The 141,011-nt window shown below is 58.4% G+C and overlaps 1 protein-coding gene across 3 annotated transcripts; it reads right to left on the reverse strand.

Moving 5' to 3' along the window:
• Nucleotides 1-9,618: 9,618 nt before the first annotated feature.
• EGFR (epidermal growth factor receptor) lies at nucleotides 9,619-117,433 on the reverse strand. Of its 3 annotated transcripts, XM_059655880.1 has the most exons (28): nucleotides 117,106-117,432; nucleotides 52,094-52,245; nucleotides 51,106-51,289; nucleotides 49,431-49,568; nucleotides 47,285-47,353; nucleotides 45,634-45,752; nucleotides 44,134-44,275; nucleotides 42,400-42,516; nucleotides 41,504-41,630; nucleotides 41,177-41,250; nucleotides 40,867-40,957; nucleotides 38,548-38,747; nucleotides 37,476-37,611; nucleotides 34,953-35,043; nucleotides 33,848-34,005; nucleotides 32,361-32,396; nucleotides 29,961-30,102; nucleotides 28,738-28,860; nucleotides 28,020-28,118; nucleotides 22,108-22,293; nucleotides 18,279-18,434; nucleotides 17,492-17,567; nucleotides 15,483-15,629; nucleotides 13,992-14,089; nucleotides 12,800-12,967; nucleotides 12,054-12,101; nucleotides 11,243-11,345; nucleotides 9,619-10,255 (listed from the first exon to the last, which is right to left on the reverse strand). In XM_059655880.1, exons 1-28 carry the CDS (start codon nucleotides 117,191-117,193, stop codon nucleotides 9,909-9,911), a joined length of 3,615 nt encoding a protein of 1,204 aa, XP_059511863.1. In that variant the 5' UTR covers nucleotides 117,194-117,432; the 3' UTR covers nucleotides 9,619-9,908. The 3 variants fall into 3 exon arrangements, 2 of the variants coding, with proteins under 2 accessions (XP_059511863.1, XP_059511864.1); XM_059655881.1 differs by lacking the exon at nucleotides 32,361-32,396; XR_009447430.1 differs by lacking the exons at nucleotides 9,619-10,255; nucleotides 11,243-11,345; nucleotides 12,054-12,101; ... (1 more) ...; nucleotides 17,492-17,567; nucleotides 18,279-18,434 and having other exon boundaries at nucleotides 117,106-117,433.
• Between the last annotated feature and the right edge of the window lie 23,578 nt (nucleotides 117,434-141,011).

Raw genomic sequence — 141,011 nt, forward strand, 5'->3', positions numbered from 1 at the left:
ATCAGAGACTGCGGGCTGGGGGGAGGGGCCAAGAGGTGATCGATGCAGCTCATAGCTACCGGTCGACCGGTCATTCTGGTCGTTCTGCCATTAGGGGTGCTGGCCTTTTGTGATATAGGGTGGCCAAGACTTGGACCAATATCTCCTTTAAAGAACCAAGATCCAGAGAGAAATTCCAGGCACTAGTTGGAGCTCGCTGCAGGGTGGGGTCCCTGACTCTCGCATCTTAACGTAAAGAAGCCTTTCTGAATACGTGTGCCCCTCCACTCGGATATCGAAGCCCACCCCCCACATGATGGTGTTGGAGATGGATGTGGGCTTTGGGAGGGATTAGAGTGGGGCGAGGCCATGAGGGTGGGGCCCTGGCGGTGGGATCAGCGCCCTCAGGAGAAGAGACACCGGAAGGCCCTCGCTGTGCCTCTCCATCGTGTGAGGCGGACGCGCCGGGAGGTGGCTCTCTGCCTCCAGCAGGAGGGCCTCCCAGACCCCGAGGCAGCCGCACCATGACCTTGGAGCTCGCCGCCCCAGGACTGTGGGGAGTCAGTGTCTGTTGTTGTAGCTGTGCAGTAGGCAGTATTTTCTCACGGCACGAGCTGACGACGGTGGTCTCCCTCCAAGGGCTCTGTTATCCTAGGCCCCCGTGTCCATCACCCAAGAACCTGTACACTCAGCCCCGAACATCCTCACCCACCACATCCTCCCGCCACCCAGGGGGCCTGGCCACAACCTCCTGCCACCAGCACTTTCCCTGAAGGAGCAAGAGGAAACGAAACAGGACGTGGCCAAACGCTTTGCTGGGTGGGAGCAGAGGGAAAGCCACACACTGACAGCCATGATATGGATGCCCAGTGTAATCACCAAAGTAATACCTGCTCTTCTATAAACCCAAACGGCATGGAAAGTTAAAAGGACACGAATAAAAGGAAACATTCCCTCCTGGCCACGTTGCCACCTCATGCTTCAGTGCCTCTCTCCACAGGTCTCCAGCATGGTGAGCTAACAGGGCCAGCTCCAGGCCACTGTCCGGTGGTGTCTGTGTGTGTGTACACATGGGTATACACACATGTAGGCTTTTTTTTTTTAAACAACCGTGTTATTCAGCAACTGGCTTGATTTTATTTAAAACAACACGATGGGGACATATCTCTGCAATATCGCTCACGGATTTCTCCCCTCCTCTCTAACAATGGCACCGAGTTCCATATCGTGATGTTTCAAAACTTATTTAATAATTTCCTTTTGGCCCGGCCGGCATGGCTTGGTGGTTGAGCTTTGACCTATGAACCAGGAGGTCACGGTTCGATTCCCAGTCAGGGCACATGCCCAGGTTGCGGGCTTGATTCCCAGTAGGGGGTGTGTGGGAGGCAGCCGATTAATGATTCTCTCTCATTGATGTTTCTAGCTCTCTCTCCCTCTCCCTTCCTCTCTGAAATCAATAAAAAAATATATTTGAAGAAGTAATTTCCCTTTGCATGAACATGAAACATTTCCCTTTTGTTTCTGTATTACAGATAATGGTTCAGTGACCATTCTCACTCCTACGCATTTGTCTAGGTGTCGGAGTATTGGCTTAGTCAGCTCAGGCTGCCCGGACCGGTGGCTTACCCAGCACCACTCATTTCCCACGGATGTGGCGCTGGAGTCCGAGCCCCGGGCCCAGCTCGGCCGGGTCCTGGCGAGAGCTCTCGTCCGGCTGCAGGGGGCTGCCCTCTTCCTGTGTCCTCCCCATGGAGAGAGAGGGACTCTGCTCTCTTCCTCTTCTTATAAGGACTCTAACCCCCCCCTGGGGTCCCAGCTCAGGAGCTCATGGAACCCTAATTCCTCCAAAGCCCCACCTCCTAACACCATCACATGGGGGTTCGGGCTTCGACAAATTTAAGGGGAGACACGTTCGGTCACTGACAATGTCGTATTAGGTGATGTGTCCCAGGGGAACTGCCATGTCAGGGGCACACATGTTTAACTGTTGATTGTCATACAAACAGTCTGTGACTCTCCCTACTCCCCCCGAACGTGTGGCGGAGAGGGGTTCTCGCTCAGGTTCACGGCCTCTTCTCGATAGTGAGTGCGGCCGAACACATAGGTTCCTAAGTGTGATCAGTCATTTGCATTTTCCACGATCTGCCCACTGATATGCTTATAAGGTGTTTAACTTCTTTTATGGATCCAATGGAATTCTTCATATTTAGGGCATTAATAATCCTTGATGTATCTCAAACTTTATCTCCTAATATGAATCTGGACTTAAAAACAACAACACACCCGTTTAGTTATTTTTCTTATAATCCCCCCCCCCCCCCCAAATAACATTGGTGGCCACATTGCCAGTCGTCACCTCTGAGCCTCTGGAGTTTCGTCATCATCAGCATAGCCTTCCCATCCTCCGATCCAAAAAAGCTCACATCCATTTTCGTCCAAGACGCGGATGGTTTTGGTTTTTACGCCGAGATCTTTAGCGCACCTGGGATTGGCTTTGGGGTGCGGCGTGAGATAGAGCTCTCACCCACTTGCAAATGCGTAGACGTTTTCTCCAGAATCATGTAACGGAGAGCCTCGCATTCCCCCACTTCCTGGAAACTGTCATTACCACTCGCTGCATTTCCACGCACACACGTGTCTGCTCCCACCTTCCCCGCGTGCCCATGAACGTTTCTCCAGGCCCACAGCGTGCCGCCAGCTCTCACTGCATCACGGTTTTACCCAGCGCTTCGCATCCTCGATGTCATTCAGGCAGAAGGCGGCTGTGGCCCAATGCTCTTTCCTGCTGTCGTGCACTTTCTGCGTTCCAAGTTCTAAGCCTAAAATGATGAGGTGACATTCTCATTGGGATCGCCTGGACTGTATGTCGTGGTGAAGGGAGGAGAGCTGGTGTTTTGACCAGGCCCAGGCTCCGTACCTGAGTATCCCTGACGTCTTCTCCTCCGCCTCTGCCAAGTGTTGGTTGTTCTTTGCATCCTGTTCACGCGCATTTAAGTGGATGCCTCGCTGCTCTGTAGTTTCAGTTGCTGTTTTAAACGGGATTTTTCTTCCTGACACCAACTAGTTAACGATGGGTGGTCCGCAGGAAAGCGACTGACTGCACTGGTATCTGGCCACCCTGCTGAATTCTGTTTTAACACTTTTTTTGACCCGCTGTTTCAGAGTCCGCAAAGTCCTGCGAAGGACCAGAGAGGGAGTATTTTCGGCTTTGCAGGTTCCGGGGTCCCTGCTGCCACCGCTCAGCTCCCCCCTGGATGGTGAGAGCATCACCCGCACACACAGGGGAGGGGAAGGCAGCTCCAGGCACAAACGCCAGCTGCTGGCTGGGCTTGGCGCAGGCACGGGACGGGGGCTGCTGACGATGCTCTAAGCTACAGACACGGACAGATGGCACGTTTCCTTGTCTCCGAAGGAGTGGGCTTTGGAGGGCCGGTGGAAGTGGTACCAGGGACACGGCGAGAGACCGGCGGGTGGGTGGGGCCGCGCCTCCCCTGGGCTCTGCTGCGTCCGTCCGCACCGTGCGGTGGGTGCCGCCCGGGAAGCCCGTGCTCGGGCGCAGGAGGCGTAGCTTCCAGGAATGGGGTACAGGGCATGCTGCTCTTTCCTTTGCACCCGGTTTCCAGGATTTCTGGCTCAGTCCTGGGCGGGGAGAGGTTCGAGGCAGAACCTGTAGGATGCCAGCGTGTGGACATGGCTGTACGCCCCCCCTCCCGCCCCCCCACATGGGAGCAGAGGGTGAGCCCTACGGCACCCCTTTCCAAGCGATAAATGCACGCCCACAGGCTACTGGCATTTCTTGTTGACCGATTCTGAGACCAGGGCGCCATTCGGATGGGACTGTTTGCTTTTCTACCCAAGTGTTTAACGTAGAGGGAGGACCCCATGGCCTGGGGGAGGAGCCGGGACCCCACGAAGCCTGGAGAACTGCCTGAGGCCGGCACCGGGGGAACCCAGGCCCAGGCAGGAGGAGCCCCGTCTCCGTCCCAGACCCCCCCACCCCTCCATTCTCAGGAATCTCTCTCCTCACAGTGAGAGTTACTTGGACAAGATTTGGCCCCAAAGCAACATTTCTTCCAGCCTGGGCCCCTCCGCACGGAGCTGCAGCCGGAGCGATGGGGGCAGAGGGAGGGGAGCGGGGCTGGTGCGTTCGCCTTGAGGTTGGGATCTTAGTCTCTCTTTTTAAATATATTTGTGTTGATTTCAGAGAGGAAAGGAGAGGGAGGGAGGGAGAGAGAGAGAGAGAGAGAGAGAGAGAGGGAGACATCCATGATGAGAGAGAATCCTGGTTTGGCTGTCTCCTGCATACCCCTATTGGGGATCGAGCCCGCAACCTGGGCATGTGCCGTCGACCGGAATCGAACCCGGGACCCTTCAGCACTTTGGTGGGTCAGTAGTGAAGTGTCTGAAATGAGACACTACGGAAGAGTTTCTACCCACAGGAGTCACTGGTGGGGGGGAGGGAACCGTCCAGAAGTGAGGGGGGAGGCGGTGACAGGGCCGCAGCGAGTCCGCCGCACCTGCACCCAGGGCTGTGGGCATTAGTCACCCCCGAGCTGAATCCGGCGGGATCTCACCAACACTCCGCTCGCTTGGGGTCTCAGGAAGCAGACCTGTGGCCACAGAATCCCCTGGGCCCTGCGGAGCCGGAGAAACTCGAAGGAAATCTGAGGAGAGCTTTCGGGAGGTGTGCACAGGCGTGAAATGACAATAGAATCAAGTGCTTGCATCAGAGTGCACCGCCCACAGCACGGCACCCGGAGGGACCCCCACTGAGGGACCCCCACTGAGGGACCCCGTCCTGATCCCACTCCCACACGGAACCTCCGGGCATTCAGCTGCGACCAGGCCGCTGGGGTGTGGGCGGCGATAGGGAGGGAGGGTCGGGGTGGGAGGGGAGGGTGGGTTGGGGACTTCCTACGTTCTGCCCCGTTTTGCAGTGTTTCAACCCGACAATGCTCTAAAAATAAAGTTTATTAATGAACTTTAAAAAGTCATCAGGAAAGAACATCTACAGGAGGTCAGATAGGGTCAATAACGAATATCAACATTGTTAGCCAGGAATACAGTATTATGCGTATAGGTACTTATGCATAGAGACAATGAATGGTGTACACCTAATTGCTAAATACTCGACACACAGTCCGTGAGTCCTGATCCCACGTGTACACCATAGCCCGGGAGGCTTGCGTTCCACGTGGACAAATACTGCTTTCCTCTCTCCACACTCACAAGGTTAGAAACGTACCGTGTCCGCGCTGTACGGCGACTGCTTGATTCGGAAGGAAGTGACTGCTCTGTCCAGCTACCCAGTTACACGGTCACCTCCACCCCACAGGGTCTCCGTGTTTGTCAGAGATTCTATTATTACACAGCAAGATTATTTGGCAGCCAAATTAGGTGGAAGGTCTTCTATATAAAAAACAAAATTAAATGCATGTAAATGTACCGCCAGGTGATAGGGTGGGGACTAGTAGGCCTTCAGAGAGGACAGCCTTGTGCACCGTGCCTGCCACGGGAAGAGAGAAGCCACACACGCACATCGCTTGTTTTGACCCCAGATACAGTTTGTGAAAAGGACATACGACATGTTTCTGAAAGCACGGACCCTCCTGTTTCGATAAAAGCCATCCGATGGCTCAGGCAGTCCTCCTGACGCCTGCCCTCCGAAGGTGACTGGTGAGCCGAGGTTTTCTCTCGCCCTGGAAGCGAAGGTGGCGCGGCGGCCAGAGGGCGGGCCGCGCAGGGAGCAGGAGTGCCCGCTGTCTTTCGCTACCCCACAAGAGAGATGGCGACTTGCTGGTCCACTTGTTTTTGCATTCACGGTGGATTCTCATACGTGTCCTGACCCGGGATCAAGCCCGCAACCCTGGTGTGTCAGGATGGCACTCTAACCCACTGAGCCACCCGGCCAGGGCTGTGAGGTCTTAGTCGGGGTTACGTGGTGAGAACGCGCTGTTGACTAAAAGGCTTGGGAGCCCGGCCGGCGTTCCATTCCCCGTCAGGGCACGTGCCCAGGCTGCGGGCTCCATCCCCCGTGAGGGGCATGCAGGAGGCAGTCGATCAATGATTCTCCCTCATCACGGATGTCTCTCTCTCTCCCTCTCCCTTCCTCTCTGAAGTCAATAAAAACATATTTTAAAAAACATACCTTACAAAGTTCAGTGCTACATAAGAGGCTAAAATTCCTCAAAAAAGTTACAAAAATAGACGTACATGGAAAGTCCTGCCTGCATGTGTCTGAGAGCACAGAGGTGTATGCCCCCCGCCCCGCGGCAGGCGTGTGGGGGAGGCAGGCTTCCTGATGGGTTGGGTTTACAGCCCCGGGTGAGGGAAGGACCAGACCGTGGCCGTGGCCGCGTGCTCCTCCAAAGGCAGGCAGGCGAGGTGGGCACTGAGGGCACGTCCAGCAGCCCTCCCGCGCAGTGCGGCCGCCCCCCACGGGCGGAGGGGCCCGTTTCTCGCTCATGCCTGAGCAAACGCACTTGGCTGGGCACCTGTCCCTCTCGGGTCAGTTAGCTGCTGGCGACAAGGACTCGAGGCGTTCGGAGCGGCCGGCAGTGGCCACGTCCCGCGTGTCAGGGACCACACGCTGCCCTGTGGGCTGCCTCCGGGGATCCCGACTGAACGCAGGCAGTTTTATCTGGTCCTGACCTGGGTGCGGCCCAGACGACGGGCTTGTAGGACCCGGGGTGACCGCAGAGAGGGGGGTTCACCTCTGGCTGCCACTCTAGCCACACGGGAGCCCTGCGATTTCGGTTAAAGGGGCCCGAGGCCCCCGCCCTCTTCCTTTTAAGCTCACGGGGGACTCCAGTGGGCAGTGAGGGTGAGCACCGCGAGTGAGCACAGTCCGACAGCCTTGTAGACGCTACGCACCCTGAGGCCCGTGGCCAGGAGCTCAGAGCGGGGAGATGGTCAGCTGGGGGCCCCGTCTCTGCCCCCCAGAACTTTTCTTCACCCCAGGGGTCCCCCAAGCGGCGGGGCTCACTAGAATCCCCGGGGAGCTGGGAAAAGTCCTGGGCCCGGCTGCACCGGAGACAAAGCCCATCAGGACCTTCCCGCTGGGGACCTGGAGGTTCCCGGGCAGCCACACGAACCGGCGCCGGTCCCATCCCAGTCCCGTGTCTGCGGGAGAGGGGGCGGGCACAGCTGGGGGGAGAACTTCCAACAAACACCGAGGCCTGGGGGGTTCATGTGTCTCACTGAGGAGGTGACAGCGTTTCCATAGAGTGCGTTACAGGGCCGCCTTAGGGACGGTCTGGGACGGACGTGAGGACCGTGGCCCAGTGCGCATGTCAGCTTCCAACTCTTTGGAGGCCAGGCGGCCAGGCGGCGGGCAAGGCCAGGGCCAAGGGGGGGGGGCAGGAGCGGCAGGCCCACCCCCTGCAGGGGGGGAGGGCGGGCAAGGCCAGGGCCGGGGGGAGGGGGGGCAGGAGCGGCAGGCCCACCCCCTGCAGGGGCGGAGGGCACAGCAGGAGCTTTGACATCTGGCCGACAGGGGCCTCAGATGGAAACCTGCCCCCCCTCCCCCGGGGCGCCCCGCTCTCCAGGCTCGGCCGTGTCCACCAGCCCCTGCGCCGCCCGAACAGACGGGAGAATCACTTCGGGAAAAACACAACCTGAAGCGACCTGGGCAACTAGGTTTCGTGCAGGAAAGCGGAAGCCCCAAGGAGTGCGCGCTGGAACCGTTTCTGCGGGTTTATTATGTTTCACAGAAACCATTTCAGTTACAAAAACACGGGGACCTAATGGCCACGGGTGACCGGCTGCCGCGCCCTCCCCACCAGTCGTTGAGACCCTGGATGTGACCGTGGCTTCCAGTGCGAATACACGTCCCACGGAATTACTTACGCTCGAGGTGGGTAAACAATAAAGGTGGTCTGGTGGCAATGGCTTAACATGGCAGACGCTCAGCAATGTTGTGTGGCCGCCTCCCTGATCACTCTCCGATTTCTGGGGGGACGCAACCTCCCCAGAGGGGAGCCCGGGGCGAGGCCGGGGACTCCCAGGCTTAAAGGGGCGGCGGGTGGGCCTGGCTCAGCGGGTCCGCTGGCAGGTGAGGCGGGTTCCCTCTGCCCGGAGCACACTTTCCACCTGGTGCCTTGGGCCTTCAGCCTCCTGCCTCCTTGCCCAGCCTTCCCCTCCTTGCCCAGCCTTCCGGGCCTCCTGGAGACACCCCCACCCCTCGCCCCCGGCCCCCAGTGCCACCACAGGGCGTGGCTGCCGCCTCTCGCCTAGCCTTGGCCCTCTTGCTCTAAGTTTAGCGTCTGGGGGTCCATTCCCTTTGCTCTGTTGTGAATTCTTGGAACCAGGGATTCTGCCTTATGGATTTTTGCACCGTTAGCACCTCTGCTGGGCTGGCCGAGGCCTCAGGAGTATTTGCGAGGGTGATGGCACTAACGTGAATGGAGCTTGTGTTTCCATGGAAACAAATTTTTTTGGTAACAAAAGGGTGGGGCCCTGATCCATCTGAGTCACTAAATCTTTCAAAAATGAAAGGACAATTTTGCACGTGCGTGTGGGTGAGCACAGCCCGGGCCAGAGAGGTGGGGGGAATGCGTCTTGCTGGGCTTGGTGGGCAGGTGGGTGCGGCTACGAGTGTGTAACGCACTGGGGAGGCCCACCTCGCACAGGTTGGGGTGTCGGTGCCCTACCTTGCTGGGCTCTCCGAGGAGAGAGACTTTTGTTAAAGAAGGAAAAACATTTTCTCTTCTCATGCACCTGCAGATGCTGCGAAGGTATTAGCGTCAACGTCAAACTCACGCCTTCATATTTGCCACCTGAATCCCACCCTCTCCACCCCATCGTCACTCCCCGCGGGGAAGCGAGCGGCAGTGCGAGGCTGTGAGTGGGTGCCTGGGTCTATTCACACGGAGGGGGGTTCCCCAAAGGGAAGAGAAGAGTACCTTTCGAGTAAAAAACGTTTAAAGTGAAAGAAGGAAGGGTTTTTCTACGAGTAGCCTAAGCGAATCTTTTTTGGGGGGCGACTCAGCCAGTCTCCAGCACAGCTTCCTCTCCGCAGCCTCCGGATCTGCGCTCCCCAACCCCCCAAGGCCGGATGGGCTCCCTCTGAGAACGTTCGCATCTTGATTAAAGGCTTCTGGTCTGAATGCTGCTGACTCGACTGGGAGCCGGCCTGGCCTGTTGGCTGTACCGTTTCCTCTTGCTGACGGGGAAACCGTGTCGGGTTCCAAAAGGAATGGAATGGAGAACAAACAAGGAGTCTTAAGGCTTGTCACGGGAAGATGCCGGTCAAGCGATGGAGGGCGAGGACCACGGGGACACGGACAGAAAAGCGAGTCCTCGGGGGAATCTGTCCTCGGGTCCTCCCTGCCCAGGAAGGGGGCAAAGTGGCTCATCCTCTCGTACCTGCCACGACGGGATGCCGTGCCGCGTACCGTCAGCCGCTGGGGTCAGGGAGGGTGCCTGTGACCGGACCGGGGAGAGCAGAGGCAGAGCCGACGGTCCGCGTCCCCTCAGGCTGGCCTTGCTCTTGGTCCCAGGTGGCCCCGGTCCTCAGGGCAGCGCCAGCTCCGGACGGTCAGGCCTCTTCCTCATCAGAGAAGCCCATTCGGAACCGGGCCAGTACCGGCCCTGAAAACCCCGGGCCCCCGAGCAGTACCTCCTCAGTGTAGGCAGCTCTCTTTCCGAAGGTCCCTCATTGCCGGGTGCGCGTCTGCCCCGGGCGGCACTCTTCCCGGTGCCTTCTGAGGAGCCTCAGAGTGCAACGTGCCAGCGCACATCCGAGCAGGGGCGCCGCCTGGTCGAAAGGGGGCCGGTCAGACGATCTAAGAAGATCCTTGGATCCGGCCAGACCAGTCCGGGGCGGGGGCAGGAGTGGTGGGGCACGGCGGGTGGCTGGCAGGCCCGGGAGCTGCGTGGCCGGTCCCGGGGGCTGCAGGCTGGCCTGGCGGCCGTGGCCGCCTCCTCGGTCACGCGCCGATGGACTCGCTGCTCGGCAGGCCCACCCGCAGGTAGTCTGCGTTCTCGGCCGTGGGCCCCGGGAAGAGGCCGTTGACCTGGGCCTCCTTGGGCAGGAAGTCCTGCTGGTAGTCGGGGTTGTCCAGGCTGATTTGGTGGCTGCCGTTCGGCGCCCAGCGGGCCCCGTGGACGCCGGAGGGGTGGGTGGTGTTGAGATACTCGGGGTTGCCCACGGCGCTGCTGGGGGGGTTCTGGTAGTGCGGGTCCCGGCCGGGAGCTGGGGTCAGGGGCTGGTTGTGGTAGACGGGGTTCTGGACCGAGCCTGCCGGCCTCTTGGGGACCGACTGGTTTATGTACTCTGCACGGGAAGAAAGCAGAGGCCGTCAGCAGCCGTGCGGGCGGGCGCCTCCCTGGCTTCCTCTGACCGGGGAGCCTTTCCCAGGGGGTAGGTGACAGGGGTGGGGTGGGGTGGGAGCCGGAGACAGCGGGCTTCCTGCCGCTCAAACAGGCTGTGCCCGTTCTGTGCCCCCAGAGCAACGGGCACCCTACCTCCCACCACCTAGAGCTCTCGGACAGCCTGCCCTGGGGGGTACAGGCAGGTGGGGGGCATCTGGGGGTAAAGCTTAGATCAGAAAAGTACATGTTCACAGGCCGCGCATGGAGCCAGGAGAGAAAAAGGGGATTGAACCTGTCACACACACACACATACACACACACACACACACATACACACAAACACATGCACACACAATGCTCACACACTCACACACATCCCCTCACAAACTCTCTCTCTCTCTCTCTCTCTCTCACACACACACACACACACACACACACACACACACACTCTCACATACTCACACTCACACACTCACATACATACACACACACACACAGACTCTCTCTCATACTCACACTCATGCACTCACATACATACACACACACACACACACTCTCACATACTCACACTCATGCACTCACATACATACACACACACACACACACACACTCTCTCTCACATACTCACACTCACGCACTCACATACATACACACACACCCGCACTCTCTCACACACGTGTGTGTGAGCTATTTGCTCCAACGCCTGGAACACCTGCAGATTCATTCTAAACACTGAGCTCCGACACCCCTGCCCACGCCCTGGGCCCGGGGGAGACGGCGGGCCACGCTGGGCCTGGCTGTGTGCATCTGCCTCTCCCTCCCTCCCCGGTGCCTGCCAATTTGCCCCGTGTCCACCCTGGGTCCTCCCGAAGGAAGGTCCGGCCCGGGCTGGGGCTGGGGCTGAGGCTGCCGTGGCTGTTGAGCCTGAGTGTCCAGGACGGCCACTCACCTGGCGCGGGCAGGAAGGCGTCGCTGAGGCTGTCCTCGGTCAGGGCGCCGGTGGGGTCCGAGCTGTACCGCTGCAGGAAGCTGTCTTCCTTGTGGGGGCAGCTCTGCGGGGGGAGGGGAAGGAGGCGGGGTCACGGGAGCCACACCCCCCAGGCCCTGAGCTCTGCCCCAGGCCCTGAGCTCTGCCCCAGGCAGGCTCTCACTCTCTGGTCTGGGCAGCGGGAGAGTCTGCGTTCTTAACCGCTCCAGGGTTCCCACGCTGCTGGCCCAGGCCCGGCACCACCGTCCAGCGGGCCGTCCACCCAGCGGGCCGCCTGCAAGGGCAGCCACGGCCTCTGCCCTGCGCTCCTCCATGCGCAGCCTCTAGCCACGTGTGTGAGCAACTGAGTCCTAAACTGTATTTGGCCTTAATTCATGCACATTTATATGTCAGCAGTCCCATGTGGCCAGGGGCTTCCCCCTTGGTAAGTGGGGTCCAGACCAAGGCTGCCTGGCACCGGGCCTCAGTGCCCCCCGAGGGCTGGGTGCGCCCCTAGGGATCCGCTTCCTCAGTCCGGGCAGAGGCCCCCCGCTTTGCATCTGTCACCAGCTGCCCGGTGACGCTGAGGCTGGTGGTCTGGGAGCCACGACAGAATAGCTCTGCCGTGAGTGACAGCTCCACTGGCCTCAGGGCAGGGGGCAGGGAGCCGGGCAGGGGAGGAGCCACGGGGCAGGAAGACCAGGGGCCTCTGGGTGAATCTGGGCATTGCCCGGTTTCCTAGCGCAGCGCCCAGGGTGCCACTGAGCTCCGGTTTACTGGGCTCCGTACGTACCCCGTTTCTATCAATGCAAGTCACGGCGGAGTTGTTGCTGGTGGCACTCTGCAAGAGAATCGGAGGAGTTTATGGGACACGTATACGCTCTCCCCCGCCTCACCGAATGCACCCGGAGGGGCTTAAAGGCCACGCTGGGCCCGGCTGTGCGCATCTGCCTCTCCCTCCCTCCACCGTGTCTGCCAATTTGCCCCCAAGTCCACCCCTGCGTCCACCCGACACGGAGGTACTGAAAGGCGCATCCTCTCCTCTTGACCCATGAGCTGTAGGAAAACTAGGCCTGTATCTGACTGACTCCTGGTCCTCAGCGAACCTGAGAAAACTACCATCCCGTGGTCCCAATGCCATAAAAAAACGTCAACACGCTGAACCGATTCTTTCCGCCTTTGGCTTGTCACTCGGTGAAACGCACTTCTTCGTCTCTAAGTGCGTTTCACCAGATGGGCATCCTTTTCTCTAAACTCAAGTCACTCAGCCCGGCCGGCGTGGCCCAGTGGCTGAGTCTCAGCCTATGAACCTGGAGGTCACGGTTCGATTCCCGGTCAGGGCACATGCCCGAGTTGTGGGCTCAATCCCCACTGTGGGGCGTGCAGGAGGCAGCCGATCCAGGATTCTCTCTCATCATGGATGTTTCTCTCTCTCTCTCTCTCCCTTCCTCTCTGAAATCAATAAAAATATATTAAAAAACAAACAAACAAAAACTCAAGTCCCTCCAACCGGGGGAGCGTGAGCAGTGGCGGGCTCACCAGGGAGGTGAGCAGGGGCGTGCGGGAGGTGGCGGGGCTGTGGAAAAAGCCCTGCTGGGGGATCAGGTACTCGTCTGCGTCCACCACGTCCTCCATGTCCTCTTCGTCCATCAGCGCGCGGTAGAAGTTGGAGTCCGTGGGGCTGGGCAAGTTCATCCTCTCGTCGCCCTGCGGGGAGGGGGGGATTGGAGGCCGTGAGCAAGGCCCAGGGGGAGGCATCCCTCCTGCTCGGTCTAGGAGTCCATTGCTGGCAGACACCGTGTGTTTACGGGTTAGTCCAGCCGTGGGCAAACTACGGCCCGCGGGCCGGATCCGGCCCATTTGAAATGAATAAAACTATTGAAAAAAAAGACCGTACCCTTTTATGTAATGATTTTTTACTTTGAATTTATATTAGTTCACACAAACACTCCATCCATGCTTTTGTTCCGGCCTCCGGTCCAGTTTAAGAACCCATTGTGGCCCTCGAGTCAAAAAGTTTGCCCACCCCTGGGTTAGTCACAGTAAAATCACCCCGGTTCTCTTCCGTGTAGCGGCTTCCTCCCTCCCCAGGCCGGGAATTAAAACATCAAAAATTGCCCGCTGGCGTGGCTCTGTGGTTGGGCATTGACCTGTGAACCAGGAGGTCGCAGTTCGATTCCCAGTCAGGGCACATGCCTGGGTTTCGGGCTTGATCCCCAGTGTGGGGCGTGCAGGAAGTAGCTGATCCATGATTCTCTCTCATCATTGATGTTCCTATCTCTCCCTCCCGCTTCCTCTCTGAAACCACTAAAAATGTATTAGAAAAACATTAAAAATTCCTTGATGCTTAAAAGCCTCCTGAGTGAAATGCCAACACCCAGGGGGAAGAAGAAAGGCATGAGCAGCAGCGTTTACGGAGAGTGTATCTGCTGCTGGTGGCTGAGGTACTGTTTATAATACTAGAGGCCCGGTGCACGAAATTCGTGTGCGGATATGGTCCTTAGGCCTGGCCTGTGATCAGGGTCATCCTCCCTGGCTGCCAGCAGCCAGCCCCGCCCCCTGCGGCCACCCACCCCCAGTTCCCCATTCACCATCGGAGCCTGCCAGCTGGAGGGGGGCGGGAGGGACGGAGAGATCAGCTGTTTTGCCCGCTTGCCAGCCTGGGGGACGGGGCTGGCACAGGGCGGAACCTTGGACACGGATGCGCGTTATAGGGACAGAGGTCCAGTACCTGGATGACGAGGTAGCGCTGGGGGTCTCGGGCCATTTTGGAGAATTCACTGATCAACTCGCGGAACTTGGGGCGACTGTCCGCATCTATCATCCAGCCTGGAGGAGGGAGGAGGGAACGGGGTCCAGTGAGAGCCCCAACAATCACCCCCAGAATGGCATCGCTCAGGGGGAGGCTTAGGGGGACCCTCCAGACAAGTAAGTGCTGCGGAAACCTCCTCCCTTGATGGACCTTCCCGTCTCGGCAAACCGGTGCTGACGTGGTCCAAGTCAGACATGTGTGTGTGTTGTGTCCTCAGACACCTATGTATCGTGTGTCCCTGATAACAGACATGTATGAATCGGAGAGACGTGTCATCTCTGATGGGCCCGCCTGCTCCTCCGAGGCCAGCACTGTGGCGTGACCCTGGGGGGACCCCTGGGAGCTGCTCTGACTGGGGGCGCCCCGTGGCCAAGCTCCCAGGTCCTCACTCCACGTGACACTCGTCTATGGCCACTCAGCAGTCTTGCCAACTGGAAACCAGAGCCCGTGGAGGGGAACTTGGGGACTTTCTCTAAGAGCCCGGGGGTCTGGGAAGTCTCCGCTCTGGTGTCCTCAGGTGCCCGTGGGCCGGGGGGGGGGGGCGGGCGGCGGGGAGCAGAGGACACCCCTGTTCCCAGGCTGGTGGCCTTGCTTACAATGACCCCGGCCGATGGACGAGCTGCAGGAGCAGCCGGGAGCTGGCCGCCCTCCTGCCTCCGGGCCTCACATCTACTTCCTACCAGCGGGAGTCAGGCTATTTTTAGGCCAGACTGCCGGTGACCTGGTCCCAGCTTCCTCGGCCCCCAACAGGGACGTTAAAAATAGATGACCCCGGGCTTGGAGTTCAGAGAGGCATCAATGTTTACATCCACGCTGCTCCCCGCCCCCCGCTCCCTTCTGGGTAAATGCTCAGCACACGGCCGTGTTGCCCTCGGGGCCGCTGAGCCTGGGATTCTGCTGCCGTAACAGCGTTACCGGGTCACACACACCCTGGCCCGGGCTCAGATGTTTACCGGCTACCCTGCCATCAGGCCGCACCTAAATCCACGGCTGGAAAGATGGAAATCCAGGCAGGCATGCCGATTCTACCAGCCTCGTGCGGTTACTCATTCCCAGTCTCTCTGGTCACACACTCCCGCCTGGGCGGCCCTTCCCTGGAGCCACTCAGGACAGGGGGCCTGGGGGTCGTGGCTCACGGGGGACTTGGATTTTGTTTATTTGCTCACAACCACGGCAGACACCGGGCCCCGGGGATCCGCGAGTCAGGCTCGGCGTCCGGAGGAACGTCCGAGGGGCTGACTGACGGGTGTCCCTGGGCTGGACCGCCTGCTGCAGAGACGGGCGGCATTTCTCTGGGGAGCCGGGGGCTCTGCTGTTTGGCTACGGCAGCAACGCATCCCCAGGCGCAGCTGCGCGGGGGGGGGGGGGGGGGGCGGGGGGGGCGGGGGCGGGGCCCCGGCGGTCACTCACACTTGACCATGATCATGTAGACGTCGATGGTGCAGATGGGCGGCTGCGGGAGGCGCTCCCCTTTCTCCAGGACAGTGGAGATCTCACTGGCCGGGATCCCGTCGTAGGGCTTGGACCCGAACGTCATCAGCTCCCACACGGTGACGCCTGCGAGGGCGAAGGTGCCGCTTTATGAGTCAGGGACCCCAACGCCTTGTCCTTGGTCGTCACTATCGATACGGTTTCTTATGCCTAGAAGCCTGTGGTCCCGGGCAATGGGCTCGTGTGCTGGGAGCCTCAGTGTACCTCTCTGTAAAGTGGGGTGATGACAGTGTCTGTCGAGGATGTTAGGAGGGGGCAGTAACATAACTGAGATGTTCAGACAACGCCAGGCAAAGAGCGAGCGGCCAATCAATGGTAAACTTTAGTGACAAACAGCCGAGACACCACGACCACGTGAATGAGTCAAGTCAGTCTGCTCTCGGGCGGGAGGGGCCGCGCAGGCGGCCGCCCCCAGCAGCTTGGAGGAGGACACATGGGCTTGCAGCAACAGTTTTAATAAAAGAAAAATTAGAGGGTGAGAGAGCAACCAAAGGCCTGGTAGGCACGCATACTGGCATAACCAATGGACAGGGACACTGGGGCAGTGGGGGCTTGACCTGGGGGGCGGGAGTGGCGGGGGAGGGGTCAATGGGGAAAAAGGAGACAGATGTAATACTCTAAACAATAAAAAAAAATATATATGAAAAATTAGAAACAAAGTCCCCCGTGTTCCTTTGATAAACATAAAAACCCTATACTTGTTGTTTCAAAATCAATCATGATTTAAAAAAAAAATCAAAGTGGTAATTTTCAAATGGGTGTTTTTTTCAGACCATGCCCCAGTTCTGATGGTCTTTCTTTTTTTTTTTAAAGCATCTGACTTTTTTAAAAAATTGATTTTTAGAGAGAGAGGGAGAGGGAGCGAGGGATAGAAACATCAAGGATGAGAGAGAATCATGGATCAGCTGCCTCCTGCACGCCCCACACTGGGGATCGAGCCCGCAACCTGGGCAGGTGCCCTGACCGGGCATCGAACCAGCAACCCCTTGGTGCCTGGGATGATGTTCAACCCCTGAGCCACACCGGCCAGGCCCTGACGGTCTTCCCACCTCTGTGCCTGCAACTCTCTGCTCTGGAAACACACGCACACCCAGGGGAGCTAGTCCTCGCCTGCACAGCGAGCGGCCGCTGCTCCCACAGCTGGGGACAGGTGACACGTCACGAGTCACCCCCACAGAGCAGCGAGCAGCAAGCAGCCCTTCAGCAGCTGGCTGGGTGGCAGGGGTGGGGTGAGGGGGTGGGGGTTCCCAGTGGTGAACGCACCAGCACAGCCCTCTGGGAAAATGCCTGAGTGACACTCTGCTCAGACAGCCCTTTGTGCAAAGGCAAGGCGGCCAGAAGGTGGAAGGCGAGAGGGGACTGCCGGGGGCAAGCAAGCCGGGGTCCTGATGACGCCTGAGAGCAAAAGCGAACCCCCTATTCCTACCGTCTTCTCCCAAAGGCACCTCCTCAAGGTGCATTTCTGCGGCCAGCTCCCCCGAGACCACGCTCGCCACCATTCACTCCCAGCTCCAGCCCCTGGGTTAGTCCCTCACCAAACCTCCTTTCTCTACCAGAAACTCTGCCCCCCACCCCCCGCCCCTGGGAAACCTCACTTGCTACCTCCCTTTGGTTCACTTCAAACTCACGCAGGAGGTCGAGTTCAGTCTGCTTTTGCAGATGCAGGCATTTCCCAAGGTCAAGTTGTCTTTCCCCGTCGCCGCCCCCCCCCGCCCCCGTTCCCCCCTGGACCAGTTCCCCGGCAGCGGTGGTGCTTAGTGTGGGTGTGTCACGCTTTCTTAGTGTCACGGATGCGGCGGTACTGCCGTCAGCCACTGTCCTGGGAGGAAACGCTGGGTGGTGAGCACACGGTGCGGCTCAGTGAGTGCTCGGAGCGGCTCAGCCCCGGACAACGCCGCCAATGGCCTTGGGATCCCAGCTCGACTCACCGTAGCTCCAGACGTCGCTCTGGTGGGTGTAGATTCGGTGTAAGATCGATTCCAGGGCCATCCACTTGATGGGCACCTGGGGACACAAGGGACAAGGCGATAAGACAACTGCTGGCCTCCCTCTGCTGAGACCATGCTGCACGCTGCCGGGATAAGTGACGGGGGACGAGCGTGGGGAGGCCAGCCCCCAGACCACCCCACCCCAGGCCCAGGGCTCTCCCAGAGGAGGGGCAGGTTTCACATCGGCTGAGAACAGGGCTGCTCTGGGAGGCCCCGAGCTGGCAGCCCAGGCCTGTGCTGTGCCCCATCCACCCGTGCTTATGGGGGTTGCTGGGGCCACGCAGGCCGGAGAGGAACGTAAGAGGGTCCCACTGACCCAGAGCATTCTGAAGGCCTCCCCGCTGGGAGAGCCCCCGGGAGCCCCCGACCGGTCTGAGGAGGGTGCCCAGCGTGCGTCACTGAGACCTCGGGGCTCTGACATGTCCTCGCAGCCGTGTGCCACCCACCAGCGGTGACCCGCCCAGCTGCCTCTGAAGGTGCTTTCCCCTGCAGGGGCCGGACCTAACCTTGGGGACCCGGAGATGGAGCGGAACTCACGGGACTGCTTCCTGTCCTCCATCAGAAACATCCCTGCTCGCTCTCCAAGCAAATCCTGCCCCCCCAGCCAGACCCCGGTGTGGCGGCGGCAGCCGCTGTGACGTCACCCAGGACGGCCCGAGAGCGTCCCCCACGCCCGTCAGTCAGTGGCCAGCGGGCCAGCGCCGCGGGTCCCCAGCCAGCGCCTCACCTTGCCGCCCTCCGCGTGGTACTCCTTCTCCTCGGCGCCCAGCAGCTTGGCCAGCCCGAAGTCCGTGATCTTGACGTGCTGCGGCGTCTTCACCAGCACGTTCCTGGCGGCCAGGTCCCGGTGCACCAGGCGCCGCTCCTCCAGGTAGTTCATGCCCTGAGACAGGCCCCTCGGTGAGTGTGAGGCGGTGGCTCAGTGACTCCTCCCCACCCCTGGCTGGCGTCTCATTCCCACGTGGACCACGCGGAGGCGCCACCAGGCAGGAGCCGCGCCATCGGGCCCAGACCTGGCTGCTGGGCGGTGGGCCGGCCAGCAGGACGCCCTCCCAGTGCCGGGCACCTCCCAGACTCACCGCCAATGCAGATCTGTCCGTTTGCCACCCTCTCTGTCACTTTATGTTTTTAAAGAATAGCTTGCTTATTTATTTATTTATTTATTTGTTGAGCAAGAGGAAGGGAGGAGAGAGAAACATGGATGTGAGAGCACAACATGGATGGGCCGTGTCCTGCACGCCCCCTCCTGGGGACCAGGCCCACAATACAGGCATGTGCCCTGACCGGGAATCGAACCCCAAACCTCCTGGTGCACCGGGCGACGCCCAACCAACCGAGCCACACCAGCCACGTGTTTCACATGAAAACCATGTGGCTATTGAATTTGCTTCTACAAGCTCTCCCCGCCCCCCCCCTCCCACCCCCTCGCCCCCCGGCTGCCTCCGGAACCCTGTGCTGGTCGGAGTCCCTGTTGTAAGAGAGTAGGAAACAGCTGAGAAGTCCCTGGTCCCCGTCACTTGTGCAAACCCAGTAAATGAACTGAGCTCGGCCGCCCCGCTCCACGCCGCCCCACCCCGCGGCCTTTAAAGGGCCCCAGCAGCTGGGCTGAGCTGCGATGTGCTCTCTGGAGCCGGCTGGGGGAGGGGAGGGCAGGGCAGCTCCCTGTTCTGCAGCCCGCGGCTCATCGGCGGCCGGTGGCGTTTGAATCCGAGGTAATTCTGGGACGAGGAGATGAGACCCGTCTGAGCTTAGATCCCACGCTATCCCTCGGCCTGGGTCCCACACGCTGAGGCACCGGGGAGGCCACCCCGTGCCCAGCAGGGCTATGTTTTAACCAGCCACCGACGACAAGCGCCGCGGTCTTGCTGGCGAGCTCCCAGAACTCCGTGGAGACGCCGGGGAGCGGGATCGCAGGGCCGCGGGGCCCCTGGGGAGCTCGCTTCCGGCCTCGAGAGCCTGGCTTCCATGTCATCAGCATGTTTATTTCTGTGAATGGCTGCGGGCCGGCTGGGCTGCGTTCTGAAACACGGAGGTCCCAGGGACTCTGCCGGCCGGCCTAGACCGCACCCAGGAGGGGCCCAGGGCCAGGGGCCCGCGAGGGGCAGGTTTTCCTGGCGGGGTGGCTGCAGGGGACATTGACAGGCTGTTTTCCCACGGCTGCCGCCTCCCACAGGCCTGGGGAGGAGCCCAGGGTGAGATACCCCACGTGGAAAATCCGGGTGCGCACAGACGCGTGGACACGGATGAGGCGGGAAGCAGGACGTGGGGCCCACGGTGCGGGCTCCCCACCGCTGACCCTGCCCTCGGAGGCGGCGGACGGCGTAGGGTGTCTGACTCCAGAGCAGGAGCGTGTGGCACTGACATCCACTGGGGACGGGGACGCTCGCTCACTGGCCTGCGGGCTCTGCCCTGAGCCGGGGGTCCCTGCGGGTGACGAGCGTGGATCTGGGGGCAAGGCCGCCTGGCGTCCAATCCCCAGTTTGCTACTTGCTAGCCTGAGGCCTTGGCACGTTCAACACCCCATGCCTCAGTTTCCCCACAGTGAAGTGCACGTGGAGAACGAATCCTTTGAGCTAAATTACTGTTTGGAAGCGGGTCCTTACTCAGTTTTATCTCCCAGACGGAGCTAAGCAGGCTGCTGCGTGCGAAGCTGTGGCCAGAGAACGGCGGCCGGACCCAAGCCTCTTCCTGAGGCCCGCGCCCTCTCCGCTCTCCTCACGTCTCAGGCTGCTCCTGGCGACCTACGCTTCTCATTTGTCTGAGAACTCAACTCTGTGAGCTCTTTTTTAGAGATTGATTTTTCGAGAGAGAGACAAAAATTTGCTGTTCCCTTATCGATGCACGCATTGGTTGACTCTGGTCTGGGCCCTGACCAGGGATCAAACCCGCAACCTCAGTGCATTGGGATGACGCGCTAACCGACTGAGCCACAGGCCAGGGCTGTGAGGCCTCAGTCTGGGTTAGGTGATGAGAACGCGCTGTTGTCTAGAAGGCTTGGGAGCCCAGCCCACGTGGCTCAGTGATTGAGTGTCTACCTATGAACCAGGAGGTCACGGTTCGATTCCCGGTCAGGGCACAGGCCCGGGTTGGGGACTTGAACCCCAGTGCGGGGTGTGCAGGAGGCAGCCGATCCATGATTCTCTCTTATCATTGATGTTTCTCTCTCTCTCTCCCTTCCTCTCTGAAATCAATAAAAATATACTTAAAAACAGGAACGGCTTGGGAAAATGCTAGCTTCATCACCGCCCAGATGGCTTCCTCTCCTGCGGACTGTGCAGTAGGAGATGGGCCCCCCCGGGCAGATGGCCCAGCACGATGGCTGCAGGGATGGGACTCTTGGATGAGAAGGCTGTACGTGGTGACCGTGCCACGCAGTACATTTCGGGGTTCACCACCTGCCTCACAGAGCCAGGAAGAGTGGGCACGCTCTCCGGCCTGTCCGTGACAGCCCCCGTGGCCCCATGGGCCAGGTGTTCAGGAAACCCTGGCCTCCCTGACGGGCAGGCAGGTGAGGTCTGCGAGTCCCGAGCCCGAGACTTTGGTCTGGAGAATAGAAGCCATTTCCACGCCTGCAGCAAGGGGGGGGGGGGCTTCCTTCTGCGCCCCCCCCGCCCCTCCCTCCCTCGCCACTCCTATGATTGTGAAATGATTATTTTTCCTTTCGCCTGGGCCATACAATTTTATCTGCCGTCTTGGCGGTTTAGCTGGGACAATAAACGGGCTTCCCGACAATATTTAGGCAGTTTCCCAAGACAGCCCAGCCTGGTGCCAGCGCGGGGCGCCTGCAGCTCAGCCAATCCCGCTGCGCCAAGGCCGCGAGTGTAGGTTCTGGTCAGCCACCAAGTGTTTCTGGGTAGTTTCGCTTCAGACTTGTACAAAGAAAATGGTTTAGTCCTTAGATAAATAGTCCCTAACCCCAAGCAAATCTCTCTCTTCCTGGCTGAGGAAACCATTTCCTCCCCCTCCCCCGCGTCCCCCCGCGCCGCCCCCCCCCTCCCCCGGCCCCCAGACGCGGGTCCCGCCGGCTCCTGGAACACAGCGTCCCTTGGGAATTGGAAAGCGAATGTGTCACAGGCGGACAGCTCACAGCCGCTTGTGGAAGGACTTCAACACCAAGTACAGCCAAACAGAGCACAGGAGGCAGGACGGCGGATTTAAATGCAGGTTGATGCCCTGGCTGTGTCGCTCCGTGGATAGAGCATCAGCCGTGGACTGAAGGGTCCTGGGTTCCATCTCTGGTCAAGGGCACATGCCCGGGTTGTGAGCTCGATCCCCAGTGGGGGGCGTGCAGGAGGCAGCCAATCCATGATTCTCTCTCATCATCGATGTTTCTATCTTTCCCCCCTCCCTTCCTCTCTGGAATCAGTAGAAATAGAATTTAAAAAACGTAGCCGGATGACCTGATGCCCAGCGTGCAGTGGGACGGGCACGACTGGAGGCGGAAGACAATTCAGTTTCATCCCGAAGAGCGTGGGGCTCCCACGAGTGGCCGCACGTCCCAGGAGAGGAGGGACGGGCAGCGGGCTGTGGGCCGCGGGCAGTGCCCTCCGACTGACCTTGGCGATCTGCACACACCAGTTGAGCAGGTACTGGGAGCCGATGTTGTCCTTGTGCTCGCGCACGTAGTCCAGGAGGCAGCCGAAGGGCATGAGCTGCGTGATGAGCTGGACCGTGGAGGTCAGGCAGATGCCCAGCAGGCGGCACACGTGGGGGTTGTCCACGCTGGCCATCACGTAGGCTTCCTGCGTGGACGAGAGGCGAGGAGGGCGTCAGACATGCTCCAGCGGGGGCTGGGAGGGAGGCAGGCCGACCCCTCCCAGGTCAAAGAGCGACATGATGTGGAGGGGACAGGCTAGCCGGGAGGTGGACGTGTCCGCGGGGCCTTTGATGTATCGCGCTGTGAATGCCTAGGTGCATCGCGAGGCCGGCACCCCCCGGGGGCCCGTAGGGACCTCCCTCCCTTTGCAGGGCGCCCCCAGTGGCAGAGACCTGATGTGCCCAGCCTGGCACTGCCAAGGTCTTCACGGAAGACCTCTGCCTCGAAGCTAAGGGGGCTGCAGTTTAAGATGTCAGCGGTGGAGGGACCTGGGGAGCATTACGCTGAGCGAAACAAGCCGCTCAGAGAAAGACAAGGGTCCATGGTCTCGCTCATCTGTGGAGTCGCAGGAACCAAGTGAACTGATGAACTAAACAGACCCAGAGACACAGACGCATGGACAGACTGTGGACGCTCAGAGGGAAGGCGGGTGGTGGGTGGGAAGCGATGAACCGATGAATTGTGCGCAAATACGCATCACCCGGGCACAGACAGTAGGGGGGAGGGCCTGGGGTGGGGGGAGTGGCTGGGAGAGGTCAATGGGGAAAAGGGGCCAGATGTAATACTTTCAACAATAAAGATAAAAAATTAAAAAATAATAAAACGTCGTCAGGGTTCCCACCCCCGGAGAGGGACTCGCCCAGGGGTGCTGGGCCCTCGCAGGAGCCAGCCAGGTGTGAGGCGGCAGGGCCAGCAGGGCTCCCTGAGCTTGCAGGTGGCGGGGGGAGGGGCTCCCCTCTCAGCAGGGTCCTGAGTCCCCGCTGTGGTCCTGGGGCCACCTCTGCCATGGGGAGCCAGAGACCCGCCAGGGGCCCGTCTGAGGCTGAGCGGCGCGGCGGGCGGTAATCTACCGCGAGGCAGACCCGCGGTCGCCGGGATTCCCTGGAAGCAGGGCGATCTCTGCGTTGCCCTCGCCGGAGTCTGGGACGGAAGCTGCGCTGCTCTGCGCCCGCTCTGCACCCGGCGGCCGTGCCCCTCGCTGCTGGCTGCCAGGCAGGGCCTCTGTGGGGCACAGGCCGGAGCGGAGACGGTGTGAGCCGCTGCTTTCTCGGGCGGAGGGAGCTGTTATTTATGACCCTGCGCACAACGGGGCCCTCTCTTCCGCCTGCGTGAGCGTGCGGGGACCCTGACTTTCACCCATAAATCCTTCCTCTCTTCCGCTAACATACAAAGGGTGGGGGCTCTTCACGGGGGACCACAGGGCCTGGGGAGGCAGCTCAGAGGCGCCTTTGTCCTTCTCCGTGGCTCCCGTTAGACAAGGGGCAGCCGGGCGCTCCCTGCAGCAGTGAAGGCATGGGAGGTGGCAGACAGGAGACGGAGGTGGGGGGCCTCCCCCTCCCGGGCCTCACTGCTCCCAGAAGCCTGGCCTCACCTTCCAGCCCCGTCCCCCACACCCCTCGGTCCCCCTCCCTGTTCTGTCAGCCCTCCCTCAGGAGCCCCCACAGCCCTCCCCCCGGCCAGGCCCTCTCCTCCTGTCCCTCGGCCGACTCCTCTGCAGGGGAGCCGCCCCCGACCCCCAATCCGAGTTCGATTCTCCTGGCATCTCACTTTTCCCCGGGGGGACGGTCTGGGCACAGCCTGGGAACTTTCTGTGAGAGATGCCAACTCCTGGCAGCCAGATGCAGGGAGGCGGGCCCAGCCGTGTGTCTGTCTGTCTGTCTGTCTGTCGGAACAAGAGCTTCAGGCACTCATGGTGATGGCACTTAGGCATTTGTGTGATTCTGAAAAGTCTTCCCCACCAGGCTCTCTGAGGAAAGGCTGCAGGTCAGCGCTGGTACACGCCAGAGCCCCCGGTACACGCCAGAGCCCCCGGTACACGCCAGAGCCCCCAGTACATGCCAGAGCTCCCAGTACACGCCCAGAGCTCCCGGTACACCCAGAGCCCCCGCACTGGACCCACTGCCAAGCGCTGATTATTTATTGCTCCCCTGCCCCCCGCCCCCGCCCCACGTGCTGCTGCTGACTCGGCAGTGTGGTCAGCACTTGGCGGGTGCGCCCGGATCTTTCTTCCTCCTTCATTCCAGCGCAGCCGGCCCTACACCCAGGCACAGAGCCGCCTGGGACATGCCAGGGCTGCACTGCACGGAGATCACACGAAGCCAAAAGGCAACGCAGAGCAGGGCCCCCCCACCCCTCCGGCCACGTCTCTGCACAAGGATCTCGCTGGGGGCCTTCCCGCTGGAGGCGAGGCTCCCCCCTTTAAGGAGCTGCGGTTCTCTTTTCTGCGCCTACTACCCAGCAGGACGCCTGCCCGTGGCAGGCCCGGCACAGTCCCACGGCCCTCATCGGGGCAGGGCCCGACACAGGAAGTCAGACCTGCAGAGACCTGAGCGCCTTTCCTCCGAGGCCGTTTCTGTCTAAAAGGGAATCGAGGCGCCAGGAGGCGAACAGCCCACCCGAGACCACGGTCCCGGGCGGCTCTCCGGCCCGCGGCGGCTGCAGGTCCACCGAGAGCTCGGGACGGGACGCGGCGCACACCCCGCACGTCCGCAGGTCTGTTTTGCATTCCCTTTCCCTGGCCCGCCCTCAACTTAAGCTGGAAAGTCCACGGGAAAATGAACAGGCCCGTGGCTGCCAAAAGCACAAATCACTCTCTCCCCCGAGTCTGGGAATCGGTACAACCACAACACGGAGGCAGGCAGGCAGGCAGGCAGGCCTCCGGCGGCCCCTGCGGCTCAGGCTCCGGGGGTTTGGAAACATGTTGTCCTCATTTCGAGGGAGAAAAATCCGCGCCCAGCACTGGAGCGGCCGTCGGTGGCGGGGCCGGAGGACCTGGCCGGACCCGAGCGAGGACGGGGAGCAGCTCGGCGGGGGTGTCGGGCCACACAGAGCCTGGAGCCCCGCCAGGTTCCGGCCCCATTGCAATCTGATGGAGCAACAGAACCAGGTCGCCCCTTCCGCCCCCTCCCCCCCGCCAGGCACAATGGGGACGCTGTTGGGTCACGTGTCCCGTTCAGTGTGCGCACCAGCGAGTGAGCTGTGTTCTTCGCTGTTTGTTCTGGAGTCTCGGAGGCACAGGGTGAGCCACGGCGAGCACGCCTGGTATTCCACCGCCCTGCCCGGCCGGCAGAGCCCGCACTCGCAGCCCCCAGGACAGGGGTCCCGGTCACGCGCAGGGTGTCTGAGGCCCGGGGACCTTGAAAGTCTGTTACTTTGTCCCAGTTGCCAAAATGAGTTTTTGGATCCTTCCTTCTTGCCTGAGTTCCCATCGGAGACGATTTCATGCTGAGCTCTGGGAAAAGAGCCCCCCGCTCTCAACTGCCCTCGGCAGAGCCTGTCTCCCCTTAAGAGTAAGGAGTAGGTGCCCTCGCCCGACCGGGTGGCTCAGGGGTTGAGCATCAACCTAGGAACCAGGAAGTCACGGTTCCATTCCCGTCAGGGCACAGGCCCGGGTTGTGGGCTCCATCCCCAGTGTGGGGCGTGTATAGGAGGCAGCTGATCAATGATTTTCTCTCATCTTTGATATTTCTCTCTCTCTCTCTCTCTCTCTCTTTCTCTCCCTTCCTCTCTGAAATCAATAAAAAAATATATTTAAAAAAAACCCCAAAGAGTAAGTGTTCAGCATGCGGCCCGCCGGCCGTGAGTTTGACATGCTTGATGTACACGCTCCCACGAGCTTTCCAAAGAAGGCGCTCGCCCCAGGGGGCTCTATCATCTACTTCTCTGTCCCCCGAAAGCACATTTCCTCCAATGCCAGGGCTCTGGGGGCCCTCTCCAGTGAACACGCTTCCTCCCCAAAGCATAGCTACTGGCTCCCACCGCCCTCCCTCTGCCTGGTGACATGGCGGGAATTCGCGCTTCAGCGTCGTTCTGTGAGACCCACGAGGACGTCCGGAAGGAGTCAGTGATGAGTGAAGGGGATGCTGCCGGAGGTTTCCCCTGCAGCAGGGGCGCCGGGTGGGTGGGGGTGGGGGGAGGGGGGCCGTCACGAACGCCGCGTCCCCTCCCTTCCTCCTGGTTCCGCTAACAGGAGCGGACACCGTGCTAAAGGGGCTTCACACCGATCTGTGAGCCGTGACGGCGAGAGGTAATTGCCTTTGATGAGCATGTCCTCGTGTAGGGGCTGTCACGGCGCTTATGGATGTGGCGTCTTAGTTCAGGGGGCGTCTGAACCGGTGGAGGCAGGGGACCCCTGGAGAACTGAAGTGGAGGGGCTGCCCCTGGGGGTCGCTGCGTCCAACCCCGTTTGAAAGGGTCCCCGCTGGCGTGGCTCACTGAGCATCGTCTGTGGGTCGGAGGCCGAGTGGGGATGTCACCGCCGACCGCTGCCCTTCTTGGCTGAAAGGGGAGCCACACCCCACAGACGGAGTCGCTTTCCCTGTCCGTTAACTCTGCGCCCCTAACCCGCTGCTGACCCCTCCTCCTCCGTGGGCACAGCTCGGCCTCAGGCTCACCTGACGAGCTCCAGGAGCCCAGCGTGGCGGGTCCCACAGACTCGGAGGCCAAAGGAACCACACAGGATGCTCTGATCACGAAAACCCCTGACTAAGAGCAGGTCACGGCGGCAGTCACGGCCCAGGCCTGTGGCTCCCCTGGCCAAGGCCCATCTTCCGCCACAGCGGGGCGGTCCATCGTCTCTGCGTCTAGGATCACGGACCCTGGCGATGGAGAGCAATCCTCTCTCCTGGGCCTCTCGGGGCACCCTCTCCCCGGGAACACGAGCTCAGAGGAGCCCTCACGGCTGTCTTGTTCCCCGAATACCATCTCTACGGGCTGTGAATTGTTCACTACCCGAACCCACAGGAGACAAGAAGTATGTGTCCCCTCGTTTCACTCTTGGCTCCAATCCCAGAGACTTCCCGGCTGTGCTTTCTCCCGCCCCTTCAGCCACCACCCGTGGATGTGACGCACCCGCCTCGTGCCTCTCCTTCGACTCCCGTCTATAAAACAAGCTGCAAAACTGCCACTCTCCGCAGCCTCTTCCCAACCCTTTGGGATTTCGCTTCCCGGCAATTGTCGTAGTTTGGCTCGAATTAACTCATAACAGTTCTCGGGGCGGGGTGGGGAGGGAGAGGCCTGAGCATTTCTTACGTCCACCAAAGCGAAAACATCATAACCTGTGGAACATTCCAAAGACTCCTCCATAAAGTAACCATCCAGAGAAGCGAGGACACTGCAATGATTCGGGGAGCAAGCGAAGAAGGCGGGCGACGGTTTCTGGAGTCGCTAGCGCATCCTATTGTAAATTCTAGGCATCTTTCAAACGTCATTTCAAAGGTAAGAAAACTCGATGGAGCAAAGTGACCGTGAATTTCCGAGTCAGAGGGACAGTGGGCTGGGTCCCTCCCCCCCACGCCCCCCCCCCCCCCGCCTGGGAACCTGAGCACGTCTCTTTGGGCCTCCCTTTCTTCATTCTCAGGGTGCTGGGCATCATCCCTACCCCCCAGTTCACCAGGGGCGACCACGTGTAAGCCTCGCGAGAGTAGGGCCCACCCTTGGAGGGAGAGGAGAGAATGGCGGAGCCGAGTCCTCCCCTCTTCTCAGGAGAAGGCCTGAGAGGGACGCGTGCCAACGGGAGGCAGAAGGAAGGAGACACGGAAAGTGACCCTTCGAATGTGGAGATGAAGGAAGTGTCCCCCGCCAGCGTGCTGACCGCCCTGAGAAAGGCGGCCCCTGACCGCCAGGCCCGTGGCAGCGAGAGGGCAGACTCACGTCGAGGATTTCCTTGTTGGCCTTCGGAGACGTGGCTTCCCGCAATTCCTTGATGGCCACGGGGATTTTAACCTTCTCGCCCTCCGGGATCCAGAGCCCCTGCGAGCGAGCGAGAGAGAGAGAGAGAGAGAGAGAGAGAGAGCAGGCATGAGCCGGCAGGCCTTACACACGTCATGTGGGGCTTCAGGAGTGACGCCGTCTGGAAGGGCTAGCCCTGTACAGCATGGCCACCGGCACCGGGAGTCCCCAAGTCTCAGCGGCTCTTTGGCGATCACGGTCCACGGATCAGAGTAACGACCCTACGCTCGTGCCCATGACACAGAGTGCGCCGCTGCTCCCACAGCGCTAAGGCACCCGGTCCAGGCCTAACCGAGAGCAGGCTTCACGCAAAGAGGACTAGAGACAGACGATGGAGAGGAGGCTGCTTGGACCGGGGCCTGACTCGGAAGCTGACCTCTAGGGTCAATGCCAACTTCTATAAAATGCGTCTGTGGACACGTCTCATGGGACCACTTATTCGACTTATTCGGCGCCGTGATTATAAAAGATTTCCCCTCGACAACTTGGGAAAAACGTTGGAATTTCCCAAACCCTCAGTAACACAAAGAAAAAATGACATACACAGACGACAGCCGAGGACTCTGGCTTCGCTCCCCCGGGAGGCGAGGGGCCGCCAGCCCGGGCCCCCGGAGCGTCTGTGCCGTGTCTGGCGTCTCACCTTGTACACGGTGCCGAACGCGCCGGAGCCCAGCACCTTGATCTTTTTGAACTCGGTCTCCTTTAGGATCCTCAGGAGGGCCTGGTTGGGTGCCTCCCCGCTGGGGGTCAGGGGCTCCACGAGCTGTGGGCAATGAGGGTGAGTGATGAGTGACGGGGATGCTGGTCAGCCTCCACGCCCCCGTGGACCGGGCCTGGTCCTGCCTCAGCACAGAACCTGCCGGCTCGCTCAGGCCACACGGCCACCTGCTCTGAGGGACGTCGTGAAGACACCGGTGTCCCTGACCGGAACCGGTCCAGTTCAACAAATGTAACTTCCAGCTCTGTTTCCAGGCCCTTTAGTTGACCGGGGAAGTGTGGGTGTGGAAGCTTTTTATGGGGGGGGTCATTTTGGTCGCCTGCTGAAGCCCCTGACACCCAAGTGCCAGGATGCCACCAGCTGCCCTGGGGACCCCTCCCGGGGACTCCGGCTTCCGACTGCTGGGCACAGATGTCAGGCGCGGACCGTCCTGGGGAATGGCAGTGCCAGGAACACACTGTGGGAAGCAGAGCTCGGAGAGGGGCAGGCGTGGTCAGGGGCACCTTCCAGTTCCGTCTCCCCGCCCACGGGGCCTCCCCAGGACTCAGCAGGCACCGCTCAAAGGCTGGCTCCTGCACATGACACACGTACTGTCCTCTGTTTTTAAAAAATATTTTTTAAAAAATCACCTGAGGGTATTTTCCCATTGATTTTCAGAGAGGGTGGAAGGGAGGAGGAGAGACACGCAGAGAGAAACGTGGATATATTGGTTGCTTCCCACATGTGCCCCGTCGGGGCCGGGGATCAGCCTGCAACTGAGGTGCGTGCCCTTGACCGGGATCGAACTGGGGACCCTTCAGTCCACAGGCTGACGCTCCACCCGCTGAGCTAACCCAGCCACGGCCCCAGGTCCTGTCCTTTAAGCAGCCCCCAGGCAGCTGTCACTGTGCCGTGCACTTACCCCAGAAACACGTGTGCTTCCCTGGGTAGTGCCCCCCATGTAGCTAACGGTCACTGGGCGTTCACACGCCTCCCGGCTTCGCCATCACAGGGAGGAAGCGCAATGACGCAGTGACATCCTTAGACACAGCCTCAGGGGCCCACGCAGACGGGCCCTGCCCTCTCCCCTGTGTGTGTGTGTGTGTGTGTGTGTGTGTGTGTGTGTGGGTGTCCCCAGGGGCTGGGGCGGCGCAGGACGCACTCACCTCCCTCTCCTGCAGCAGCCGGCGCAGCGTGCGCTTGCGGACGATGTGGCGCCGCCGCAGACACAGGCCCACCACCAGCGCCACCATCAGCAGCAGGAAGAGGCCGCCCACGATCCCCATGGCGATGGACGAGATCCTGGGCCTGAAGGAGGTGCAGACAGGGGGAAGGTCAGGTTGTTGCCGACGTCATGGCATCTGCGTTTCACCTATGTCCTGCCTGTGCTGAAATGCTGACGCCACTGAACACGCTCAGAGAGGCGCTGCAGCCGCTGAGGGGGCGGGGGGAGCTGAGGGTCCCTGCAGCGTCCTCACTCGTCCCCACCCCCACCTGGCTGTGTTGCACTTTTCAAATTGAGGTGTTATCTGGATCTCTCCATATAGTGGCTATACTAGTATATAATTATTTTATGTTATTTTTTTAGAGAGAGGGAGAAAGGGGAGAGAGAGAGAGAGAGAGAGAGAGACAGACAGACACCGATCGGCTGCCTCCTGCATGATCCCTACTGGGAATGGAGCCCACAACCTGGGCATGTGTCCTGACTGGGAATGGAACCGGCAACCCAGCAACCTTTGGTGCAAGCACAACGCCCGACCAACTGAGCCACACGGGGCCAGGGCAATGGTTCTATTTCAATCTGTTGATTAAGAAAAGGCATTAATTCCACAAGTAACTCAGGCGTCAGTTCCGGTTTCCATGTGAATTTGCATCCCTCAGAGTCTCTCTGCGTCGGAAGCAGCAGCCTCCCGTCCGTGAGCCCCGTGCTGTCCGCTGGCCTGGCCAGGGAGGGCCTGTCAGTGATGCCGGGCCTCCTCGAAGGGCCCTTGGCTTTCAAGATGGCACCACAGCCGCGGAAGCGCTTCGCGTGAGCTCGGAGGGGGCTGTGCAATGAGGGGACCGCACACGGAGACCACCCCTGTCCCAGACCAGGGGTGTCACCTCGCAGCCTCGAACCCCCGGGCGAGGTTGTGCCTGATTCCAGAGAGCGCGAAACTCAAACTCAAACTCTAAAGCTCCCTGGGGAGAGAGCCGGCTGAAGCAGAAGATTCCGAATTTGAATATAAAGTTGTTATTCTTAAGTATGGATGCCATTTCAGCTGCCGGCAGACTTCATCGTTCCAGGTAGAAACGTAAACAAACAGCGAAGATCAACCAGTTGCGGCATTTGGACGTACAATAATGGGACGCCGTCCTTACGAATTTCTCGTTAGTGGGTCACATGCACTTTGTGAAAGTGACAGTTACAACATGTTCTGCTTAGAATACACGAGCCATCCCCCGCGTCAGACCGTCTGCCCACCACTGCCGCTGGAGCTCATGGGTTTCCACGGTTTTGGAAGGAACGTGAGAGAGACACAGGAACTAATCTGTTCCTACAGAGGATGTGTTCCACGTCGAGTCATAACGAGGGCGAGGGAATGGCAAAACTTAAAAGAGTGAACACAACAAAGGTCGGTGCCGGACGGGTGCCTGTGGGGCGAGAGGGACCTCAGTGGAGGCGCTGACTGTGGAGGAGCAGCAGGAGCTGGCTGTGCCCGGCCCGGGAAGAGGGAGGGCTGAAGAAACCTTTCTCCCCGCAGCGGCCTCCTGTGAGACGTGACGTTCTCCGGAGAGCAGGAAGGAACGGTGACCACGGCTGATTCTGGGGGGAAGCGTCCGTGGCACTGAGAGGGATTCCGTCGACATGACGGGAACCGCAGGGGTTCCCAGTCCGGCTGGGGTGGCTCAGCCTCTTGGGCGTCGACGGGGATGTCACCAGTTTGATCCCCAGTCAGGGCACATGCCTGGGTTGCAGGCTTGCTCCCCAGTGGGGGGCGTGCAAGAGGCAGCTGATGGATGTTTCTCTCTCCTTGACGTTTCAACAGGTGTCTGTATAAATCTGATTCCTCTCTAGACGTTACTCATCGATAACCCCGCTCTTCCCTGCTGAGTCCAAACAGGAAGCCCAGCTCTGCTGGTCCCAGGGCCGCGTTTCAGCAACGATGGCCAAGTGACCAGAACTGAAATGCTGAGGAGGTGGTGCTGAGAAAGATCAGGGAGAAACCTCACGCTGGAGCTTTGTCACTGAGCAGAAAGGTCATTGGGGCACAGGTCTGTGGCAGGGCCAGCTGGGACAGGTCAGGGAGGGAGGCAGAGAAGCTAGGAGAAGGGAAGGGTCCAACCACACAGGTGTGACCAAAGAAGTCAGAGGAAGGACAGAGGAAGGAGTGATGGGCATCGAGCACGCCCTTCCTGCACCCCCCACGGCAGCACCCCACCAGAGCCTGGAGATGGCGGGGTGGGGGGACCAGCAGGTGCTGGCCCAGAGGGAAGAACCTGCCAGGCAGAGGGAGCCAGCAATGCAGCGGGCACTGTCTCTGCCCATATTGCGCTGCGTCATCAGACAACGCGGTCATACTTACTCGGTCGTGCAGCCTTTAAGACCTGGCCCTGTGCAGCTGCAGGGAGCAAAAGAGAAATACGCTTTGATTGTTCTCTTCCTTAGCATGTTCTCTGGAACAGCTGTTGTTAAGTCATGAGCAAGCCTCTTTTTATTCCATCATCAGGCAACTCTCTCTCTTCTCTCTTAGGAAGCCGTGGCCCAGAGGGGTTACCAGTGAGTGAGGTGCCCAGGGTCATGGTAACTTAGGTGGCAGGGACTGAGTGTCTGGGACTCATAACCTCTGCTCCTCCCCCCAGCCCCCCGACTCAGCACAGTTCCAAGTGGAGAAGGATTAAGCTCCTCTCAAAGCGTTAAAACCGCGATGCACCTCAATCTGGGGGCGGTGGATAATCATTTATTCTTACGCATTTATTCACTCGGCAAATACTTTTGAGTGTCTACTCTGCGACAGGGACTGTCCTAGCGTTGAAAAGTAGAGAGTTTCCGGTTTGTATGGAAGTGTTTCCACGTATTGCCTTGGCGCAGGCACAGCTGTCGCACAGCTGTCTCGAGGGTACAAGAGGGCAGAACAGAACCAGGTTCTGGGTCGTGCTGGCCCAAGGGGGAGCGGGGGGGACGCAGGTGAGCGAGGACACAGGCCTCGGGGGCAGGGGACTGGGTGGCGATGAGGACTGCAGGCCCGAAAGCCGGGAGCAGGAGCTGGCTTCCTCCGGGGCCACACGACCGGGCGTCACAGGAAGTAGGGACAGCGCCTGCCTTACGGTGACTCTCGAGCACCGGGCCCCGGGCACCAAAGTAAATAAACATCAGCAGGAAAACAGACTGTGCCAACTAAACGGGAAAGACGGCACTTTACGGCCTGGGGAGAGGGAAGTGCATTCAAGCGTGGGAAGAGGTCTGGGGCGCTTGTGTGACACGCCTGCTGATGACAGACATTTTCTGTCTCCTCTGAGGGCTCTGTTCTCCGGGGACCTGGCAGGACTATGCGCTCATTCCACCCGTCACGTCTCTGTGTGGTTAGGAGCTGCGGCATCTCAGCACAGACTCCGTCAGATGAGCCACTGGAGACTGAGCGGCCTCCGCCCACCACAAGCCCCGCCCACCGTGCCCCGCCCATGTACTCCTCCCACCGTGCCCCGCCCACTGTGCCCCGCCCACCATGCTCCTCCCACTGTGCCCCACCCACCATGATCCTCCAACCAAGTCCCACCCATGCATTCCTCCTACCGTGCCCAGTGCCCCGTCCACCATGCACCACCCACCACGCCCCACCCACCATGCCCCTCTGCCAAAGCCCCTCCCACTGTGCTCCGCCCACCGTGACTTGCCCAACAGCCTGTTCTGGCTGCTGCCTTGCCCTTGGGGACCACCTGAAGCCCTGACTCCACCTCAAACCTCCGGGAGTGCCTCCTGGAAATTCTGGAGATATTTCCAATCTGTGAACTTGCAAGATAGGAAACCTTTTGTTCTGGGCGTTTCCTTTCCCAGGGCCCGAGGGGCACTCACCCGTAGGGGCAGTTGGGGTGGCACAGGTGGCAGACGTGACTGGCGTCCGCGAACTTCCAGACCAGCGTGTTGTTCTCGCCCATGACCCCGGCCGGGCAGGTCTTGACGCAGTGAGGGCCATCGATGTAGTGGGCGCACTGCACGCAGCTGTCGGGGCCCTGCAGCGCGGGAGAGAGGCCGTCACCACGGGACGAGGGCTGTCCCCTTTGCCAAATGGAAGTAGCCTTTTACTTAAATATGTGTCTTGGAAAAAAGCCAAACAGTGTAGAAACTGTCCGAGTGGAAGGCGAGTTCGTCTGTGGTTGTGCTTGAGCCCTGAGCCCTGTTCACAGCGAGCGTAAAGCCTGTCTGACCTCGCACACGTGTGCTACATACAAAACACGAGACGGTGCTAGTTAGTTTATTACACGTCACTCACACTCCGAGGGCATCTCTCCTTGTCAGCACAACCCGGATGGGCCCGCATGTGCATTTACCCCCGGGCGGGTCGGGCGGACTTGCTCACACGTGGGATTTGTGGTTCAGGGCGGCTCGCGGCAGCCAGACCTGCCCAGCAAACTGCCGGAAACCCACCTCCAGTCAGTCCTGAGCAGGAGGCGGCGGGCTGAGGGCAGTGCCGCTGCCCAGTTAACTGAGCAACGGGGTGCCTTCCGCTCTGGGATGCTGAGTTCTCACTGATACTCTTCACCACATCACTACGTCGCTAGGAAACTGGATTTTAAAAAGTTTTCTAGGGCTTTCTTTAAGAATTCTCCAAAAATGACACACTCCTATTGCGTAAGAACTTGATGATGTTTGAGTAAAACTAAAGCAATGATGACCGACGTCGGAAGTGGGGGACACGGGCTGACCCCGTACCGGGTTCTGCAGGCTTCCCGCTTTGTGGGGACATGGTTAGGTGTGAGGGTGTGGGCCGGAGCGGGGGTGTGAGGACTTCAGCTCCGTCGGAGCCCCGCCCCAGCCCAAAGTCGCCCGGCCTCTCTCTGGGGTGTGGGCTGGGGCGCTGTCCTCAGCACCCATGGGGACAGTGGGCCGTGGTGGGGGCGACCGCTGGGAGGCCCTTCCCCGTGGCGTGCGGGGGAACAGCATGAAGCGAGCTCCTTACGCGTCCTGTGCAGGTCACGTTCATGGTCTGGGGCAGGCACTCCGGGTGGCACTGGATGCACTCGCCGTTCTCCACGAACTCCCTGGGCTCGCTGCGGGGGGTGGGGGGGAAGGACAGTGGTCAGCGCCTCCCTGGGGACCCGCAGCAGGACGCTGGCGGCTGCAGCTGTGAGCCGGTCTGTCTGCAAAGCCCGGGGACACGAACCACCTCTCTCAGCAATGCACAGCGGTTCCAGGTAAAAGCCACACGGCCAGGGTCCAGGGCGACCCTGTCATATAATAACCAGACTCTGACCGAACCCTCTGCCGTCTTCCACCAAAGCCAGCCATAACCCTCACCCAGCACCCGCACCTCTCCCGGGTTCTCCTAGCGACGCCGTGTGCACGTGTCAGCGAGCGAGCCAGCGTGTGAGAGAGAAAGAGCCCCTGCGGACTCCCCGTGTGAGGGGAGCAGGAGGGGATCGCTGCAGAGACCACAGGGGACGGAGGGAGAGCCCTTCCCCCACCATGGTCCGACCCAAACAGTAAGAACGGACCCCGGGGGGGCGGGGGGAGGGAGTGAGGACTTTGCTGGTAATATCGTCACCACTCCTCCAAGATGCGCCATCAACACGGAGCAAGAGGCCGTGTCCCGATCGAGAACCCAGGGGGGTGGCAGAGAAGACTGACATCTGCCTGGTGATGCCCGACCGGCCCTCACTGGGCGGTGAGGAGGAGCGGTTACACCCGAAAACGTGTCCCGTGAGTCCCCCTTTCAGGCACTTGGCATCAGTTAAACCAGATGCCACCTTCACTGGTCTCTGTGCTTGTGCCCGGGGCTGCCACGCCCGTGGAGGGGGCCCGTCTTGCCAAGGGACCCGTGCGGCTGGGCCCCAGGCGCTGTGGAGGAAAGACCTGGCACCTCGACGTGCTTGCTTTCATTACTTTACCTTAAAAAACTTATTTTAGCCCTGGCTGGCATGGCTCAATGGTTAGAACGTCAGCCTGTACACCAGACGGTCACAGGTTCGATTCCTAGTCAAGGGCCTGTGCCTGGGTTGCGGGTCCGATCCCCTCTGATCCCCGGCCCAGTTGGGTACATGTGGGAGGCAACCAATCCAGGTGCCTGTCACGTGGATTTTTTTTCTCTCTCTCTTTCCCCCCCCTCTCTCCCTCCACTCTAAAAATCAATGGAAAAAATACCCTCACTCCTCAAGTGAGGATTAAAAATTTTTATTTTATATTTTTATTGATTTTTAGAGGGAGAGGAAGGGAGAAGGAGAGAGAAAGAGAGAAACATGGATGTGAGAGCAAAACATGAATCGGCTGCCTCCTGCACACCCTGGACTGGGGATCGAGTCCACAGCCCAGACAGGTGCCCTGACCGGGAACTGAACCAGTGACCTTTCTGTGTGAGGGACGGTGCCCGACCCACTGAGCCACACCAGCCAGGGCAATGACCTTGTCTTTTTAAAGAGAAGTGAAAACTGAAACAGGAGCAGAGGGAATACCTGTGGCATTAAGGAGAGCGCCAATAGTTCCTGCTCTTTGGCGTGCAGATCACTCCGCTAGGGGAGGGCCTGCCAGCTCATGGCGCCTACAGAAATGAACCTGACCTTGTCAACCTGCCCCGGAATATTTCTGGATCCACGCTGTAGCCCCGACAGTGAAATAAGAAGGAAGACTTCCTACAGCCATCCAATTCCAGCAGCTCTTCCCTCTCACAAAATTTCCCTTTTCCTTTAAATTTTTAAAAAACTGTCCCTGCCGCCCGACCAGCATGGCTCAGGAGTGAGTGTTGACCTATGAACTAGGAGGTCATGGTTTGATTCCCGGTCAGGGCACAGGCCCGGGTTGTGGGCTCGATCCCCAGTAGGGGGTGTGCAGGAGGCAGCCGATCCATGATTCTCTCTCCTCATTGATGTTTCTCTCTCTCTCTCTCTCTCTCTCCCTTTCCCTTCCTCTCTGAAATCAATAAAATATATATTTAGAAAACTGCCCCTGCTGAGCTTTATTCTTCAATTTTACTTTCTCATTCAAAGATTGGCATCAATGTCAAGATTCCCACAGCATCGACAGGCTGTAACTGGTATTGATGGTAAGTAAACTCAGCAACCGTTAAATGGCTGTCTACTCCTTTGTCCATGGTCCTATTTAAAGCTATTTGCACTGCTCACTGTTTCTTGAAGAGAACACAGAAATTAACCAGGGGATGGCATTTGCGTTAACATAGTCTGACACGCCGGGAACGGTGCACCGAGGGACAGGCCGCATGGCTGCGGTCGTGGCCAGATGAACCGCTGATGAGCGATCTATCTTGGGAACTTTGTGCAGCTTAGAAAAATAGAAGGCATGTCCAGGAAAAGAGACTGTATAAGTTATTAGGTTGGATTAAGTCAGGAAAATAGTTTGTCCGTTTCCGTGTGTGATGAACAGTCGCTAACAAACAAACAACAAAACAAAGGAAAAGAAACCACAGAGAGACAGGTTCACGGGGAACGGCGCTGGCCCCGTCCAGCTGCCCTCCCGCGGCCGCAGCGCTCACCCCTCCAGCAGGTTGCACCGCTCCATGCACTCCTGCTCGCGGCTGACGTTCTGGCAGGCCACGCAGTCCCCCGGCGCGGGGCCCCAGCAGCCCTCGGGTGTCGCGCACAGCCGGTTGCAGACTTGGCCTTGGGCCTCTGGGGAGACAGTGGGCACCGCAGTCAGGGGAAGAGCGACTGAGGGACGACTGGGACAGCGCCCCCAGTGAGGAGCCGGGGTCTTCCGCTGACGGACACGCCGGGGCCCTGAAATAAGCCAGGACCCAGAACAGCTCCCCAGAGGCCGACTGCGAGGTGCCTTTTCCCTTCGGGGTGCCCAGGACGCCACACTGGGCCTGGTGGGGTTTGCGGATTAACGTCGCAGCGAGGGTGACGGTGGGAAGGTGTGCTGTGCTCGCTTCCTTGGGCTAGGGAGGCACCGCGCCCAGGATCTGTCTACACTCGGAATTGCACTTTGTTCTCTCCGGAGCGGGACGCTGTGGCAATCGCTACTGCCCCCATGGCGTGGATGAGGACGCCAGAGCCCAGAGATGGGGAGGAAGTGGACGAAGGCCTCGGTGCCTGGAAGGACCGGGGCCAGGATGTGGAGGCAGGTCTGCTTCCAGGGGCCGGCTCTCGGCCACAGGGGCCGCCACCTGCCTGGCTTCACAGGCTGGCGATGGCTCTGACGCAGGTAGGAGACGCCACGGTGAAAGGTTCCTTCCACGGCGTGCACACGGGCGCACACGTTTGTGTGCATGTGTGTGCATACGTGTGTGTTAGCTAGAGCCATCGGAGACTGAAATGAGCAGGGGGACCGATAGCTAAAATGTAATCTAATCGACAACAAGCTTATTCCTGTGCACTGCAAACAACTGACAGCCCGAATCTCCAGGCCAACATCTACGAAAGGAGGATGCGCCAGAAGCGATCCTGCCGGGCGCCAGGTGGCAGCGCCGCCATCAGGAGCACACGGAGCCCCTCTCTGACTGCGTCAGGGGGAGGAGAGGCGTTCGCGTGCTTGGGGGTGGCCCTGGGACGTTCTACGTGATCACGGGGAGCAGCGGGCCCGCCCTCCGGCCGCGCGCCACTCACTGCAGTCTCTGCTGTCCTTGTTGCCTTGGATCTTGGCTTTCTGACTCGTGGTCCCGAAGAGCTTTCTCCAGTTGATGGTGTCTGCGTAGCACAGGTTGCGGTTCGCCGAGATGATCACGTCCCCGTCACTGATCTCCTTGAGGGAGCGCAGCCCCAGGGACGTGATGTCCAGCCCGACGACGGCGAGAGAGAAGCGGCCGCTGCGGCGGAGAGAAGGAAACCAACCCCGTGAGACGCACAAAAACACGGCGTCGCTGAGCGACGTATTTGGGTTTCCTGGGCCCTTTTAGATTCACTGCCCCCTGCCCACTCCCCCCCACCCCGCCACGCCCCTCCTCCACGACCATCGGTCCCGCTGCGCAAGGTACGTATTGCAACTTGAAATCTGCAAGTGGCCCGGCTGGCGTGGCTCAGTGGCTAAGCGTCAGCCTGTGAGCCAGGAGGTCAGGGTTCGATTCCTGGCCAAGGGCACATGCCGGGGTTGTGGGCTCCATCCCCAGGAGGGGGCGTGCAGGAGGCAGCCGATCCGTGATTCTCTCTCACCATGGGTGTTCCTCTCTCTCTCTCTCCCTCTCCCTCCGCCCTGACATCAATGAAAAACATATTAATAAAAAAAATCCCCAAGTGTTTCCTTGTGAGTCCCTCCAGGGAAAAGCCAGTTTCCTGGCCGCTGAGTCTCTTCAATCCCAGGGGCGAGCCAGGGGCTGAAGGAAGGTCTCAGTGCCATTATTTCCTTGCTGTGTGTTTACTCTGCCTGGGCATTGAGGTGTTCGAGCCTCTCAAACATCCAAATAGACTTCAAAAGCCACAGGTTCATTTCCCATCCATCCACCCAGCCATGCAGCCACCGGACAAACAGGTGAGCTAACCTGTGACTCATTCTATGTAGGCCATGTGTACATTTCCTACTCTCAGGACAGCCCCCCTTTTTTCTAGTGGGGATACAATCATAGGAGCAGATCGTGTTCCCCAGCACCATGAGTCTGGTGGTAGTGGGGGCAAGGGCAGGGGCACTGAGCGCGCCTGGGGAAGGCTGTGCAGAAGGGGGCCTCCCGGAAGAGGTGATGCCCGATGGGGCGGACCCGGGAGCAGGCGCACCCAGCACTGTGCTGGGCCATCAGGGCGATGCAGAGCCCTCAGGGGGCCGTGAAGGGACTCAGGTGGGAGGGCGGGAAGCCCAGGCCAGCTGGAGAAGCAGGAAGGCAAGAAGGCTCGTGGCAGGTGCGGAGAGCCACAGGCCGCTACAGGGGCAGAAAGGTGGAGGCAGGGAGCCGGAGAGGGGCCCGGGGAGGGGGCGGGGCTAGAGCACAGAAGACCTGACCCAACAGAGGAGCTCGGGGTGTTGCCTGCGATGACGGGGAACCACAGGAAGGAGGTCTGCACTCCCTGTCCCCACGGCCGGCGAGCGTCCTGAACTTGCAAGCCTTCCTCTGGTCTCCCATCAGCGGTGAACAAGCCGGGTTCCTCCCGGGGGGCGGGGGAGGTGGTGGTGTCCTAGGCTCTCCACTGTTATTGCTTCCACTGACCGTTGACATTCAGTGTTGCTTTGTGTTGGTTTCAGGTGTCTAGCTCGTGATTAGGTAATCGCATACTCGCAGCACCCGCCTAGCACCACCCACCGTTCCCACGCCACCGACTATATTCCCTGTGCTGCACGTTACGTCCCGCGATCTCTCCCATCACGAGGACACGTCAGCCCTTCTACACAAAGCCTGCGCGGTCGTCCTCCAGCGCGCCCAGGCCGTGACCGGTAAGGAAAGACGGGGACTGAGATAGACACACGTGCAGGAACTAAGGAGACATAGCAACCAAATGCAAGGTGGGTCCTGGCTGGCGTGCCCAGTGGTTAGAGCACGGGCCCATGCACCGAAGGGTCGTGGGCTCGATTCCCAGCCAAGGGCACGTGCCGAGGTTGTAGGTGCCATCCCTGGCCCGGGTGGGGACGCATGTGAGAGGTAACCAATCAATGTGTCTCTCTCACATTAATGTCTCTCTCTGTCTCCCTCCCTTCTGCTCTCTTAAAAAAAAATCAATGGAAAAGTATGACTGGGTGAGGATTAACAACAAAAAAAGGCAGGATGAAGACCGGATCAGACGCGGAAACAGGAGGTGTTCACGGAGCAGCCGGCGGGCCCCGAATAAGGTGTCGCTTTGTTAACGGCACAGGGACCATGCTGGCTTCACTGACACCAGCACTGCCCGCGAGACGCCAGCCCAGGAGAGACGGGGCGGAGGGCAGCAAGTCCCTACAGCATCGCGGCCATACTTCTGCGCGTCTTATTTCAAAACACGCCCGGCGGCTGCCGGGCTCGCACTTACTGCTGCTTGGTCCTGCCCCGGATGATCTCCAGGTTCCGGAAGGCGTGCAGGTCCGTCCTGTTCTCCGGCCAGGCCTGGATCAGCAGGAACCCTGCGGGCAGGCGGGCGGGAGGCAGGGCGCTCAGAAACCGCCGTCCCGTCCGAGGCGTGAGGACAGGGTTCCTGGAGCCCGCGGGGCGCTGGATCCGCTTCCCCTCCCGTCCGCCCGGAGCTACACACAGGGGTGCGGGTGCCGGCCTAGGCCGCCTGCCTCCCCCCAGCCCCCCCCCCCCGCCCGCCCACCCACGCTGCCCCGAGGGCGCGGCCCCACCTGTGATCTCCTTCACGGTTTTCAGGTTGTCCAGCTCCCTCGGGTCCAGGGGCGGCGTGTGGGTGAAGGTGTCCCTGAAATGAAGGGGACAAAGGTCACTCCTCACTGCTCCCTGCCTGTGGCGGGAGCAGGGCTGCGGCCAGCGGCCCCCACCCCTCCCAGACTCACCCCTCAGAGGCAGCCCCTGCCGCCGACTCACCCCTTGAAGTTGACTCCTTGCCCCCGACTCACCCCTAGAAGGTGGCCCCCCGCCCCCGACTCACCCCTTGAAGTTGACCCCTTGCCCCCGACTCACCCCTAGAAGGTGGCCCCCCGCCCCCGACTCACCCCTTGAAGGCCACGGGCAGGATGTGCAGGTCCCCGCTGATGGTGGTGCAGTTGCGGAAGTGCCTGATGTTGGTGGCGTTGATGGACAGGGTGTCTCTAAACTCCCCGATCCCTATCCCGTTACACACTGTGGAGAGGGACACGCAACCCCGTTCATCCCTGGAGACCTGAGCAGGCGGGGGGCCCAGGGGGAGGGGCGGGGCGGGAGCGAAGCCGTGAGGCTGTCACTGCCCAACCCGCGCCGACCTGTGTGGGGCTCCCATTGGTACCCTAACCACACCTCCGCCTTCCTACCACCCTGAGCCGGCTGTGGCTTTATCTTCCATCTGAGAGAAAACACACACATGGTTTTTTAAATCAAAAAGCAAGATGCAGTCCAGCCAGTGTGGCTCAGTGGTTGAGCATTGACCTATGAAACCAGGAGGTCACGGTTCAATTTCTGGTCAGGGCACATGCCCAGGGTTGTGGGCTCCATCCCCAGTGTGGGGCGTGCAGGAGGCAGCCAATTAATGATTCTCTGTCCTCATTGATGTTTCTATCTCTCTCTCTCCCCCTCTCTATTCCTCTCTGAAATCAATTAAAAAAAAAAGAAAAAAAGAAAAGATGAGTGAGTTTGTGCGCAGGGCCTATGGATGCCTCCTGTACAACGATCGCACTTTCGGGGGGTGTGTGTGAAAATTTACAGAATAAAAGATACAGTCGGGGGTCAGCGGGGATAGGTTGGCCTGGAGGGTCCTCCAGGGACAGGGCACGGAATAAAGGAAGGAAGGGATTGCTGAGCCGGAGAGAGTCACTGGAACCTCTCCCAGTGCCGCTGAGGAGCCTGGCGGGGCGGGGGCACCCAGCCCAGGGCCGGGGAAGCCAGGTCCACACGCCGCGTCCACGCGGGCTCCTACCTTTGCGACAGGGCCCTTCGCACTTCTTGCACTTGCGGACGCCGTCTTCCTCCACCTCGTGGCTGTCGGAGCTGCAGGCCCTCACGCAGGAGCCGTGGTCGGTCACCACGTAGTTCCCTGGGGGGGGTGGGGGGGGGGGAGGCAGGTGTGAACGCGGCGCCAGGTGTCTCTGGGGTCGTGTCCTCCTGAATCGCAGCGATGACAGGGCCCATCATCATCTCATTTTGTTTATTTTAAGGACAAAGAAGGGAAGGCTGCAGACTGAAAAGGAATCGCGCTCAAGAGCTTTCATCGTGTCCCAGGCCCTGATGGCAAACAGATCCTCATCCCAGGCGGAGCGGATATGCGGGAGCAGCAACCCCCAGGCTAGAGCTCTCTTCCCCACTTTTTTTTCTTTTCTTTAGATTTTACCTCCAGGATTTACAATCGAAGCTTTAATCTTTATTAAAAATATGTGAGCCCAGCTGGTGTGGCTCAGAGGTTGAGTGTGGACCTATGAATCAGGAGGTCAGGGTTCGATTCCCGGTCAGGGCACAGGCCCGGGTTGTGGGCTCGCTCCCCAGTGTGGGGCGTGCAGGAGGCAGCCGATCCATGATTCTCTCATCATGGATGTTTCTCTCTCTCTATCCCTCTCCCTTCCTCGCTGAAATCAATAAAACTATATTAAAAAAAAATACACAAGCCTGAACGACGACTCCGCTCCCCTCAACACGGCCCCGAGGCTGGGTCTACTCCCGGGGCTGTGGCCTGCCTCGCGGCCTGTGCCTGGCGGGGCCTCGGGGAGCTGGTCCGGCACCTCCGCCCTCTCCTGGCCCCTCGCCTCACGGTGCACATGGGGCTCGTGTCCACACAGACGTCATTCTCTCCAGGGGCCTCTGCCTGCTTGGGCCCCAGGCCGACCTCACTCCCCTCCCCGTGCTGCTCCTCCTCCTGGGACGCGCCTGCTGCGTCCGGGGCTCTGTGCTTCCTCGGGGTCGTCACCCCCTCGCCAGCCCTCTCCCAGGACCATGTCTGCCACATCGGACGAGGACGTCCTCATCCCATCACTCCCGGCTGTGGCCATCCCTCCATCCCCCCGTCATTTTCTTCTGCCCAGAAGGTGCACATTCTCATCCCCGCAGCCCGCAGGGCTCTCCCTCTGCCGCTGCTTGTGGACACTTCTCCTCACTCCCTCCCCTGAGAAGTCAAGGCCAGTCCTAAGCGCATTAACTAGACAACCCCGAGCTTCCGCGATGCGGCCGGGGCTGCTGTCACCACTTCCGAGAGCCGCGGACCAGTCGCTGCATATGCAGATGAGCAAAACCCAGCGAGGCAACAAAACAGCAGGCGACAGTCCCCCCAAGGGCCCAGGCCCCCTCTATCCACTGAGCAGAGGCAGCTCTGACACCCCCTGCTGGGGGCTATCACACACCCCCCTCCTGGGTGCAGGAGACAAATGGCAAAGCGGACCAGTGGCCGCGGGTTAGGCCCACCAGACAGCTCACTGCCCTGGACCTCAGTTCCAGGGGCTTCCCGTCACCTGCAGCATGACCTGCCCGTCACCTGCGGCATGACCTGCCCGTCACCTGTGGCATAACCTGCCTGTCACCTGCATTCGGATGGGCCCTGGCCACATGCCTGACAATGAGGCACACGCCGACCAGACACTGCCTGAGCCGGGGACTCGGGGTTCTCGTAGGAGCGCAGGGGAGACGGATGCTGGAGCCTGAAAGGGCGTGGCGGGCGAGGACTCACGGGGACACTTCTTCACACAGGTGGCGCCGAAGCTGTATTTGCCGTCGGGGTTGACGTCCATCTGGTAGGTGGTGGGGTTGTACAGCATGAGCGGCGGGCAGGTGTCCTTGCAGGTGGCGCCGTCCCGGAACCGGCGGCAGACCTGCGGGAGGCATGGACACGGGACATCAGAGCAGCCGCCTCGCTGCCCCGGACCTCGGACCGGGTCAGGTTAAATGGGCGACCACCTTTGGGCCTAAAGGACCTTGTTTCCCAGAGCGCTGTGAGCGGGGAGCGAGGGAGCAGAGGCGGAGAGCGAGGACAGTGCTAGCGTTCCTGTCACTATGGCAGCTTTTCTGCCAATAGCAAGCCTCCTGCTCTGGATGCATAAAACCCACGGCTTGGTCTCCTGGGACACTGGGCTTCTGCCTGAATCAGCACTTCCCAAATCTCGTTCTCTCTCCCTCTCTCTTTCTCTGCCTCTCACTTTGAAGCCTTTCATTTTTGCCGACCGGCGCATGTGAGCGGAGCAGGCCGTTGGGTTCTGTCCGGAGGCCTCGGTTACGCTCCGGTGCTCGCTTAGAGCGGACGGCCCAGCGCCGTGCGCGGCACAGGCGGAGAGGCCTTCCTCTCAGGAACGTGGCTTTTCTGAAACACGTGTCCCGGCTGCGAGCCTTTATGATTGTGGGGAGAGGAGAATGCATGTCTCCATTCGTGGGCAGAACGACACAGAGCTCGCACGCTGGGCGGGAACCACGACGGTGTTCTGCTCACACGCCATTCACGCCGCTGCCTTTACAGAGGGCACTGGCGGGGGCGGTTCAGGGTACTGCCCGCCACAGGGGTCCTCGCCTGGCAGCGTGCCGCCTGCAAGGACCAGGCCAAACGGGGCGCTGCCTCGCAGCCCCGCCCGCCGTCGCTGACTGCGGGGCTCACACCAGCCTGGGGCTCAGGACTTCCAAGGTGCTCACCCTCGGGGGCAGCTGCATGGGCCCCATCACCCTCCGGGCAACACGGATTTCGTTAGGGTTTCCTGCAGTCCCGGGACTGACGGGAGCACCCCAAGACCCCCTGCGTGGGGTGCCGGCAACCTCTGAGCCGTGGTGGGAAGAGCAGAGCCCTCGGGGCCCTGGGCCCCCTCTAAGTCTCTGTGGCTCACTCTCCTTAACGATAAACCACACGTATTTAGTCCTAGGTGCTCGTTCTATGCCTGGGGCCTCGTACGAATGCCACATGTTCTATGTCCCGTGGGCCATGTAACAGAGAGGCACTCTACCCACCACCGTCAGCCGAGGAGACCGGAGCACAGAGGTCACAGCCGCGGCCCAAGGTCACAGAGGGAGGGGGGAGGCAGGATGATGACAGAAGCTCTGGTCCCAGGAGGGGCGGCGTCCTCGCCCGCTACCACAGACGGTAATCCACACACCGCAGCCACGGAAGCCGCCCACGGGGGCTGGGTGGGGGGCAGTGCCCGGCACCCACGGGCGGGACCCCGGGAGGCTGGGGGGCAGCGGGCCTTACCAGGCAGTCGCTCTCGCGGGGCCCCGTGCAGCCGGCGGCACACTGGTTGTGGCAGCAGTCACTCGGGGACTTGCCCCGGCAGCGGCCGGAGCACTGCTGGGCGCAGATGGTCTTGGTCACTGAAAAGGAGCACAGGTCACGGTGAGCCGGGAGCGGGAGGGGGGAGGCCGCCCCCAGGGACACCCTGGAGCAATCGCACATGGGGGGCCGGGGGGAGCAGGGGAAGTGATCGGGGAGGGACCTCGTTCAAGCTCCCGGACACCCCGGTTCTGCCAGACTAAACCCAGTCATGACCGTCTGACGGTGCCTCAGTCTCCCTTATTTTTTGTTGTTGTTACTCTTCACCCAAGGATAGTTTTCCATGGATTTTTAGAGAGAGTGGGAGAGACAGAGAGAAACACATCGATCGGTTGCCTCCTGCACGCCCCTGACCACGGCTGGGGAGTGAGCCTGCAACTGAGGTACGACGTGCCCTTGACTGGAATCGAACCCAGGACCCTTCAGTGCATGGACTGACACTCTATCTACTGAGCCACACCAGCCAGGGCTTCCTGCTTGCTTTTAATCACTGGGGAGAACTGACCAGGTGAAGTCTAGACCTCTAGAGCCGCTAAGCCAGTGGTTATCAACCTTCTGGCCCTTTAAATACAGTTGCTCATGTTGTGACCCAACCATAACATTATTTTCGTGGCTACTTCATCACTGTCATGTTGCTACTGTTATGAATCGTCATGTAAATATCTGATATGCAGGATGGTCTTAGGCGGCCCTGTGAAAGGGTCGTTCGACCGCCAAAGGGGTCGCGACCCACAGGTTGAGAACCGCTGCGCTAAGCCATTAGCTACTCGTTGGAACCGAGCTTCCGGTGGCACCAATGCATATGCAAGTGACCGAAAAGACAGCCAGGGAGCCGTGTGGAAGGCTGTAAGAGTCACGTCACGATCAGATGTCTGTGAAGGACGGACGGCCAGGAGGTAGGTGACAGGTCCCCAGCCCCCTGGCCATCGGTGCTCCTGCACTTGGAGCCCACAGAAAACCCTCCTGAAAAAGTTGCTGGGACTTCTCGGTAGGTGGGTCCCAGAGCCGGGAGGTGGGGGGGTGGGGGGGGAGGGCAGGCCGACCAGCCTCCTGTTCCCAGGAAGCTCCGCCGGGCACTGCTCCAGGGGATGACTGGTGCGGGCGGCTGGCTTTCGCTCATTTATGGCCGCCTGGCCCACGTGCCCACAACAGCCGGCACCGGGTTCCCCGTGGGAGGCTGGCAGGATTGGTGTTCACTGGGCTGCTCACGTCTGGCCTTACAACCAAGAGTGACTTTTAGGTCTGGCCGGTGTGGCTCAGTGGTTGAATATCAACCTGTGAACCGGGAGGTCACAGTTCAATTCCTGGTCAGGGCACATGCCTGGGCTGTGGGCTCGATCCCCAGTGTGGGGTGTGGAAGAGGCAGTTGATCAATGATTCTCTTTCATCACTGATATTTCTCTCTCTCCCTTCCTCTCTGAAATCAGTAAAAACATTTAAAAAATGGCAGAGGCATTACTGAAAAATAAAAACAAAAATACTGGCTTTGGGGCCTTCACACAAGTCTGGGGGGCAGAGGCAGCCGCACATTCGCCCCCCCCCCCCCCCCCCCCCGGCTCGCTCGGGGACTCACGTTGTTGGCAGTTCTCCTTGCCCGCAGCCCAGCAGCTTCCGCTGGGGCAGCTCGGGTCGCACTTCTGGCCTAGGACAGAAACGGGAGAGTTAAACGCCATCTCAGCGAAGGGGCGATGAGAAGAGAGGGATGGCGCCTTCCCGGGCCCGGAGCAAAGCAGCGGCCTAGACCAGTGGTTGGCAAACTGCGGCTCGCGAGCCACATGCGGCTCTTTGGCCCCTTGAGTGTGGCTCTTCCACAAAATACCGACTTCTGCGCATGGGCCACGAGGTTTCAATCACACTCTACGTGCACGCCTGCACATGGTATTTTGTGGAAGAGCCACACTCTAGGGGCCAAAGAGCCGCATGTGGCTCGCGAGCCGCAGTTTTGCCAAACACGTGCCTAGACTCGAGGAGTAGCCACCATGTTTCTGATGCTCAGCCAGCTGGTCTGGCTGGTCTGTGAGCAGGTGACTTATAAGGGAAGTAAGACGGCTGCACCTCGCACGCCTCCATGTACACCCAGCCTTGACACGGAGGCAGCGAGGGCGCACGCAGGCCCCGGACACTGGGTTCAGTGAGCTCCGGCCCTGTTTCACGCGGGCTCAGGCAGGAGCAGCCCCAGCATCCCTGCTCTGTTAGGGTCATCTACCCCAGGGGGGGGGCAGGGGGTGGGAGGTGCTGGCTGCAGTCTGCCCCTGCCCCTCCTGAGTGACGGATGGTCAGCCCCGGGGAGGCGGGTTTGTAAGTAAAAGCTCCCGGACTCTTAGCCAGAGAGGGGGGCACAGGGTCCTCTCCACAGGGAGATGTCCACCGCGTGTATCGCTTTGTTCATCATCTACAGCCTCAGCTGTTCCCTCGCCAGCTACAGTCTGGAAACTTTCCAGCTGATCAGTCAGTGCTCGCAGCTGTCACAGGCGACGGCCAAGCACCCCCAGCTGAGAGGGACCTGCTCTCGTCAGCGGTGCCGTGTTTGGGTCAGCACCTAGGGATCCAAGGACCCCGTGTTCCTGCTGCAGTGAGAGGACCCCGCTGGGGTTTCCGCTGCGGCGAGAGCAGGCTGCCCACCGGCTCTGGTCATAGGACGTCAGCCCTGCCGCCATCTGTCCCTGCAAATCACCCCCCGAGGACGCAGGTGCCCTGTCCCCCCAGCCAGCAGCACCTTTGTCTCTGGAAGAACTCAGATCTCAGAAGAGCTGGTCACCATGTGACCGTGACCCTGGACACCCGCTCCTGTGACTGACAGTTTTCACAGCCGCCCCCAGGGGCAGAGGGCATGAGTGCAATGCGCGTGCTGCTTAGAGTCAGGGAGGACGGCCAGGCAGCACCCTGAACGCACAGGGCTGCACCCTGTGAGGGGAGAGAGAGGGACCCAGACAGACAGACAGAGGCAGGAGATCCAGACAGACAGACGGAGGCAGAGAGACCGAGAGAGAAGGAACCAGAGAGAAGAAAGAGCCCAAGTAATACACAAATGTCAAGGGTGATCGTCGGTATAGAATTCTCATGTTCTTTTTACTTTTATCTCTACTTTACCTTATTTTTCAAATTTCTATTATAAGCACGCAGCAGGTTTATAAAAGAAAAATACTTAAGTTGAAAATGCTTAAAGGCTTCGTTCTTTCTCTCTCCCCTCCCTCCCTCCCTCCCTCCCTCCCTCCCTCCCTCCCTCCCTCCCTCCCTCCCTCTCTTCCTTCCCTTTTGTTAACCCTCACCCGAGGATATTTTCCCATTGATTTTTAGGGAGAGTGGAAGAGAGCGAGAAAGATAGAAAGAAACATTGATGTGAGAGAGATACATCGATTGGTTGCCTCCTGTATGTGCCCTGGCCAGGACCTGGGCCGGGGAGGAGCCTGCAACCGAGGTACATGCCCTTGGCCGGTATCAAACCTGGGACCCTTTGGTCCGCAGGCTGGTGCTCTATCCACTGAACCACACCGGCCAGGGCTGAAGGCATCTTCCTGGGACAGAGGAGACAGTGCCGACCCGGGAGCTCACCGCCTGCCTCAGTGCTAGTCTGCCCCGGGCAGCCTCCCGGACGTGGTCCTTTGTGTCCTGCGCTTTAAGGCGAAGGGACCTGCGCCTTAGCCGGCCTCCCCTGCCACCATCCCGGCCCCGCGGCCCTGCCCGGCCCAGAGCGGAGGCCGACGCGCCCGCACACTCACAGCTGCCGGGCGGGTGGCTCTGAAAGTCCAGCGACATGTTGCTCACGAAGCTGCCGTCCACGATGTCGTGCCACTGGATGGTGTCCACGCTGCAGAGGGTGGGGTTGTTGTTGAAGCGCACGGCGCCCTGCAGGATTTCTGCGGGAGAGAGGACGGTGAGCCCCACGCCGCCCGTCTGCGCCCTCACGCAGTGCGCACGCATTCCTTTCTTTCTATTTTGTTAACCCTCAGCCGAGGGAGAGTGGAAGAGAGAGGGAAAGACAGAGAGAAACATCAATGTGAGAGAAACATATCGATTGGTTGCCTCCTGCACATGCCCCGATCAGGGCCCGGGCCGGGGAGGAGCCTGCAACCAAGGTACATCCCTTGACCGAATCGAACCCGGGACCGCTTGGTCTGCAGGCCGATGCTCTTCCACGCTGCATCCTGCTGGACGGATGCCAGCAAGCCAAGGAGACTCCCCGTGGAATTCCATGGCAGCAGGTGGAGAATGAGTTGAGGCCCTGTCCGTGTGGCTCAGTGGTTAGATCTGTCTTTCAGTAACTGCTACGTTTCATGTCCCTGCCACAGAGTGAGGGCACGACCACTGTTACCTTCAGTTTTTAAAAAACCAGCTTCCCAACTCTCCTATCACTTTCCAGCTTCCTGTCAGAGGACCCTCATGCGTGGCCCAGCCACAGAAATTCAGTCCTCCCCCGTCACACCTTCGTTCCTCGGCCTGACTTAGACAACGTGACCTAGGAAACTGTCTCAAATATGCGTTGATTTTGTTGTTGTTAATCCTCTTCCGAGGACATTTTTTTTCATTGATTTTTAGAGAGAGTGGAAGGGAGGGAGGGAGGGGAGAGAGAAAGAGAGAGACAAACATTGATGTGAGAGAGACACAGTGATTGGTTGCCTCCTGCACAGATCCCGACTGGGGTCAGTAACCTCCACCAGCTGTATCTCGCACATGAGTGGCACGGGATACAAGAGAAAAGCAGTTAGTTGCCTACAAGGGAGCGCCCATTCGACTGTTAGCTGATTTCTCAACAGAAACTATGCAGGCCAGAAGGGAGTGGCAAGAAATACTCAAAGTGATGAATAGCAAGAACCTACAACCAAGAATGCTCTACCCAGCAAAGCTATCATTTAGAATCGAAGGCCAGATAAAGAGCTTCCCAGACAAGAAAAAGCTAAAGGAGCTCATCACCACCAAACCACTACTCCATGAGATGTTGAAGCGTATTCTTTCATAAGAGGAAGAAGAAGAAAAAGGATAAATATCTGAACAACAAAATGGCAATAAATACGTATCTATCAACAATTGAATCTAAAAATCAAAATAAAGGAACAAGAAATCTAATAAAGTAAACTGATGAATAAGGTAGAATCAGAGGCATGGAAGCATGGGACAGACTGATGAATCTCAGAGGGAAAGGGGAGGCGTGTGTGAAGAGATTAACCAAAGAAATTATATGCATATATGCGTTAGCTATGGACACAGACAACAGGGTGGCAAAAGTCTGGAGTGGGGCGGGAACCAGTGGAGAGAGGCATCTGTAATACTCTCAATAATAAAGATTAAAAAACCCACATTTGTTGTGATGAATAAAGTCTTCCCTGAGTGAAATGAGGAAAGGCCAGGTGGGCTGTGTCCCATCTCTGCGCTAGGGCCTCCGGGCCGGCCGCTCACCCTGTAGGTTCCGCATGGGCAGCTCCCGCAGGCCGGTCTTGTTGGCGCCGTAGTTGGACAGGACGGACAAGGCGTGGGTGTTCTCGAAGAGCATGTTCCCCCGGATGATCTGCAGGTTCTCCAGGGGGATCTTCTCCACCACGTTGAGGGCAATGAGGACGTAGCCGGCCACCTCCTGGATGGTCTGAGGAGACAAAGCGTGAAGCTGGCCTATCTCCTTCGAGGAGCTCAAGAGCGTGAGGTCTAACACGGGCCCAGGGAACCAGGACGCCCCTCTGAACGACGCACACGTGTGGTGACAGCCGTAGAGCATGTGGGTGACTGCACGGAGGGCGTGGCAGGTGATGGGGGCACAGTCATTCCCACTTCGTGCCCCCTGAGCCCGCTGGTGGCAGGAAAGGGCAACATGATTACTCAGCAAAACCGTGACTCCCTTCCCTTGGCCTTCAACACACTCAGGTGAAGATGGGAATGGCTTTATTAATTTATCTTGCATCTATTCTGCCTGCTTGCTCATGAAAAAAAGAAAACGGCACCCCCGAAGGAGGCCAATCACACCCAGAGTTCAACTGCTGGCTCCTGCTGGCTCCTGCTGGCTCTCTGGAGCCGACTGAGAAACATGGGGACACTTGTGAAATGCGGTTAAACTCTTGGCGGCTGGAAAGCAACCGTGGCGGGAGTGTTTACACCAAGGCAATGGGCAGATGCTACAAAGCAAGGCTTTTCAAAAAGTAAGAGCCAGTTCCCAGGGTGCCACGGCGGAAGCCAGGGCGACAAGATACCTCTCGGTGTCTATGATGACCGTGGAGCGCCGGCCGGGCCAGTTCCTCTGGGGCGTCCTTTGGTGACCTGGCACTAGCTGGGAGAGTGGCCTCCTCATACAACGTGGCCGAAGCCAACACGCGCCCAGGAGAATGCCGCCCAGGCTGTGCCTGCCTCTCTCCACTCCTGTCATGTCTGGGCGAGGCACCGAACTCACGGAACCAACCTTTAGGAAGGACAGGTCGTAGTCCCTCTGCATGTAGGTAATCTCCAAGTTCCCAAGGACCACCTCGCAGTTGTTGAGCATCCGCTGGAGGTTCCGGAAGTGGTCGTCGAACGTGCCCAGCTGGGTGAGCTTGTTGTTGGTGCCCTGGCAAACTGGGGGGGGAAAAGGCATCTCATGAAATGCCCAGGAAGGCACACGACTAAAATGAAACCACATTCACAAACGCCAACGGACTCTGCGCTCCGGCGGCTCAGGACGTTACTTCTGGTGGAGGCAGACGTGACAGCACAGGGCTAAGCTTTACAAGGGGCAGGTCAGCGGGAGGAAGGGCTCACTCCTCCCCGCAGGGACTCGTTCAAACGTGTTCAGAAGTCACGGGGACACAGGCGAGATTCTATAAAAACCTCTCGGATGAGACAGTCGGTAAGAGCTTCAGCAGGCCAAACAATACGCATCAGAAAGCGTATGAATAATGTAATTACAACGTCGACTGAATAACTGCATCGCGAACTTTTCACTTTGCCAAAAGAGAGCACGCCGCCTTCTGTGTGTCAAAGAGTATTTGCAAACATAATATACACCAGGCGACGTGTGCGGACCACACGGTGTACAGCCGGGAGTGGACGACGAGCGCGTCAAGGAAAGCCAGAGGCGGGAGATTTAGGATAGTCTTCTAAGCGAATGCCTCGGAGACTGAACCCCAGGTCTCAGTAGATACGGTTTAGTGAATAACGAAGTGGAAACATACATTCAAAAAACGCCAGTGAGAAACCGACAGCGCTTCGTCAGTCCGCCCTCCTGGGAGCCCCGCCCGCACAGGTGCGCTCCCCGGCCGGCCGGCACCGCCTCGGCGCACTCCGCTCCTTCGTGTGCGAAGCTACCGGACTTCATACCAGAAAACATCTCCCATGAGGGGTAGACCCGCTCGGTAGTCTGCATTTCAAAGCTAAGGAGAGGATGATATGAAGTCACATTTACAAGCCCAGCTCTTTAAAGGACACGTTCAGGCAAGCGTAACAGAACAAAGGGGTTCGGGCCTTTGAAGCTGGGAGCTTTGAACCACAATCCCTCTGGGAGTGAAGACACAGGGCCCCTGGCCTCGGAGGGGAGACCAGGACCGGCCGGGGTCGCCCGGGTGTGCAGAGGCGGCACCACCATTGCAGCCAGGGGCTGAGCCCCGAGACGAGGCCAGTCCCCAGGCGGGACCTCCTCGAGGTCACCTCCAAAGCCCGCGCTGCTCTTCCTGGGCCTCTGTGCGCCACCATGGGAACTGCCCGCCCAGCATCACCTGGCGTCTGCCCTTGCTCCGGTGTCAGGGCAGAGAGCACAAGTTCAGACGCCAGCGCTGGGCACAAAGCACCCCTACTCCTCGTTCATCCTGTGGGGTTCCCCCCCCGCCCCGCCCCCCCGTGTCTCACCCACACTCTGCGGCAGAGGGAGTCACATGGGAACTCTGATGGCGCCCCAGCCACTGGCTTCCAACCACAGCCTTGGGCGGACCCAACGCGACCGGCCGCTGCCTTTGCCCAGGAGTCCGGGCCGCTCGCTTTCAGCCTCGACGTGGAACCCTTGAGCACCGTTGGCTGCGAGGCACGGGGACAGGGCCAGACCTACTTCCCAGGGCCAGGTCCTGCGTGAAGGCACCCCCACGATGTAGGCGCAGGGTTGTGGCGGCGACGCGGGCTCCCCACCGGCACACCTGGAGGCCACCACCGCTCCCCTGGCGACAGGCCGGCCTTCCACCTTTCGGCCTACCTGACTGGCTGCGGGCTAGGTGGCCACAGGTGTTGGCGTGCCCTCGTGCCAGCCAGGTGAACGGTGACGGCGGGGACTTGGGTGGGGGCACCCCTCAGGCGTTCTCAGCCACAGGGGGAGGCACATAGCTGCTTCCACCGTAAGCGAGGAAGGACATTCGCTTGTAAGCTTCTCTACTCGGAGCCAAAGGGTGTTTACTGTCACATCGATGGGGCCCCTGGTACACGCACCACTGAAGCTCAGCCGGTTTTATTCCAGAAACGGACCATGTCAAGAAGACGGCGCTTGTGCTTTCATTCCGCCCTCCTCTCGCTCACCCAGAAAGCGCCCGGTGGGCACCTGGAGAGTTTATGCGGTGAGTCTCCGTCACGTGGCCTCGTGGTTCAGGGTGAGTCACTTTGATCGTCAGAAACAAAGATCCTCTCTTTGGAAGATGACAGCAGCGCTGCTCACTGTTGATGTGAACGTGAATTCATGAAACGTGTTGGGAACCCGCTGGGCAGCGTGTGCGACTGAACCAGTGTGCTTACGTTCCATGTCATGAGGATCCCACTTCGGAAAATGTATCGGAGGACAGAGACCCAAATATAGAAGAAAAAAGAAGCTTCGTGCAAAATGTTGATCGTTATTGATTTGTTTTTTAATAATGCCCCCGCCCCCCGCCCCCATCGCAAAGAACCCTAGAAGCCAACTGTCCAACATGTCTGTTCTGGGGGGAGAAGAAGGCTGCTGACGTGTACTTGGTTCGGTCTGAGGCAGGCCCACCTGGAACCCGTTCCCCAGGTGAGGACTGAAGTCCCCACCCGAGGCAATCATGGCCCGGCCCTGGCCTCGCCCACGTGCCCACAGGACACAGCGGCAGCCGCGGTTCATAGGTCGACGCTCACCCACTGCCCACGCCGGCCGGGGCTGTCTTACTTTTGATGCATTTAAAAGGGGCAGATGTCAGTACGCGTCACCCCGCAGGCCACCGCTTCTGGCTCAATGGCCGTTTCCTCTGCCGTTGACGGACATGCAGAGGAAAGTGTGACCTAAACCCTCTGCAGCGGAGCACCTGGCGAGTTTCCACAAATGCACACGTGCGCACACGCGTGTCACCCACACTCCTCTCACACGGGAGGACACCATCACCCTAGTGAGCCCTGCAGGCCCCTCCCGCGGATCCCTGCCCCCCAGCCTTGCGGGCTTCAGGGCTCGGCGCTAGCGGGATGGCGCCACGCTGTCCCTGTGGGCGAGGCGCCCTTCGGAGGGCAGCCAGGCTTCTGGGGGTCCCCACGGTGAGGCCTGGCATCTGCTCAGCTCTGAGCGACAGGCTCAGGCAAGGGCTTGTGGGAAACTGGCTGCTGTTATCCTTGGACCCCGAGGGCTGGCCCACAGCCTGGCCATGTTTTTGCTCGAGCCCTACACCTTATCTTAACCGAGAATAAAACAAGCTGCCTCCCGAAGTCTCAAAATGCCCCTCCCGTGTGTGTGTGTGTGTGTGTGTGTGTGTGTGGGGGGGGGGGCGGAGCCTGCCCCTCCCCCGTGGCATTAGGGGGTCGGCACCCCTCTTTGGCCACAAGCCCGGGCAAGACATTCAAACTAGTTTCTTCAAGTTTCCCCCAACCTACTTAGACGCTTGGAAGTGCCTGAGTAACCGTGTAATTGTTTTAATTTGCTGTTTTCTCGACGCCACAGTAATGGCTGCCCGGGCGGCTGAGCCCTCGTAAACCTCTCTCTCGGCCTCCTGAGCTGTCTCGGCCCGTTTTCCACGGAGCGCCTCGTTCTGACGCAGAAACCACGTTTCTCTTTTTTCTCCCACATTTTCTTCATTTCTCAAATTTTCTACAGTGACCAGATATGACTTTATAATAACAAGTAACTGAGAATACAATGTACAAAAATCTGCGGGGTACGAGAGAAGAAGGTGGGTATGTTAATAAAATACACTTTTTTAAAGAAAAAAATGGAGAAGCCACCACGCACACGCACAACTACTGAGATCCTCCAAGTTTTCCGTGATTCGCGACAGGAGGCTTTGTGAAACTGCTTTAACAGTGAGAAACAATCGGTGAGCAACGCAGAGCCGCCTGCAGACCGTGTGAGAAGGCCGGCGACGACGCTGTGATGCGTTCCTCGCATTATTTCTCAGAGCAGGGGCATATGGTGGCATCGTACGGCGACGGTTCCAGATCTATAAATACATTTTTAAACTTCGGGGACCACAGAGAAATGTTATAAAGCACGATTACAGTACCAGACTCGCCTGTGAAGATTTGTAATAATGGGAACGTAGGAAAATTACGGTGACTCACATGCAATGGCAATTAGGAAAACAATGGAAGCAAGCATAGAGCAGCACCAACATGTTCGTTGTGCGCTGAATCAAAGGCTTTGGCATGTGGGGGAAGTCTCACTAGAGTGGCGACGATTTTTCTTTATTTTCCAAAACTTTCTCTTTTGTCCACAGTTCCTTGCTGGTCATATTCGAGTCCATAACGAATGATTAACTCGCGGCCTGTAGGCATGCAAAGAGCGTTGACTTTGAATCTGCACGGCAACCGGGAGGTGCTCAGGGGACACTCAGAAGTCCTCTCCAACACCCGGTCACTCGCCCTGTGCACCTGCCCCCGGCGGCACCTGCCACGCTGTGGCACGGCCAACACGCTGCACACTGAGGGACCCTAATGAGTTAACGAGCAGAATTAGAACAGCGGTTCTCAACCTGTGGGTCGCGACCCCTTTGGCGGTCGAACGACCCTTTCCCAGGGGTCGCCTAAGACCATCCTGCATATCAGATATTTACATGACGATTCATTGCAGTAGCAACATGACAGTGATGAAGTAGCAACGAAAATAATTGTATGGTTGGGTCACAACATGAGGAACTGTATTTAAAGGGCCAGAAGGTTGAGAACCGCTGCTTTAGAATAACATCTTTCCTTTTTGATGTGATGAAGAGAGCACCAACACTGGCAGGTCTCCATCCCCAGGATTCTCTGAATTCAGAGCCAGTGAAACAATCCCCAGGCGCCTGACTGGCGTGGCTCAGCGGCTGAGCTTCAATCTATGAACCAGGAGGTCACGGTTCGATTCCCAGTCAGGGCACAGGCCTGGGTTGGGGGCTCCATCCCCAGTGTGGGGCGTGCAGTAGGCAGCCGATCCATGGTTCTCTCTCATCAATAAAAAGAAGCATAAAAAGAATCCCAAGCCAAGTTCATGATTTCAAGATATATACATACCAAGTAGAGTAAGGGCACCTTTGCATCTGTGTCCACTCTCTTGGGTGTTAACTGATGTTTGTGAGCCAAGAAAGGCCAGTCCCATGAGGGATTGTGTGTGTGTGTGTGTGTTTAAATATTTTTATTGATTTCAGAGAGGAGAGGGAGAGAGAGAGAGAGAGAGAGACAGAAACATCAATGATGAGAGAGAATCACTGATCGGCTGCCTCCTGCACACCCCACAATGGGAATTGAACCCACAACCTGGGCATGTGCCCTGACCGGGAATCCAACCGTGAGCTCCTGGTTCATAGGTCGATGCTCAACCCCTGAGCCCCCCGGCCGGGCTGAACAACAGTGAGGTTAGCGTGCCGGCTTTTCCCTCCTCTCTGGCCGGCTCCGTCTCCTGGATCTCCGCGCCGGGACTGCTGCTCACGCCTCTCAGGGCCTCTGCTCACTAGCGCATATGTCTGCGAGGATTAGCGCCCCTTCCCTTCCCCGGCTGCCTCTGCTCCCTGCGAGGCCGGCTTCCGCTCTGTGGCCTCCGAGCCACTTTCTCGATGAGCACCCGGCCCACCACCCTCCCCCACACAGGGCGGTGTGGCGTCAGGGATCGCACCTGCCTCTCCCCTTGCAAAGTTCTCCCTTCAGGAGGCCACAGCTGAAACCTGCCTGCCCCCTGATGTGCAAGAGGTGGCCCAGCAACCCCACGGAGAGAGGGTGGGTGGCCCAGCAACCCCACGGAGAGAGGGTGGGTGGCCCAGCAGCCCCACGGAGAGAGGGTGGGTGGCCCAGCAGCCCCACGGAGAGAGGGTGGGTGGCCCCAGCAGACCCACGGAGAGAGGGTGGGTGGCCCAGCAGCCCCACGGAGAGAGGGTGGGTGGCCCAGCAGCCCCACGGAGAGAGGGTGGGTGGCCCAGCAGCCCCACGGAGAGAGGGTGGGTGGCCCAGCAGCCCCACGGAGAGAGGGTGGGTGGCCCAGCAGCCCCACGGAGAGAGGGTGGGTGGCCCAGCAGCCCCACGGAGAGAGGGTGGGTGGCCCAGCAGACCCACGGAGAGAGGGTGGGTTTGCCCATCTTGTCAGCGGGCTGGCACCAGGGAACGCCAGGAGCCCTGAAAGAACAGGCAGCACGGGTGGGGAGGGGCTGGCGAAGACGCGGGAACAGAGAAGTGAAAAGGGGGGTTGGTGGCAAAGACCCTGCTGGCCACCAGGTGCCAATCCCGGTGCAAGGGGGGCTCAGCCTGCCCTGCGGACCCCTCACCTCGGACTCCACTGGCCCGAGCAGAGGGAGCCGTGGGCAGAGTGGCAGGGGTGGGCGGGTGGAGGGTGAGCCCGCAGTGCCCGTCCATCCCCTTTGCCCTCGGCTCGCTGGCCGGCCGCTGGCTGCTTCTCCCGGCTTCTCAGGGGCAGTGGGTCGCGGTGTCGGGGGGGGGGGGGCAGCTGCCTCCTGCTGGGTGTGCCCTCCCACTCGGTGTCGTTCCCAGCAGGCGGCGTGGACGTGAGGTGAGGCAGAGCCATGGAGACGCCCTCCCGGCACGGCCCGCTCACATCCTCGGTCTCCTGCTCCCTGAGGACGCGGCTGAGTGAGATGCCAGTGGTGGCTGCAGCTGGCGGTGTCCCCCTCCAGCTCGCCGCTGCCTCGTGTGCGCGCCGGAGGCACCACGGCCGTGGCCGTGGCGGTCGGCGTCGGGGTGGCTGTGGCCTCGAGGCGGGGCCCCGGGGGCCGTCTGCGCTGCTCACTCCTCACCGTGAGACACAGTCAGACAACGGAGCGGCCGTGGCCAGGACGGCACGGGAAGCGGCTGCCGACGGAAGCGCCCGGGCCCTTTGGGAGAGGCCTTTGTCCACGAAGTAGCCGCAGGCGCCCCTCAGCCACGCAAGAGACGCGTCCAGGAACATGGGCCGGGGACTCGCTGCTGGTTACCGGGCAACGGACAGGCGGCCGCTCCCCCCGAGGGCGGACCCCGCTGCCTGGAAGGCCGGGCCGCTGGGAGATGTTAGCCGGCCTCCTGCAGCCCCCCTCCCGCCCCCAGGAAACAGCTGCCCTCCGTGTCCTCGCTCCCCTCTCTGGGCCACCGCTGTGCCCCCATGTGGGTACCGGGGCCCCTCCGCCTGGTGGCCGGTACCCACCGGAGTCCCTCCCCTGCCGGGCGTCCCTCTGAGCACCCTCCAGAGAGGGTGAGTCATGTGCCAGGAAGCGAGGCTTTCCAGCAGCCGGGGGCGAGCCTGGCTGCCGGGTTTCCCTGCGGCAGATGCGGCCCGGGTTCCGCCCCCTCCTGAGATAGCTGACGTGTTCTTTACAAGTTTTCTTCTGTGATTGCCCATCTTTTAAAAAACCTCTCTCTCTCACGCACACTTGTGCTTGCTTCTTATTTTTTTGGTATTCCTCACCCAAGGAGATTTTCCCCACTGAGTTTTAGAGAGAGTGGAAGGGAGGGGGAGAGACTGAGCTAGAAGCATCGACGGGAGAGAGACAGCATGCACCCCGACCGGGGCTGGGGCTGGAGCCTGCACCGAGGTACGTGTCCTTGACCGGAATCGAACCCGCAGCCCTTCAGTCTGAGGGCCGATGCTCTAACCACTGAGCAACACTGCCGGGCACCCCTCAGCTTTGTTGACTCTGGAACAATCAGCAAACTGAGTGGCCCCTGCCGGCGACCAGTGGCCGTGGGCTCAGGGGCTGGAGGAGAACGCGGCTCCACCACCATCAGGCACCTTCTCCACCACGGGGGTCTCTTCCCGCTCTGTCCATGATGCAGGGGCTCCTGGGAGGACCCGGGGGTGGGCGGTGGAGACTCTGGCTAGGGCCAATGGCACGTGGCCGACCCCCAATCAATGCCACGTGACTCCAGTCCGCGCGGGGCCTGGCCGGGTTCCCGGCGGGATGAGCCGCTTCCTTCCCCCGGCGCCCGAGGCTGCCCTCTGCCCTCCGCCCTCTGCCCTCCGCTCCCTCCACTGTGTGCGGCCTGGCGGGCGGCCTGCGCCCGGGCCCTGCGGGAGGGGCAGCTGGAGCCGGCCACGGCCACCTGGCCCGCCTGGTCTCAGGGGCGGCCAGGCTCCGAGGATGGTGTGGGGGCCGTGTCCTCCGGCCGCCCCTGGGCACGGGGGGAGGAGGCCACAGCCCCGGGGCCTTTCAGAGCAGCCCCTGCTCCAGCCCCCGAGCAGCCCCTCCACCCGGCCCCGCGGTGGCTTCCTAAGTGGGGCTGGGGCAGGGGGCTGTGTCTGCACGTGTTTTTGTTTGATGCTCATTTTGAAATGGACATTCTGTTTCCACTTACTCCTCCTTAAGTATCTCCTCAAGCGGCTTTTCCAAGGGGAAAGCAAGCGGCAGCTCCCGGTCCTCCCGGGCCTGGGCGAGGCCGGACCCGACCCTCTCCCGGGCCAGCTCTGCAAGCACCGCCCGCCTCCCGGGCTCGCTGAGCAGGAACACGGACTCAAGCCGCCAGCAGCCGCCAGGGGAGCGGGCCCAAGCCAAGCCCTGCCGCCGGGACTCTCCATTAGGCTCAGACACGACGGTCTCTAGAACACGTGAGCCCTCACGGGGAGCGCCAGCCACTAAAAGCAACCGTCCTCCCAGCCCGTGGCGCAGTGGCTGAGCGTCGACCTATGAACCAGGAGGTCACAGTTCCATTCCCGGTACATGCAAGGGTTGCAGGCTGGATGCCCAGAGTGGGCTGTGCAGGAGGCAGCCGATCAATGTTGCTCATTCTCTCTCCCCCTGTTCCTTCCTCTTAAATCAATAATGATAATAATAATAATAATAATAATAATAAAAGAGTAATATGCTAATTAGACCGGGCGTCTTTCCGGATGTCCTTCTGGACAACCTTCCAGACGAAGCCGGGGCTGCGAGGGAAGCCCGGGTCCCGGGTGCCAGAGGGAAGCCGGTGCCGGCAGCCGGGGGAAGGAAGGCCTACGCTTGCATGAATTTCATGCACCGAGCCTCTAGTCTGTATGTAAAAGCAACAGCTCTCATAGGCAGCCACTTGCTACCAGGCGGGCCCCCTGCCTGGAGAAAAAAGAGACGGTGCTGCCAGCCAGCACGGCCTCTCATCGCCACAGGTCTCCGTCCCGGAAACCGAGCCCGCAGTGTGGTTTCCGACGACCCAGAGCAGGCCCGGCAGACTTCTGAAAAGAGCAGGGACCAGCCCTGGCCGGTGCGGCTCCATGGGTGGAGCACCGCCCCATGGTTCCATTCCTGGTCCGGAATGGCTTTGCGTCCGGGGTGCTGCCGCTCTGCTTGGCACCTTTACTGTTAGGACCGCACACACAACCCCACGTGTCCCACTACTCCTGGCTTTCCGCGCCCGGGAGATGGTTGTCAGGCCGGCTTGTCCGTCCCGAGGGGCTGAGCGTCCTGATCGTGCTCAGAGGGTCTGGCACGGCCCACGCTGTGTCGACAGCTCTGTCATGGAACCCTTCCTCGCCTTGATCTGAAGCTGGCCCACGGCTTGTGTCCTCTGGCTTAGCACGGAGGCATGCCACTTCTCCTCCTCCTCACAGCCCTGCAGGCCCCCGCCCCCCTCCCCCCCTCCCCCCCCCCCCCCGGGCTGTGCTCCAGCCCTCCTCCCCGTCCGCGCTCCTGGGAAGGCCATGCAGTGGCCTCCTGCACAGCCGCGCCCCCCAGAAAGACCCTGTGCGGCTCCTCCGCCCGGCTTCCTCTCGGGGTTCGCCTTCGCTCCCGCTGGGGTGATAGAAGCGTCCTGTTGCCTCACAGCACTTTCTGTCTCTTTCACGGACACTATGTCATCCCGAGAACAACAGCAAACATTTTGTTTTCCTTTGCGGTCCCTTTCGTTTATGACCCAGTCGGCAAGCAATAAAAGATGAATAAATATCGCTGAAGTGCTTGCATAAACATCGTGTATAAGTTTTCAGCGGCCTTGGCGCACTACTTTCTTTTTTTAAGGTTTAATAACGCACACACCAGTTGAGCAATGGAAATGGAATCCCCACGGTGTCTATTAATAGTTGGGCTGCCGGTAAATTCCTCCCCAGCTGGATGAGAAAGTATTTTTCCTTGCTTGGTGTTCAGTTTCTATAGCACCCTACTGACCCCGCGGAATCCGAGCTGCCACGGGCTGCAGACACAGAGCTGGTGCTGGCGGTCCCTTTTCCGATCGAACGTGTTTGGGATTCAAACATAGCGATGCCTTCCCCAAACCACGAACCCCTTAGAACAACAGACACGAAGACATGTCGCGACCATCCTGGCTTTGCTATTACTTGTTATCCAAGAGGACAGACACATAAAGATAAGTCACGCGGGTGACTCGCAAAACAGATTTCCTACTTTCCTCTAAAAATTGCAACCTTCCGCTTTTCTCCTTGTGTGTTTATCTTGCTTCCAGAAAAGACTTGGCCTCTCTTCTTTGTTAACCTTTCTGTTGCAGCTTTCATGTTGGAGTGTGACAATGACAGGGAACGGCTCCATCATTACGGTCATTTGAGGCCAAAGACTCCGGGAGTGGATTCCCTCATCTCTTAGCAAGAAACTCCTTGCGCCCCCTCTGCGCCTCCCCCCCCCGCCCCCGCAGACACTTAAAGATAATGCCCAGAAACCTCCTCGCTGCTTTGGGCGATCAGAAGTGTCTTTCAAACACAGGTGCTCCATGGCGTGGATGCTCCATTGTGTAGATGCTCCGTGGTTTTTTTAATCCACTCATCTGCTGATGGGCACTTAGGCTGTTTCCAGACCTTAGCTGTTGTAAACCGTGCTGCTATGAACATAGGGGTGCATGTATTCTTTCTGATCGATGTTTCCGTTTCCTTTCCTAGAAGTGGGATGACTGGGTCAAACCACGGTACATTTACACCATGGAATACTACGCGACAATAAAAAAGAAAGGACTCTTACCATTTGCAACAGCGTGAGGGACCTGGAGAGCATGATGCTGAGTGAAATAAACCAGTCAGAGAGAGACAAGGATCCCATGATCTCACTCATCCGTGGAGTCTCAGGAACCAAATGAGCTGATGATCAAAATTAGACCCAGAGACCGAGAAGCATGGACAGACTGTTGAATCTCAGAGGGAAGGCGGTGGAGGGTGGAAGGGCGGGGGAAGAGATCAACCGATGAACTTGTCTGCATATATGCATAACCCGGGGATACAGACAGTGGGGTAGCGAGGGCCTGGGGGTGGGGGGATGGGAGCGGGCTGGAAGAAGTCAATGGGGGGGGGGGAAGGAGGACCTACACAATACTTTCAAAAATAAAGATTAAAACACACACACAGGCACTGTTACGTGAACCTCCATTGCCTTCCCCAAGATGCTCTACGGCAGTGGTTCTCAACCTTCCTAACGCCGCGACCCTTTCATACAGTCCCTCATGCTGTGGTGACCCCCAACCATAACATTATTTCCGTTGCTACTTCATAACTGTAATGTTGCTACTGTTATGAATCGTCATGTAAATATCTGATATGCAGGATGTATTTTCATTGTTACAAATTGAACATAATGAAAGCATAGTGATTAATCACAAAAACAATATGTAATTATATAGGTGTTTTCCGATGGTCTTAGGCGACCCCTGTGAAAGGGTCGTTCGACCCCCAAAGGGGTCGCGACCCACAGGTTGAGAACCACTGCTCTACGGTGAGGCCAACCTCGGATGCCTAGAGATTCCCCCTGTTAAGGCGAGGGGTGAAGTGATGGGGCTGGAGCCGCATCTCAGGGTCTAGAAAACCGCTCCTTCGAGAGCCCCTTACCCCACCCCACGCCTGAGGACCACGCCCAGGTTCCGCTGTGCTGCGGAGGTGGAACGGTTTGCCTTTGCCCCTGAGCCTGCCCTGGCTCCGCCGCTGCCCCTCCGTCTGACCGAACACGTCGAGGGAGATAAAGTCATTCCTGGCAGCCGGGCCCTGCGTGCCCCTGCAGGCCAGGGCTGCGCGGGGTGCTGTCCAAAGGCCTTCCGATGGCTGGGGGGCCGGGGCCCTGGGCCATGGACATATTTCAATGGGCCGGTAATCTGTCATCTCAAGCACTTCTCTTGTTTGTTTGTCTTCTGGCTTTTTAAGCTGACGAGCTGGTTATGGAGGCCAGGAAGGAGAGGAGTGAAGGAGCGGCAATGTGCGCCTCCTGCCTTAACTGAACTCATCCTGAAGCTGTTTACTCGGGCCCGCGGCCAGATCTCGGAAGGGGGGGGGGGGCGGGTGGGAGCAGAGGGGTGCCTCCCAGTGAGCGGATTCCTACTCTGCTGAACGACCCCTCAAACCAGATCTCCCCCGCCCGGAAGCTGAGAAAGTTTTCTACACAAGCACGTCTTTGTAAGCTCAATTGACTTTTACAATAACTAGTGCTTTGAGTTTAAGAAATACAGATGTTGTGTGGGCGGCGGCGAGGGCGAGGGGGTGGGGAGGGAAGGGGAGGATCGAGTGGAGTAAGATTTAGATGTCTCCTCCTTCGGAAAATGTGGTAACACTTTCTTTCATGGAAAAAGCACATCGATGTGAAGGATTACTAAAACATGGCAATCGTTTGTAGGAGAGAGAGAGCGCGCGCGCCATGGCTGCTGGGCGCAGGGAGGCCCGACTGTGCCATCTCCTTCCCAGGTCCTTGTGACAGAGTCTCTGGAATTGGAATTTCATGCTCGAAAGTCCGAAAGCCGGGGAGCACAACCAGGCCATTCGCCCAACTGCTAGTGCAATTTTCCAAACCAACACAAAACCCCAAAGATTAAGGAACGATGAGGAGTAAGTATTGTCAGTACCAGCCAGGGAATAAGGGAGCTCCTATGAACTCGCCAAGCCATTCGTTTCCATGGGGAAGTGGCTGTTGCCATTAGAAATACACTTGCCTCCCTCCCCGGGTCTCCTCACTCAGCGTTCAGTACTGATTTGAGGTTACACGGGGGTGTTCGGGCTTGGCTGAAGGTTTGTGGCTGTTTCATAGGACAATTTCAAAAGTAAATTTTAAGCCCCAAATCCCACAATAGTTTTCACATAATGAATGGCTGGAGCAAAGGATTCCTTCCCCCTGAGCCTCCCTATCCTCATCTGTAAGATGAGGCTAAAAAGTGCCCCACAACGGGTCATCGGAAGGATTAACATGGTTAATATCTGTAAACAGTGTCAGGCTCATATAAGCTATTGCTAGCATCATTACCACCACCATCACCACCATGACCATCCTCATCTCCATCATCATCATCATCTTCCCATCATCACCACCATCATGATCATCACCATCTCCATCATCATCATCACTATCATCCTCACCACCATCATCACCTTCACCACCATCATCGTCTCCATCATCATGATCATCATTACCATCACCACCATCAAGATCATCACCATCTCCATCACCATCATCACCACCATCACCACCATCATGACCATCACCACCATCATGATCATCATCACCATCTCCATCATCACTATCATCATCACCATGATCATCACCATCATCATTACTGGTGTCATTTTGGTGCCCAGGGTCCAGGGACATGGCACGGATGGGACTAACACTCTTCCTGCCTCATGAAGCTTACAGTCCATGTCTCCATGTGGGCATGAGTCAACCGAGTGCACTGCTCACGAGGGGCCCATCCTTGGAGCTGGTTATCTCCGGCCCAAACCAGTGCATAATGATGATGGAGATTTCATAAACATCCCAAGATCCACGGCATCCACACAGGGTCCCCTCCAGTTTCCAACCATAGGTTGGACCCAAAGATCCTAAACAACACCGTGACTGTAGAGCTCGAATGTGCGATTTTGAAAAATCCGAAAACTTAACAAGAGCCAAGTGACCTTCCAGAGCCTTCTTGGTCCACACCTGTGCCCTGCACAGCCTCCGCTTGAAGATTCCGTCCGCGTCAAGCCTCACGGGCATCCGAAACACTGGCACCAATAAAACGTGTCGAAACGAAGCTCTGGGTGCGACGGACGTGGTACGGATGGCACAGGAACACTGCCAGTGGCGCAGGGGGAAACGGCAACAAGCCCGGACACTTCAAAGCCGTGACTGATCGACAAAACAAAAGCTCTTCCTGTAACGTAAACGACAGCTTTCTGGTTCCCAGCTCTATTTGTTCACGGCTCTCGCCGCCTAATGAGACTTTTTACAACTGCACGCGCGCACACACGTGCACACGCCACCTGAGCTGGGAAAGGCCAGCGGCGCCTGCCCCTCAGGACGCCTCCTCTCACTCTGCTCCTCTCTGTGCCGCCCCTGCAGGCCTCCTTCCCGGGGCTGCACGTCGGGCCTGAGCTGACACGCGTGCTGGCGGGGCGGGCAGCGCTCCCCTGACCAGGCCTCATGGAACGCAGCCCGGGCGGAGGGAGAGGCAGCCTGAGGGCGCCGCGGGGCGAGTGCACCGCACGAGGAGGTCCCGCCGCGTGAGCAGGGCCTTTCCCACGGGCTCACTCCCGCAGGGGAAGGAAAGGCCAGCACGCTTGTACGGAAAACACATCCTCTCTGGGGCGCGTCGTCCTGTGCAGAGACATGCAGTGTTCCCAGTGTCCCTTGTGCCTGTTGTACGTAAAGGAATGGTTATGCTAATGACTATCAGTGAACTTACACATCATTGTTGTAGTTGCTTCAGCAGATACCCACGTGCCAAAGAATGCCTCTCATTCCCTGGCGTTCACCAGCACGTCACCATCATCCCACGAAACTTTCTAGGTCCCAGCAGTCAGCGTCGACAGCCACACCTCACAGCTATTTTTTCCAGACAACACGTTTCAGACACAGCCTGGTGGCACGGAGAGACCAGGGCCACTCAGCATCTCCTGCAGGACGCCGGGAACGGGGTTTGGGACCGAGTCTGGGAGCGTCGCCGAGCACAGAGCAGCCCGGCCACGCTGGTGTGCTGCCGCGAGCTCCTGGCCACCGTGCACCATCCGCCCCCCATCCTGACGCGACCGGGGCCCGTGCACAGGCCGAGCCAGAGGGAACCCGGGCGACGGCAGCGGCGGAGGGCAGGCTGTGACGCAGCGACAGCAGAGGCTCACACGCTCATTCCCAGAGAGACAGAGGCACCGAACACACCCCAAACGCCCCCTGAAGGATCTGATGCTTGCGCTGGTCTGTGCAGAGGAAGTTTGAGAAACGAAAGGGGTAGAGAGAGACAGACTGTGGGACGACACCAGTGCAGGCAGTAGGAGGACACAGGTACATTTGCTGAGCGAGTCGGGACCGATGCCAGATGCCTGTCGGAACGGCCGGTCACCGGGCACCGATTTGAGGGGAAGGTGGCACGGAGGGCTGGAGCTGCCGCCAGCTGGGGCAGGAGGCTCTGCAGGGCAGGGGCTGTGAGGGTGGGTGGGAGGGCCGCCAGTGCCGGAGGCGGTGGCATGCGGGCTGGGGCGGCGAGACAGGTGAGAGTTCAGGTTATCCAAGGGCAGGGATGGCTGAGGTCGGGGCCTCCACGAGGGAGGCTGAGAGCGGGAGGAAAGGGCGGGGGCGGGGGGTGGGGAGAAATGCGGTGTTTGAGGGTTTAGCCAGAAGCTATCTGGTTCGTGGGCAGTTCCGAGGGAGGAGCCTCCTTGGCAAGTTACAGGCTGTTCCACAGAACACCTAACCAGTGGTCGGCAAACCGCGGCTCGCGAGCCACATGCGGCTCTTTGGCCCCTTCAGTGTGGCTCTTCCACATAATACCGACTTCTGCGCATGGGCCACGAAGTTTCAATCGTACTGTACGTGCGCGCCCGCAGGTGGTGTTTTGTGGAAGAGCCACACTGACGGGGCCAAAGAGCCGCATGTGGCTCGCGAGCCGCGGTTTGCCGACCACGGGCCTAACCTGATACCATTCCTCCGGAACGCGGGCTCAGGCCCACCCTCGAAATCTCTCTGGGCGGTAAGGAAGCCCTCGTGTGAGGTAAAGGGACTCTCATGGCCTGAGCTGAGATGAAAACTCCCAGCAGACAGGGTGTCTACTGCATCTTAGACACTCTCCCTGTGCTTGGACACTTGCATGAGGCCTGCTCTCCCAGCCATCTCAGCGCAGCATCCAGCGTGACTCCAGGCCGTCGGATGGCAAAGAGCCACAGGCACGGGCAGACCTTGGCCGGGTGCGCCCCCCAAGGTCGCCCGTCCCACCAGGACGCGCCTGTACCTGCCAGAGAACTCAGTCAGTGACAGCGGACGGCCGACTGCGTCGCCTACATGCCGTTCTGCCCCCCCCGCCCCCCGGGAACTGCCTCCCCTGTGACGCCCTGTGAACGGGTGGACATTGTCCAGGAGAGCGCGGCCATTTCAAACGAGACACAACGGCCATCGAGCGCGGAGCGCCGTGTCTCTGACCTGTTCCTAGTGGGGATTCTCGGAGCCGAGAGAAAGGCAGCGATGGGGCTGGCGGTGGGGCGGGGAGTGAGGAGGGCGTCGGAGAAGGCACGGCTCCCGCCGGCTGGTTACGGGACAAATGAGATCTCTAGAACCGGGGGGCTGTTTGCTTCTTCCCGTCAAGCAAAACGCGAAGATGCCCGAGACCTTTTCCAAACGGCCACGCCATGAGCGGAGGGAGGAGGCCATGTGCGCGGCCGTCGAGGGCGCTCCTCTGACCTGCGTGTTCTGGGAAGGGCAGCTGCCTGCGGGCACCCCCTCCGCTGGACGCCTCTCAGGGGCAGGAGCCCGGGGAGGAGGCGGCCCTTCCCTGCCGACCCTGCCGGGCAAGATCCCCCTTTGCTTTGCTCTCACACGTCTATCCCCAAATCCCCTCCCCGCTGCTCTGTCCAAGCGCTCAGAGGCGGGGGTTGGAGGGGTTTGCCAGGAGGACCGTGAGGAGAATGTCTGCCTCCACGCTCGCCCCGCCCGCGCGGACACCGCCCGCCCCGTGTTGTAACACTTGGATCTCGCTCATGGAATCTTCCCCGCTTTCAACACACATGACCTCTCCCCAGAGACTCGGTTATCACTCCATCCACCCCGCCCCCCCAGCCCTGTAACCCGTCCAGCAAAGCCACAACTTGCAACAAACAGGCAATTCACGGCCCCAGCAAACAGTTATCTCCCAGAAACGACACCTGGCAGGCTCCCCCGAAAGGCACTGGACTCACCTCCAGCCACACTGCTCCCTGCTAGCAGGGTAAACATTAACACCATAAATGTGCCTTTTAGGTCTGAAGGCGCCGGGACCATGGAAAATAAAATCATAAAACCAGTCCCAGGGTGTGTCTGAGGGTGTGCAGGCAACCCAAGGACAGCGAGGAGTTCCCGCTTCGTCCATTCGTTACTGGGCCCTGTGCTGAGTGCTGGAGGCCGAAGGCAGGTCTGGGCCTCATGGAGCTGGTCGTCCAGGAAGGAGGGAGGGAGGGCGGGAGGGAGGGAGGAGGGTCCGGGCCTCATGGAGCTGGCTGCTCAGGAAGGAGGGAGGCAGACCCTGCATCCGGTGTCTGTGCCCACACCTGCAGGACAGGCCGGCGCGAAGGGAAGTGAGCAGCCGCCTCCTCCGGGCTGATTTCCCCAACCACATCCTCGTGCCGTCAGACATTCCTTCTCACACAGTGAACAACCTTCAGGGGGGAGAACGGGCCGAGCATCTGTCCGACCCAGGACGGCGTCCACGGCGTTGCTCTGCGGCCGCCCTCGCAGGCAGGGGAGTGATGCCCGCGGCCCCAGGAGCAGAGCCCGGGGGTCACTCAGGGCCCCCCTGACCTCCTCGGTGGAGCAGGTGGGCGAACAGCAGGGTGGGCCCAGCACGGCGGGCGGGCTGGGTGGTGTCAGTCCCTGCCCGGTCCTGCTTCTCGTCTTCCCTCTCTTTCTAGGGCCCAGGCTACCCGGCCTCCCCTCTGCTCACGGGTGTCGCAGGGAGGCCCTCCTGGCGTCGCCTCCTGGGTTTCCTGTCGGCGGGAGCCCACCTGGTGAAACTCCTGAGCCTCCAGCACGTCACTGTGGCTTTCTCCAGCCTCCACCACGCAGTCACCTTCGCAGGGACAAGTGTGGAAACCGTGGGAGACAAGCCTTCCCGCTGTGGCGAGGGCATCGGCGGAATGCCCGGGCTGCGTCCGCCACCAGGCGGTGCGGGCTGTTCTCCCGGATGCCTGTCATCACTATTAGATGACACAGGCATCTCAGGAGCACAGGCATCAGAGCGGCTGAGATGAAACAGACAGGTGACTGAGGCCTTCACACGTATTTCGGGATCTAGAACAAACTCTCCCAACATTTATACGGAACCAAAGAAGACCCCGAAGAGCCGCAGCAATGTCGAGAAAGGAGAAAGAAGTCGGAGGGATCACAAGACCAGAGATGACGTTATCCTACAAAGCCTGGGCCCGAGTGCTTGTCCGCGCTCCCCTGCCCCCCTCGCCCCGTCCCCCGGGGCCCTGTCCTGCTCGAGGTCGGCGGGCACCTGGACAGGACTTGAGCTCCTATAAAAAATTCCAGAGTCCAACAGCCCTGCTTCCCATCCCACCGCCTGGGCCAGGGGCACAGCCATGGCTCAGGGGCCGTCGTGCCGGATGGGACGCCGCCTGCGAACTCCCCGAGCTGGGTCCCCCCGCGGTGCTTTCGGGTGGACGGGGGACATAGTGGCGTTTTCGGTGGATTTCCCCTCGCTGGCTCCTCAGGGGAGGAGGCCACTGGAATTCGATGGGGAATGTGGGAGGGGTTTCCTTGTCTCCAGGGCAGACACGCACCCAGGACTTTTCTCACACACCCTGACCACACCCACAGCCACACCCAGGCCCCCCACCTCCCTCCACGGACACGGGAGAGCAGGCTCAGGGGCCCAGGCTGCACTGGGGGAGGAGAGGCCGTGTGGGGGGGGGCAGGGGGCTGTGTGAAGTGAACGGGGTTACCGAGCGCCCGCTGGACGCAGGCACGCACGGGCCCCGCTTGTCACTGCCGCGGTCAGTGCTATCCGGCGTCCCTGCTGGTCAGAGGCTCCGGGAGTGGCTGTTCTGGTCACTGAGTTGCTGTTTAACTGAAGGCGGAGCAACCAAGTCTCTGAAGTGGGGCCTCCCTCCTGCCTGTCCCCTCTTTTCACTCTCAAACGTGTCCTGGTCTCAGCCCTGCAGCGTGGCTCAGTGGTGGAGCGTTGACCTATGAACCTGGAGGCCATGGTTCGATTCCCAGTCAAGGGCACATGCCCAGGTTTCGGGCTCCATCCCCAGTGGGGAGCGTGCAGGAGGCCGCCCATCCATGGTTCTCTCTCATCACTGATGTTTCTCCACCCCCCTCCCTCCCTTCCTCTCTGAAATAAAATAAGAAAAAGTGTCCTAGTTTGGAGGGAAATGATAGGGCACCCTGAGTCTAAGGGCAGCCCTGGTCTTCCTTCGGTAATATCTCAGGGTCCTCAGGATAAAGTGGCCGCCCGGGCGGGCGCGGGCCCGGGTGGCAGCCCAGTGTGCCCGGGGCCGTGTGGTGCCCCGAACAGTGTCCGGGGCTGCGGGGAGGAGGCAGAGTCCGGGCGGGGACAGCGCCTCGGCGCCTGGGGCTCTCAGCGGGTCAAGGCCCTGTGGCCAGCACTCAGCCTGAGCGAGGCTCGTCACGGCATCACACTGCACACCGTGCTCCCCCCTTGTCTCTGCTCTTCCAACCCCAACAGGCTCCCTCTCCTGCGAGGCTGACCGTGCCCAGACGCGGGGCCTGCCCCTCCCGGCCTGGAAGGAAGGCAGCCCCCCCACGCTGCCGTCTGCCCCGGGGCCTGCCAGGGAGCCCGCCGGCCGCTCTGAGGCCACGTCTAGACGACACTGAAGGCCTTGATTGGAAGTGACAGCCCCCAGCTAATCATCTGTTTGTTCAGACCCCAAATTACGGGGCTGAGCCGGGAGCCCTCCCACCAGCTGCCCCTCGCCGGGGGGGTGAGGGGGGAGTTGGCTGTGCCCGCAGGTTGGCCCGGATCCTGTCACCTGCCAGATGCTTTGCTGGCTGCGCCCGGACACAGACACGGACACAGACACACCGGGACCAGGGAAGGGCCCTGGGCTGCAGCCATCGGACGTGAGAGCAGAGCTCCCGAGAGCAGCGCCGGGGCGGACAGGCCTGGCCTCCCCGCGGGACGGAGCTCACCTGTGGGGGCTCACAGGGGGCTGCTGCGGGGTGCAGGTGCCCGCTCCTGGTCATGGCGCTGGCTTTTCCCATCCGAGGCGGCGCCTGGAAAAGGCGGCTTTTCTGCCCCGGCAGAAGGGGCTTTGCCGCCTGGCTGCCCGCGAATCTGTGCCCCGGGCGAGGGCCTTTAGCACAACGCCGGGCGCAGGGCTGTGCCCTCCCCGTGAAATGTCCCCTTCGCCTGGCACCACCCAGGCCCCTGCGCGGGTGTCTGCGTGTCCGCACCCATGGGCTGGCAGCGGCGAGGCCGCCTGTAAGGAGAGCCCTCCACACGGCGCCGCCCCTTCTCTCAGGTCCCCTCTGCCACGGACTCGTCCACCCTGAGCAAACCAGCTCCTCGCGCTTCAGACCCACTCGGGCCTGTAAACCCGCACCCCCTCCCCCTGCCTCTTACTAAAGAGGGCGGGTCACAGCCCTGCTGCCTTCCACTCCAGAGGGGTCGGTCCTGCCCAGAGCCTGCTGACAACAGGCTCAGGAGCTGAAACCCAAGGCTAATGAAGAAAAAGGAAGAAAAGGTGTGAGGGTGAAAGAAAATCCCAGCCAGCCAGACGCAGCCTGCCCGGCGGCAGCTGCTCCCAAACCGGTTCCTGCGGGTTGCAAATCCCGCCCGCCCTGGCGGGGCGCAGACGCAGCCTCTGAGGACGGGAACACGGGGGACACGCTGTCCTCCCAGCGGCTGGGCCGGTGGAGCGGAGGGCGGGCCGCCCGGAGCGGCCACCACGTGGTCCCGGCTGGCAGGGCCGCCGGGGAAGAGAGCAGCCAGCTGCCGCCCGCATTCAGCGAGTCCAAATCCGATTTCTATGCTCCCTGACTCAGTTCCTGGGCCATCAATGGAAGGGGAAGCAACAATGATGCCTTGGAGAATAAGAGCGCGGGGCGCCTGGAAGCCCCCCAGCACCCCTCCCGGAGGAAGCTCTCCTGGGGGCGTGCGCCCCTCGATTCTGCAGCCGCCCCGGGAGGGTGAACGCACCCCCTTCTTGGCCTGGAAACGCTCTCCAGCTACTCACACCTGGGCCGCGGGCCGCCAGGGCCAGCTGGGCACAGAGCAGGCCGGTGGCCAGGGGCCAGCGAGAGGCAGGAGAGAGGAGAGCGGGCGGAAACTCGTCCCCCATGAAGTCTGAAAAGCAGGATTTGGACTTCCACTTCCCACGGCGGCGTGGAAACCCAGGGATCGCCAGGCAGAGCGCGGCCTGGCCCCTGAGGGCCGTGAAGAAGTTGCCGCTCCTGAATTTCTTCTCATGGATAGATTTTGAGTTGAGGTGCAACTCAGTTAATCATCTTGAAACAGTTACGATTCAGAACAAAGGCCCGTCCCGTCGATCAGTGAGGTTGGCGCCACCTGGGCTGTGCCCGGCCTCTGCCTGCCTGGCCTGGTGGGGGTGGGGTGGGGCAGGCCACGGGCTCGGCGGCTGAGAGCAGGTGCACCTGGCTGTCTTCTCATCTGCTGGGGCGGTTGGGGAGCAGGTCACAGAGACCCTCTCCGCCCCCTTTGGCTACATCCCTATGAAGGTTTCAAACCTCTCTCTTTGGAAATTCTCCTAAGAGTCACATGCACCTTCTCCCCCGCCTCCTTCTCCAACAGAATCCTGTACTGACAGCGTCACGCCTCTCAGCATCCATGCGTGTGTCACGCACCTCAGAACTTTCTCTCCTTCCGGGCCCAGCCCGCCTCCCGTCTGGCTGGCTCGAGAACTGAGTTTGAAAGCTGTGTGTTGCTAAAGCACAGCCAGGACCCGGGCTGGACCCCTGAGGAGCTGCACGGAGGAACTACTTTGGTGCCACTCAAAAAGAGGATGGCTGGCCTGGCCGGTGTGGCTCAGTGGATAGAGCGCCGGCCTGCGGACTGAAGGGTCCCAGGTTCGATTCCTGGTCAGGGCGTATGCCTGGGTTGCGGGCTCCATCCCCAGTAGGGGGCGTGCAGGAGGTAGCCGATCGATGATTCTCATCATTGATGTTTCTCTCTCTCTCCCTCTCCCTCTCTACAATCAATAATAAATACCTTAAAAAAAAAACAAGAGGATGGCTTTAAGGTTGTTTTTGCTTTTGTTTTTGAAATGCCAAACAGACTCTTTAAACTTTTTTTTTTTAAATTCACTTCAGAGAGGCAGGGAGAGGGAGAGGGAGACAGAAACATCAATGATGAGAGAGAATCACGGATCGGCTGCCTCCTGCACACCCCCTACTGGGGACTGAGCCCACAACCCGGGCCTGTGCCCTGACCGGAATCGAACCGTGACCTCCAGGTTCATAGGTCAATGCTCAACCACTGAGCCACACCGGCCGGGCCCAAACAGGCTGTTTGTCAGGCAAATAAGCCCATGCCCACAGTCCTGGGCCCCAAGGATCCTTCGGTTCTGTCCTTGGAGGCCAAGGTTGCACCTGAAGGAGGAGGCGGCCCTTCCAGGTCTCGGGTGGGACACAGCCGTTGCCAGAGGCGATGCCCCGACTCACAGTGACTCATGGGAAAGAGGAGGCCCTGGCCGCTGCCTCCCGACCGGCCTCGTCTTGCTTCCCGCTTGGCCTCCTGTGAGAGGACTCCCACCGTCCAGCAAGCGCGATGCTCCGAGCCCTGATGTCTGTTTCTTTGGAAGACGGCCCCGGGGCTGCACCTCCCGCCGCACGCAGCCGGAGTCCGTCCCTGGGAACACCTCCCAGCCCCGCCCCTGCACTCCGGGGCTCCTTACTGAGCTCCTGCCGGGAACAGCCCCAGGTCGCCGGCAGGAGGATGTGATCCTGGGAAAGAATGAGCCGCCCTGGCCGGCGCGCGCTCGGACCGCATCCATATTTTATGTGGAAGGGACTTTAAGTAACTTCGCAGACGCCGTCATTTAATCCCCTGCACACGCCGGCTTCCAGGCTGCGGCTCCGCTGCCTAATAAGGCCGCCTGTTCTCCGTTCGGGTTTCTGCATTCACCCTGCCCCACGCCGCCCCCTCCCTCCTTCCTTCCAGGCTCCCTCTATCACATTGCCCTGTTCTTTCTCCATGAGCACCGAGCATCGTTGAAATCTCCTTGTTTTATAAAACCATATTCCTATTGATTTCAGACAGGAAGGGAGAGGGAGAGAGAAACATCAATGATGAGAGAGAGTCATCAACAGGCTGCCTCCTGCACGCCCCACACTGGGGATCGAGCCTGCAACCCGGGCTGGTGCGCTGACCGGGAATCAAACGGCGACCTCCTGGTTCATAGGTCGGGCTGCCGGCTCAGGAGGCGCCGGCTCCCCTGCCAGGCAGCCCAGCTGGCTTGTCACTTCGTCAAAGTGACGGCAACGGCCAGCTGGCCGCAGGGAGGGGCTGCTCGGCCTGGGAGAAGGGAATCGCTGTCTTTACACCGAGCTGAACACGTTCGCATGCGGCTCAGAGGGCCCAGCTGAAGGTGAGGCGGGGACACCGATCTGGTATTAATAACAACAAGTTAGAAAACGCTGTGAGAGCTATCAAAAAAAAAAAAAAAAAAAAAGGGACGCAGATTGTCCCGTGGTGGGAAGTTCCATGTCACGGGACGTGCACGTGGCCCCGGGTGCCAAGGTGGCCGCCGGCTTCAGCCGTGTGTCCGGTGAGGGGGACGAGGAGGTGCCCACGCGCAAGGGTGAAAGCCTCACGCCGCCCCGGCCGTGAGCGGTCGCTGGGCAGGAGACAGGGAAACAGCCAGCGAGGGGGGATTCCCGCACACGGTCCCCTCTGGAGGGCCCACCGCCCGCCTCCGGCCTCGCCCGCACCCGGGGGACCTGGCCAGGGCGCCGTTTGCGAGATGCGGCTCACACAGCTGTTTACACGGAACATCTGGCCGCAGAGGGGGCTGTGTGAGGCCACAGCTGGACGTGGTGCCCCAGGGAGCGCTGTCCTGAGGAGCTCTCGGCATCCTGAAAGCACTCCGAGCCGGCCGGCCGGGCGGAGGGAAGGCTCGGCCATCTTCCAGAAAGCTCCACGGCACGGCCAGGCGTCCCGGGAGCAGAGGCCGCTCTGGGGGCCCCGGAGATGCCACCGGCCATGCGCTGGGCCCCAAGCCCACCATGGACGCCGACCTGTTTCCCACACACCTGGCGACGGCACGGGCTCCCAGCCGGGTCTTAGAAACAACAAGGAAAAGGCAGACATCGCCGATGGGCGCCGCCTGCCGTGACCGCTGAACAAGGCGGCACCGTCCACGCACCCGCTCCGGCTCCGAGAGCAAACAGCACCGTCCACCCTCCCCCAGAAACGCCCCAGCGACCACAGTGAGGGAGAACGGAGGCCTCTGTCTTTTTTATTTGTTGTTTTTTTTTTTATTCCACATCTGTTCACAGAAGTTGGCAGAAGCCTTGAGAGCGGCTGTGAAATCCACACCCACTTTCTCACGGGTCGGACCTGGGGACAGGGCCCAGCACTGGCAGCAGAGGATGCCTGCCCCTCCTCCCGGCCCCCAGCCCGGGGAGGCCGCAGCCGGGCACCCCTCAGGCAGGAGGGGGCCTGCCCCCTACCAGCCCGGGGAGGCCACAACCGGGCACCCCTCAGCAGGGGGCCGGGCAGCAGGGGGTCCTGCGGGGTCTGACCAGCTGCCAGGGCTCCCGGTACAAAGTGCTCCCTAAAGTGGGAGTCTGTGGATTGGTGTGACCGCAAGTCATGGTGTTCACGGTCCAACATGCTAACTCGGCCGAGGCCGTTCTAATGCTTCAAAGACACCAGCTTCCTGTGCAGGGGCCGGGCTGTCCAGAGCCTGCGGCACAGGACACGTGGCGCTCGCTGCGTTCCCGTCTCCTGCCCCGGCTTCCCACACCCTGAGACCGGGCACCGTCAGCGGGTGCGAGCGGGGAGGGGAGCTGCGAGGACACGCGGGATCAACGCCTCCCCCCGAGCTCCTCCGGGTTCTTGGCGGGAAACTGTGAGCAGGTATCGGCCGCCAACCTCAGGATGCTCCCAGCACGGTCCATCGACGGCCCAAAGCTCCACCCTCGCACCCTGTGTGCCTGGGCCTCCGCCGGGCAGGCCAGCCTGTCCTCGGACAATCGCCGGGGCCGTAGGAGGGCGCCCACCTCCGAGGCCCACTGTGCTGGGCGGACCCGCAGCCCGGAGGCCTCACCATGGCCGGGAGCCTCTCCCCTGAGGACAAGGGCGGGAGGCTGGGCCCGGTCATTCTCTCCTCCCGCTCAATGGAAACTCGCCTCTAAGACGAATTTCTTCCAAACGGATCAATGTGATCAGCAGATGCCGGCGTCTGGGGGGCATGCGGTCCCCTGCAGTGGGGAAAACACGCCGTCCAGGGCCCAGGGACAGCTCTGGACAGGAAGTCCCCCTTCCGTGCCCCACACGCCCCACACGGCCGGGCTGGGAGTTGTGGGCGCACGTCCGTCCCGGATGGTTTTGCCATCATCGGCCCTGGAGCCAGCTCAGCTCCTGCTTCCTCGCTCAGAGACCCGCTTCCTCCCGGGACCTGACGGGGCGAAGCCGCCCGCCGCCACTGCCTCGGGCTGGACTCCACCGGAGGCAGACACAGCGCTGCCAGCGGAGAGAGGCCTGGGCCTCGGTGCTCGGAGCAGACACAGGTGCCTCCGGCCGGCCCTGCACCAGGCAACCTCACAGATGCCAAACCCAAACCACACCGAGCAGACAACGCCCTGGCCTGGGCAGCGAGTCCCGCAGAGGCGCCTGCACACAGGCCGGCTGCGCGTGGACGGCTACCAAGCCCCCACAGGCCCCATGCCCACGGCAGCGGCAGGCCCTGTGCCCGGCACAGCCACACCCACAGGCTGCTCTGCACTCACGGCCCCGGAAAGCTCGCAGGTGAAATGAAGGTTAAAGATAAAGCGGCAGGACACGGGGCCTGACACGCACGCCTTTGTATAAAAACAGAAGCGAAACCTCACGACCTATTTCTACTTGTACCTGCATTTGCACGTCAAACGCAGGAGCAGTTCTGGAAGCTTCTCTCCCACCCCTGCCCGTCTCGGTGGGACGCGACGCGTGGGGGCTGGAGGCGTGGCCCTTGCTTCCCCTCACTCTCAGCGTCCGTCCCTTCGATGTCTCACAGTGGCACCATTTGTATCGTGTCAGCAAAGCCCAGCCCAACAAACAAACAAACAAATCAATAAACAAATACAGGGAGACAGAGAGGAATGGTGGACGGGCAAGTGACGAGGGAAAGGCAGGAGGGAGGGAGGCAGGAGCAGCGCCGCAGGAGCCAGAGCCGGGCATTTTTCTCTCTTTTTAAAAAAATATAAAATATTTTTATTGATTTCAGAGAGAAAGGGAGCAGGGGAGAGAGAGAGAGAAACATCAATGATGAGAGAGAATCATAGATCGGCTGCCTCCTGCACGCCCCCTACTGGGGATTGAGCCCACAACCCAGGCATGTGCCCTTGACAGGAATCGAACCCGGGACCCGTCAGTCTGCAGGCAGACGTGCTATCCACTGAGCAACACCAGCCAGGGCCACAGCACAACCTTTTCAAATGCCACCGAGAACCTTCCTGGAAGGAGCACGAGGTGCGGGCACGGAGGCCTGCGGGCAGCAGGGTAGCTCTGTGGACAGAGCTGGCGGGGAGTGGCCGGGCTCCGGGCCAGTCTCCGCTTCAAGTGGGCAGTGGGCGCGGGGAGCTAAGTAAACGCTGGCCGCAGATAACGGGCCATTACGGCCTGGACGACTTCCTGAATGGCCCACAGCTCGCTGCTCGTTTCCTGCCGGGGTGGGGGGAGACATGGGAGGAGAGCGTCGGGGCAAAGAATGCAGCGCGTGGACGTGGGCAGAGCAGGATGGGACGGACATCAATTCACGGCTCAGGAGGCGGAACAAGAGGAAGAGGAAAATGTCTGGTCTCTTGTGGGTCATCCAACCCACGCCCCACGCGTCTGTCTCCCGCCGGGGCTGCCGGCTGCTCGATCCCCGCCGTCCCCAGCGGAGCAGCAGCCGGTGGCCTGGGAGCTGGACCGGTGACCGAGCAGCAGAGCCGGGCAGTGAGGGCAGAGCGAACGCAGCACAAGGAAGGGCGGAGAGAGGAGCCTGAGAGAGAGAAGGGCTCCCACAGCTCCTCTCCAGGGGAGCTCGGCGGTGGTCGGCCAGGTCCTGGATGCGGCCAGGAAACCAGGGCTCGGGGCCTGCAGCTCCCTCTCCCGCCCTCTCCCCCCCCCCCGCCCTCCCCCTCCAGTGTCTTCCCAGCCTCTGTCCTCAGAGACCGCGGGACAGTGTCGCTCTGCCGAGCAACCACAGGCTGCGTCTGTGTGTGTGAATCTGACAACCTGTCATCATTGGTTTTAAAACAAACACAATAAATACAGACTTCTCAGATACAGACAACAGACGGACAGCTGTCAGAGGGGAGGGGCTGGGAGATGGGGGAAGGTGGAGGGACTGAGAAAGAAGAGTCATGGCACAGACAGGAGCAGGTGTGACCAGAGGGGGGGTGGGAGGGGGAAGAGGATCACGGGGGTGAATGGTGGCGGAAGGAGACGTGAGTGGGGAACACACAGCACAATATGCAGATGAGGCACCACAGGCCTGTGCACCTGAAACCTCCCTCCTTTTATTAGCTCGTGTCCCGCCAACAAATTCCATTTAAAAAGACAAGGTGTGTAGGGATGGGGTCTGTGAGAGTTAGGAGTGACCTCCTCAGCTGCTCGCCTTCCGACAAGCCGGAGAACTGTGCGCACAGCCGCTCCTGCTCCAGGCCAGGGGCGACCGGGTCCCCGCCTGCTTGCCCAGGGAGCTCCCCTTCACCCCGGGGACCCCAGGCGCCCAGCGGCCAGAGGCTGCCCCCTCTGCAGGACAGTAGGTGGCCGAGGGCAGGCGCGCTCAGGACAGCGCCTCAGTTTCTCCCAGACCACAGCTCCCTGAGGACCTGGCCTTTGTCGGGTCTGCAAGCCACGCCCGGGAGAAGGCGGGCCGCGGTGGACACAGGGCCGCTCCGAGCGGCAGCAGGCATGACTGGGACCAGGTGTGCGTCCCCCTCAGCACGGCGTCCCCACGGCCTCTGCGCGACGAGGAAGGAGACCGTCCGCAGAGCTGAGCACCCGGGGGCGTGCCCCGCGCCCGCACTGCGTGGGTCAACAGGCTGCTCCCTGGGCGGCGGAGAGTCCGGCCATAACCCTGGTTAATCATTCATCCCCTCTCCCTCTCTGCAGGGGGCCCTGCCAGAAGCAGGTTTCGCAGTGCTTCCTGCTCCGATCAGTTTACTGCAAACCCGCGGGACACACACGACTGAGCTCCCGTCATCCCCGCGCGCCTTCTCCGGGCGCTTATCTGAGCAAGCAGTGGCTGGAAATGGGGCCGGTAGCTTCACGTCCCCCCCACCTCCCGACAGATAAACAGATAAATGATCGAGGTCACTGGGTCGCCCTCAGGCCATAGATCAACAGGGCACCACGTCCAGGCTCAGTGACCGACTTGCTTGGAAAACGGAAGGAAAAGAAATGAGCTCCCGGTTATCGTAGCAACCTAGCTCAGTGATGGCGAACCTTCAGAGCTCGGCGTGCCAGCATTTTGAAAAACCCTAACTTAACTCTGGTGCCGTGTCACATATAGAAATTTTTTGATATGTGCCACCATAGTAAAACAAAGACATATTTTTGATATTTATTTTATCTATTTAAATGCCATTTAACAAAGAAAAATCAACCAAAGAAATGAGTTCGCGTGTCACCTCTGACACGCGTGTCATAGGTTCACCATCACTGACCTAGGCCGTCTTCAAGCCGGCGGACCCCGTCCACCCAGGAGCCGAGCGACCACATCAGAGACAGAACAACAGCCCAAACACCGTCAGCTCCCCCTCGCCCATCAGACACACATTCACTCAGGACGGGCCACAGCCTGGAGTCTGAGACACAGAACCACTGAACTTTCAGGAGAGAACAGGAAAAGCTGCAGGATTCCGACGCCGGTACGAGTTCGTGGACAAGACACGGAAAGAAAAGACAGACGTGATAAACGTCTTAATTGCAGGCTGTGCTCGGCCAAAGGCCATGTCACCGGAAGGGCCACAGAGATAAGCTGCCAGGAGTAAATATTTGCGAGCCCAGGGGTGACGAAGGCCCAGAACGCGGACGGCCCTCTCCAGTGCGGGAGGCTGGCGCTGGCCAGGGCCGCGGGGCGTCGGCTCTGGTGAGACCCCTGGCGGGCGGGGGCTGCTCTCTACCCACCGGTCTGTCCTCGGGTTCAAGGCCCGCCTGGGGCCCCTCCACCGCACTCTTCCCTGCCCTGCCTGGATGCCGGGTCCCCGTCTCCCACCCCGGCACGGTCCCCAGCTCGGTTGACTGGGTTCCTGCAGGCGCCCCGCTCCCCACTTCCAGGCCCGAGAGCCGCTGCACTCGCTGTGCACCCGGGAAGTGCTCCTGCGAGGTTTCCTCTTTATGGGCGCGGCCATCTCTCACACCCGAGGGTGCCCGTGGCCTCCGGGTCCCCATCATTCCCAAGGGACCCCAGGCCCTGCTCCGGCCGGCCTTCGGCGCCACACACGCGCTCGCTGGGGTCGCCGGGTCAGCTCCCGGTGGAGGTCAGCATCCCTGTCATTTAATTGCATCATAATCTCAGGGAGGATGGAGCCTAGAGAGAGAGTGACCGGCCGGTGAAACGGCGCAGGCGTGAACAGGGGCATCTTCACGGTCAGGGAAAACCACACGGAGGACAAGCCCTTACTTTCTGCGCGAATGACCAGACCGAGACAGAAAGTGCAGCGATGAGACAGCAAGTCATGTGGCTCGTTAGTTACCGTGTGAACCCCTGGGAACAGGACCTCAGGTTGCCACGCGCCTCCTGGGCAGTGTGGGTACCAGGTTCGCCCCAACACGCCCCATGTTCCCTGGGATGCCCGTGCCTCGGTGAGGAAACTGTCCCGGCTGCTGCCCCTTCGGCTACAGAAACTCCCAAGTCTTTCCGGGGTTGAAGGGTATTGAACAGTGGTCCCCACGTCCGCTGATCCACCCAGTGATGAGAACTATCCTTCAGTTAGAGTTTCAGCCAGGCAGCCCCCGAGAAACGAATCAGCACACCTTTCGTTTGGGCTTGAATGACTTTGGCGGACGGAACGGTGCCGCGGATCGTCACGGTGAGCAGGGCAGGGTCTGGCAGGAGACGTTTGAACACCGAGTGTCCCCTCGATCACCCACTACCAGTGCCCAAGTGCGAGCCGGACAGTGAACCGGCACACGGGCGCGGCCGTGCCCCGTCGAATGGAAAGGATCAAGCAATGGGCTTGCTTGTCTCCTGTTTAAAGGTCTGCTCAGCGCTTCGACGATGCCCCTGCCCCCGCTGAAGGCCAGCCCATCGAATTTAACGGCCTCTTTAGCTCAGCAGATTCTGATGTGGAGAGGCGATTTGCATGGCGTTCTGCACAATCCTATTGACAAACGCACTGAAAGGGAGAAAGAGCTCCAAGGCTGAGTACATCGTGTGGCCTGGAGCTTGCCAGGGAAGGCAGCTGTGGCCGCTGACAGCCCGCGCACGTCCTCCCCTCCGCTCCGCCCTCAGCCCCGAGGCGGCCACGGCTCAGGACCCGGAGCCTCAGGTAGCCAGCCCCCTGCTATCAAGTTCAAGAAGACCTGTTCCAAGATGCGGAGGGACACAGCTGTGTGTCAGCTGGGACCACACCTGGGGAAAACCTCAGACGGAAGAATGCATTCTGAAATACGGCGGGGTTTTCGTTGTTTGCGTGTGTGTGCATGTGTGTGTGTGTGCATGTGTGTGTGCGTGTGTGCATGTGTGTGCGCCTGGCGTTGCTCAGTGCACGGTTCGGTGAGTGGCTCTGAAATTCCACAAGAACCATTTCTCTCCTAAAAGCCCCAAGACAAACACCTCTGTCTTCGTGTCTGCGACGCAGTGGATAACACGACCCCCACATGAAGAGCGGAGCCCAGGGGACGGGGTTGTGGGTGAGGGAGCGGGGCCTCGCCCCCCCAAGAAAGGAAGAGGCGCCAAGGCCAGGGACCCAGCCTGGCAGAGAGGTGGCCGCGGCCGGAGAAACTGTTCAATGCCCTGTTTCTCTTAGCTCCATCGCTACCGCACCAGCCTGCCCTCCCTCAGAAGAAAGAAGACTCGACCCTCACCACCTGCCCTGATCCAGGTGATGGTCCCAGCTCCCTACCTGCCCCACCTCCTCTGTACTCACACGGGCTCTTTAAGCGCTTTGAGAAATGACACCTTTCCACATCTGAGGGCGCCACCTTCCCCACCATGCGGGCACTGCCACCTGGAGTCCGAGCTCCAGCACGATGAGAAATACATTTTTGTTGTGTATAAGCTAAAATACAGGCTTTAAGAAGGTGAATAAATGATTTTATGATATTGTGAGATGTTTTCTTATTTAAAAAAATTTTTAAATTGATTTTGAGAGAGAGAGAGGAAGGGATAGAGAGAACAGCTGCTCCCTGCTTGCCCCCTACTGGGGATCAAGCCTGCAGCCCAGGCATGTGCCCTGACCAGGAATCGAACCGCGACCTCCCGGTGCCCAACCAGTGGGATCACACGGTGAGGGCGAGATGCTGTCTTTACGTAGTTATCCTGCTGATTTCCCATTCTGGGGCTCTCTGGGCCAGAACCTTCACCAAAGATGCCGAAAATAGATTTCGAAAACACTTCACAGTCTCAAGGTTCAAACTCCGATGAGAACGTGTTGCTGAAACGCCCTTCTAAAGAAAGCTCTGTCATCAGAAGGCGATGAGCCATCGCTCCTCAGCTACCGTAAAACCACCGTGACTGCCACCTTGTCAGCTTACAGATCACGGTGACCGTGTCTCTGGCTTCGGGGACAGGTCAGCTGGGAGCAGCGGTTCACAGCAGGAAAGCGTGTGTTCCCGCACGCCAGATGTTCTTCAGTAACAAAGTCGTCCTCGGGAATATAATTCCTGCCGCGAGGACAGGCGAGAAAAGGTTTAAAACAATTAGGTGGACAAAGCAGGCAGATGTGCTCCTCACAGCAGCTCAGAGACGATGCCATGATGCAAATTCAAACTGAGCTCAGCCTGGCCCGTAGCTCAGTGGCTGAGCGTTGACCGAGGAACCAGGAGGTCACAGAGTTCAACTCCCGGTCAGGGCACAGGCCCGGGTTGCAGGCTCCATCCCCAGTGTGGGGCGTGCAGGGAGCAGCCGATCCATGATTCTCTCTCACCATGGATGTTTCCCTCTCTCTCTCCCCCTTCCCCTTTGAAATCAATAAAAATATCTTTAAAACTAACTAAAAGCATCTGCCAGTGTTTCTCCAAACAGGACTGAGCGATCGATGGATGGGGGTGCGGCAGGCACTCTGGAGGCACCTGGAGAACCGTTCCTGAAACCGATACGTGAGCTGACGCGAACCGGTCCTCAGGCAGCAGGGCCTTCGCAGGGAAGGGTCCTCCCTGAAACGGAGAAACAGCGCCCGATCCCCCGCGGCAGCAGCCCAAGGCCCTGTGCCACCCACAGCTCCCCTCCCTACCCAGCCCTGGGCTCCACTCCCCACCCAGCTCACAGCTCCCCTCCCACCCAGCCCTGGGCTCCACTCCCCACCCAGCTCACAGCTCCCCTCCCCACCCGGCCCTGGGCAGGAATGCTGTCACCAGCTCCGTGATCCCCACAGGAAAGTGCGGGCACAGATGGGCCAGGAAACTACCACCGCCCCTGGGCTGGCCGCGGGAGAGCTGTGATTTGTACCTCGTTCGCCCGACTCCTACCGACGTGCTTTTCCCACGGGGACACAGGCCACGGATGAAGCTGTAAAGCCCACCAGACTCAGTCCCCTGGGCCCAGGCCTGCGATGCCCCTCGAGGAGGAAGTCGGTCCCCGGTTGCTGTGCTAAGAGCAGCTCTGACACGTGCAGGGACGGCTGCAAACAGCTCAGGACGGCTGTGAGCGGACGTGACGTCAGTACGGGGACTTTCTGATCAAGTACACGCTCCAGCCTCCCGCAGGCCACCTGCAGAACGCGAGCTGCCTACGCTGTCCAGGTGGGGGTTGGTAACGCGTGTGCCTCTGGGGGTGACCCTGCTGGGAACCCCACAGGCCAGGCCGACGGCACGAGTCTGTGGGGGTGGCCTCCGCCGTCTTCCCCGGGCCCTCTAATCCCCCGCGAGACGGGAAGGTGCTGAGAGCTGCTCTGCCCTGTGGATCCTGCTAAGTGACTGCATTTCCCGGGCCGGCCCGCAGAGCCGTGTCCGTCGGCTTTAAAGGGATACACCACACCCCGCAGCGCCTTCGTAGATGAGACCTAAATGGACCGCGCGTATTTCTGTCATAAACGTTGTGGGTGTTTTTCTCTCCTTCACGTATAATTGGGAGAGAGAGTCGTGTGGTTCTGCACCGATGTGAAAGGAAGATTCCAAACTTGTTAGTATTTTAGCGGAACTATCTCTACGCAGAGTCCTTGCGAGCTACGCACACGTGCACACGCACACACACACGCATGTTGGTAAACCTGCTTAGAAAGAATGTTCTCGCTCTGAAGCAGCGGTTCTCAACCTGTGGGTCGCGACCCCTTTGGCGGTCGAACGACCCTTCCCCAGGGGTCGCCTAAGACCATCCTGCAGATCAGATATTTACGTGACGATTCATCACAGTAGCAACGTGACAGTGATGAAGTAGCCACGAAAATAACTGTACGGTTGGGTCACAACATGAGGACCTGTATTTAAAGGGCCAGAAGGTTGAGAACCACTGCTCTAGAGAGCCGATGAGATGGAACGAAGCCTGCGGATTCCCATGACGCCGCCAGTGCACACAGGACGGCTGGGCGCCAACAGCCTGGCCCTCGTCTACGGCGTTTTTTATATTTATGGACTTATCTTCCATCATCCTCTATCCCTCGATGGCCTCTCTCGGCCCCGTGTCTTCAAAGACTCAGGCTATCTGTTGTCAACTCTTTGTAAAAAAAATCTGAGAAAACTTTTCATTTATTTTTTAATGATTTTGAATTTTTTTTTTTTTTAAAAAGAAGATAAAACACGATGATGCGTAAGGGAAGGCCCGTGGGAGCCCAGACTCCGAGCGGCTGCTGCTTCCTCCCGGCCCGGGAGCCTTCGCACAAGAACGGACGAGGCCCGTTCCGGAAATAGGCCTGTGATCGTATCTGAGTTCTCCAGCATCGCGTGAATGAATGGAATTCTTCCTGCTTTTGAGCATAACACAGATGCTCCGAATTCCTTCCTGCTTCCTTCCTAGCAGTGCGGGGGGCGGCCTGCAGTGTCAGCCGGCCGCAGGGCTGAGGGGCAGGGAGCTCCTCTCGTCCCGAGCCCCCAAAGCCGAGGCCCAGACCCCCCGAGGGACGGGAGGCGGCCCTGGGCTCGGGGCCGGGCCCCACGCTGCCTCCTGCTGGGGGGCTCCGGCAGCCCTCGCCTGCCCCCCGCGATGGAAGGCGGCGGCATGGGCACGGCCAGGCTGCCGTGGCACAAAGCACGGCTATAAAGCTGGGGTTCAGGAAGACTCTTCGTTCGTGTCTTCCTTTTCTTCCTGCGAACGGGCGAGGGGCACGGGGAGGCCTGGACCAGCCCATCACGAGGCCTATCCAGGGACCGGACAGCGCGAGGAGACACACGGTGGTGTGTGCGCTTCCCTCCTGCACACGCGTGCGCGCGCTTCTGGACCCGGCGCCAGCTGGGAGTCAGGACACCGCTGGGCTAACTGGGTCATCTGCCGCCGCCGTCTGCATGGCCGCCGTCCTCTCCGCCACGGGGACCACTGGGCTGGCGACGGCAGGTCCCGTGCCCACACAGCCCCGCAGCGGGTTTTCTGTCCGTGTATTTCTGCGTGTGTGTGTGTGTGTGTGTGTGTGTGCACGCGCGTGCATTTAAATCCCAGAACTCCACATGGAAATTTGATAAGAAGACGGACACTTTGGTCCTTTTCCTGCTCTGGCTACGGCGGTTACTCAGGAAAGGGCCCCCCTGCGCATGAAGCCGGCGAGCTGGTGATTCTTCTGAACGCCCAGCGGCAGGAGAGCAGGTCGATGGTATCGCTGTCTCCCGGGAATAAGGAAGGGGGGTGCCCCGGAGGCAGGGGAACCGGAGCCTGAACTGACTTCCCCACTGAGGACATGCAGGAGCCGACAGACCAGTCATCAGAGAGATGCACGTGAAAACCACGACGCGGTACCACCTCACACCCGTCAGAACGGCTGCCGTCAACCAGTCAACAAACACGTGCTGGGAGGATGCGGAGAAATGGGAGCCTCGCGCGCTGCTGGTGGGAATGCAGCTGGGGCAGCCGCTGTGGAGAACAGTGCGGAGTTTCCTCCAAAAAACGAAAAATGGAACTGCCATCTGACCCAGTGACCTCACTTCTGGGAATATAGCCAACGAAACCTGAAACGCTGATTCGAAAGAATCGATGCGCCCTGTGTCCACTGCAGCGTTGTTTACAAGAGCTGAGGTCTGGACGCTGCCCAAGTGCCCATCGGAGACGAGTGGACAAAAGGCTGTGGGATGTTCACACCAGGGAACGCTACTCAGGGGGAGAAAGGCAGGAACGCTAACCCTTCGTGACAGCACGGAGGGGCCTGGAGGGATTTACGCTCAGCGCAGTAAGCCGCTCAGAGAAAGACAAGTCCCACGTGATCTCACTTATAGGTGGAATCTAATGAACAAGATAAACTAACAGAATAGAAACAGACTCACAGACACAGCGAGCAGACTGACGGCTGTCAGGGGGGAGGGCGCTGGGAGCTGGTTGAAGAAAGTGAAAGGACTAAGCAAAACAATAACAAAAACTCCTGGGCGCCGACAGCACCACGGTGGCTACCAGAGGGGGCGGGTGGGCAGGTAAAGGGGGATGAACGGTGAGGGGAGGAGACTTGACCTGGGTGGTGGACACACAGTTGGGAGGACGGGAAGAGAGAAACCAAAGAAGGTAAACACTTCCAGGCACAGCCATGGCCACGGGCGACAGGGTGGGGGCTGGGAGGAGGGGGAAAGAGGGAAAATAGGAGATATCTGTAAAAAAAAAAAAAAAAATCGGTGTTTTATTCCTCCTCTTTCCTCCCCCACACCTGGGCTTCTCATCTTAGACACACACACACTCAGCTCCTCCGCAATCCTCCCGCGGCCCTGAGGATTCCGGAATGTTCCGACGGCCACGGCGCATGGGGTTCCGGATAAGTGGAGGACCAGAGTGAAATAAAAGCCGGGGCCTTGATGACTTCACCAGGGAAGAAGAGGTTCAGCAAGACCGAGGAGGAAATGAGGGGGAGAGGCACGCGGCCAGAAGGCAGAAAGGGATGGAGATGCGGGAGGTGGGAGGCCGATTTCCCGGCATCGAGTCCTTCATTCATCTCATTGTTGGAAACTGGACCCCCATCTGCTCTTCCCATCAGATCGGACGGAGGAGGGTGGGGACGTGGTGGGGGCTGTGGAGCAGACGGCGCGGGCAGCACAGGCATGGGCTGGGCCCGGGGAGTTTGGACACATCGCTGAGCCTCTCTGGCCTCCGTCTCCCCACAGTGAGGAGGACTCGGGGTGTCGCTCTCCCAGGCTCATGTGAGCACTGGAAGGAGGGGACGGGGAGGAGCCCGAGGCTGGCACGGAGCAAGCACCCAGGTCGGGGCGAGTCCTCTCGTCTGAGCAGCGCGGGCTCCGCACACGTTGGGTGGAAAGCAGTTTCGAGTCCAGAGCAGAGCACCCCGTTTTAAGTAGTTTTTCCAAGATGCGGCCAGTCAGGTATTCCCAGGTGGTCGGATATTGGCAAGGAAAGAAGGCGACTGGGATGCAGAACCCCCCTACCGCCCACCCCCCCAGCCCCTCCGTGGTGAGACAGGACGTGAGCCACAGGGCCACGGGCCGCTGGCCTGCCCATCAGACGCCTCCAAGCGGCACAGGCATCCTGGGAAGGACCAGCACCAGCTTCCACTTGGAAACCACGTCCACGTTTCCACGCTCATGAGCAGCGACGATGGAGAAAACACACGTCCACACAGGCAGGAGGGACCCAGCCACACGGCCCACAGCTACTTGTAAATCACATCCAGGGCTGGGAGGGCTCTGATCTGAGCTCCAGGGTTAAGAGGAGGGTCCTGGGGGGGGGTGGGGCCTCCACGTTTCTGTCTCCCTCTCCTCCCCTCCCCTCACTCCGACTCTTACTCCTACGCCTCTCACGCAGGGATCACACGCAGGGGCCGTGTCTGTGCAGACTAATCTTAATTCAGAAACAGTCTCCTTTTCCACCGCGTCCAGGGAGCGGCCGAGGCTGGGCCCAGGCCCGGCTCTGGAGCGGCCCTCTCTCCCTTCCCCGGCACAGCGCCCCTCGCTTCTAGGCTCCGGGGTCCCTTGCTCTGAAGTCTGGATTTTTGACTTTCCAAGGGGCCCCCAGTGTGTCTCCTCTCCCGGTTAATGGGGTCACTCAGTTCCTCCTCCAGGTCCCTAAATTCCCCTGGAGCCGAGATTGCATGTGTAACGCTGGCCAGTCAGACCCCGCCCCCCCCCCCCCATGGCAGCCCAGAGGGCCCATGATCTTCTGAGGATCAGCCATCGGGCCATTCATCTCCAACAACCGGACCCACTGAGGGACTTGGGTGTTTGTGACGCTTCATTCTTTGGGGGCCGCAGAAAATACGTCAATCAAGTGATGAGCCGCCTGGTGGGCCAAGGAGATGAGCTCATAGCTGGTCCACCTCTTTCAGCCTCTTGGCGAAGTGCCATTTGTCTCGCGTCCAAAAATCCACATATGGAGAACGAGTTTCCCACGGAGATGCCGAGACTCACGCCGTGATGTATGTGTGACAGACATCCTCCCAGACCATCGACCGCGGGCGGGCAGGGCTTGTCTCGCAGTCGCTCTGGCCCAGGAGGCTCCCCTTCGCCCCGAGCCACGCAGGGAGAGCTGTGCTGTGACAGCACGGCCAGCGGGCCTGCCCCTGTGGCTGACGCTCGCACGGACATGGGAGAGTGATCCTGATCAAGACACAGCCGGGCCGTGGACGCTGGTCTAATTGGAAGCAGCTGAGGACGGTGGGAAGCAGCGCTCTCGCCCCTGGGACGGCTCTCCTTCCTGGGGCGGCCAGTGGGCGGGGCCTGCAGCCTCCTGGGCCTGGACTGAGGGCCGCACCCCCCACCCCCCGCCACAGAAAGGACAGCACCCCACCCGCACGGAGACCGCCATGCCCCCTCGCGTGGCCTGTGCAAGACCACGAACAAGATCCACTGGATTCACTTCACACGACTCACGGAGGGACGGGGCATGCTGTTTTCAACTCGAACATTGCTGGTGGAAACGCCAATCCAGAGCACCCGCAGGGGCGCCTGGGCTGGAGACGGCACCCCGATTAACAGCACAGGGAGCGCCTCCCAACTCAGAGTGCACCTTCTGGAGGGTCGCTCTGGAAGACAGGTGCGAGCAGGGGACAGGTGTGAGGCAGGGGACAGGTGCGAGGTAGGGGACAGGTGCGAGGCAGGGGACAGGTGTGAGGCAGGGGACAGGTTTGATCCAGGGGACAGGTGTGAGGCAGGGGACAGATGTGAGGCAGGGGACAGGTGTGAGGCAGGGGACAGATGTGAGGCAGGGGACAGGTGTGAGGCAGGGGACAGGTTTGATCCAGGGGACAGGTGTGAGGCAGGGGACAGATGTGAGGCAGGGGACAGGTGCGAGGCAGGGGACAGGTGTGAGGCAGGGGACAGGTTTGATCCAGGGGACAGGTGTGAGGCAGGGGACAGATGTGAGGCAGGGGACAGGTGTGAGGCAGGGGACAGATGTGAGGCAGGGGACAGATGTGAGGCAGGGGACAGGTGTGAGGCAGGGGACAGATGTGAGGCAGGGGACAGGTGTGAGGCAGGGGACAGATGTGAGGCAGGGGACAGGTGTGAGGCAGGGGACAGGTGTGAGGCAGGGGACAGGTGTGAGGCAGGGGTAGGTGTGAGGCAGGGGACAGGTGTGATCCAGGGGACAGGTGTGAGGCAGGGGACAGATGTGAGGCAGGGGACAGGTGTGAGGCAGGGGACAGGTGTGAGGCAGGGGTAGGTGTGAGGCAGGGGACAGGTGTGATCCAGGGGACAGGTGTGAGGCAGGGGACAGGTGTGAGGCAGGGGACAGGTGAGAGGCAGGTTTGAGGCAGGGGACAGGCGTGAGGTAGGGGACAGGTGGGAGGCAGGGGACAGGTGGGAGCCAGAGGACGGTGTGGCACAAGCTACATGGAGATCTGGCCACGCCCGTGCAGCGTAATGGAAAACAATGTGCGCGCTCTTGTGCCCGCTGACCAGGCAGACACTTGGCTTCTTAGGCTCACGTGGTCGCAGGTGGCAGCTGGCGGACCTGGGCCTGAGCTGGGCCTCTTGGCTCCAAGGCCCAGGCTTCTCTCTCCAGGCCGCACGGCTGCTCCTCTGGGCACAGGCCCCGCGGCCTTCTCCGTTAGAGTCTCCAGCACACGGCCAGCCCCTGCCCAGAGCCGCCGACGGCTCCCAAACACGAGGAAGAGTTAGAAAATGGTTTCCTGGAATGAAGGCAAAATAAGGAAGAAGCCACGAGGCTGTACTTAGGAAGGGACGTTTGTTGGTCTTGGGTTCTTGAAATTATCGGGAGTTCCACGCACAACGGCGGACTAAAACGATGCCGAGGAGCGTCAGTGTGAACAGGCGGTTCTGTCTCTGGATGGGTAACGTGGTCGGTTGGAGTGCTGTCCCTATACACCAAGGTGGCGGGTCGATCCCCGGTCAGGGCGTGTACGAGAATCAACCAATGAACACATCACTACGTGGAACAACAAACCAACGTTTCTCTCTCTCCTCTCTCCTCTCTCTCTCTGAAGTCAACAAATAAAAACGTCAAGAAACGTTTTTCGCGCCTCATTACACTCTCCTTGCAGAGGTGGGACTTTGGAAAATCAGCTTTCCTATGACGCTCCCGTGAAAACCGAAACGTCGGGAACCCACGCAGGCCAGCCCAGGAGGAGTGGGCACACCGACCCGCGTCCCTTCATTTAAAGAAAGTCAGTCCCGTGACTCTCAATGACCATCCGCGACGAAAAGCACAGGAAACAGCTCCCTCAGAAAAGTGAGAAAACATCAGACAAGAACCATAAATTAGAACAGTGCTGTTCTCGCTCAGAACCACTGCGTGTCTTCCTCGGGGTGGACACGGGTGAGCCCGCCGCCCCCTGACGCCTCCCCCTGCTCCTAGGCCCTCTCTGCCGCCCAGGTCCAGCCGTGCCCAGCACTTGGCACTGGGCGCCGGCCTCTGTCTCCACCTCCACCTCCACCCCCACCCCCACCCCCACCCCCACCTCCACCCCCAGCCCCACCCCCACCCCCACCCCCACCCCCACCTCCACCTCCAGCTCCACCTCCACCCCCACCCAGACGTTATCTGGGTCAAGCACACGGCCAGTGTCCACTCAGCACATCGCTGGGAGATCGCTGTTTTCTCACGCGATGATGTAATGGGTAAGCAATCACGTGAAGCTCTGATGATCCACGCAAATGTTTTCTCAACAAATACGGACGGAGCGCCTACTGCAGACTAAGGAGTTTCCATCGGCACCAGGCGGGGAGCGCGCAGGGATGCAGGGCGTCAGAGCCAACACGGCTGGAGAGAGGGCGGGGTGGCCGGCACAGGGAGCTGGGGGACAGGCGGAGCCCAGGGGCCGTTCGAGGCCATGAAACCAACTCAGTGTGATACTGCGGTGGGGGACACGGGGCTTCATTCCTTTGTCAAAACCCATGCAACTTCCGCCCAACATTCAAGTGGGTGTCTGCCTGGTATGTGGCTGGAGTTAGCACGTCAGCACGGGAAGTGGAAACGGGGCGATTCTCTGTTCGAGAAGCAATGTGGAGCGTGAACACAGCACTTCTCACACCCCTTCCCACTTGCCCTACAAGGAGACGACGAAATACGGTCTTTAACTGAGCAGCTCTGGGCCCTGCTCAGGCTCTGAAAACAGGCATCGGTTTCCATCGCGCAAAGCAAGGAGGCGGAGTAAAGTCCAGGGGGAAGGCGTTTCTGCCATCACACGTCTCGTCTGTTTTGTGTCGTGGAGCCCCACACATTCTTCACCACAAAACACAGTCTTGACGGGGTGGGGGGCACCTCCTCACTTCTCGGGGACGCACCAGCCCTCCTCAGCCACTGATCGGGCATCGAACCGTGACCTCCTGATACATAGGTCATGCTCAACCCCTGAGCCGTCTGCCTGTCTCTAACTCACACCATTTGTCTTCGGTCTGACTATGGAGCCAGAAGCGTAAGTCACGCTCCCTGTCCGCCTCGCAGACGTGCGGACAGCTGGCCGAGCCTGGCCGTCCACCGCGCTCAGCACCCCTGAGCCTTCACCTGCCCCTGCATGGATTCTCACTCCCTGTCCTGTTGGCTCCAGTCCACCCACAAACTCCAGCTCACTGCGGTCCCTTTAACCTGTGCCCGGAATGACACACCCTGCCCCCCACGCCTTCTGACGGGCACAGGGCACGGCCAGACCATTACCTCCCGAATTCAGGACACTGCGCTCTTATTAACCAGCCCGGCCAGCCGTGTCACGTGGCTGTTGGCTCATGTGGAACCCGCCGCCAATGAAAACACCCAGATCCCTTTTCACACTTAGGCAATTGGTGTGCTTTCACATTCCGTCAGTCACTCGACACATACTGCCTTCAAGAAAATTATTTCCACACCCACAGCTGACGGTTCTCCAAGCGAGGGCCGGAGAGACGGGGAAGCGCAGACTCTGACCTACGGTTGAACCTGAAGTTGAAATCTTCCACGTGAATCTCAACGGTAACCGTAGTCTGCAGCAGTGAGTCGTTAAAAGACACGCAAGCACGCAGAGGCCCAGGGACACGTCAAGTGGGAACCTCGACAGACGAAGGAGGTAGAATCCCATCACGCCCACCTCCCCTGTTCAAGGGAGTTGGTTCAGAGAGGCCCGGAGGCGTTTTCTGAGAAAGAGCCCGGTCACGACTGTCCCCAGTTTGAAAATCAGTGCAAATCAAGTCTTTAGGTCAGAAATGTTATTCTTAGGACTCATGGAAAAGTACTGGGAGCCACTGCCCTGACACATCACACAAGTCCCTTCATGTCCCAGGTGCCACCTTCCACACAAACACACATGCTTTCCTGAGAGATGGAAAATACTCAGGAGTTTTCCAGAAAACTCTGAAGCCGCCCAAACTGCTCTAGAATCACAAGATGCCTTTAGTGCACCTGCCCTGGACTCGCCGGTTTTCCAGGTTGTGACCTACCTGTGGCGGCCAAGAACCTAGCTCACCTTGTGCGTTTGGTTTCCAGGCCTCGTACGGTCAATTCACTACTAAGAGCAAGCGTAAGCTCAGAGCGGGAGGGGCCGCCATTTACAACATGAACGAGGGCACGGAGCCCACAGAAGTCCCCGCCCCCCCTTCATCCAGGCGGGCTGAGCACCGTGAACACACGGAGCTCGGGAAGCCGACCTCAAGTTGGTGGAAATCGAACTGAGAAAACAAAAGAGTAAAAACTCAAACCCAACTGAGTTCAAGACAACGTTCTATGTAGTGGCCTGGTGTCTGGGGGGTGTTGGGGGACAGGGACTTTGGGGAGAGGAGAGGAAGAGAAGAGAGGGAGTCGGATACCTAGATGGGACACGTATGCATTTAGGACAGTAACCACAGGTACCATTATGCACAGAACCTGCGACACAGCTGCAGTTCCTGCATGGTGCCTGGGGGCTGCCCTAGTACACAGGTGCCCATGTGTGCACTGATTCCAGGCATTTTCAATCTTGAACTTCAGATGAAGGGGACTACCTGACAAAAAGACTTAAGGAGCTGGGAACACGGTCAGATTGGCATTTTAGAACATTTTAGAACGCTCCTAGCTACATATGACGACCGGGAGAGCTTTCAAAAGATACTTACAAGGCCCCTCCTAGCCCACTGACAGCAGAATCCCAGGGGCCGGCAGCGCTGGGAATGTTTAGAGCTTCCCAGGCGATTTCAACGTGCAGCCAAGGTTTGGAAACGGCTTTAGAGACGGCCCTGGCGGCAATGCAGGGGAGAGTCAGGACAGAGCGGGGAGGCGGGGGGACAGCACAGCCGTCCCCGGGGGACAGGACGGCTGACCCAAGAAGTCAGGATGGAGCCCGAAGGGCAGGACGGATGAAGTGGGGGGAGCGGGACGTCTCGGGTGCCTCCGGTGCCTGTGAGAATACCAGTGGGATTTCCCGGAGCACCACAGCAGGGGGTGCAGGGGGACAAGCCGGCCTTGGCCTGGTGACAGGGCTGCCAGTCCGACCTCCAAGGGGCTCTATGCACAGGCCGCAGATGCCAGGCCTGGGCAGGTGGTGGGTCCCAGGACATGGGGAGGAGGGGAGGCGGAGGAGGGAGCTGAGCCGGGGGACCAAGGTTCATGCCCCAGGGAAGCTGCCAGGACTCACGACCAGGCTGTGGGGAGTGTCAGTCCAGAGGCCCAGGCTGCCCACGGTCCCGAGTGTGCCTGGCCACTGGGTGCTCAGACTCCCTGCGCGGATCTCACACGGGATTGTCGTCAGGCACAGTCCCAGCGAGTGCCTGGATTCTGAGGAAAAAGGCACCATGTGTCTCTCTAATAGCCCGGAGCACCCCAGTGGCCGCCCCAACCGGAGCAGGGGGAGCTCTCCCGCTCCGAGCGGGTCCCACGGGGGAGCCCAGGAAGTGCGGGCCCTACAGGACCTCCCTGCGCGGCGGACCGAGGGCCACGTCCGCCCGACCCACGCCACTCCTGTCCGGCCAAGCACGGCTTTCCCTGCCGTCTTCAAAATGGTTCCCACCGTCCGGCGACGCGGCTCAGTGGTTGAGCATCGACCTACGAACCAGGAGGTCACGGTTTGATTTCCGATCGGGCACAGGCCCAGGTTGCAGGCTCGATCCCCAGCAGGGGGTGTGCAGAAGACAGCCGATCCATGATTCTCTCTCATCATTGATATTTCTCTCTCTCTCTCCCTCTCCCTTTCTCTCTGAAATGAATTAAAATATATATTTAAAAAAACAAACCAAAAAATGGTTTCCAGTCCTCAGGTGGAGCTTCCCACCCAATGCTACTTCGTCCCGCACCACCAGAGGGAGGACCGAGCGTGGGGGGGGGGGGGGGGGAGGTTGGATTCTGAGAACCCGCTCAAGGTCACCCGATGTCGGGCTGGGGTGGAGCTAGAAGCGCCAGGTTCTTGCTACTGTCGGGCGGGGCACTCGATCTTTTCATAGAGAGCGAGCTTGGCTCAGGGTCCGAGGGCCCGGCTGGGCATCAGAGGGGAACAGCGTCCAGGACCACTGTGACGGGCCATGTTTAGTCCTTCCAGAGCTGGGCGGGCTGGGGCTCCAGGGGGAGGGGAGCATGAACAGGCCAGGCCCGCTGCGGGGCGGCCCTTCCCTCACCCGGGGCGAGCGGTCCAGTCAGCCACCCTGGGAGGGAGGAGCCGCCTCGTTCACAGATCGGAATGAAAGCTTTCGCGAGGCCCAGCCAGGGCTGTGCTGGGGAATCTGGTTTGTCTGCTTCAGACAAAACTAGTTCATTGTGAAGCAGATCAGTTAAGAGCTTCAAAAAAAAAGTGAGCTCCTGTGAATCACGTGGAGGGAAGGCTGGGGATCCAATGTCCTCCTAGAAATGGGCCCCGCAGAGGGGACCTGGGCCAGGCGGGCTGGGGACAGGAGGGGCAGCCTGCGGTCCCCCACCCTTCGTTTTAATTGTAACCTTGGCTTTCAGGCCTGGGCAGCTGACAAGGATTAGCTAAGCCACATCCTCCCAGGCCCACCGCCGGGGACAGGGACCCCCGGGACAGGGACCGCCAGGGATAGGGACGGCTGGGGATGCCTCCTGAGGACTCCCACCCGCCCTTGTCCCGCCCTGCCCCACAGGCTGCTGTGGCCTCTGGATGGAAACTGTGTCAGAGGAGCGCCAGAAGGAGTGGGAGCAGCTTGGAATCGCTCTGTGAACTCCCGGGAACAGGAGACCCGCCCGCGGCAGCGGCTACAGGCACACTCGCTGAGACCCGGACACTTTCAGAGATACCACGAGACACCCAGTCGCAGCACCCTCCAGACGAGAGCCGAGAGCCAGCCCCGCCCGCGGAGCACACAGCCGCCGGGTGCTGCCTCGGAGACCAAGCGCGGCACCTACTGCGGTGGCTGCCCTGCAGGTGGCCTGTGTCCCGGCTGCCTCCCCGCCCAGTGCTCACGGGGCCTCCCAGACTCCACCTGACTCAGACGCGGAGGGACGGCCTTGAAGAGCGGACACTGGGGTTCCCTCCATAAGCGACACCCCCAGGAGCTGGGAGTCATCGAGGCAGCGGCCTGAGGAGGGCACAGCCGGCCGCCCCTCCTTTGACCCGACGGCAAGCAAGCCTGGAGGCAGCGCAGTGACCCTCCGAGGTCTGACCTCAGTGTGCGCGACGCTGGGAGGAGGAGAGGGGGGACCCAGACCAAAGGACAACAGAGCCGCTGAGCTTCGTCCTCACGTGGCCGCCTGACAGGTCCCCTCGGGACACAGCGCCAGTTTTGTAAGGGCCGCCCGTCTGGACCAACTGCTTCCACGCACAACGCAGCTCTGGAACTGCTGACAATTCTTTCCATCTGACCAGCGAAAGAATTCCCAACTGCTCCTCAGACTTGTTATTCTTGCCCAAGTGTGAGTATGAGTGAGAATGAGTGTGTAAGCGTGCGTGTGAGTGCATGTGGGTGAGCATGCGTGTGTGTGTGTGTGTGTGTGTGTGTGTGTGTCATGGCTGGGACTTGTTGAATCTCTCATATTGCAAATGTGACCATGACTGTTTACTTTCAAAACCGTGGGGAACGAGGTGGATACGGCGTAGACACAACACACATGTATAACAGAGTGTTTTCTTATTTAAAAAAAATACTGGAGATTAAGGTCTGCAGAAAGGCCTGCCCGTTAAAGTGGAGGGCACAGCAAGTGCTTGGAAACAGGCAACCCCACGCCTGTGAAATGTAAACGCGGGAACCACGTCAGCGTCGGAGGAGCTCAAGCCTGCCGGGCCCTCACCCCGGACTGTCCCCCCGTGTGACCGAGGCGCCTTGGCAGACGCGGAGGACAGCGTGCCCGGGGGATTTCTAATGCGCTGCATGCGTCCCAGGCCGGGCTCTGGCAGCCAGACGACAGCCGGGACAGCCGGCGGCAATGAACTTGCGGAAAAGACCTGACCGCAGCGGCTCCAAGTGCAGGCAATTCTGTTGACGGTTTTAATTCTGCTTCATACTATGACCCGGATTCCTACCCAGGATGCCCCGCCCGGTCCGGGGAGCTAGAAAGGACATATTCCCACAGCGGCACCCACCAGGACCAGAGTGGGGGGCGGGGACGGCTGACTCACAGGCACAGGAGAGCCGCTGGCCTGGCCCACGGACGGCTTGCTCACAGCCTGGATTTCCTCCGTTAAGAGGCAGCGTGTGTGATGGATAGCTTCTTCCTGGGAACCGCCGCGTGCGAGGCTATTGGAATGCTTAGTCATTCGGAAGAAGAAACTCCGTCCCAGGTCATTCAGTTTATTTTTCTGTTTGATTTCGGAGTCTGCTGCCACTAACCGTGCCGGGGACGGGGCCAGGTCATCTGTCCTGAGCCGCACACTGTTCGTCCAGGGCTACCCTCCTTCCTGAGCTGAGGAATCTGACCTTGGATCCCGCCCAAGGTCACACGCCAGGGAGAGCCTCGGCCCCAGCGTGAACCCAGCCTGTCCTGGAGGCGCCTTAGGCTCTCGATTCTACTGGCTCCATGAAAACCTGTGAGCGAGAAAACAGACACAACCACCGCAAGGCACCGCGGCAGGTCCACTGCAGGGAGGACCGAGCCTCTCCAAGAGTGAATGATAGCTGCGGTCAGGTCACCCGCGGGCCACGGGGCAGTCCCAGCTGTGTTTACCTAACTCTGCTGACGTCATCAGTGCTTACCGTTCACAGTCCACACAGGGCCCTGCACCAGCTCACACAGCTGGTCACTACTGGCCACGGAGCACCCAGCGCCTGGCATGTGGCCCTCACACGGATGGAGAGCTGGTGACTAGACTAGGACGGCGGGAGCTCAATAGTGCTGACCGTCATCCCTGCTAGGAAAAGACATTTTACTTTACTTTAAAGATTTTGTAATTGATTTTTAGAGAGAGAAGAAGGGAGAGGGAGAGAGAGAAACATCGATGGGCTGCCTCCTGCATGCCCCCGCCCCGGGAATCGAACCGGCAGCCTTTCGGTGCACGGGACAATGTCCAACCAACCGAGCCACACCAGCCAGGGCAGCAATAGACATTTTAAAAACATCCCCCCGTAGCTGATTGGTTACTGAATTATAACGTACTCAGAGAGCCTACTGCTTGCTCTGTGTTGTGCATTTAGAAATAGACAATGATGAGCTGGAAGTTTCTGCGCCCCAATGGAGCGTTTTCTGAGATAACGAACATGTTAATAAACTTTTGCTTGACTTAGGACTTCCTAGCCGGGTTGTCATATGTGTTTAGGTGATAAGAGCACACAGTTCTTTTTTTAAAACCCACCTGTCACCACACAGTCACCTTTGCGTGTTGTGTGCGTACGTGTGTGTGTGCTGAGAACTACGATCTCCTCCCTTGGCAATTCCAAGCCTGCGTGTTGGCAGCGTTATTAACGACAGTCGCTGTGCTGTACATTCAACCACCAGGAATCGCTCAGCCTCCAACTGGAGTCTGTGCCTTTGACCCTCTCCCCGCTCCCCTCACCCTGGCTCCTGGCAACCAGCACCCCACTCTGTGCCTACAAGCTCAACTTTATATATTTTTTGGAAGCTTCCACACATAGGTGAGATCATACAGTATTTGTCATTCTACGTCTGGCTTATTTCACTTAGAATAGCGTCCTCCAGGCCCGTCCATGTGGCTGCAAATGGCAGGAATGCCTTCTTGTCTCACAGCCGGGTGACAGTCACCGCAGCTCACCTTCCTCCTCCGCTCCCCCACCGTGGGCACGCGGGCGTTGCCATGTCCTGGCTGTCGGGAGCCGTGGTGCCAGGGGCGTGAAGGGCAGCGACTCCAGGAGATACTGGTTTCGTTCCTTCGGGGTCCCCTGCGTCAGCACATGGCGCTCGGGCCGCGCACACCCCACGCGCACCCCACGCGCACCCCATGCGCAGCCTTGCTCTCGGCCACAGCAGGACCTCGAGTCTCCTCCTGTGCGAAGCAAGAGCTGGACCATGGTCCCACCCGGCTCTGAACGCACTCCCTCCCTCAGCAAGTGCTCATGGGGCGCCAGCTGCACCGGGACCGTCAGTGTGGCTCTACCGCTCAAGAAATCGCTGCATTTTATGACGCACGGTCCTTCTGGGGGAAACGTGTTCCTGGACCCACACGCAACCACACTGCTTTCCTGATGGGCCCCGATTCCAGCAGGCCCCGCGCCAGTCCCTGGCCCTGCCAACACGCCATGGGACGCCCCCGGGTGTGCGTGGCTCCAAGGCTCTGGCAACATCCTCGGGCCGGGCTGAAGGCACTGTGACGCGCCGGTTGCCGGGAGGTTGCGGGCTGTGACGGGTGACACGGGCTGCCTGGCCCTCTGCCAGGCCATCAGGCGCAACCACGTGACACCTGAGCCCAACACCATGGTCCCAGAGAACCACGCGGCAGACACGCCACCGTTTGCTGGCCGCCCTGCCATTCCAATGCCTGGGCACAGTGCTACCCGTGGGCAGGCCGCTGCCATCAGAGAGGGAGGTTTCCGAACAGAGCGGACGCCTCCTGTCCCCCCAAAGCCCGGCTCGGACAACTGGGCTTCCTGCTGGTTCGCAGGGAGCAGAGCGGTGAGGGGTGTCTTAGCTCAGCGCCGCCCGGCACCCCCAGGAGGGGAGAGAGGGCAGGGAGGACGGGGTGCTTTGTGTGAAGTGCGGGTGCTTCCCCAGCAGCGAGGGAGCCCGTTCCCACCCGGGCCCCAGGCTCCGCTGGGCAGGTGCCAGGTGGGGCGGCGAAGGCGCCTCGCATGCCTCCCGCTTTCACTTGGGGAGCGCTCAGGGCGGACAGGCCGGGGCAGGTGAACCTGGAATGCGGGCCCCAGCACACCTCGCAGGAATGCCGCCTCCCTGCCGGCGCCGCGCTTGGCACGCAGAACCCGGCGCAGGCCAGTGACCTCAGAGCAGGAGGAATGGAGGATCCGCGTGCACGCGGTGTCTCACCTTCAGCTCGGCTGACATGGCGGGGAGCGGGGGGAGGCTGTCCTGGGCGTGAGCAATGTTTTGTGCATCCCTGGCCTCTACCCGCTTGATGCCAGTACCACACTACAGTGTGAAAACCAAAAATGACTCCAGACCTTGCCCACTGCCCTGGGGGTTCGGGGATGCTCGCAAAAGTGTCCCCCGGTGAGAGCCACTGGCCTAGACTCCACATCCTGCTGTTGTCACTGCACTGGCGCCTCCGGTCCTAGGCCGTCCGCAAGTCCTGAGTCTGAAGGTAACGCCTTGCGTGTAGGTGGCAGTCATTACACTTGGAGGACAGACGCCACTCAATTCGAAATGGGTAGAACACACACCAACAGAGCTGTGCTTTCTCTTCCTAAAAGACGCCAGTTTACCATCCGGACACGTAGCTGCCACAGTCTATTTTAACAACAACTAAAGGGGGCTCGCAGACACCCCTCCACCCCAGTAAAGCCACGGGCAATGCCAATCCCCATTTCCCGGGGTAAGACGGGAAAGGAGATTTTGGGAAATGTTTACAAGCAAAATCCAGCCCACGTCTCTCCGCAGCCATGCAGACCTGCTGTCGTTGCCGTTTTGATTTCTTCCAGTTCCCTCTATTTTATGTTTTCCGGTGGGCGGTTTCACAAATCACCTTGTTGCTGGTTCAAAATGTTCCCTGTGCACTTACATAGAGTGCACTGCGCGAACCCCCTCCGTAAAGGAGACTGTCCCCCACATCCACGCCCCGCGGGAGGATGGATGGGAACCGGGGGGGAGGCGTGCACGCACGGAGTGCTGAAGACCATGTGATACTTGAGACATGAGTCAGGGAATTAAGTGAACGTTGCTTTCCCTGCCCTTGACGTTCCATTTCATTTCACTGACAACCTGTCTTCTCACCACGGTGCCAACTCGGGCAGATCCGGACACACAGACGGACGGACGGACAGGACAGGGCTCTGCCTTTGGTCACTGACTGTCCAACTCTCTGGGGTGGAGTGAGCTTGCCGGGCACAGCATCTCCTGAGGTTCCAGTCCCTGGTTACTTCCCGGCTAACTGAGCGTCCAACTGACTCTCCTTTGACGTAATATTTAAGCGTTGCCAGGGTTGTGACGGCTATCGTGGCCTCATCCTGTGCACGCAGTCATCGGCTGTCTCTTCATCACTACGGGGCCCCTGCCGAGCACCTATGGCTCCGAACCGCCCGCCCGTGTCTACGGATTTGAGTTTTTTAGAGAAAATAGAAACGCAGGCCCCCGTGCGGTTCGGATGATGGCGGACGCTGCAGGGAACTCCTAGACCCTGTGCACGCAGACTTCGGGTCACAGTTGTGTGAGGTCAGGCAAGGCTTTTCCCTGCTCATCCCATGCTAATGCAACTGCTGATTCAGCGAGAGGACTTTGGAACCCATGGGTGTTGTTTACTTCAGCGGTGATTCCACGGAAAGTAAATAAGGAAGAAAACGCGCGTCACGCTCCCGGAGACAGGCCTGTTTGCCTGCACCTCAATCCAGGAAGGCAGGTGAGAAAATCCCTGAGTGAAGGCCACTCCAACCGAATCCTTGCTGGTTTCAACCAAGTCCTTTCCCCCACTTTTGTTTAATACACTCATGCTTGTCGGCGGCTAAAGGTGTTAAGATTTGAGGAGTTTGTATGGAATGCAAGCCCCTCAGTGAGGTTCGGAGCACGCAGAACGTGAGTACATAGCACCACTGAGTCCGTGGCTGAATGGACCACGTGTTGTCTTTTCGCACAGAGCGTGTGCCTAGCGAGGGGCTCCCCCCCCCCCCTTCCCCCTGCGCTCACGCCGTTTAGAGGCCACAGCAGAAGCCCAGGCGCCTCGGCCCACGGCTCCCTCTGATGCTCACATCTGCGCAGTCAGCGCCACTGCCATCAGGTGTGCAGTCACCGCATTCACCGCCACGGAGGCCCAGGCAGCCCCGGCTCAGGGCTGCCCACTGCTGCGGACTCGGGCGGACTGGGAAGTGGCCAGGGTCTCGGTCACAGCCTCAGAGGTTCCCACGGAGAAAGCAAACACACTCCTTCTCACCCAGCGGATGCGACTCCTCGATGAGTGATCGCAGCATCTTCCGCTGCGGGGCCGCCGCCCTCACCTGGCAGTGGGCGCTGTTTACAGTGGAATTCCCCGTGTCCCCGTGACCCCTCACCCGGTCGACGGCATAAAGGAGACACAGAGGCCACTAGTCTCTCCTGCTCCCGTAAACAAGATGAGATAAACAGCCAGGGCCGACGTTTTGTTAACCCGAGGTTTTCTGGGAAAAGGCCTGCTGTCCCCACAGCGCGGTCGGTGGAAACCCACATTTTAGCGGCGGACACCGAAAAGCAAAACCCAAGACCGGCTCCCCCCAGGACTCGCCCTGCGGCCTGGAATGCAGAGTGAACGCCAGCTCAGGGGGCGCGTTCACAGGTCGCTCTGCAGCATTTCAGACCGGCTCTGACACAGCGCAGCGACGGTGAGGTCATCGCCAAGGCCTGCTCCTCCCATGTTTTATTTACTGAAGCTCCGACCCAGTGGACTTTTTTTCGGTTTTATCGGGGGATTCACATGATTACGCAAACCTTCCAAGCGCACCTTTTCCTTAAAAAAATATTTTTATTGATTTCAGAGAGGAAGAGAGAGGGACAGCGAGACAGAAACATCAATGATGAGAGAGTTTCGTTGATCAGCTGCCTCCTGCACGCCCCACACTGGGGATATCGAGCCGCAACCTGGGAATCGAACCCGGGACCCTTCAGTCTGCAGCTGATGCTCTATCCACTGAGCCAAGCCGGCCAGGGCCCACCTTTTCTTAACTGTGTCTGAATTCTACCCGACTTCCGCCCTGGGCCCCAGGATTGCTATGTCTTTGAAGAAAGGCGGTGGTTCCGAAGAAAGTTTACAGGCAAATAATCCACTTTTTATATTTTCCTGGGGTAAAAAGAAAATCTTGCTTCTGACCAGATCCCAAGTCCGGCGCAGAGAACTCAGCCACGACGTGGGGAAACACACAACAGCGTTCCTTTTCTCCTCCTCATTTCTTTCAGGGCCAAGTGACTGTTTCAAACGCTAACGTCGTTTGGTGGAACTTGCACACAGTGACTGCGGCTTTTTGCTAGAAAACGGCTCAGTCTGTACATAAGTTCCAAAGAATTTAGCTTATCCTCAGACAGGGAAAATAAAACCGTAAACTCTTATAATAAAAAGAAAATAAAAACCTTAGGAACTTCCCCGGTAGAGCAGCATCGTAATTGCACCCCTCCTGCCCAGTGGCCTCCCGAGTGGGGCTGGGAGCCACAGGGACACTGGCGTCCCAGAGCCGCTCAGGTGGGGCGCCGAGTCCGTGCTCAGTGCCAGGTGGTGGGTGAGGGTGCCCACGGGTGATGTCACCCCTCAGGACACGGGCCCTGGGCGTGGGTTTTCATTGCTGCCGACGGGTCCAAGGCTCCAGGTGGGTGTTCTTCCTCCCGGTTCCGGCCCCGCTGAGTCATGAGACTCAAGTTCTCAGTCCCAACACCAGGGAGGTCCCCTGGGGTCCTCAGGACCACCCCCCGCCCCCTGGGGAGGGGGCCCCACATGGCCTCGCAGGCTGTGTCCTTTCCTAACGCTGACCGACCCCGAATGCGTCCTGGGCTCCGGGTCCCCCTCTCCAGCGCCCTCTCCCTATCACCCTTCTTGTCTATCCTTAGGCCTCAGTGCAGACCCCTCAAGGGCCACACAAGGGGCAGCCGGGTGTCCGGCTCAGGTGGGAGGGCCCAGCTGGGGGCGGGCTTCCCTGCCCATCCTCCCATCCAGGCATCCAGACATCCACCTTAGCATCGGCATTTGGAACCCATGGGTCTTTTCAGGAAAGCGGAAGCCACTCTCCTGATCAGAAAAGAGAAGCGTGATTGGGGGGTGGGCGTGTGGTGGGGGGCGGGCGTGCGGTGGGGGAGGGCGTGTGCTGCCGGCTGCCACACCCCACGGTGAAAGGCTCTCCCTTCCGAGCAGCAGACGAGAGCCGGGAGAGAGCTGGCCGTTCAGGGCGGATCTGTCCTGTGAGCACAGCGCCCTGGGGGTGGTGGCCCACTGCCCGGCCCGCCCCGACCCGGAGAGCGAAAGGGGAATGGGGCGATGCCCACAGGGCCATGCAGATGAGACAGGTGAGCCGCTCCCTGTCCGGGAAGGCGGGAGTGCCGCCCTGCTGAGCGCACGGCTGTCCTGGGCCGTCCGGGGGCCGCGGGCCTGGCGCAGGCGGAAGTGCCCACTTCCACCCCGGGCGACAGCCTCACCTCCCGCCACTGAACGGGGCGGACTGGACGGGGCTCCGGCCGCGGGCTCCCTGGGCAGAGGCTGCTCTGTCCCGGGGCCAGTCCCGCAGCTTTTGGGGGCAGGAAGGCGGTCAGCAAGTCGGGCTCGCCTGCGGGGCTCCACGGAGCCGACCACGAAAGACGCACATCGGGCTCTGCCCAATGAGACCAACGCACTAAAACACATGTCCCCTCCCGTGCTGCCCGCCCACCGAGTTCATGGCCGTGCAAGGGCGTCTGTGTGAGTCGGGATCCAAGGCTGAGAGCTGGCGGCTCGAGACACTCCCCGAGGAGGACCTGCGGAATGAGGCTGTGCCTGCCCCGTGGTGGGAGCCGCCGGGACCAGGGGGCTGATGGCCTCTTCTCTGTCCCAGGGCCAGTCTCAGAGCCTGACTCTGGATTCAGGGAGGTGACAGGGAAGGAGGCGTGGCTCCCCCCAAGGACCCCGTCTTCCCGCAGGGTCTGCAGGTGGCGAGAACCTGCCATGGCCTTTCCTGGGGGGTCTGTGTGGGTGGGAAGGAGGAGGAGGAGGGCCTCACCGCGTGTCTACCCTTTTCAACCTCCTCTAAAACAATCTGCGATCGCCGGCTGCGTGGCGCAATGGCTGAGCATCAACCTAGGAACCAGGAGGTCACGGTTCAATTCCCGGTTAGGGCACAGGCCAGGGGTGCGGGCTCCATCCCCAATAGGGGGCATGCAGGAGGCAGCCGATCCATGATTTTCTCTCATCATTGATGTTTCTCTCTCTCTCTCCCTTCCTCTCTGAAAGCAATAAATATATATTTAAAAACCAACATATTGGTTTTTAAAAAGCAATATATTTAAAAACCAAAAAGCAATTTGTAATCATGGTAGAGTAAACTGAAGTAACAGAGTCCCACCTGGAGGCTAAGAAGTCGTTCTGCCCTTGAGACCAGAGGAAGGAATCGATGGGGGGGCCTCTGAGACCCCGAATTTTCTAGTAAAACCTTGGCTCTCCCTGCAGATTTCTGCCATTTCCATCCAGTGACCATGAGCCCAGAATGGAACGCTTTTGCTGCAAGACAACCAACACGTAGAAAAGTGCGCGAGTGGAAGACGCACAACTTCATGGATTCTTCCCCAAATGCCTCCTTCTGTGTCATCAGCACCGACGCCGAGAGATGCCGCGAGGCCGGTGTTTCAGGAGACCCGCGCCGAAGGCCGCTGTCCTTCCACCAAAGGCGGCAAAACAGACCAGGGAGATGACGCCGAACACGGGCGGGGAAGCGGACCCCCGGCCACCTGGGACTTGAACAGAATATAAGCAGCACACGCACGTGGATCTGAAGACTACAGGAGGGCGTTGGTTTGTCTAATTAACCAGCCCCTCTCTACTCTCTCTCTGTGTGTCTGTCTCTCCCTCCACCCTCGTTCCCTTTTCCTCCTCCTGCCTTTGTGGCCCTCCAATGTTAAGGACAAAAACATTTCATTTAGAAGAAAACTTAACTTCCAAGCATGTCAGACTCGCAGCCGGCGGGCTCATGTTTGATGTGCTTGTGAAGGCTATGACATCTGTCCTGTCACCTCCCTCGCTGACTAACATGGTGAGCGTTCCTCCTAGGTGAACGCTGGCTAGGACGTCAAACCAAGTATTGAGTCCTTTGCTCTAGCATGTGACCCCGGAAAGAGGGGACACCGGGGCGCCCTGAGCCTGTCCCCCCACTTCCTGCGAATCTGTGATTCTTTAGAAATAAGGAGTCGGCACCAAAAGCTTCGCTACCGCAGCGAGCCACTGCGCTGCTTACACAGGGTGGCCAGGCTTTGTGCACAGGATGGCTTCTGTCTAGGAACTAGAATTTTTTAAAAAGTCTTAACTTCTCTCTTAGGTGAAAGGACATTGTTGAAAGAAATGAGGTCAACGTATCACATTCACACAAATACCTACTCTACCGTGTCCTGACGGTGAGCTCAATGCTTACACATCACCCAGAGGCCACACAACAGTTAACATCCTGAATCCCTCCTTCCTACCCATGTTTTTTCTTCCCTTCTTAACATTAAAAAAAAAAAAAAAAAAGCTAACCGTAAAGTTAACATTCAGAGAAAGTAAATGTTAGCCTTGCAGAGCCTTACAGGTCAGGAGTGACGGCCGCTGCCCGCGGTGTCCCCCGTCTGCCAGCGGACCCCCTGCCCCGCCGCCCAGCCCCGCGTGGCTCCAGGACCTCCCAGGGGAGGACCAGCCGAAGGCGGGCCCACCTTCCCGCCCGCTGTGAGCACGTCCCATAAATCCTCTGGTGTTTAAAGCAGCTACGCCATCAGCAATGCCCGTCAGATAAATGATCATCTTTGAACTGTTGGCTTTTCCATTTTTGGTGTTTCTTGCAGCAAAAGCAATTTATTTTTACTCACAGATTTAAAACAACTTTAAAAATAACTTTTATATGCTGCTGCGAGGAACCAGCGTGTCTCCAGCACATGCTAATTCATGACCAGCCTGTTATTTGCCAATGTGCGAACGAAGACAGAGAGAGAGATCGGCACTGTGTTTTCATGGCCCCACATAGCCACCTGCAGGCCTTCTCAGACGCACGAGGTGAAGACGGGAGAGCTACGGCGATCGAGGCTGGGCCCAGGCAGACAAGTGGGCCCCGTGTCTCAGCCACATGAGTGCACCACACAGTCCACGGCACAGCTCAGCTCATTTCAGATCAACAGCACTAGAGGGATGACACATCAATCCTCTTCTCTCTTATTGTTTTTTTTTTTTAGAGAGAGAGGGAGAGGGGTAGAAACATCAATGAGAGAGAAACATCATCGATGAGCTGCCTCCTACACGCCCCCCTGACAGGGAACGGAGTCCGCAACCTGGCCTGTGCCCTGACCAGGAATCGAACCGTGACCTCTTGGTTCCTGGGTGTTGAGCGACACCCGCCTGCTGCAGGGGCCCAGGCACAAGGGGAGAAAGGACTGTGGAGGAGACGTGAGGACTGGGGCCTCCACAGCGCACAGGTGGCTTTCTGACCCCCGGCTCGGCGAGCCCCCAGCCCGCACGTCCTGCAGAGGAAGGATCACCTTTCCTCCTCTGAGTCAAGAATGCGGGGACATTTCCCGCATTTTTCATAAATGACGCACACATTCCACTTCACGGCCAGAAAAGCCCGAGGAGACAGAGACTCAGGGAGAGCGATCTGCTCAGAGCGGCAGGCGCCTCCTGCCACCGTGTTTAAGCCCGTGTCTCGTCTGCGTTTGTGTCCGCCCTCAAAGCCGAGGACCGTCCCGATGCCAGGGGCCTTGGCACCGTCTAGTTTACCCTCTGGGAGCTACTAGTAAACCCAGAAGGCAGGCTATCTCCCATCGTAACCGACCACGCATACAGGGGAAACTCCGTTCAGCCGTGTCCTAGGAAAACACCTTTAGCAGCGGCACTTTGCAAGGTATGAGACATGCACATGCATGTTTGTATTAGAAATAATCCCAGGGAAGGGAAGGAGGGTGGGAGCGGGGGAGGGAGGATAGATTGAGGTCCTACATTATTCTCACTCATAAATGGTTCCATGCACAACGTCCATTCAATTCCCAGGAAGTGGCAGCCGACACGAAGAGGTAACTAGAAGGTCTCAGGTTATCCATTAACTTGGCAGCAAAGCCCAGCCAAGGGCAAGTTCTCATTCGATGCATTTCAAAGCCCCTGAAGTCAGCACCGTAAACGCCAGCAGGTGCCAGGACGCTTCTTCAACAGCCACCGTGCATGTGGCTGTGGCTCATCTGGTCTCAATCAAAAGTGAAAGAGAGGACAGTTGTTTCCTTGTCTAACTCTCTGCAAATGCACGGAGTGAAAAAGAAAACGGGTTTTGCAAATTAGCACCGGAGCAAACTTGAGAGAGTTTGCCTGACGGCGGGTCTCGCTCGGGACGCTGCAGCAGCTGCGGTGGGTTATGAAGTGCAGTGACGGACGGGGCGATGCTGACAGGGGGCCATGAGCCCTGCAGCTCCCAGAGTCAGTGTTGCTGAGGGGTGAGCAACACCAGGTTTCTGACCCGGAAAACAAATCTCCCTGGAGAACTTGCTCAGATCCCGTTTACGATGGGAATTTCCCGGGCACCTTGCCGGCCCCAAGGGCCTGCACAGATTCGGGAAGCGACTGGTTTCCGTCCCAGACACCACAACACGGATGCGTTTAGGAAAACATGCGGTTTTCACATGCAAATGCCAGCTGTCACCTGGGAGAGACTGCATCACATGGCTTCCCCCAGAGCAGTGGGTCCCAGCGCGGGGCACACGCCCACGGGGGGGGCAAATGGACTTCTAAGGGGGGCAATTCGAGTGAGTTATTAACCGTGAAATTTTTGCATTCCTTATGGTTCTGGGGGCCTCATAGACAACATGTAAAGATATGCTGCGTCATATTTATGCATCTCAGTTCTCGATGATGTTTTGAAACTTTATTTGCTATTTTTTCCTATCACTTCGTATTATTTTTTAAACAAGTCCTCAGTGAGGTCTTCCTCAGGACTTCCACCGTCTTCCCTTCTTTTATTTTCCTCTTTCATGGATGCCATGTTCTTTGGAAGCTTGTTGAGACCAAGTGAATGGCCTTTTAGGCTTCCTCCACGTGAGCAGGAGCTCGCTGTTTGAGTAATTAGGGTTCTATGTCACGGGTGGGGGATCAGGGTTTTAGAGACGCTTAGGGGGGCGTGGCCAAAAGAAGGCTGGGAAGCAGGGCCCTGGAGCCTGGAGGGAGAGCAAGGAACTTGAGCGAGGGGCCCCAGTGACGTCACGCAGGAGGAAACCCAGCCGCCGAAGCACATGAGGTCCCACACGGGCAGGAAAACCTGCAGTATCGCATTTCTGCCTTTGGAACAAAACCCTTCATGAGCGCTCTGCAAACAAGGGCTCAGAGCACAGAGGCCTAGGGGCTCTCTACTTCCGTGCGGCCGACCGCGCCTGGGCGCTCACAGCCCCGCCACACGCTGTCCTTTGGCACGAATCCACCTGTTTGCGTCCAGGTGCTCTCTGCACCCACACAGGTGGGGCTCCGCGCCTCCCAACGGTGACTCAGGAAGTGGGGATCTTCGCGCTCACAAGCGACTGGGGCCCAATCCTCCGGAAAAGCATTTTCCGAGTTCGCGTGACTCAGCGCCGATGACTGAGCCTGGGATCACGCAGGCGTTCGCCTCCTTTCGCTGGGCCCTCGGTGGCAGGCGTCCCATGAAGGGTGTGAGGTCGGTGTTTGCTTATTCATAACAAGTTTTAGGGACAAATCACGGGATTGGGGAGAAATGTTAAAACTATCAACTGTAATCCAGGCTCCAGTTCAATTCTTTACATCTGGCCGTTACTTTAAAAACACAAAGAAACCAAATGACCGTTCCGATTTTTAAATGTAAAATGTGTCACCTGGCGGGCATTTTCCTTCGGACAAGGTCAGTTTCTTCGGGCCGTTTAGAGAAATAGAGCAGGGAATTCTGGGGGCTGGCCCCGGCCCACAGGTCTCTCTCTTCTCCTTTCCTTGTTTGTGGTCCAGCTGACGGTTCTCCTTCAGAGAAGCTCCCCCCCAGGAGATGGAATCAGCCCCTGCTGGCTCCCGCGGAGTCTCCCCCCCCCAGCCCCCATCACACCTGGGATAAGCCATCGCACCCCAGTGAGCTCAGCTCCTCCAGGAGGCGGGGCCTTCAGGAACCTTGTTCTTTTAGGGTAAACCCAGGGCCCAGCAGGAGGTCGGCATGGAGAGCGTCCCTGCTCCTCTGGCCCTGGCTGCCCCCCGTGTCCGTCTGTGCTCACAGACTATGGGTCCCACCCCCGTAGGCCCCTCAGGGCCCAGGCTGGGGCTCCAAGCACGTGCCCTCTTCTATTATCAGGTTCAAGGTGCTCCTGCTGCTGTCCCAGGAGACACTGTGAGCTGCAGGAGGAGACTTCTGATAGATGAATTCGTGGAAATAGAGTAGCTTCGAGGCTGAGGTACCGGTGAGATCCACACGGCCCCTGGTCCACGGGGAAGCGCGTGCCGAGTCAGACCCCCAGGGGAGTCGGGGAGCAAAGACCAGTTCTTCTCCGTCACAGCTGCAGGCACCACGCACCACCCGTCGGAGTCACAGCTGCACGGCCACGCACCACCCGTCGGAGTCGCCGCGGACTCGTCAGGAAGGATTGCAGGGCCTGGGTGCAGCGAGGCACCTTCTCTCAGAAGCACCTCTTGGTGGCCCTAAGGGACGTTTAAGGTTCGAGAGCTCCTGCTTGGGGAGAAGAAAACGCCCCCCCCCCCCCGTCTTTTCCACTCAGTCACTGACGTCTAAACCGCGGACTCGGGCACATCTCAGATGAGAACGGGGAGTCCTCTCTGCGGAATGGCAGCCGTGGACACACACGGTCCGCAGTGCACTGACAGAAGCTATTGATTATTGATCAGCTGCCGATCACCGCCATGAGCGGGCTGCTGGCTACAGCTGCCCAGAACCCAGCCTCGCTCCATCCCATCGGGGTGATGACAGGGCGTGTGACAGGCTGGGGGCGGGCTGTTCCCCAGCCAAAGGCAATCCCTGAAGGGGACTCTCCAGTGAACAATAGTTCAAGGCCATGCTCTCCTGGGCTCCAGGCCCTCCCGCTAGCGCCCCCTGGACCTTCCCATCTGAGCCCCTCGAATCCGCCCAGTGACTCGGGTCGTCCTAAGAATGCACAGCCCCCAGGTGGACTCAGTCTACCCAGGCTTCCCGCCAGAAGCCTGTGTGCCCCCTGGGTCTGCATCTCTCACTCGTTACACACGCTTACCCAGCAGTTCACCCTCCCACCGGCCTGAGCGAGCGGCTCCTTCCGCACCCCCATCCTCCTGCATCTCCATCACTGCTCTGCGCGCCCGCACCGCCCTCCCCCGCTCCATGTCGCCCCACACCCACTCCCCGCATCTCATCCCTGGCTCCTAGCTCAGAGCCCTGCGGCCACCCCGTCTCACACCGGGAAGGCGGAGCTCCGGAACTGCAGTCTCACACCAGTCCGCTCTGTCTCTCCTGTGGCTGCACCGAGCCCCGGTCCCCCGCAGCGCTGGCTGCTCCTGGCGCGGCTCTGGGAACGGCCTTCGTGTTGCCTTCCCGGCAAACACCCAGCGCTCTGCTCTGCAGGCTCCAGTGAGAGACCCTCCCCTGTGGGCTCCACCTGCCCCGGTCCAGGCAGAACTGAAAGCAAAGACCAGCCCTGGCTGGTGTGGTTGGAGGCTCAGCCTACAGACCGAAGGGCCTGGCTTCGGTTCCTGGTCAAGCCATGTACTTGGGTTGCAGGTCCCATCCCCAGCCCCAGCTGGGGAGCATTTGGGAGGCAATCGGTGTGTCTCTCTCACATCAATGTTTCTCTCTCTCTCTCTCCCTCTCTCACCCCCTCCCCCCCCCCCAAAAAATGGGAAAAATATCCTCAGGTGAGGACTAACAAAAATAAAATAAAATAAGATAAAGCAAAGGCTAATCCCAGAAGGCTGCCCTGTGCCGGCGGACCTGCCGCTGCTTCTGCAGGGTTTCAGGCTTGCTGCCTGCAGATCTCTCTTCCCCTAGCTGACTGCCGGACCCTTGAGAGCAAGTCCCGCATGTGACTCACCCGCAGCTCAGACAGGGGATGGAACAGCCCAAGTCGCTCCCTGTGGTTCGAACATGAGGAAAAGAATGCAAACAAAGCCTGAGCCGTCATAGGTAGCGATGCGTGTCCTCACGCTGAAGGACAAACAGCCGCGGTCCCCTTACGTAACTGTTTACCCCAGCTCAGGGCCACGTGCGGGCGCAGGAGAAGCCGGGTGCTGGTGGGAGCATTTCGGGCTGTGGACAAGGCCTTCCCCTCCAACCGCCAGGCCCCGAGACTGCAATTCAAGGTCTCGCTCATGAGACGTTCCAGATGCCGTCGTCGGAAAGGTCACTTGGGCCGTGGGGCTTCCTGGGAGAGCCCGCCAGAACAGGACGCAGTGCGGAACCCAGAGGGAAGCCTCCGCTCCCTGCTCGCCGCACACACGCCCTCTGAGCGCGCTGCTGGCACCGGCAGGAGGGCAGTGGGTTTTAAGACACACGCAGTGCACAGAGACCTCGGCAGTAACAGCCAGGCTGATATTCCACCGTGGAGGCTCCCAGACCGCGTGTCCACCCCAGCCTCCGCCTCCTGCAGGCCTGGGGCACAGCTCCCGGCCCCCGGCCCCCGCCACTCTCCTGCTCCCGGCGGCCCGGGGAACTTTCTGGACACCTGAATGGAGTGTGTCTACCTAAATGCGTAGGGAGAACACTGGACTTAATGGTTCCGACGAAGCGAGAACTTCAGTCAAACTGGTTATCTGACGTGAGGGGGTGGGCCTGGATCCTGGCCCGAATCCCAACTGCCCTGCCTACCCTGGGGCCAGAGGGCAGACCCCCCTCAACTGCTGTGCAAAGAGCCAACTGCTGCGATTTTCTGAGAAAGGGCAACCTTTTAGGGGGAAAGCGAGAAAGAAGGTGTGCGCAGGCGTGATGTCACATGGGACCGGCCCCCGTGACGAGCCTCCTCCGGTATCCCGCGTGTGCTCATCGTTCCAGAATAAACCTGTCGAAATGCACCGAGACCAAAGCTGCTTCTCATCACAACTTCAAATGTCCACAAAGGACAGAAGGAGACAAAGCCAAAAGCGTTCCGCGGCGATCTGAGCGGCCCCGCCCAGTTTTCTCGTACTGACACGGAAACAGGGCACGGGGCAGCCATGTTCTAGAACCGTCAACTTTCCTCAGAGTGGGCGCCTGTGCGTAAGCCTCCCTCTGAGGAAGCCCATGTCTGCTGTGCGAGGTCTCAATTCAAACAGAGCCGCAAACACGACCTTCACGGCAAGCCACAGGGCGCACGAAGGCCACACGATCCCCCCGGCAGGGCCTTCAACCCGCTGAGCGTCCCCGACACTCTGACCCCACTGCCCATTCCAGGGCCGGGGTCCCCGACACTCTGACCCCACTGCCCATTCCAGGGCCGGGGTCCCAGCGTGGGGTGCTTCCCTTCAACACCCACAGTCACCCAGGTAAGAGGAGCGCTGGCTGCCACGCCTGTCACTGACCTCCAGACACAAGCTGCGGGTCCCAGAGCTGAGATCAAAGCAAAAACAAGAGAGTATTTTCTCTCTAAACAGGGCGGGACCCTTCATCGCTGCTGACACGGCCTCTACAGACATTTCAGAACGCGTGGAGCCCTCAGGAAGGGAGCGGATGGGGCTCGGCCGAGTGTGCGACACAGCGCAACTCTGACACTAAATATCTGAAGCCAGAAATATATGAAGACAGTCAAAAGTCAGGAATGTGTTCGGAGGCGGGGCTGCAAATGCCTGCCTTTCTCGGAATACCGCCCAGTCTTCACCTAGGTGTTCTGCAAGAGCCAGGGGCTTGCTCAGCAATCGATAGATCTCCACAGATCGCCCGAGGGATGGAGCGAGGCCCAGATTGGTGCTGACTGGGTGACTGAGAAGCCTCCGGGACAGGCGGCCGACCGACCGCAGAGTGACTGTGAGCAGGAGTCTAGACCCGGGACCGGGGACCCGGTAGTCCTCCCCAGGGACCACCCTGAGGAAGCCAGTCCCTGGTCCTGTCCCTCCCTGGCATTCGGTGCTCTCCTAAGGCCAGAACTCACAGGCGGCGAGGCAGAGGCGGGAGGCGACTGAGGGCGGGCTCTGGGGCAAGAAGGCCTGAGTGTGAACCCTGGTTCCGCCTCATCCCAGCTGCCGGGAACTCACTTTACTTCTCCGACCTCCGTTTCCCCAGACATCATGGGAGCACCCGCTTCCTGTGCCTGGTGCAAGGGTTAAAAGGACCGAGAGGACAGGCGAGTCCACCTCTCAGAACCAGGCCAGGCTTTTCTCTAAAACAAGGACATTTCTTGAACAAAACTGACTGCACTTGTTTGACATGGGTCTTTACCACTCTCTGTCAAAAGCCACAGCTTGTATTTTTTAGACTTTGCCCCTGAAACGTTGGTCTTTTTCTGTGACTCTAACTGAACAACGCTGGCCCGCCTACTCCCGCTGCTGGTTTTTTGTTTTTTTCCAGGAGCATCCTGTTTTAAGCGAATACAGAACTAACAGGCAAATTAAGTGGTATTTATATTTTTTTTCCAAAACAAATCTCCCTGCACTAATCATCGTGTTCGAAGGGATAACAGGAGGAGCTGGGGGTGTTTCTGGAGAAAAGGGATGAGTTAAGGTGCCCCGAGAGTTTAATGTCACTCAGGACAGGGTCCGGGCAGCAGAATGGGAGGTGCAACCCCCTCCCGGCCCCTCTGGCTGGGGATTCAGGAGCCAGAAGTACCAGACCCTGTCGGGGGGGGGGGGGGGGGAAGGCCCCCCCGCCCCCCCCCCAGCCCAGCAGGGAGTAGACAGCCACCCCTCTCGGAGGAGCACAGCCCTCAGCGAGCAAAGGAGCCCACGGTTATGGAAATCATCCCCAGCTCCTGTTCCCACATTTTGCAAGAGGCTTCCAACTCCAGATGTTCCCAAAGAGCCCATTCCGTCGCCAGCTAATCTTTCCGGAGTCTGTACCAATCGCTCTCCTCTGTGCCAAGATTGCCCGCACCTGGCAGCCGATCCCCGCACCTGGCAGCCGGGCAGAATCACCTGAGGAGTTCCGAGCAACCCCCGGCGCGGGTCTCACCCTGGACAGAGGGAGGAAGCCGGCCTGTCTGGGGGTGGGAGGCAGGCTTTGGGTTTTATCTGCTTTGCTTTGGTCTAAAATCCCGAGGGATTCTCATTTGCAACCAAGTGCGGCAACCGAAGCTTTTAGCCCAACTAACGCGCTCGGCCCCAGCCCCCACTCCCCGCGCCAATGACCTCAGCGGCAAGCAGGGACCTGACTCCTGCAACCGGCTGCGCGATGTTGAAATCGCGCAATTAAACCTTCCGAGCATGTTTCTTGTTTCTCACGTTGAGGGGGGGATGGCCAGCAGCCACCCACAGGGCCAGACCCGCTCAGGTTCGCGGTGGACTCTGGGCCCACGGGAGCCACAGACACCCATCCGTTTTGGCCAAAAATTAACTCGAGTATTTTGGTTGGCTCAATGTCAGAATCTTCCGAAAGCGAAAAGAAACCTCCCCAGAGAAACTCCGGATCCCGAGGAGGAAAGTTTGCTAAGAAAAAAAAAAAAGGCGGGGACCCGATCCCCAGGAAATTGGGCACCAGGACCCAGCGGTCCGCCCGGCCGGTCGCAGCCCCCCCCCCGCCCCCCCCCCGGCTCCACCACGAACCCAAAGCCACGACCGAGGCCTGCGGGGGTGGGGGGGGCACGTCTGGGGGTCCCCAGAAGCGACCACTGCACCAGACCCCACGGGCCCGGGGGACGCGGGAGACCTGGAGGGAGCTCGGGGGTCTGCGCTCCCCACTTTTGACGGAAGAGGACACCACGTCCCCCCCAGGCAGCCACAGGGAGTCAGTGACCGAGACCCGCACTCGGCCTCCCGGCCCGGCTGCAGCTGCACCCCGGGAAGGGACCCGCCCGCGAGCCGGTTCCGGGGGGACGGCGCGGTGCAGGGAGGCCCCCGGGGTCCCCGAGGGGAGGCGCGCACTCCCGCCGCCCTTCCCGAGGCCCCGGGACCTGGGACGCACGTGCCGAGACGCCCGCCGCCCCGTGCGCGAGGGCAGGAAAGTAAGAAAGTTGCGAGCGCTTCGGGGAGTCCCGATCCCCGCACCCCGCGCCCTGGTCCCCGCAGCCCGCGCCCGCCGTCCCCTCCTCCGGCCGCCGCGGGCTCGCCCGGCGCCGACACGCAGCGGCACGTCCCCCCGCGGTCCCGGCCGAGGCGCCCGTCCCGGGCAGCGCAGCGCGGGCGGCGGGCACGCCCTTACCTTTCTTTTCCTCCAGCGCCGGGCGCACCGGGAACTGCGCCGCCAGGAGCACCAGGAGCGCGGCTCCCGCCGTCCGGGAGGGTCGCATCGCCGCCGGGAGCCCGCAGCGAGTCCGGGAGGAAAGCGGCGGCCGTGCGCTCCCGCGGCGGCGGCGGCGAGGCGAGGGCTCCGGGGGTGGCCTGTGGTCCGGCGGGGAGGCGGCGGCCGCGGGCTGCTCGGGACTCGCCGGGGACGCGGTCCGCCCTGGCCAGGGTGTGCGCACCGAGCGGGGGGCGGAGGCTGCTGCGCCCGCGCCGCGCCGGGGCTGCCCGGACGTCTAGCGCGCGGGGCGGGGGCGCGGGAGGCTGGGCCGGGAGGAGGAGGGACCAGCCGAGGAGGAGGGATCGCGGAGCCCAAGGCGAGGCGGCGGGAGGAGGACCCAGCGGCGGCGGACTTGGCGGCCCGCAGCGGCACGGAGGTGGCCCCGCGGGCCCGGGCGCTCGGAGAAGGGCGGGCGGGAGGGGGCGGCGCCCTACTTAGTCTCTGAGAGGGCGTCCCCTGCCCTGTGGGCCAGGACTCGGCCTGGGAACTAGGTGACCCAGCCTGCGTGCAGCCAAATGGGTGCCAGGGTCGCCGTGTGCCCCTCTCCCTTCCACCTGCCGAGCAAACTGGGACCAGCTCCCTGTGAGCTGGCCCAGCCGGGGCCCCAGGCCGGGCAATGGCATGGATGGGCAGCGCCCCTTTATCTCGCTCATCGCCTGCGCTGCACCAGGAGCCTCGTGGGGACAGAGGACCTCCTGGCAGCCACGTTGTCCAGCTCTGGGCCGGGGGACAGGAGTGCCCGGTGGCTGAGTTGGAGCTCTCAAGTCCGAAGGGCCCTTCACGTCCCGCCAAGCATCTGCGACATCCTCTGAACCGGGACAGCCTGCTCCTGGCCCGGAGCCGGGCCTGCGAAGTGTTAACTGAATGAATGCAGGAGGCCCGGAGCCCACAGCCCTCAGAGGCCAGCACCAGCCACGGTGCTTGAGAGCAAATGCCTGTGGTCAGTTCTTGCGCAAAAGTCAAGCGCTGCGAATACAGGCTGGACACCAACCCAAATGGGGTGCTTTTCCAGAAGAGCCGCCCGAGGCAGCCGCATGGGGCCAGGCAGGAGCGCCCACCTGGGCAGCTCCCTGAGGATGGGCCAGAGGAATGAAGCTCCCGGGCTGCACCAACCTGGGCTGCGCCATGTCTGCAACACGCTCCTTCCCCACAGGCCAGGTGTCCTCGCGCCCCGTTCTGCACCCAGATCCCAGCCGCCCTCACCAAAACCCCTGCCTGCCCCCCATGGCACTGGGCCCACCCCAGGGATGGAGGAATGGTCATCCCCAATCCCCCTGGACACTGATGTGAAGTTTGGTTCCTCCCTGAACTGGTGACATGGGAGCGACACTCGTGACTTGGTACTCTTCGGCGGTTAAGTGGAGTGTCCGGATGGGAGCGGACGGATAACCGTGGAGCTTGTTAAGTACAAAACTGTGGGAGCGGGCCTCCACATACTTCAGCCCCGTCTTCGCGAGGGGCATCTGACCACCTGTTTCTCTGGCCTTGGAGGTCACAGCGAGAAGGGACAAGGAAAAATATCAAAGCCTGCCTTTCAGAATTTAAAAACGGATCTTGGGTAAACTGGGGGCCGCCTCCACGTGGGATGCGGTGCCTCCGAGTGGGACGGGGCTCCCCATCCAGAGAGAGGGGTGCCTGCAGGGGCGTTGGGGACCAGGGGAGGCGGAGTCAGGGATGGGACTAGGTCCCTTCCGACCCTACAATTTCGCAGGAACATGCGTTTCTAAAACAGGCTTCCAGTTGGATGGACATGCACCCCACGGCTCCTCTGAAGATATTTTGAGACACAGAACTGTGCTGACTGCCCCGCCTCCCCACCCCCACCCCGGGGACAGCAAGGAAGCTGGGGACCGGGGCTGGGGGGAGACTTATTGTTTTACCGTCTGTCCTCTCAGACCACTGTGGGCAGCCGCACCTGCTCCTGTAAGGGAAGGGCCGTGGCTCCGGGCCCCCTGCTGAGGCTCCTGGCACTCCGGTGTGGGCTTGCTTGGTTTCCTCGGCCACACACTCTCTCCCGTGGAGTCTGGTTATTCGTGGGGCCGTGTGGGCAGCGCCTGGAGGAGGCCGTGTCTTTTTCAGGGACCGCGAGCTGGCACAGCGGCTGGCGCACCCACCTGTCATTAGCGCCCTCGTTAGTATTGTGTTGTTGGGATTCTCGGTATCTCCAGGGCTCGGGTCGGGAGGTGCTAAGAAGCAGAGCCGCATTTTTGGATGCTGGTCTCTGGCTCTGTCGTTTGCGCATTCCTTTGCACAGGCGTCTTGTAGGAAGTTTTTGGACCCTGGACAGTGCTTTGCCCGTGTGAAGGTTTAAAACTGAGATGGAGCCTGGCCCGCGTGGCTCAGGGGTTGAGCATCAAGCTCTGAACCAGGAGGTCACGGTTCGATTCCGGTCAAGGGCATAGGCCTGGGTTACGGGCTCCATCCCCAGTAGGGGCGTGCAGGAGGCAGCCGATCTGGGATTCTCTCTCATCGTGGATGTTTCTCTCTCTCTCTCTCCCTCTCCCTCCCTCTCTGAAATCAATACACATATATTTTTAAAACAATGAACAAAAGGGAGATGAACTTTGCCTAGGCGTCACTACCTGTCTCAGGGAGAGTTCCAGCTGGACACCTGAGCCCCGGGCGGCAGCCGGTGGCCCGCAGAGCACGCTCAGGGTGCCGGTGTGGTTTTCTGAGGCCCCTTCAATATTTGTTCTACTTGAACTTTTGGCCACATTTTTAAAAATCAAGTGATTTCCATATTTAAAATGTGAACTCTCTGTTTCTCTTGAAAAAACATGGTGACGTGCTGGCCAGTGGGGTCTGCTTTCGTGGGGGAGGGGCTTTGATAACTGTCCCCTTGGGAAAGAGTGAAGTTGGCAGCTCACTCAACCCACCAAACCTGCTTCTCCAGTTCAGGGCTGCCGCTGAGGCTGGCATTTCAGCCTGCGGCCCCGCCCTTCCTGGTTCAGCCGTGCTCTTTACCTCTTTACAGCTCCTTCCCTCCTGCCCTTATCTTCCTTTCTCCCTCCAGCTCCTTCTGGCTCATCTGTGTGTGTGTGTGTGTGTGTGTGTGTGTGTGGCTGTGTATGAGGCTGTGTGTGTGTGTGCCTGTGTGCGTGCGTGTGCGCGTGCGCGCGTGTGTGAGTATGTGTGCACGCACACATGCGTATCTGTATTTGTTGATACATTTTTGTCCAGAGGTCAACTCATAATACTTTATATACCACACTAGACCCCACTTTAAATTTGCATAATTCAAATATGGAATAATATAAAAATCACAGCTCATACTGATACCGTATCATCGTTGTTGACTATATATATATATATATATATACACACACATATATGAGAATATAAATAAATCCTATATATAAATGATATATATAAAAATCATATGAATATATGTATATATATATAAATCAGGAGCAGAGAGTGGCGGGTTACGGGGTTGGCGGGACTAAGTATCATCGTTTATCTTGCAGATCAGCAAGCTTTGCCTGGCTTACTGGTCGATGTAAACTGTAACAGATGGTGGAACGTGAGCTTCACTAGGGAACAAGTGCGGAGGCATTCTGAGGCTTCTGAGCTGCTTGCAGCACAATTATTACAATTCTGTCCCCCCGCTGTAATGGAGGACCCACGGCCCAGCGTATGTTCTCCAACCAGGACCAGGCCCTTCGCCGCGGAGAGGCCACGGGCCATGGCAGCGTTCTCACCGAGGACACCAGCAGGGAGCGTGTTCGGAACCTTAAATGTTCTGTGTTTCAGCTGAGGCGTTTTCCCATTAAAACATAAACTGACGCTGTGTATAAAGAATTCACACTCACACACACACACTCATACACACACTCACACTCATACACACATACACACACACTCATACACTCACACACATACACTCACACACACACACACATACACATGCTCACACACTCATACACACACATACACTATACACACACTATACACACTCATACATATACTCATACACACATACTCATACACACACTCATATACACACTCATACACACACATACACACCCTATACACACACATACACACACTCATACAAACACTCAGACACACACACTCTCACACACACACACACACACACATTTAAAGGGACAGAGGTACCCAAATGAACAGAGGTCTAAAAACCGCCATGACCTCAGGGTGACCTTGAGTATGTTTTATACAGCTTCAGTCTTTCCAGCCGAAAGCGCTGGTGTGTCTTCTGTGACTGTCAGGAGTGGGTGCGCCTCGGACAGCAACACCCTGAACCCACACAGGTAAGCACTCCGTGTGCTGTGCCTGGGAGCCGGCTGTAGCGACAACGTTCTTTCTCTTCCTGGGAGGTTGTCTAAGGAGACAGAGCCGCAAGCCCAGCTCACGGCTCAGCCCCGGGCCCTCGGCGAGTCCTTCGTCAGCCTCACGGTCACGGAACCATCAAAACATACAATGAATCATGCCACAGTCAGAGAGAAGCCCCTTGGCCTCCCACCCACAGGCCAACAGCCATTTCCCCGGGTCGGGTGAGGTGTCCAATCCTCAGTGCTGAGGCCTCCTGGCTCCTTACCTTCTCAAGAGCTGCTGTTTGCTGTGGCAGCTGCAAGAAGAAAAGGGCAGTGAATGGCCACGGCGCTGGCACCGCCGCCCGTACCCACGCGGCCTGCAGATGCTTGGCGAATAGGGGCCCTGACGTCTGTCAACTGGCACTTGGCTCTCTGCGGGCTTTGCACAGCCGCCCTCCCTCCGCACAATAGCTCCCCATGGCCTTTCTTCCCAGGGCGGGCGCTCTGAGCCCTGCATGGGGAGGGGTGGGAGAAGGCGCTGATTTCAACAGAGACTGGGGTCTCCCAGCAGCTGGGGAGGCGCACTGGGGTTTGGAGGCCCCCACTGCTCTGCGGGCCCCTGCGGGGACCAGAGGCAGCGCTTGGAGAACCAGCCTTCAGATCCCGGGCTGGACTTTTCCTCCTGAGCCCGCAGGAGCTGGCACTGGCTCTGGGCCCCAGCCGGGACCGTGCTTGGTGAGGTGCTTACCTCGGACTTTCCAGGCCCTTCTCCGGGATTTCGCTAAGAAGGATTTGTTTGTAACCGCTTCTTTTTACTCTTTTTGACCCCCCCCCCCCCTCGCCTGAACTCTGTTGTTTGTGTGTGTGTTTTCTGGTCTTTCGCTTTTAAATGAGGACTTGGAGGCCGGTCCAGACCTGGAGGACTGAGTTTCCGATGTCACAGGAGGAGGGCGGGGAAGATGGCCCTCTCTTGCCCCTCCTTCCTGGGGACTAGGAGGCGTTGCTAAAGTGTGCGATACACAGACCTGTAACACATGGAACCTATATGTTTATGTTGACCTACGTCACCCCAATCGATTTAATAAAAAAAGAATTAAAGTGCGTTTTTCAAATCATTAGTTAGATTTCCTGCAGTGTCTTTGCCCCAGAAAAGGGAGGGCCTGAAAGTCTGCAGGGAAACTGGTGGGGAGGGGGCTGGGGTGGGGGTGAGAGTCCTCTCCCTGTTGGAGCAGGGGTTGGAGCTCCCAGCCCCACCAAGGGGATCCTGACCCTCCCCCTTCCAGGTCATGTCCTGAGGTGACAGGGGCTGCAGGGCCTAGGCAGGGGTTCAGCTTCTGCTAGAAATTAGGGGGGATATTACAAGATTGAACAGAGATATGATTGACTTAGGTCCTTCGTGGGCCCTCTCTCAGCTGTGTCCACATTGGAATGAAGGCAGGTAAGAGGCCATTACAACAGGCTGGTGAGACGTGGGCCTGGCTTGGAGCCCTGGAGGTGGTGGGTTGGGGTCCGATTCCAGATGTACAAGGCATTGAATGTGGTGTGTGAGAGAGAGATGAGAGCGGGGATGACCTTGATCAGCACGTTGGCTGTGGCAGTCTTCATAGACACCAGTACAGGAAAGGGTATATGGAAGGGAAAAGTCAAGGGTCTGGTTTTGACTTGCTGCGTTTCACATGAAGATTGTGCACAGCTCGTTGGACTGGAGTCTGACCTTCAGGAGAGAGGTCAGGCAAGCGATAACAGCTGGGATCATCAGTGAGCAGATGCTGCTTGGAATTGAATGGGATTGCGAAGTGATTAGAAGAGTTGACATAGAGAGAGAGAATAAAGACGGAAAGACAGAAGATAGGAACTCTCACCGTGATCTTGAAAACCCGCACATTTATCGTCAAAGTGGAGGAGAATCAAATGGCAAATGCGACTGAGATAGAGGAGACAGATAGGTGAGAGGAAGAGCAGGTGAGAGCGTGGGGTGGGAGGGAAGCCGGGGCTAAACAATGATTCACGAAGGAGGAAGTGAATGGTCAGATGTCAGATGCTACTGAGGAGCCAGGCACGATGAAGCATAAATGGATCTGCCAATGTCAAAGTCCTTGGTGACATTAGTGAGAGCTGTTTTGGGAAAGTCTGAGGGGGGCAGGGGTAGAGGGGTGTTAGCCAGACTTAAGTGGGCTGGAGAATGCGTCAGATCCTGTTTTCAAAGGGCTCCTGACTTCTGATTCTTTTATAATTCCAGGCCTGCCCTTTGAACCTGGTCTCCCCGTCTTGATTCTCAGACTTGGCTCAGCCCTAATCTGCATGACCTCCTCCCTGCCTAATTAGTCCCTTTGGAACGCAGCTCTTGGTTCAGGCCCGTGCAGCACCCAGACAAGGCCTGAGCTCCTCAGCAAGGGAAGATGATCGAAGCTGTACCCATTCAAGCAATGAGATGCGGGCCTCGGGTTTGCATCCACACTTGGCCACGAATTGCATACAATTGGAAAGTTGCTTAACTTCAGTTTCCTCATCAGTGAAGCGAGGACTGATCATCTACTGGACTGTGTCATTGCGAGGATTATCCTTCCTGGCACATGATGGTTTCCCAGTCAATGGTGGTTACCAAATGTCCTGTCTTCTCAAAATACAACATCCCTTTAGTCATCTTTCTAAGGTGGATTCCTAAATCTAAATACAAGTTTCTAAAGGGATATGTCGTCACCAAGGAATGTAGCTGCTTCCCTGTTGACATTTCTTGACTCACCCATCGTTTGCTGATTCAGCACCTTTCATGGGACTAGCACAGAGCCGGGCTTGGGGCAATCGGTGATGAGCAGGAAGAGCATGGCGCTCAAAATTCACTGCAGCCGGCAGACAACTGCAACAAAAAAGTCAAATCATAAATCATGTGACTGTAAATTGCAGCAGGTGCTGGGCAGGAGACAGAAAGGGTGAGGAGAAGCAGAGCCGTGGATTAGGGCTGCTTCCAGAAGAGTCCGTGGAGGAAGGTCTTTCTGCGATGTTGAGGTGTAAGCCGCCATCTGAAGGGCATGAAGGAACAAGGTCACGCATCCTTCTTGACATTCTCTGAGAGACTGGGCCGTATAATGAGGTGTGTTGGTGTCTTAGCCTCTTCACCAAATCCACACCTACGTGACTATGCATTTGTTAACTTCTATGAACGTTGAGTATTTTTATTTCTCCTTCACCGTCTTTCAGTGGATCAAGTCAACCATCTTTAAACATTTGCTGTTTCTAATCTCTGTGCGGGAGGAGAAATCTTAGGATCGTGCAGGTTAGAGACACATAAAGATGAAAACGAATTGACTCTGGAGGAGGCCTCTCCCATGAACCAAGTCCTTAAACTTCACACCAGCTCATCGAGTTTCTTGGGTACCACGTTTGCTCCTGGGTTCTTGGTGAAGCTCCGACAAGTGGGGGTGGGGGTAAGTGACTTCGGGACAAGAGAGGTGATGCTGTGCCCTCCTCACAGGTCCGACGGGCTATCCTCGTGAATTCAGTGACCAGCTGAGTCTGCTGCGTGCCCTCTGAGCCAAAGGATTAGCTGTAAACCTGGGAGGGAGCCTCAACAACAGACCAGACTGACTCGTGCCCTTGCGGAGGTGGTGGTTCTCCGTCTGGCTGCTGAAGGCTGTCACCTGTGCCACAGAATAAGCTGTCCCCTCACCAGGACCGCCACCTCTGCATCCTCTGCACACACAGTTTAATCTGGGTTAGAACCGTGTCTGGAGTGAGAAGCAGGGCGGGAGGGCTGCCCACGTGCCTCTCACCTGCGTCAGGTTTATGGCCGCTCTCGAAGGTTGTCTTTGAAACACAGAGCTACCGTCTGTGGATTTGAATTTGAGGCTGACTAGGCCCGTGGAAGAGAGACTGGGAGGAGTGTACGCGTGGCAACCTCTCTTCCAGGGTCTCCGCAGCTCCCCCGGGATGCACATCCTCTCCCCGGGAGAGCTTGGCTACGGGAGGCGCGTGAGAAGGGAAGCACGGCCTCCACCGATTTTCCGTCTTTAAGGAGAAGTGGGAATTAGGCGGCGCCTGGCCCCTTTGTTGCAATATCTTGTTCGCACGGTAATTTTTTCTTATTCCTGGATTGTTTCCCCGACTCCAAGAAGAGCAGCCCTGGTTCCGGGAACTCCACATCAGGCCAGCCGGACAGACAGGGGCAAAGGATAGATTCGAGTTTGAGATTTTATTTTTGCTACTGAAACGCTCTCCTCAGTGGTACAGAGGAATTGCAATATATGTCTCCCTCTTCAGAAGGTGAAGAGTTCGGGCGCAAGAGTCGTAGGATGAGTTTGCAGGAAGCATCCAAAAAGGTAGTGTTCACACACTCTTTCTGTCCTTGCTTTCCAAACCAGCAGCCGCACCGAGAACCAAGAAAGAGGGGGAGGGGCCGGGAGAGCTCAGAGAGCCTCCCCCACTGGATACTAATTTTGGTGACAGTTGATTGACAGGCAGTGGGTGTTGTCGACAGCCCCAGAGAGCCACCAGGCAGCCCAGGGGCCATGGGTGACCCCGAGACGAAGTCACTGTATGACTCTGAGCAAATCACATCATTTATTCTTGGTCCCGACTTCCTCATCTTAAAAATGCAGTTGCACTCTCATAACTGCTATGGGCTCTCTTCCAACTTGGCTATGCTGCTGTGGGGGATAAATAAGGCATTTCTAGGAGCAGCTACATCTACAGTGAACCAGCTGAGTCCGAAAAATCCACTTAGGCCTTTTATACGGGGCTGCATCGAGCAGGGCGGAGGGGCAGGTGGATGAGAGGTGGTGTGTGCCCGCGTGTGACTGTTACGGGAAGATGTTCCCCACTGCGGTCACTGTCATTGCTGTTGTTGTGTTAATGATCTAAATGATTATAATTGAAATGACGATGTTTCATATAAAATCATAACAATTTATGCACAAAGTCGATGATGACTGGAAACACAAAACCCTGGGAAGGGATGGGATGCACTCCTGTGAAAACGTAGTTGTGTGTGGATGATGGAGTTAAGGTGTGTTTTACCTATTTCTCTGCAGTTTTATGTTTTCCTTCGAGTATTAACCATTTCATGATCACTGTAGTGAACTATGGTTTTTTTGAACTATTTCGTACCTAAGCACAGATGGACTTCTTTTATGTCCAACAACAATAGTGGTGAAATTATTACCGCACGTCGGCCAATCCAACGAATCTTGAGAAATGCTTCCCACTTATACATGAGGTTTTGACTTTCTCTGCAAAAACTTGCTTTTCACAGAACAATCTGAGGCAAAGACAGCACTCGGGTTTGCAGAAATGTTTTCATTTAGGTTCTTGTGTGAATTCCATCGGCCCCTGTGGTAACAGGGAGAGAAAGCAGGAAAAGGCTTTGACTTAGCAGAATTTCGGAAATATCAGGCTTTTGGAAAATAAATCCTCACACTCAGGAAACTCAGCAGTTAAGACAATTTGCTGGAATTTCGGTGTCAGGCATTCCACACCCCAGTGTCTTCTGTAGGATGAGAAATTGGAAAAAGGACACAGCTCTTTCTAGCAATAAAAGTCTCACTAACCCCTCCTCTTGGTTTGAAATTCCTCAGCTTTTCTTGTTATTTACATTGGTTCTTATTCAACACTTCTCTCACTCTATAGTTCAGATAGAGTCAGCTCTTTGATTCTATTTTTAGTTCAAACCCTTTTTCCTGCCCCTGTCCCTGCCCCCACCAAAACGTGAAGATCCGATTTCAGGTCCAAGGCGGATCGCTGCGGAGCCCACGGAGGTCTTCTCGCGCCTGGTTTCTCGTGGGAAAATGTCTTCTCTCTCTCTCTCTCTCTCTCTCTCTCTCTCTCTCTCTCCTGCCCATGGGGATGGGGATGGCAGAGAAGACGCCTTTGGGGGGTAGAGGGCCTTGCTCCCAGCAGCGACGTGGCCCAGCTGGCCCTGTTCCGCCCGCACTCCTCATGGAAACTCCGTGATGCGAGCTGGCAACGGGCGCCTGTCACCGGCTCCCACCCAGCAGGGCCTCTGGGCACTTCTTACAGTTGCAGCTGTTGCCCAGCGAGTGCCATGTCTGCTTCTGCGTCGACAGTTCCCATTGGCTCCTGGCGGCACGAGTCCCCAGAGGCTCTGGCTCCAGTGCTCTGGTGGGGCGCCCAGCGCTGCCCTCAGGGGGACACGGAGGGTCTCAGGGCTCCCTGGCACTGGGACACTGGTCATGTGTGAGCTCGGGCTGCTCCACGGGGCCCCTCAGCCTGCCCCTGCCCAGAGCTGTGGCGATGGGCACCTTGTTGTCAGGCTCTTCTGATGTATATCATTTGTTCGTTTGTTCGTTCGTTCATTCAACAGCTGTTCACCGAATCTCAGAAATGTGCCAGCCACTGCCAGGCAGCGGGGACTTCCAAAGGAATTTACGAACTGGCGGCGCCTCTGAAGGGAAGACTGGGACGGAAGATCCAGCGTAAAAGCGAAGCGAACCCGCCATGAAGTCAGTTAGGCCGCGCCAGGAATGTGCCGGGTGAACTATAGAGGGCGAGAAGCAGAGCTGAGCCCCTCCGAGACCCTCTCGGTGTGGGTGAGCCCGGAGGGGTGAGTACCGGCCCGCGTTGGGAACGGGCTGGGGGGAGCGAGAAGAGCATGCAGGGGGCGGCCCGCGAGCTTCAGCATCGTCAGCACCAAGTTTCCCGGCACAGACATCGTGGGAGCCAGAGCAGGACAGGGAGGCAGGGTCCTGTCGTGATGGGCGTGGTGCGTCCTCTGCTAAGGAACTTGTATGTGTTCTCTGAGTATTGTCTCTGCAAGCGAGAGAGAAATACCGGCTCTAACTCAGAACTGAAATTCTACAAGGCAATTCCCTGGCGGTGTGGGGGGCGGCTGGAGAAGACGCCTGACATGCGTGTAGAGCAGCGGTTCTCAACCTGTGGGTCACGACCCCTTTGGGGGTTGAACGATCCTTTCACATGGATCACCTAAGACCATCGGAAAACACATATATAATTACATATTGTTTTTGTGATTAATCACTATGCTTTCATTATGTTCAATTTGTAACAATGAAAATACATCCTGCATATCAGATATTTACATGACCATTCATACAGTAGCAAAATTACAGTTATGAAGTAGCAACAAAAATAATTTTATGGTTGGGGGTCACCACAACATGAGGAGCCGTATTAAAGGGTCACGGCATCAGGAAGGTTGAGAACCACTGGTGTAGAGGGTTGGGTGTGTTGAGAGTGCCCGTTGGAAGTCCTGGGGGAATCTCCCGGGTGGGGCCACCTTCTTTCGGAGGGACAGGTGCTGAGGGCCAGTGGACCTGTGACACCCAGGGAGATGGGGCGTAAGCGAAGCCCGGGGCAACCGTGGAGGTGGCCATGGGCATGTGAAGGCTGGCATCCGGGTGGCACATGCCTGGTCCTGAGAGTTGCATGCCCCTGTGGCCTCCCTGAGTTAGTTGGGTGGAGGTGAGTAGGGAGGTGTTGGTAGCTGAGATCCCATGTGAGATATTGAGCCATTGGACCTTGATTTTTAAATCCTATCTGCGGGTTGGGGAACATTTGGGGAACAGCTGGATTTGTGTACTGAGGTCCAGACATGGTGTACTAGTCGGTGAAAGTGTTTGTCACACAGGAGAGTATTTCGCTCTTCAGAGTGAACGTTTATTTCTTCCTGACAAAGAAAGTACAACTCGGAGAGGCTGAGCAATCCCCCCACCTCACACCTCACACCTCACACCTCACACCTCACACCTCACACCTCACACCTCACACCTTACACCTTACACCTCACACCCACTGCTGGTCGGGGAGAGAACCCCAGCATCTCGGATTAGCTTCCAAGTCTGTCTCCTAACTGAGAAGTCATTGAATTTCTCCTGGGAGCACAGTAGTCACTTGGGATGACGAAATTCAAATATTGTTCCTATTGAACAAACACAGCAAGTTTCTGTAATAATATTTGTATAAAAATGTGGTTTTCAGCCGCCAGTCACTTCAGGGTGAGACAGGTCCCTGGTTCTGTTCCCACCCCACTCTATTTATTTTTCAAAACCATAAAAAAAGCGCAAGCATATAAGTTCCAAAACACAGATGCATTCACACACACACACACACACACACACACACACACACACACCTGGAAACACAACATGAGGTTTTCATAAACAGTACTTGGCCACGGGGTGTGTCTTCTGGATTAAGTACTCCACAAACATCATCCCATATCGTCTTCAGAATGATATTTCTTTTATGTGGTGTGTGGGCAATTTCCCAATTATATAATGCTCGTGTCTATTAACTTGTGAGAGTGGTTCAAACCGTATTTCATTGTCATAAAAAATGGCATTCAGTGCCCACAGGTGTGGTGTGTCATTGTGGACCCCGGGGAAGAGCCGTAGCGCTAACACAGGCATTGCCCGTGGGCAGCTCACAAGCAACCAGTAGTCCATGAGGCGACAGTGGGAAAGAGAAGATTAATGGAGTGGGCAAGATGAAAGGCATCCCAATAGGTCCTCTAGTGGGAATAGACCGAGGTTTCCTTCCCACCTCCCTCCCACGGAACTCCTACCTCTCACCGGGCACTCACTGTGCAGCCACCAGCTTCCCGGAGGCTAGTGAACTCCTGAAAAATCTCCCTGTTTCATTTCAACTGAAACGAGAGAAATGGGCAGTCAGTCGGGGGTTGATGGTTGTGCCGCAGAGAGGAAGAGAGAGGAAGACCTGTAAGTCCCAAATGTCGAGGTCCAGGGAGCAGCAAAAACCCCAAGGACCGTTTCGTGTTACTTGGCGGTGGCAGTATTTCCTGGGCTCTACGATTTATTTCGGCATCCCTCCCAAGAAGGGCCCCCAGGACTCCCTCTCCTTACACGTGATCAAAATAGACTTTGTCATTCGCAACCTCACCAGCGATTTGAGCACAAAGAAGTGATTAGCATACAATATACACGGTATGCCTAGAGCAGCGAGGTCAATCCGTAACCATCCAGAACCTGGCAATCATGGGGATTAGACCACCTGGCGATGGAGACCTACCTGAAGCTGGAGGTGCCTCTGCAGGAACCCAGGGACCATACGCCAGGATGGCTAGGACTGTGGGCAAGACTGGGCTGGTGGGTGCCAACTCCAGGATTCTGTGATGGTCAGTTATGTTATTCCACAATTAAGCCATGTAAATAGATGGGGACACGCAGGTCAACTGTACAAATATTAGACATAGATTCAATGAAAGATGTAGATTAGGTATCCCTGCTAATACAAGAGTCTTTGGTGTGGCGCCAAGTCCAGAGTGAAAATATATGAGTTTGTATGCGCAGAGATTAAGATAAGGTGAGAAATTAATGTCTGCTTCTTAATGACCGGGAAAATTTCCAACTACTCATAGAAATTAAACATCTCTGTGCTCTTGTTTATTTGATACATAAATGAAAACCTAGGTTACTAGCACCCTGCAGTGTTTGACTTCAATAGCATTTTCTACAAAGACGTAAAGAAAATGACTGTTGAGCTCTGACCGGTTTGGCTCAGTGGATAGAGCGTCGGCCTGCAGACTGAAGGGTCCCAGGTTTGATTCCGGTCAAGGGCATGTACCTTGGTTGCCGGCACATCCCCAGTAGGGAGTGTACAGGAGGCAGCTGATCGATGTTTCTCTCTCAACGATTTTTCTAACTCTCTATCCCTCTCCCTTCCTCTCTGTAAACAACAACAACAACAACAATAAAATATATTTTAAAAAATGACTGTTGAATTGATGAAAATGAATTGAGTAAGCTTCTATTTATTAAAAACATTTTTCATTAAAATAAATACCATCTTGGTCACCAGGCCCATATTATTCCACTTTTCACCTTTCACAAAGGGGTTACATGTCCTGGGCAATAACATTTATATCTTTCCCGTTAATCACTATTTACTACAATGATTTCTTCCCATAGTTATATACTTAAAATAAATGGGATACTCAACACCAGTGAATGCGATATTTAGATTGGTAGATGGATTTCATTAAGCACTCTTTGTTTTAATATCTTATTTAAAATATCTTATTGGTGAAATAGTCTCTAGATTCTTACCTGGCTGAGACTATTCTTGGCCTTTTATTTGAAGGACAACCGGAGTGTGTACCAGTTCTGATGGCCTTTGGTCCGCTGTCTTTGGCATTTCTTGTTATTGTAAATAACCTGACTCTCCACCGCCACCCCCTCATAAAGGTAACTTGTTTTTTCTACCTGGATTTTTCATGATTCCTTATCTGGAAGTACAGCAATTTCACTGGCTGTGTCTTGCTGTGCATTTTCTTGAATGTGTTTATTCTGGGAGACAACCTACATAATCAAGTATTTCTTTATTTCAGAAAAGCTTTGCTGAACCATGAGTATTGTCTGTTACTTCTTCCTGTTCTGTTCTTAAGAGACAACAATCCACCCCCCCTCCCCACCCTGCTGGCAGGCTCTCTCTACGGGAGCCAATAGCGATGGCCAGTTGATAGTCTTTCTCCCCCAGTGGTCCCCTACATTGAGGTGGGTCTTCATGGGGACCCACATTTGAGCCCAGACTCTGTAGGACTCAGCAGGTATGTGTCACTGCTTGCCATATGGGATTTGGAAATTACTTTGACTCATAAAATGGTGTTTCCCCCTTTCCCTTTCATCTTGTTGTGGTGGCTTTTGAAGGGTCTGAGGCAGGAGAAGCGAGCAAAATGCCAGGCACTTTCTTCTTTAATAGAAAGGGCCCATGACCTTGTCGTCGCCTTGCCCTCCTGCTCTGGCAGGGTGCTGACACAGAGTTGGGTAACAAATTACAACGCCCCGTACAAGGCGGAAGTCATCGGAATGACTGCGGCTACAATCAGCTGGAAGGAGTGACCGAGGCTGGCTCGGACCACCATGATGGAGTGGCCACGAAGAACTTATTGGATAGTTGCCACTGTTTCCTGAATTTCCCACACACAACTCAAGTGAAGGCATCATAAACAACCCATTCCCACTGGGAAAATGGCTGAATACAAGGGTCGTTACAGTCCGGTGATTTTGGTTGTAAGAAAATAGCTATTCGCATTAAGCTTCCAGGGTCTGTCAAGTTTTCTTGCAATTACTCTTACATTTCATGGGGAAAAAGAAATAAAAGGACTTCCAGGATAATGTTGGGGTTTTTCTCACTGATCTTGTTCTTTGTATTCAGCACAGAACTGGGCACCGAGGTAGGATATGTGGGCCCTTCTTTTCTGAGGACACTGGTAAAATCATAGCAAATTATTGTGAAGTTTAGAATTCTGAAATCCTTTTGCCTTAGGTACAAATATTCAAACAAGCCTTTGTTGAACTTGACAAATGCTAAGCAAAAGAATAGACAAACGAAACAGGGGACTGCTTTTGTGCGCTGCTGGTGGGAATCAGCGAGGTACAGCCGTTGCGAGTGGGAGCTATCTGTTAACGTTGAAAGGGCATTTCCCGTGAACCTGTAATGTAACTTCCCGAGTTAGACCTGACAGAAACTCATGCCCACATGCACAAGACACAAAGTATTTGCAGCAACACTGCAATAGCTCCAAATTAGGAACAACCAAACGTCCGCCATCGAGAGCAGAATGGATGAACAAACCACGGTCATTCAGAGGAGGACGTGCGTGGGTAGGTTGGCTAGCGGGGACTGTGGCTTCCCTTTGGCGTTCTTTCCCAACCAGCTATGGCGGCGTTGGCTTTTGCTCACTGTAGCACCTGTTCCAGGAGTCAGCTTCTGCAGGGACTGACAGGGCCCCGCCTCCCTTAATTTCCCTTAGATCCTGTTCCTTCTCTCACAGATTGTAGATTTGTCCTTCTGCAGCTTGATACTGTCTCAGTTTTATTTTTCTGATGTTCCTCGAATTATCTGTCACATTATTCATTTCTCGCTAGTTTTTTTTTTTTTAGGGATATTTCAAGGGTGGGAGTGCCGGCACCGCTGACTCGCAAATCATGAGAATATCTTATATAATAAAAGGCTAATATGCAAATCGACAAAACGTCAGAACGACCAGTCACTATGATGCACACTGACCACCAGGGGGCAGACTCTCAGCCAGATGCCAGGCTCATGGCTGGCAAGCACAGCAGCAGTGGAGGGAACCTCTCCCGCCTCCGCGGCAGCACTAGGGATGTCTGACTGACAGCTTAGGCCTGCTCCTCTGAGCCAGCAGTCAGACATCCCCTGAGGACTCCCAGACTGTGAGAGGGTGCAGGCTGGGCTGAGGGACACCCCACGCCCCCAGTGCATGAATATCACGCATGGAGCCTCTAGTAAAACAATAATTAAACATACAAACAAAATAATTGACAAAAGAGTAAATAAGTTGGAAAATGTTTTTAGCTTCTATGGGAAAATGTATTTGTTATTTAAACTAAGGAGGGTCCTAAATAAATAAATAAATAAATAAATAAATAAATAAATAAATAAACAAACAAACAAACTAAGGAGGGTCCAATGAGGTCTCCAAACTTCACTGTGGAAATTTTTCCCAGAAGAAAATATTTTTCCTAGGCAAGCATTGAACGATGGTCAACATCGGTATTCCCAAATAAAATTTCACGTAAAAGACCGATGAGGTGCCTTTTATGCTTCGTGGGATGGTACAACAGCTGGCGTGTTGGAGACGAAGGGCCCCACTCACCCATATCGGGTCATGCAAGTCAACACAGTGCTTCCCGCAATTAATTCAGCAGCATCGATCATGGCAGACATAACAGACAGACATGCACACTGACAGACACAGTTACCTGTTGCTCAGAACTCTCCTTCTGGGGATTTAAACTGAGGCCTCTATTTAAAAGTAAAAAGATGATTATTGTAGTATTTGTATAATAGCAACATTTTGCTATCAACCTCAATATTTGAAAAAAAATTAAAATGGAAATAAGTTATAGGATGCAGAACTTAGTAATTGTGGAGTTTATGCAACATGCAAGTGCTTGAGCTACAAGCAAATGCCATACTCATTTCTGTGTCAGGAATATAACTCTGTAGAAGTTATATTCTTTTCTGCAACAAAACAATGGAACTCGTTTGCCATATTGGGATAGTAGCATCAATTTAACTGAACAACAATGAAAGAAGCATTCATTGTCAATGTACTGTCATGGAATGTTGCATTGGTCATACTGAAATACTTACGACGGACATGGGTGGTATTAAAGGGCTTTGCCAATGTCAGTCCCAGTCTCTCCCAACCCCAAACTGCCACCTGCCTCCCCACCCCTCTGAGCCTGTGAGGCTCACACCTGGGTATCCGGGCAGCTGCCCCGCATTCTGCCTGTGTGTGGGGCAGGGTCTCCTTTGCCGCGTCCACTGGGCATGTGTAGGCTTTTGGAAATCATTGGCCTCCTTATGAAGAGGCCCAACTACTGCTCCGCCTGCCATTTCTAAAAACTCCAGCCCGGACGCGGTGGCTTCTGGGTGTGTAATTCGCCTGTTTTTCAGCCCTCCGCCTGACTCACCCGTGTGTGCCGGTGTTCGCCGCCCGACCGGAGACGGAGCAGGACGTCCTGAGAGCGGAGGTTCCCGGGCGTGTGTCCCGCCCTGGGACCGGGTGGTGTGGGTTCGCGCTGGCGAGGAGAGCCGTGTGCTGAACTGTGGAGACATAGCTGGAATAGTTGGCATCTGCCTGTGGGTCGGCACATTCCAAGGACACGCTCAGGTGTGCAGTCGCCTGGGCTGTTGCCACCCAGCGAAACGGGATTAGAATCATCTCAAGCAGCGCAAAGCACAGGCACCTCATGAACCATTTTCCCTGGACTCCCCGCTTAGCTAATGACTGTGCCCCAACCCCTGCCCCCCAAGTGAATGAACTAATCAGGGTTCTAGATGAGCTACCATGATCGGACTTGTCTCATTTATTCTTTTAATCTTATAACAACCGCTGTAAGCGTGGGCCAGACCCTGAGCTGAGCAATTGACTTCATTTCACCCCCGGGACGCAGTTCCGATGTCTATGTGCGTCAGTTACAGCCCGGGTTGTGGAGACCGGAGGGGCTTGGGGCCTGGCCCTGTACGGAGAGGCCTGAGGAAGGGCCGGGCTTGGTAAGTTGCACGGCTCCACCGTGAGCCCAGACAGCTTCCTTCCAGAGGCCACGGGTGTCCTTAACCCCCGTGCTGTGTGCTGTACGACCAACGCGGATAAACGAAACTTGGAAAAGTCCAAGCAGACGGCCTGGCATCCGAGCACCGACGTACCCTCTTCTCAGAGCGCGTCCCCGGGTCTCGCCCACCTGCCCTCTGCCCGCCTCCGCTGCCTGGGAGGGAAGCTGCCACTACAGGGCCAGGGCGGGTGTGGGCGTCAGCGGCTGGGTGGCATTGCTCAGATGCCAGATGAGATTTTTCCCGGACGCATCTTCTCCACCTGCCTCGTATCTGTCCCGATGCGGGCATGTTCCCATCGTGTCTCATGAGGTAGAGGACTCAATTGACACCATGGTCCTGGGGGCCCCGGCCTTCCTGAGTCAGTGAGGGGAGCCCAGGGCAGGCCAGGTCTCCAGACCAGATTTACTTATTTTAAAAAATAGATATTTTCATTGATTTCAGAGAGAAAGGGAGAGATAGAAACATCAATGATGAGAGAGAATCATGAATTGGCTGCCTCCTGCACGCCCCACAGTGTGGATGGAGCCCACAACCCAGGCATGTGCCCTGACCAGGAATTGAACTGTGACCTCCTGGTTCATAGGTCGATGCCTAACCACTGAGCCATACCGGCTGCACTATCTGGAATTCTTTAAGGAGATGGTTCCCCTAGCTTGCCGACACCAGCAGGTGCAAAGTGACTGCAGCTCTGAGCTGAAGTGCCATCAAATCAGGTGACTGTCAGGTTATTGCGTCTCTCTCTTTGGTGCTGGAAAAGCAGAGAACAGAGAGGTGCCTCCATGCCCCCAACACCCCCGGCATTTTATCTGAAGGGCCCATGTTTTAACACTGCTTGCTGTTTTATCACCCCCGCCCCCACCCTGTACAGGTAGAGAGAAACCCCAGGTGAGCTAATAGGCAAGAAACTAAAACGACCACTCATCGAGGAGTCTCTACTGAACAGAACGAGGGGAAGGGACAGGAGGGAACTTCTAGGATAGAACCCTAACAACATGTCACATAACCTACAAGAGTGAGCGAGTTTAAGGAGCCGCACCAAATGTTACCCCCATTTTGAAAAACGGGATTTGTCTTTTCCTCACTGACCTGCAGTTCTCCGTATGTTGTGGGCGCGAGCTCTCCGTTGGAAATATGTGATACAAGCATCTCTTCTCTGCAGCTTCTGTCATTCCCCTAATGGCACCTCGAAGGATAGATTTTCTTTTTTTCAATTTTACTTTTCAATTACAGTTGACACTCGATATTATTTTGTAAGCGTGTCCGGTGCACAGCACGGAGCTGAGACAGCCACCTGCGTCACAAAGTGGTCCCCCGACATGTCAAGTACCCGCCTGGCACCACACGTGGTTATTACACGGCTATTGGCCCTATTCCCTGTGCTGTGCTGTGCTGCGCGTCCCCGGGACTATGGTGTAATTACCAATCCGTGCTTCTCAACCCCTAGCAATAGATAGTCTTAAGTCAATGTGGTCCAGTTCGTTGTTTTCGTGTGCGTGTCCCGTGTAAGAAATATTTGCCTCCATAAATCTTGAAGATGTTCTCATCTGGGTTCTCCTACGAGATTCATGGTTTCGCCCTCCATGCTCCTCCACGAGACATCTGGAACTGATCTTTGTTCTGTGCGATGAGGTCGGCGCCAGGATGACATGTTTCTGTGAGGGTCGGCGCTGACCCCGCCCTGGTGGCTGTGTTCCTGGGTCTGTTTCTGGGCTCTCTGCTCACCCGTCGGCCGGCTGCAGTCTTTATCACGTCCGCATTATCTTTATTGTGAGCTGCGTCCTGGGCCTTGACCACGGCCGGCGCCACGCCTCCGCCCCGGCTTTCCCCGTCAAGGCTGCCTTCCCTGCTCCTGACCTTCTGTATTTCCCAGTAAATTTTAGAATCAACCTGTCAACGTCCACACACGCTCCCACACCTGCTGGGGTTCTGCGGGGATTTCATGGCTGTGATAGATCACCTGGAGGAAAACGGTGACATGTTTACAATATTTCATCTTCTGGTCCACGGATACGATAAATCACTCTTTATAACAACAACGCTTTGCAGTTTTTTCTGTAGAGGCATTGCACATATTTTGTTTGACTTATTCCTGGGTATTTGACGTTTTTCAATGCCTTTGCCGATGGTATCTTGTTAAATTTTCATTGGTTGCTGTTGCATAAAGATGCGATTTTTTCTAATACCTTACGAAAGCAGTTACACATACAGAAAATGCAAACAAGTGCACAGCGAGCACTCCCACGCAGCCACCCGGATTGAGTGTCAGAAGTCACCTCGTTTACTTTTGCACAGTCATCCAGTGACCACTCGCCCCGCGTCGGAAGGCGGGAGACCATGTCCAGCCACGGACACGCGGGCAGAACCGGAGGTCAGTCTTACTCAGTTGACCCGTTCAAATGCTCATCTCCTTTAGCAACACCCGCAGGGCCAGGCCCGGAACAACACTTAGCCCCGCGGCCCAGGCGAGTGGACACCTACAGTGACCATCACGGGGAGAAGAGCCCAGACCTCGGAACGCAGTGCCCAGGACGCCCTCCCTGCCCTGCCATTAGCAGCTGTGAGACGCAAGAGCACCTACCTGCCTTCCAGACACACTTTTATGAGAAACCTCACCCGCTGTCACGCTGTGTGGGCTCCAGTTCCCACCCGGGGTGCTCGTCGCTGAGTTCCTTTCGTCCCCGGAGCCCCATGGCTCTAAGAATTCTGACCGAGACCAGGGTCTTTGGGAGGAATTTCTTTCCTTGCTGGCTCACCAGGTCCCATCACCTTAAAAAAAAATCTTTATGTTGAAAATATTACACATGTCCCCCCTTTTCCCTCACTGACGCCCTCCAGCCCACCCCACCCCACCCCAGGCCCTCACCACCCTATTATCCATGTCCATGGGCCATGCATATATGAACACAAGGTCTTTGGCTGATTACCTCCTACCCACCCACCCTCCCCGCCTTCCCTCCGAGATTCCGCACTCTGTTCCATGCTTCGAGTCTCTGGGTCCACTCCGTTCATCAGTTCATTTTGCTATTTAGATTCTTCATATGAGTGAGATCATGTGATACTTGTCTTTCTCCGACTGGCTATTTCTCTTAGCATAGCACTCTCCAGTCCCCTCCATGCTGTCTCAAAGGGTAAGAGACCCTTCTTTTTCCCTGCTGCATAGTATTCCACGGTGTGAATGTGCCACAGCTTTTTCATCCACTCGTCCGCCGATGGGCACGTGGGCTGTTTCCAGGTCTTACCTCTGTGGACTGGGTTCCACCACTTTGGGACTGTCTTTGTCCGAGTCTGAGCCCACGTCCTGTAAAGGGCACAGGGAGATTTCCAGGCGAGAGCGTGGCTCCCGGGAACAACGTGAGCACCGACGGGACTCTGCCCGCCGTCCTGTTGGGCCGCTTTCTGGTGGGAGATTCTACATGACCTGCCGCTGACGAGGGAGAGGCTGGGCGAGAGGAAGAAGACATGTCCCTTGTATCGTTGGTCCTCCAGCCGTGCGTCTCTTCTTAGAGCTCCAGGCTGCTCAGGGCTCTGTTTTCGCAGCTCACTGTCCAGCTGGCAGAGATGCTGCCATGGCCCCGGGGAGTTGCCGGGGGGGTGGGGGGTGCAGTTTCTGTGTCTGTGCCCTGCATGCTGAGCCCAGGGCAGGGGGGCAGCGTGAGAGGGAGGGGGCTGGGGGGGAGGGCTCAGCGCCAGGATGGATACTCAGAGCGGAGCCGACTCACTGCCCAGCCGCCACCCGGCTATGACCTTTGGGCCGGTTGTTTAAACTTCTAAAAGCTCTAGGATCAGAGCTTTCATTTCAGATGTGGTTCTTTGATCGTTTTTTAAAAATAGCTATTTTTTTCAAACATAAGCTCTGAGATGGGAAATGCCATCTCTACTGTACAGGTCTTATGCAAATGATAATAATTAATAATTAATGATAACAACTCAGGGTCTACGTCATTTGCCTTAGTTCATCCACTTGGCAAGACGCAGGGCTGGGGCTGGGCTCTCTCTGGTCCTTGCTGTGCGGGAGCCGGTTCATGTTGTTGTCTGACCATAAAGTGCGAGACAGGGAATGGCAGTTTTCTTATCAGCTTTGCTCCTTTCTGCTGCACAACTGTTCTTCCACAGCAGTTTTCACTGCCCATGGCGACTTCCAGGGGCTCACCTGTCTCCACATCCTGGCTCCGCCGTCCTGGCCGTGGGTCCGTCACGGGACAGCGAGAGCCCACCGCCCACGGCTCCTTCCCCTCGGACGGCAGCCCTCCGGGCAGAGCGCACCGGCCCTGCCCAGCAGCCCACAGTCAGCTTCCCTGTGGCAGCGACCCCACAGGAGGCAGCCAGGAGGCGGCAGGTGGCACAGCAGGGGTAAATGAACATGAAGCCCTTTCCTTTCTTCAAATGCAACAATGCATTGTGGGAAGGCGCCGACTTTCTTGCTGCTGTTTCTAGATGGTTCTTCTGTCCCTCATCTCATTGGATATCTTGGTGACATCTGGCACTGCGTCCGCTTCCGGCTGTTGAAAAGTGTCTTGTGTGTTGGTTTTCTTGTTGCACTCTCTCCCCTTGAGGACTTTTATTTTTCACGTTCCTTTTCGGCTTCTCATTTATTTCTCCTGGAGCACTGGTATCCCCAAGGCTGTCTGCATTGCCCCCTCCTCCCCCATGACCTCATCCAAACCTGGACGGCTGCTTCTTGACTCGTCTCTTCCAGGAAACAGAGCCTGAGGAGGACACGTAGAGCTGAATATCAACGTCTTTCCGCCCCTGATGAGTAACAGGCCCAGGCCTCGCTGGAACCGTCAGGTTACTGTCCGCCAACGGCCCCAGAGGGAGGCGGGCTGACATGTGTGCCTGGCGATGGAACTACATAACATCGCCCATGTATTTTATTGATAAAAACTTGAACTTGAGCCCAACGGGTGTGGCTCAGTGGTTGAGCATCAACCCATGCACCAAAGGGTGAGTGGTTTGATTCCCGGTCAGGGAACATGCCTGGTTGAGGGCTCAATCCCCAGTAGGGGGCATGCAGGAGGCAGCTGATTAATGATCCTCTCTCATCATTGATGGTTCTCTCTCTCTCTTTCTCTCTCCCTTCCTCTCTCTCTAAAGAATCAATAAAAACATACCTAAAAATATTTGAATTGAATTGGATCAAAAATCTAGATTTAATTACGAGTTTCTAGGAAATATAGAGGATAGTACACCGTCAACAAAATCTAGAATATGTTCAATTCTACAGGACTAGCAACTCACTATCTTCAACAAATAAATTGGGGAAGAGAAAGGAAGGAAGGAAGGAAGGAAGGAAGGAAGGAAGGAAGGAAGGAAGGGAGGGAGGAAGGAAGGGAGGGAGGGAAAGAGAGACAAGGAGAGGGAAGGAAGGGGAGAGAGAGAGAGAGAGACAGCAAGAAAGAGAGAGAGAGAGAGAGAGAATAGATTTAAAATAAACCTTAAGAGAGATTCTTGATTGAAACAAACATAAAAAAA

The sequence above is a fragment of the Myotis daubentonii genome, chromosome 10, assembly GCF_963259705.1.
Source record: "Myotis daubentonii chromosome 10, mMyoDau2.1, whole genome shotgun sequence".
NCBI classification, from domain to species: Eukaryota; Metazoa; Chordata; class Mammalia; order Chiroptera; family Vespertilionidae; genus Myotis; species Myotis daubentonii.

Coding starts and splice junctions, on each gene's coding strand:
- EGFR (XM_059655880.1), bottom strand. CDS start 117,193: ATGCGACCCTCCCGGACGGCGGGAGCCGCGCTCCTGGTGCTCCTGGCG. Junction 28,861..29,960: donor GGCTGCTGCAGGAGAGGGAG/GTGAGTGCGTCC, acceptor CATTGCCCACAG/CTCGTGGAGCCCCTGACCCC. Junction 22,294..28,019: donor CCAACAAGGAAATCCTCGAC/GTGAGTCTGCCC, acceptor TCGTCCACGCAG/GAAGCCTACGTGATGGCCAG.